The sequence below is a fragment of the Sus scrofa genome, chromosome 3 (assembly GCF_000003025.6).
Source record: "Sus scrofa isolate TJ Tabasco breed Duroc chromosome 3, Sscrofa11.1, whole genome shotgun sequence".
Lineage (NCBI taxonomy): Eukaryota > Metazoa > Chordata > Mammalia > Artiodactyla > Suidae > Sus > Sus scrofa.
In genome coordinates this window covers 97829074-97948154 of record NC_010445.4, presented here as the reverse complement: position 1 = coordinate 97948154, position 119081 = coordinate 97829074, and the positions used below count along the sequence as shown (strand labels likewise).

General features: G+C 42.8%; 1 protein-coding gene and 1 pseudogene across 2 annotated transcripts; both read right to left on the bottom strand.

Moving 5' to 3' along the window:
- Window positions 42756–43638, bottom strand: LOC100514831 (annotated as a pseudogene).
- Window positions 60573–117360, bottom strand: KCNG3 (potassium voltage-gated channel modifier subfamily G member 3). Of its 2 annotated transcripts, none has more exons than XM_003125195.4 (2): window positions 116614–117360; window positions 60573–64737 (listed from the first exon to the last, which is right to left on the bottom strand). In XM_003125195.4, the coding sequence occupies exons 1-2, from the start codon at window positions 117276–117278 to the stop codon at window positions 64092–64094; spliced, it is 1311 nt and encodes a 436-aa protein (XP_003125243.2). In that variant the 5' UTR covers window positions 117279–117360; the 3' UTR covers window positions 60573–64091. The 2 variants fall into 2 exon arrangements, with proteins under 2 accessions (XP_003125243.2, XP_003354899.2); XM_003354851.4 differs by having other exon boundaries at window positions 116647–117360.

Genomic DNA, 119081 nt, shown 5'->3' with positions numbered 1-119081 from the left:
TCCTTCAATCCTTCCTGTCTTCAGAAGTGTTCATATATCACCTGGCTTTGGCATCGCCAGTTGAGAGCAGAAATATGAGTGATGAGCATTTGTTCCAGGCTGATTTACCATGGGGAGGGCATCTCCCAGATAAGGAAGGCCCTGCTTTCCCCTACTTAACTGTTTCTTGGCTGCCAAATCTGCAAACCAGAGAAATTTTCCAGCCTGGAGAAGCACATTTGTGTACATAGATTTTACCCATTCAAAGGTAGCTTCCCTGGTGGAAAACAGGCTATAATAATGTCGTGTTATACTGTAGTGTTAGCTTTTTTTCAGAGCTGCAGTTGGAGCCTATGCCGCAGCCACAGCCACACCAGATCCAAGCCATAGCTGTGACCGGCTCCACAGCTTTCGGCAACGCTGGATCCATAATCCACTGAGCGAGGCCAGGGATCAAACCCGCATCCCCACGCACACTATGTTGGGTTCTTAACCTGCTGAGCCATAACAGGAACTCCATGTTAACTTTTTTATTGTGGCTGCGTCTACCCTCTCTTTGGTTAAAAACAAAAAAAGAAAGACAATAGAGGGAAAACATTTTCCTAGCATTTAAAACTGCTAGTGATATCCCTAAAGAAAACATCCTCAGTAAAAGACTGGAAACCAACATGGAGAGCGACATGCACTTTATGATTCTCAGAACGATGACACCATTCATGCAATTATTCAGTAATTTTCGTGTGGCAGAATTAGATATCTCAGCTGTCATCCCTTAAGTCTTTTGTATCAAATAAAGCTCTATCTGGTGTGGAAATTTTAAGTTTGTCTTTGAAACCCGAAATCTAGATTATATCGTTATTACTGAAAAAAAATTAAACCTCTGTCAAAGCATGGTAGTTTCATAGCAAAGGAGTGGAGGGTCTGAACGATGCATTTCTCACCCAAAGGCGGGGGAACGGCAGCTGGGACTGCAGTTGCTGGGACAGCTTTATTGCAGTACAGGATGAACATATTGACATCAACTCCCTGCTCTGACCTTCTCGTTGTTGAATGTCAATACGGCGTGTGAAGCTGCCTCACTTTTGCCTGCCCGCTTTTCGTTATGTGCAAGTCAAAAGCACATCCACAGAGATTATGGATTTAACTCAATTTTGACACATCACATTTCATTTCGCTGGTTAAGAAAGGCTGAGGTATGACTCATAATTTATTTTAAATCATCTTAAATACACTTAATTATGCATAGAAAAAAAGTTGAGATCCAGAACGAGATTCGTGCTACTTTACATGAACATCATCTATAAAAATATAGTATATGGGCTGTGGGATGGAAATCCTGTGAAATCAGGTTGTTATGATCATTATACAACTACAGATGTGATAAATTCATTTGAGTAATAAAAAAAAATATATATATATACTATATGGAGTTCCCGTCGTAGCACAGTGGTTAACGAATCCGACTAGGAACCATGAGGTTGTGGATTCGATCCCTGGCCTTGCTCAGTGGGTTAAGGATCCGGCATTGCCGTGAGCTATGGGGTAGGTTGCAGACACGGCTCGGATCCCCCGTTGCTGTGGCTCTGGTGTAGGCTGGTGGCTACAGCTCTGATTGGACCCCTAGCCTGGGAACCTCCATATGCGCGGGAGCGGCCCAAGAAATGGCAAAAAGACAACAACAACAACAACAACAACAAAAAAAAACATATATATATATATATATATATATATATATATAGTATATGTAATGTCCTATGCATAGAATAAAAGGATTAGCAGTGGCCTTCTCCAGTTTGGGGTCAGAGGGTGGTTCCTAATTCCTAGAGATTCTCCCTCTCTGCATCACATATGTCTGCAGTGTTGGAAGTATTTTACAATGAGCATGTATGACTCCTGTAAATCCATATACACACTGACAAATAATACAAAATCCCCAAAAGCATAAAAATAAGAATTTTAAAATGGCTCCATGCACTTATACTCCAAACCAATTCTTTTAGAATATGCTTTAATCATCTCTTGCATAGATGTGAGGAGCCTATTGAGTGACAGTCTACAAGTATTAAGCCACAGCAAGGGTCACTCCAGGGCCATTCTGACCATTAGAGTTAATACTATAATGGTTCTTCTTCACAGGGCTTTTATTTTTGTTTGTTTTTTGGCTGTACCTGCAGCATGCAAAAGTTCCACAAGGCCAGGGATTAGAACTCTCACCACAGCAGCAACCTGACCCACAGCAGTGACAATGAGGGATCCTTAACCTGCTGAGCCAACAGGGAACACAACAGGGGTTTTGGAGAAAAGAATGAATGTATGAATAAATATTGCAAGTTAATCAGAGCATTCCCATGGTGGCTCAGTGGTTAACGAATCTGACTGGCATCCATGAGGACACAAGTTCAATCCCTGGCCTCGTTTGGCGGATTAAGGATCCGGCGTTGCTGTGAGCTGTAGTGTAAGCCAGCAGCTACAGTTCTGATTTGACCCCTATCCTGGGAACCTCCATATGCCAAGGGTGTGGGCCTAAAAAGAAAAAAAAAAAAAAAAGAAAAAGAAAAGAAAGTTAATTGGAGTTCCCATTGTGGCTCAGCAGAAACAAATTTGACTAGCATCCATGAGCACTCAGGTTTGATTCCTGGCCTTGCTCAGTGGGTTAAGGATCTAGTGTTGCTGTTAGCTGTGGGGTAGGTCACAGACATGGCTCAGATCTGGCATTGCGGTGGCTGTGGTGTAGGCCGGCAGCTGCAGCTCTGGATCGACCCCTAGCCTGGGAACCTCCATATGCTGTGGGTGTGGCTCTAAAAAGACAAAAAAAAAAAAAGAAAAGAAAAGTTAACATTATAGTGGTTCTTCACAGGGCTGCTGGAGAAAAGAAGCAAAGAAAGGAAGGAAGGAAAGGGAAGGATGGAAGGACATCATCTTCATACACTGAAATGAGCAACCATCCAGAATAGTTATTAACACGAGTGCCCTGATGACATGAAAATCTGAAAATTGGTGATCAAGTAGAAAAGGAGATTAAGAACCATACACTCTGTGCTGGAGGGGCTGTGGAGAAAAGGGAACCCTCCTGCACTGTTGGTGGGAATGTAAACTGGTACAGCCACTATGGAGAACAGTTTGGAGATACCTTAGAAATCTATACATAGAACTTCCATATGACCCCGCAATCCCACTCTTGGGCATCTATCCGCACAAAACTCTACTGAAAAGAGACACGTGCACCCGCATGTTCATTGCAGCACTATTCACAATAGCCAGGACATGGAAACAACCCAAATGTCCATCGACAAATGATTGGATTCGGAAGATGTGGTATATATATACACAATGGAATACTACTCAGCCATAAAAAAAGAATGACATAATGCCATTTGCAGCAACATGGATGGAACTAGAGAATCTCATCCTGAGTGAAATGAGCCAGAAAGACAAAGACAAATACCATATGATATCACTTATAACTGGAATCTAATATCCAGCACAAATGAACATCTCCTCAGAAAAGAAAATCATGGACTTGGAGAAGAGACTTGAGGCTGCCTGATGGGAGGGGGAGGGAGTGGGAAGGATCGGGAGCTTGGGCTTATCAGACACAACTTAGAATAGATTTACAAAGAGATCCTGCTGAATAGCATTGAGAACTTTGTCTAGATACTCATGTTGCAACAGAACAAAGGGTGGGGGAAAAAATGTAATTGTAATGTATACATGTAAGGATAACCTGACCCCCTTGCTGTACAGTGGGAACATAAAAAAATTATAATAAAAAAAGAACCATACACTCTGAACATCCACATAAATAAATAAGTAAATAAATAAATAAATAAATTTAAAAAATAGTGATTCTCAAAAAAAAAAAAAAAGAACCATACACTCTGGACTTGAGAAGGTGAATGTTAATGGATTATTTTCTTTTGATATAATAGAACTTTTTGTCTTCAGAAAAATCTGACCTCTATATAGTATCAAAACATGGGGTGCTCCATAGCCATTGAAGTCACTATGTCCAGACCACAGATCTTCACTAGATTTATGACCTTAAGCTAGTTCTTTAACCTCTCTTGGCCACAGACCAAAAATTTCAAATTAACAGGGTATATACAAGGATTAAATAAAATGATAGGTGCCGGCAAAGTTAAAATACATAAATATATGAAAGCCTGTATGGGAAGTAATAATGAATGAAAATAATAAAAGTGGATCTGTAGTCACAGATAACAAGCCGGAAATCAATTTTGCATGAGATAAAGCATTAGAACGTTCAGTCTACTGGAGTTCATATTTGGTAAAGTAACCTGGTTATTATAATAACCTGTAAGCTAAAAACCTTTCCCTTTCCTCAGCCCCTACCCCCTTCTCCTTTTTGCACTTCCCTCTTTCTCCTTTCCCCAGGAGTAGCAAATATTAGTTAAGGCCAAAGGACAACCAGATGGAACCCAGTAGGAAAACAGCCCCTTGTTTTATGTATTTATTTATTTTTGTCTTTTGAGGGCCACACCCACGGCATATGGAGGTTCCCAGTCTAGGGGTTGAATAGGAGCTGCAGCTGCCGGCCGACACCACAGCCACTGCAACGCCAGATCCGAGCCATGTCTGTGACCTACACCACAGCTGATGGCAATGCCAGATCCTTAACCCACTGATCGGGGCCAGGGATTGAACCCGCAATCCCATGGTTCGTGTTCAGACTCATTTCCACTGTGCCACAATGGGAACTCCAATATTTATTTATTTATTTATTTGTCTTTTAGCCCCTTGTTTTAGATCTTAAAGGCCATAGAGAGGAGTTGGATGTCCCGCTAAAATATAGTCAACCTTTCAACATCAGCATTAAAATTTTAAAAATCACATCATTTTCAAATGTCAAATCCATAATTTTTACCTGCGTCTTCTTCCACCTCAGATTCTTACATAGAGGAAATTTGGCATTTCTTCAGTTTCTGTGCTACCCAGAAACCCAAAGTCACCGCCCTAACTTCAGATCACCTTCTGAGGACGATGATGGGTACATAGGCTATATCACCAGACCAGCCTGGGTTTGAATCTCAGCTCTTCCTACCGACAAGCTCAGTTACCCAACTAGTGTCCATGAGGACACAGGTTTGATGCCTGGTTTTGCTCAGGGGGTTAAGGATCCGGCGTTGCCGTGAGCAGTGGTGTAGGTTGCAGACGCTGCTCGGATCCTGAGTTGCTGTGGATGTGGTATAGGCCGGAAGCTATGGCTCTGATTTGACCCCTAGCCTGGGAACCTCCAAGTGCCACGGGTGCGGCCCTAAAAGGACTAAATAAATAAATAAATCACAGGATTATCAATGCAGTATGAGATAGCAAACCTAACAGCCTGCGTCCGCTACTTACTACCTGGGCACAGCTTGCCAGGTGATCTCAGACTTCTGGAATGACTTGAGGAGGCAGCCAGAGACATCAGCCTGGGTCTTCTAAGAAAAATGGACAGTCCTCTGACTGTCACCGTGACAGTCTGGGAAGCGAGGCCACGGAAAAAGAGTAGGAGAAAGTTATAAATCTGAGCAAAGTGTCTAATGGAAAGTAAATCTCCCCCTTAAAAGAAAGGGGGCTGGAGAAAGTCTGACATTCCCCAAACCCCAGCTGACAAACTCAGAAAGCCCTGCCACACTCCAACCCTCTGACCCAGCAGAGGAATTTGCTACAACACCAATCCAAACAACCCAAAGGTTTCCAGCTGAAGTTCAGCTTTCTAACAGTGTCGGGGGCGGGGGGGAGGGACCAGAAGACGTGATTGTTGGCGTGTAATTGTGTGATCTTCATGTTTGATCTTCACGTTTCAGTCAACCCCCAGACTTCAGAACTACTATGTCCTCTTTTCTGATACCCATTCTTAGATCCCAACAGCCCACAGATGCAAATTAAGTGCATCTCTTTTAAATCATAATAAAGGTAAAAATCAAATCAAGGTGTTTGTATTTTCTCCCCCAAGGAGAAGCAAGTGCTCGGCAAACACACACAGCCTTGTTTCAGCACAGATGTCAGGAATGCCGAGCCTGTAAATCTGCCCAGGCAGTTCTGTTCTTGAATCATTAAGAACAACCGAGTGGGTGGACGAGAACATGAAATTGCTGTGTGCACTCATGTTTTGTTTATGGAGCAATCATCTCTAGATGTGTTTTCTTTTTTTATGGAGAATCTTTTCTATGTTTGCCTTTCAATACCCCCACCTTCCTTCCTGTCCTCAGCTCTCCCACACTCACTAAAAAGAAACATTGAGAGCATTAGGAAAATCTCCGCGAATTTAAAGAATAGGTTACATTAAGTGTCTCTCTAAACCAATTCCATTTACTCCGTCAAAATAAGTGATTTAGGCTTCTGAATAACACAGGTAACAACTGAACTTGAACATTGTTTATTATTTTACCACCCTCAGAACAACTGTTCCGAAGTCATAAAAATCACTCCCCTTTCTCCATCGCTGTGCAAGGAGGATCCTGGTAGCTCGGTGAATTGAAAGTCCCATGATACTGATTATCAGCAGGGTGGTTTATGCACCTGCCACAGGATTCTTCACGTAACTTCATTGTGCCTCGGTATCTTTATCTATAAAATGGGCGTAATACCTAATTTGTGAGGATTGCATGCCTAGAACATAGTAAGTATTCATTAAACCGTAGCAGTTACTGTTGTTACCAACAATGGTAGCCAACTGGGCAGACGGGACAGAGTAGGCTTTTGCCAGATCCTATGAATCTTTTTCTCTGATACACCCCTCCCCCAAACTTGGCACACAGCAGACATGCAACAACTGGTGCCTCTCACATTTAACATGGTGATAACAACCCGGGTCAGTGGCCCAGGCTTCCTGGACCCCCAGCAGTTTCATCCACCTCTAGACGGACCTGCCTGCCAGCTCCCTATTTCCCCACCCTAGAAGGGGGGTGTGTGTGTTTTTGGAGCTCTGGTGCTGTGTGTACCATCTCACTGTATTGTTTCTTCTCTTGTTCTTGGCTTCTCAGCATTGTCCTGCCTGGGACGTGCCCCCAACCACGTTTTCTGTGGCACGTCACCACCACGTCCCCTTGTTTTGTGTAGCGAGCTTGCTAGTAGAGGCAGAGAAGGGTGGCCTCAGGTGCTTTAAATGAGGGAGTGATTGCATTACATTTTCTCTCAGGAAAACGAGTCTGGGTTTTAAAAAATCTTCTGTGGAACGGATCTAATAACTTAGTTCGGTAATAATGTCTCTTCTGCCGGCTCTAACTGCAAGGATTCTTTCAGAAACAATAGACCATTACTGCTTTTCAATAGGCTAATGGAACTGCATTTCCAGAAGGCTTTCATCCAAACTATCCACAACACAAACAGGTACAGAGAAGCCTCCCCAAGCCTGGAAAGGGATAAAGGGCGGCAGCAAAGCCAGGGTGGGTCCTGGAGAAAACCCAGCAGCTCTCTGGGGTGCCGTGGACCCTCCAAACCATTCTCTCCCTGACGCTCCACAGAGGTCCTTTGCCTTTTGAGCTGAGAGCCTGTTCAGCCAAGAGTCAGTGTCCAGGACAACATCTTAACCACAGGAATGTTAACCAGGTCAACAGTCCCACTTCCTTCAAGCTTTGGGAATGCTGGGGGCTGTCTGTTCCCCAGCCAAGCCCACTCCAGGAGCTGATCAAACTAGAAAAGTGAGAGCAGCGGCCACAGACTTTTTCACGAGAGCTGTAATGCTGTCAGTCAACTAGCACTTAATTTCCGGTGGGTTGTAAAAGTGCCATTTATTCTGCAGGCTTCAGAGTGAGCCGCCTGGTAGGATTCTAATGATGCTAGAATAGCTACTCTCCGTGATGATTTTGTGCTTCAGAACTAAAAACAAAGCAAAAAAGACCAAACCTACTTTTAGAGCCATTGCAAATATTACAGTGGAGAAATCACTTTCTGTCACATTCCCTTGGTGACGCCACGCATAACTTGTATCAACAGCCACTGGAGGCCCACAGCCATTTAACTGCACCCTGTGAGCACAAGGGCCATATCCCCCTTATAGCCTCAGGCCAAGCTTCTACCGCTTTGACACAGTCCCACTAATTAGGGGATGGTCCCCCAGGGAAAACAGGTGGAGTCGTGCTAATTAGGAACTTGGGGTGGGGGGGGCTTCGGAAGGCAGGGAGGCAGAACAGCAACAGTGGACCTGACACAGTGAGGAAGTTGGCTGTGGGATGGCCAGATGCTGCTCAAGGCCATTGGACATTTATGCCCTCACCTGAGCTTGCAGACCCAGGATTTAGAAAATCATGGAGAAGTTTTCATTGCTAAGGAGGGCCACATAAGAAAGAAATGACTTCATGTAGCCATGAAGCCATTAGGGCGGTGAGGTCTGTATGTGTGGTGGGGCTTGGGGAGGAGGAGACTGAATGGGATAAAATACCAAAATGTTTCATTAACTTGTTACTTAAATTACTTTTTGGATATGAAAACACTATTCAATAAATATTACCCCAGAGTTCCCATTGTGGCTCAGTGGAAACAAATCTGAATGGCATCCATGAGGACGCAGGTTCGATCCCGGGCCTTGCTCAGTGAGTTAAGGATCTGGTGTTGCCGTGAGCTGTGGTGTAGGCTGCAGACGCAGGTGGATCTGGCATGGCTGTGGCTGTGGCTGTGGCTGTGGTTTGACCACTAGCCTGGGAACCTCCAGGTGCCTCTGGGTGTGGCCCTAAAGAGACAAAAAAACAAAGGCACGGTTAACTTTGATAATACAGGTGGATTAGCAGTCCAACAGAAATCCTGTGGCAATGGCAGTGTTCTTGGTCTGGGCTGGCCAGGTGTGGTTGTTGAGCACTTGAAAGGCGGCTAGTGCAACTGAAGATCTTCATTTGTAATTTTATGTCCTTTTAATTTTAATTTGGATAGACACAGGCAGCTAGTGGCTATGGTGTTGGGTAGCACAGGCTTAAGGGGTTCAAGGTGAGAAAGAGAAAGGAGCCCTAACAACCTTCTTGTCAACTATATCTCAATTAAAAAAAAAAAAAAAAAAAGGGAGTTCCCGTTGTGGCACAGTGGTTAACGAATCCGACTAGGAGCCATGAGGTTGCGGGTTCGGTCCCCGCCCTTGCTCAGTGGGTTAATGATCTGGCATTGCCGTGACCTGTGGTGTAGGTTGCAGATGCGGCTCGGATCCCACGTTGCTGTGGCTCTGGCATAGGCCAGTGGCTACAGCTCCGATTTGCCCCTAGCCTGGGAACCTCCATATGCCGCGGGAGCGGCCCAAGAAATAGTAAAACGACCAAAAAAAAAAAAAAAAAAAAACCTCCCTGTTTGTCCAAAGCTGAAAAAAGAGATTCAACTCATTTGTTAATAAATTCAGGCCGCAGGAGTAAAAAATAATTTCAACTTGTGTTGAAAGTGTGCTTTAATGCCTGTCTAAATGTTGAACCATAATAACGTCTTTTTCAGTGGGAAAAATACCATTTTATGCTTCTGGAAAATAGAAGTGTCACTCTCAGCATGTGCCCACCATTAATCTCTCCATCTTCTAGCCCCGTGCAGCTTTGCCTCCGTAGGCTTCGAACATCATGGTATGATTTTTATAGTCCGAAGCATAAACAAGTTCTATTGCTAATGACAGGTCAGGTTTCCCATCCTGAATTAGACAACCACTCCATCCAAGAGTTCACTGCCTTTCAGCATCTCTGCCTGTAAAGTGACCACTTATTTCTCCGAGAAATGTTTCACGCGTACGGATGGCTGTTCAGCCATCAGCTCACGGCAGCGGCTCTGAGTGCTACCCCTGGGCCTGGGCAAATCCCGAGAGGGGAAGTGGCCTCTGTCCACAGACAGCAGGCACCAGGAAAGGGACAGGACCCTTGCTGCCCACTCACAGCCCCAGGCCCCAGCAGTCGTTTCCAAGCAGGCCCTAAAGCCCAGGCCTCGCCCCTTGCAAGGGACAAAGGCCAAGTATGAATGAGGTGGGACAAAGGTTTCTCAAGCAGGTCACAAGCTGGGAAGCAGTGGAGGAAATGGGGGGATGGGGTGGTGGTGAAACTGTTCCGGTTAAAAACAAACAACTGAAAGAACCAGTAAGCCAGCAGCTTGGAGCCGCATATCCGAGCCAGACAATAAGCTTTTAAAATTCCATAAAGTGCAAGCACCACATAAGAACATTCTCTGATGTCAGAGGTCTGCCCTGGTCTTTTTTTTTTTTTTTTTTTTTTTTTTTCTTTAAGTTCTGTGGGTTTTTTTTTTTTTTTAAGTTGATTTACAATGTTGTGTAATTTCTGCTGTACAGCAAAGTGACCCAGCCTTACATATAAAAACATACCATCCCGCATCATGTTCTAGCCTGAGAGACTGGGCACAGTTCCCGGTGCTGTACAGCAGGACTTCATTGCTTATCCATTCTAAATGTAATAGTTTGCATCTACTAACCCCAAATTCCCAATCCATTCCACTCCCTCCCCCATCTATCCTCATCCCATCATGTTCTAGCCTGAGAGAGTGGGCACAGTTCCCTGTGGATACCCAGCAGAAACTCCCTGCTTACCCATTCTAAATGAAATTGGGTTCATCTACTAACCCCAAACTTCCAGTCCATCCCACTCTCTCCCACCACCCCGAGCAACCACAAGACTGTTCTCCATGTCTGTGAATCTGTTTCTGTTCTGTAGATAGGTTCATTTGTGCCATATTTTAGATTCCACCTATCAGTGCTATCATATGGTATTTGTCTTTCTCCTTCTGACTTACTTCACTTAATCTGAGAATCTCCAGTTGCATTGCCCTGGTCTTGTGAAAAGCGTCAGGACCCCTAAGTGTCAGGGAGAGTGGTGGAATGTCCCAGCCAGCCCTCCAGTAGGAAGAACACTGACCCACCATCCCAAGAGATGCAGGCCTGGGCAGGGAGCTTGGCCAGGCCTGCCTAATTGAAACAGGCTCCTAATGAGCAGGATAAACACCATTTGGGACCATTTGCTGTGAAATGGACCAGGGTGTATGAGAAATCGGACGTGTATGGGCAGAAAACACTCACATCAGCAGAAAATAATGTGCTGGAAAAGTTTTAAATTGAAGACATGCCGTTCTGAGTGTGCAGAGGCATTAATGCTTATGTAATTAATCATTTCATATTTGAAGATTGGGTTTTTTTCCCTTTTAATTAATTAGCCAGTAGAATCATTATAGTACATTTTTCATGTCAAAAGGCAGTGGGTTCTAAGAGAAGGGAGGGGGGCCCGCTGGGGAGAAGTGACGACAGCAGTAGTGACACAGCTGCTGTGAAAAGTTCCAGGAAACACCATCATCTCTGAAAATTTTCTGTGGAGGGACTGGAAACCCAGAACTGGTCAAAATGCCTGAGATTTATCCAAGTCCCATGAAATCAAGGCTCCACGGGTACTCACTTTTTCAGAACCACTATGAGCCCCTTACCAAGAGCTAAGGCCTGTTCGGCCAATGGATTCGTCTCCTCCTAGAAAGAGGATGTATCATGAAGGCTAATGATGGGGCTTTCCAGCCAACCACGCTGGGTTCCATCCTCACTGCTCCTTCTAGCTGGAGTCCTTGGACAAGTCATTTAGACCTCTTTGTGCCTCAGTTTCCTGCTCTGTACAGTGAAGATAATAGCAATACCTACCTACTGTGGAACGAAAATAAAAGGATGCATGTAAACTGCTTACCTAGGTGCCTGGCACATACCGAAGACTCAAAAGTAGTAGGTTTTATTACTAGAAGAGTTGCACTTCTTTATGGAACAGACCACACTTGACTTCCTCTTAACAAAGCTTTTTCTGCTGGGGATGGGGATGGGAGTGCAGGAGAAAATATACACAACGTAAATTTTAACATTTTAACCATTTTAAGTGTACAGTTCTATGGCATTAAATACATTCACATTGTTGGACAACCATCACCACCATCCATCAGCAGAACTTTTCTCATCATCAACAAACTGCAACTTGTCATATCATTTTCCACAGCCACGGCACCACTGTACAATCCCACCAGCACTGTACAGGATTTCAATTTCTCCACATCCTTGCCAACCCTTGTTTTCTTTTTTTCTGTTTGTTTGTTTCATAATTGTGACATATGGAAGTTCCTGGGCCAGGGATCAAATCAAAGTTGCAGGTGCAACCTATGCCACAGCTGCAGCAATGCCACAGATCCTTTAACCCACCCACTGACCCAGGAGGGAACTCAAGCCGCACAAAGGGCTGGATCCTTAACCCAGTGCGCTACAGTGGGAACTCCTGGTTGTTGTGGTGTTTTTTTCAATAGCCATTCTAATGGGTATGAAGTGATATCTCATTGTGGTTTTGATTTTGCATTTCCCTAATGACTAATGACGTTGAGCATCTTTTCATGTTCCACAGAGCTTTTCTTTTTCCTCTTCCAGCGCACTTGTGGCATATGGAAGTTCCTGGGCCAGAGATGGAACGGGTGCTGCAGTAATGGCCTGCAGCAAAGCTGCAGCAGCAATGATTTTTTTTTTTTTTTTTTTTTTGTCTTTCTGTCTTTTCTAGGGCTGCACCCGTGGCATGTGGAGGTTCCCAGGCTAGGGGTCCAATCGGAGCTGTAGCCACTGGCCTGTGCCACAGCCACAGAAACATCAGATCCGAGCCACGTCTGTGACCTACACCACAGCTCACAGCAACGTGGGATCCTTAACCTACTAAGCGAGGCCAGGGATCAAACCCGCCTCATGGTTCCTAGTTGGATTCGTTAACCACTGAGCCATTACAGGAACTCCAGCAGCGATGATCTTTAACCCGCTGCACAAGACAGGAACTTCCCCACAGAGCGTTTTGATAGCAAATATAAAGGGGGGGGGGAGCAGAGCAGAAATAAACTCCTTGGGGTCTGCTGAGAGTGAGGGAACAAAAGCTTGCCTTTCTATTGAGATGATAGATAGGTAGTTAGATAGATATACAGATGAATATGAAGAGACATTACATTTAGCATAAACATAGAAACAAAATCTTGCTTTGTGCCAAAGCATTAACTCACAGGGTTTAGCGCTGGGAGAATGGGGGGGATCTTTTCCAATCCTGTTTTACTTTATATGATCCATGAGAGGGAGGATGGTTACACAACACTTCTACTGCTCAGCTGCATCCTCCTTGGCAAGGACACTGCAGAAATAACTCTATGGTTCTGCCTGCCAAGGGTCTGCGGGGAGGCAAAGGGAGGAAGAAGGCCTGCTTTTCCGAAGCTTAGTCTTGCCGCCGCTCAAACCAAACACCACGAGGGCACCGCAGAGGGTGTGACAATTGTGGGAAAGTGTGCGTGTCGATGTGATCTAAATACTCTCGAGATAAAATTGCCCAGAGTCTGCCACCGTCAAGGAACATCTCCTGGAGGAGGGGCTGCGGCGTGAGGAGTGGGTCCTGAGCTGATATCGAAGGCTGAGAACGAAATGGGGGTGCTGGGAAGGGAGGCAGGCAGTGCTCCAGGCCCTGGGGACAGCATGGTTCAAGGCCTGAGGTGAAGTGAGGCAGGGCTATGCTGGTGCCACAAGGACAATGCCTGGCAGGAAATGAGGCACAAGCTCGGGGAGACTCAAATGATCAGACAGGAAGTATAGTAACGTTGGTGTCTTGACTTCAAAAGTAATTTGTGCTCATTAAAGAATTTGTGATTAAATACAGCTATAGATAGATACTTTTTTAAAACCAAAATATAGTGATGTCATACTGTTCTTCAACTTTAATTTTCTCAGTGATACTCATGTGTCATCAAGGTCTCTCTCTTTACATAAACCCTTATCAATATCCCCCATTTGTATGAATGTGACACAGTTTGTTTAAATCAGGCCCCTCGTGGAGTTCCCATCAGCAGAACTCAGCAGAAACGAATCTGACTAGCATCCATGAGGATGTAGGTTCAATCCCTAGCCTCGCCCAGTGGGTTAAGGATCCCATGTTGCTGTGGCTGTGGTGTAGGCCGGCAGCTGCAGCAAGGACCCCTAGCCTGGGAATCTCCATGTGCAGCAGGTGCGGCCCTAAAAAAAAAAAGACCAAAAAAAACTTTTTTTTAATAAATACATAAGGTCCCTACTGATGAACAATTGTTCACATTTTATCATAATAAAGGGTGCTATAATAAATATCTTTGCAGCTGAGCCTTTACATACTCATGGTAGAAGAGAGATAGCTGGGTTGGTGAGGATGTGCATTTAAGCGGTGTTAGGTATTATCAAGTTACCCTCTAGAAAGGCTGCAGCCATTCCTCCATCCCCCACCAGCCCCAGGCTGCATGGGAGGAGTGTGGGCTGAGGTGTGGAGCCCCAGCCACTGTCACCTCTCATGGCTTAGCCTCACTGAAGCCTCATTCCCTTGTCAGCAAGGAGGATGACCCAACAGACATCAAGAGCTGCTGTGGGTGCTACATCAGAGAATCCATCTCAGGGTGCCTAGGGCATCATAAGCATCCCCACAAAGACAGCTGCCATTATTCTTTTGGAAATTTGAGCTATTTTGATAGGCAAAAAAATGATACTTTGTTGTTGTTTTCATTTGCATTTCTTAAACCATTAAGATAACTATTGCAATTTCTTCTAAGAGTGTTGCTGGAGTCTCACTGATGTATTCATTTGGCCAGCGGATTGTGAGATTGCGAAGGTCACACACCCATCTAACCATTCACAGGGGATCTGCAGTCTCCTACTCAGAGGTGGTGCCTGCTCCTTGGAGCTCGCCCAGAAGGACCTGAATTTGCTACAGCTGTGCCTCTAGGGGGCACTGCTCACCATCCAGACCTCCCCTTCTTTGCCCTCAGGGCCGCCCTATGGCTGGGCTTAGAGGACTAGGATCTTTGAGATGAGGGTCAGAAGGGCTCAGCTGCCAAGGGATTGGGAACCTGAAAGAGGGTCTTAGGAGGCCTGGGGATTCAGGCCCACCCTTGATGGGGCCACTGCCCAGTTCAGCTACTGGTAGGGTTGCCAGGTTTAGCAAATAGTAAAATGAAACACTCTGTTAAATTTGAAGTTCAGAAGGAACAAATAATTTTTCAGTATAAGTTATGTCCCAAATTTTTTTTTTTTTTTTTTTTTTTGTCTTTTTGCTATTTCTTGGGCCGCTCCTGCGGCATATGGAGGTTCCCAGGCTAGGGGTCAAATAGGAGGTGTAGCCGTTAGCCTATGCCAGAGCCACAGCAGCGCAGGATCCGAGCCGCGTCTGCAACCTACACCACAGCTCACGGCAACGCCGGATCGTTAACCCACTGAGCAAGGGCAGGGATCGAACCTGTAACCTCATGGTTCCCAGTCAGATTCGTTGCCACTGCGCCACCACGGGAACTCCTGTCCCAAATATTTCATGGGACACACTTTTATCAAAAAATTTTTAATTACTTACTGTTTATCTGAAATTCAAATTTAACTAGGTGTTTTATATATATATATAAGAATATGTATATAGAGTCTTTTGGGGGCCACACCCACGGCATATGGAGGTTCCTAGGCTAGGGGTCCAATCAGAGCTGTACCCACAGCCACAGCCACAGCAACATCAGATCCGAGCCGTGTCTGCGACCTACACCACAGCTTAACCCACTGAGCGAGGCCAGGGATTGAACCTGCATCCTCATGGATACTAGTTGGGTGTGTTAACCACTGAACCATGACAGGAACTCCAGATGTACTATATTTTTATCTGGTAACAGATTTTTTTATTAACCTGATATTAGTTTCCTATTGCTGCTGTAGAAAATTATCACAATTTTAGTAGCTTAAAACAATACGAATTTACTCTCTTATAATTCTGGAGGCCAGAAGTCCAAAATCAGTTTCGCTGGACTAAAATCAAGGTGTTGGCAAGACAGTTTCCTTTTCTAGATTCTTGAGGATGCCTTTATTCCTGGGTTCACGGCCCCTTCCTCTGTCTTCAAAGCTGGCAGTGAGGCATCCTTAAATCCTTCTCTGACCCTGACATAACTGCCTCCCTCTCATAAGGACTCTTCTGATTCATGGGGCCTGCTTGGATAATCCAGGGTAAATCTCCCCATCTCAAGATCTATGATTCAACGACACCTGCAGTCTCTTTTACCATATGAAGTAACAAAAGTACAGGTTATGGAGATTATGACACGGACAGCTTTGTGGAGCCATTATCCAACCTATTACACCTGCCCAACAGCCATCATGCATGACGTTGTTTGTACTGCAAAAGGTATTCTGAGTTCCTAACTCCAATGCCAACTTTCTTCCCCCATCTGTATGAGAGGACTCGACGTTCTAAACCATAACTATTTCACAAATGCCTGTCTCTGTCTCCCAACTCCTCTGCTTTGAGGATAGAGACAAGAGCTATTCATCTCAAGCCTGCCCTGTGCTTACCACAAGGATGATTGACACATGTGCTTGAGCAAACGCTGATTGAATACACATTGAATTGTAAATTAAAGTGTCTCTCTAACAATGTATTTATATTATGGAAATAAACAAGAAAAAGATGTGTTGGGTAGGAATGTGACTCGGTGGGAAGAGAGAAGGGCTCTGGACCAGAATTCTGAGCAGCAAAAGGAGCAGAGCAGAGAAGCTTGGGTAGGTGAGAAAAGAGTGAGGTGGAAGGGCAGGAACGCCCCAAACCATGGACCCTCCCTGGGTCCTGGGTGCAGACAGTATAGATCTAGGAGGAAGCTGTGAGTGCAATAGGATTTGAGTGCAAGCACTTTATTTGGGAGATGATCTCAGGAAGCACAGAGAGGGGGTGGAGTAATGAGACTAGAAAGGATAAAGCCACGTAAGAGTGTGTTGATGGGTGATTTGGGCACCCGGGACCCGACCTCCTGGGAGGCCCCTCAGAATTACCCCACAGAGACGGATCTTCAGGGACATTCATTACCCTTGCTTGGGCTGTGCGTATGAGGCCTATTTGCAGGTGACCCAAGGGGGCCTTTAAGGACTACGGCAGGACCAATTTGTGTGTTCAACATGGCTATTACTATGTGATGGGATTACCTGGATGTACACCTTTGATTTTATTTATATTTGTAATATTTTAAAATGTCAGGAGTTCCCGTCGTGGATCGGCTGTTAACGAACCTGACTAGCATCCATGAGGACTCGGGTTCAATCCCTGGTCTCACTAAGTGGGTTAAGGATCTGGTGTCACCGTTGCCGTGAGCTGTGGTGTAGATTACAGACGTGGCTGGGATCCCATGTTGCTGTGGCTCTGGTGTAGGCCGTTGGCTACAGCTCCGATTGGACCCCTAGCCTGGGGTGTGGTTCTAAAAAGACAAAAAGACAAAAAAAAAAAAAAAAAAAAAAAAGGGCAAAAAGAAATTCCACCAAGAGTGTGCAGTACCCCTGTGTCAATGAAAACTAAGTCACATCCATGTATATGTATGACTGGGTCACTCTGCTGTACAGCAGAAGTTGACAGAACATTGTAAATCAAATCTATTTTAATAAAAAATAAATAAAATAAAATGTCATAAAACTTTATTAAAAGAGGAATACTTCCATTTTGTAAAATAATATAGATAATCATAGGACATACGTGTTCTGCACCCCTGAAGATCCTACTCTACAGTCGGGTCCTTCCAGCATGATCAGTTTTCAGTCTCCAAAGCAGCTGCCACCTTGATTCTCCTAGTCTGATATATATGGTCAGAGAACACTCCTCTGGCTCTTGACTTCCACGAAAATTCTCTTTTTTCTCTCATCCCTTGCTTGCCACGATCTTTATATGGTTAACAGTTGCCCATTACAGTTCCTCTGATCATCAATTGGCTCTTCCCAAAAGAAAATAAATGTCAGTAATTATCCATTCATCGAGTTCATTCTATTGGGATAAACTCTTTTTTCTTCTATCTTCTTACTATAATTAATTGTGTTTTTATCTGACTGTTTTCAGACAAAGAGCACCCCTCGCTGGGACCTGTCTACGTGAACATCTGCATTCATGCCTTGTTTCTGGAGTGCTGGGCTATGAACAAAAAGGCCGTCAAACTAGCTGTCATAAGTGACAGGACCTTCTGTGTAGGAAGAACTCTCGTGAATTTCCAGGCTCTATGGGTCCCCTTAGGGTCCATGGTGACAAGATAGCCAGTCCCTTACCAGAGTCACTTCCAGGTGCAGATGTAGGACAGCTCTCCCCAGAGACACCTGGGTTTAGGTGTATAAGGCTTTCATGAATCTAAAAGCACTAGAATCACTTTTCTTGTCTATTTTCTTGAAGAGAAAAATAAGGAATACAAAAATCCTTTTTTTTTTTTAACTTCTTCGCCCCACAAATTCCTGTAGAGTATCTTTTATGGGCCAAGCACTGTGCTAAATACTCAAGGAAAGGTTAAATGTGAATTACTGGAGCTCCTCCTTGGCTCAGTGGGTTAAAGATCCGCGTTATCACTGCTGGGGATCTGGTTGCAGCTGTGGCGTGAGTTCAAACCCTGGCTCAGGAATTTCTGTATGCAGCATGCACAGCCAAAAGTAAAATAAAATTTAAAAATTTTTGAATGTGAGGAGTTTCCGTTGTGGCTCAGTGGTTAACGAATCTGACTAGGAACCATGAGGTTGCGGGTACGATCCCTGGCCTCACTCAGTGGGTTAGGGATCTGGCATTGCCGTGAGCTGTGGTGTAGGTCACAGAAGCAGCTCAGATCCTGCATTGCTGTGGCTCTGGCGTAGGACGGCAGCAACAGATCTGATTGGATCCCTAGCCTGGGAACCTCCATATGCCACAGATGCGGCCCTAAAAAGACAAAAAAAAAAAAAAAAATTTAAATGTGAATTACTTTTCCCAGGAGGAATAAAGTATGTAATGCCTGGGATGCTATCTGGTCAGCTCTGAAATGCAACAAAACAGAGAGAAAGGGGAGAGGGAGCAAATAATCCCCATACAAGAGAAGCACTGGAGTCACAGCCGATTGCCCACTGCTGGCAGCTGGTGGCTGACCAAGGTTAAAAAGAGCATATCATGTTCTATCTAAAACCTTAAGGAATATAATGCTTCCATAAATAGACACCGCACGCGCACACACACACACACACACACATTCCAGAATGCTCTACCATAGCATGTCACATACTGTGGAGAAGGATAGTTGCATTTTTGTTTACTTTGGCAAATCTAAATTTGGATCTGGACTCTCAAGACAAAGCCTGCCTTGCAGACCCTGACCCCTTTCAGGCCAGTGTCCCTCATGCAGCAGGCGCTGGCAGCCAGGGCACCAGGCCAACCCACTAACACAGGCTAGAACCTGTAGGTCCCCCACCAGCTGTCCCCTGCCTGCCCACCACTCTGCCCATGTCTTGCAATTGGCATTCAGTTTTCAGAGGATGAGCACCAGTGCAAAACATTTACCATCACGAAGTTAAGGTTCAGCACAAAATTGGTTGTCTCTTCAGCAAATTAAATTTAATGAGCTGCCTCCTTATCTTAGCTGTGCATTGTAATAACCAGTGATGCCCTTACCTCTGCCCACATCTACGTAAGGGAGTTCAAGGGAGGGGGTTAGAGGGGCATTTGGTAGGAAACGCCGTAGGCAGACTATTGCTGCAAGATGATCGTCTCCTCAGTAGCAGAGGAATAGTTGGCTCTTCCTCCAAATTTACTTCCACTAAGGATTTTACTCCCCGCGCCCCAGCATCACTTAGCAGTCCGAGAGCGGCAGGAGACCACTCTGCTCTGACAACTTTCTCTGCCGCTGACATTATCTCCTAATTATCTTCTCAGCAGTGATGGCTGGGTACCAGTCGTCAACTTCCACAAGGCGGTTATAATATCCAATCTGATTGGGAGGAAAGGAAATTCTGGTGTTCTTTAAGTTTCTTGGGGGGCTGTTACCATTTTTCCAGAGGCGCCTAAGTAATATTCACGATAATCAGAAGGGAAAAAACACACATATTAACTTCGAACGACCATTTCTCAGAAAACAATAACACACATTTTCCAGCCAGATGAATATGTGTCTGTAACAGAGTGACTCTTGTCCTCTGCAGAGCTTCCAAGAACCAGAGCCATTAAGTTAATGGCCTGAAACAGAGCCCCAAAGACCCGTGTTTCTTCCACGACACACGCCCTGGGTGGTGGGATGCAATGCCATCTTCAAAAACGGATTTTTTTTTTTAAAAAAAAGAGCAAATGACTTTTTCCAACAGCCTTGAGCTAGGCAGCTGCAGTGCGTGGTAGGCTTTTCAAGGGGAAAAGGCCAGTTTGGGCTGGAAATCAAGAGAGGGTAGTTAAAGGGCCCCTTCCATGGGTCTGTCATTGCCCTGTATCTGTACTTAGAGCAGGAAGGCTGGAAATCACAACCTATGTCCGTCCCCCCCCCCCCCACCGCCCCACCTCCAGTCCTTTCTCTGGTCTCTGGTTACCTCTTGGTGACCTAAGACAGTTTCTATGACCTAAGCCCATTTCTTTTCTCCACAGCCCACATAGAGCCAATTGGTCAGATAAACAGAGCCTGCCACCCCAGCATGGGCTAAGTCCCTGGGTTTCAGAGGCAGGCCAAGCTGCAGTACAAAGGAAACCAGGAAAGGGCTGAGAATGGACTGTGCTTCCACAGCAAAGAAAACCACCCAAAGCTTACACTGGAGGGCCTGACACCCTGGGCAAGGACACACACAGGGTTCCACTGCAGTCAGTGAGCTGCCTTCCTCGATATTTTCCTCCTCAGGGTCTCTGTGGTCAGCCCTAGGGAAGGGCAAAGGCCTGAGAATTTGGTGCAAGCACACTGCACGCTTCTTCGTTCTCAAATATACAGACACCACCACCTAGGGTGTTCCCGTTGTGGCTCAGCGGTAACGAACCCAACTCGTATATCCATGAGGCTGCGGGTTTGATCCCTGGCCTTGATCAGTGGGATAAGGATCCGGTGTTGCCGGAAGCTGAGGTGTAGGTTGCAGACACTGCTCGGATCCAGTGTTGCTGTGGCTGTGGTGTAGGCCGGCAGCTGTGGCTCTGATTCGACCCCTAGCCTGGGAAATTCCATATGCCTAAAAAGCAAAAGCAAAAAAAAAAAAAAAAAAAAAAAAAAGAAAGAAAGAGAAAAGAAAAAGCAGCAACTCCTAGACCTACAGGCCAGAGCAACCGTGTGAGTTTGCTGTAATGGGGAGCTGGGGTTGGATCGCTCAACCTCTGCAGTTGTCTAAACACCTCCTAGTTCTTTGGGGCCGTTTTCTTTCATTTTGGCAGAAATAAAGTTATTAGAGCGACCTACCAGGCCATCTGCATACTGGTCCTAAAACCTTAGAATTGCTCAGGTGAAAGGGACTGGCTAAATTAAAACCAGCATCAGTGATCCTATTACTGGCTTTGGGAGAGGAAATGTTGGGACAGCATGTCACAGCGCTCAAGCTTCCTTCCTCTCTCCTGCCCACCTGCCTCCCCCCAGCCCTGCAGGGCGCCAGCCTTGCCAGTTTCTGGAGAGTGGTTATTAGCAAGGCTGCTGCTGCCACTCCAGGAAACCAGGACACATGGGCCATCGCCGGGCTGCCAGTGTCATTTATAACTTCAGGCCTGGGCTATTTTTTGTAAATAATTAGAGGAACAAATGCCTCTCTCACGCTAGTCTTTCCTCACTCCCTCCTCAAATCAATTCAACAAAGATTTGCTGGCCAGTTCCTAAGCATCAGAGGAGGAGAGAAAAATGTCATCCCAGTGAAAAAATATTTATTGTCTTCACAGAGGATATGCAAGGTTGGTCCTGAGGATGCCAAAAGGAATGTCACAAGTGCCACCCACCTCTGAGATGCTGACGAAGATGCAGTCCTGACCCTCAAGGAACGTACCTCCCCAGAGACAAATGGTAGGTGTCAGTCAACTGTGACGCGAGGGGGAACAGACCAGGCCATGGCCAAGTGCTTCGAGGCAGCAGAGGGAGCCCTTCCCAAAGCAGGGACAGGGGAAGCTCCACAGAGGCTGAGGCATCAGAGCGGGACTGATTTCAGCAGAGGAAGGAAGACGACACGGGGACCGGATGCAGAAAGTCCCAGTGTCAGCAAAGCGCAGGAGGGTTTCAAGGAAAACCATTGAGGTGTGAGAATTACAGGGAGAGGTGGGCTGTGTCTGCAGGTCAGGTGGTGGGTCGAGGTGGGGCTTCTTGGAGGCCATGCTGGAGAGTCTGAACCTGACTCTCACACGCCATCAGGAGCCATGGGGGGTTTCACAGGGGAGGGTCCCTGCTTCCTCTGACTCCAGTCCCCTTGCCCCCCGGTTTAGGGCCTTCTTGCCCTTTGGGTGTGAGAGCAGAGTAGGAGGGGGCCAGGCCCAGCCTCTAGCTCTCTCCCCACCAGTGAGAGAGTTTGGGGGTCAGGGGCAGGCAGGGGACTGGGATTCAAACATCTGGAGCAATCCCAACTCAGATCACAAGGTCCTGCTATGTGACACCAGATTGGTCCCCCTCTGGTCTGAATTTCCTCTTCTGGAGTCGCGAGTGCTGAGCGAGTTGACTCAGGTTTGTCCCACTCTGAGTGCTCCATCCTGATCTAGGGACAGCCCATGTGGGGACAGAGTTCTGGGCTCCAGCTCGACCTCTTCTAGTGCCCCAGTGGGAAGGCAAGTCAAGAGGAAAAGGCCAGACCTGTTCCTCTCACAATCCCTAACACACCTGTGTGCCCAGACACACCACTTTGCACATCTACGGTCAGCTTGACTGGCCAGCAGCCGGTAGTGGTGGTGGCAGGAACCAATTAAACCCCAAACCATAAATGATTAGCAACTACCGTTTACTGGGCTTGTGCAGTGTGTGCTGGGCGATTCACATACCTTATGCCTGTTTAATTAAACCTTATGACAATTTGCATGTTAGGTTGACTGCAGATGAGAAAACCCAGGCCAAGGGAGGTGAAGTCACACTGCCCAGAGCCCCAGCACCAGAAGCGGTAGGGCTGACTTCTCCATCCCTTCCTACACACTGTGCCCAGATTCATCCTTCCTAAGCACATTTTTGCTCGTGTTCCTAGTCTCATTCACGAACTTCTTTCCAGAACCTACTCACTCCTGGGAAAACAAAATCTAGAGTGCTTATTTAGCATGGCCCTTCATGACCTAGTACATGTTTCAGTCTTATTTCCACTCCCCAAACCCTGAATACCTGTCATTCTGAGACGATGCCCTGTGTGTTCCTGGCCTTAGCTCACCTTGCCCTTCCACATAAAATGTCCCTGTGCCCATCAGTGCTTGTCAGAACCTCACCCGTCCATAGGCATCACCTCAGTGTCCTTCCCCAGGAAGTTTCAGCCTCCCCACCTAGCTCGTCCTTTTTCCAGATCCCCCCTCAAGGCACTCTCAGCATTGTGAGCCAGACAATTTTATGTTGTTAACTGTTTGATCTTCTTCCCAAGATTGTAAGATGTTCAGCATCTCTGGATCTGCCCAAATGATGGCCTCCAGTGATTATGACAGTTGAAATAATACCCTTCACCTAAAACCATGAAACTCCTAGAAGAAAACATAAGCAGTAAGCTCCTTGACATCAGTCTTGGTGATGAGTTTTTGGATTGGACACCAACAGCAAAAATGAGCAAGTAAGACAACATCAAACTAAGAAGCTTTCACATATCAAAAGAAACCATCAACAAAATGAAAAGGCAACCTATCAATGGGAAAAAATATTTGCAAATCATATAGCTGATAAGAGGTTAATGTCCAACATACATAAAGAATTCATAAAACTCAACAGCAAAAGACCCAAAGAATCCAATTAAAAATAAGTGCAAGATCTGAATAGACATTTTTCCAAAGAATACATACAGATGGCCAACAGGTACATAGAATGATGCTCGACAGCACTACCATCAGGGAAATGCAAATCAAAACCACAATGAGCTAGCACCCCACACTTGTTAGAATGGCTATTATAAAAAAGACAGGAAATAATAAGCATAGATGAAGATGAGGAGAAAAGGAAACTCTTGGGCCCTATTGGCGGGAATATAAATTGGTGCAGCTACTATGGAAAACAGTAGGGAGGTTCCTCAAAAAATTAAAAATACACCTACCATACTATCTAGCTAGCCCACTTCTGGGTATTTATCAGAAGAAAATGACAACACTAACTTGAAAAAGTATATGCACACCCATGTTCAGAGCAGCACTATTTATAATAGTCAAGATATGAAAAAACCTAAGTGTCCATCAATGGATAAATAAACTGTGGTATATGCACACAATGGAATAGTATTCAACCTTAAAAACGAATGAAATCTTGCCATTTGCAAAAACATGGATGAACCCTGAGTGTATTACATTAAATGAAACAAGTCGGAGAAAGACAACTACCATATTATCTCACTTACATGTAGAATCTGAAAACAAAAAAACAGGGAGTTCCCATCGTGGCTCAGTGGTAATGAGCCCAACTAGCATCCATGAGGATGCAGGTTTGATCCCTGGCCTCGCTCCATGGGTTAAGGATCTGGCGTTGCTGTGAGCTGTGGTGTAGGCTGGCAGCTGTAGCTCTGATTCGAACCCTAGCCTGGGAACTTCCATATGCTGTGGGTGTGGCCATAAAAAAGCAAAATAAATAAATAAATAAAAATAAAAATAAAAAAACAACAAAAAACCTCCACAAGCTCATAGATCCAGAAAACAGATTGGTGGTTGCCAGAGGCAAAGGAGGTGGTGCATGAGGGTAATGGCAAAATGGATGAAGGGGGTCAAAATGTACAAACTGAATGTACAGCATAGTGACTCCAGTTAATAATACCACAGAGTTGAAAGTTGCTTTGAGAGTAAAATCTTAAAAGTTCTCATCACAAGAAAAAATAATTTTTGTAACTACATAGTGTGACTGATGTTACCTATTAACTAGACCGATTATAATGATCACTTTCCAATATACACAAGTATGTATGTATGTGTGACTGGGTTACCTTGCTGTACAGTAGAAAACTGACAGAACACTGTAAACCAGCTATAATGGAAAAAATAAAAATCACTATAAAATAAAAAAATCATTATGCTGTATACCTATTACAAATATAATGTTATATGTCAATTATACCTCAATTTTTTTAATCTCATAAAAAAACAATAAAATGTAATGATTCATCTCACATTTCCAATGACCTTCTGGGATTAAAACATGACTGCCTTGGGGACAACAATGTGTAGACACGTTTATCTCCCTAGTGGACTGTACACACCTTGAGAGCAGGTATTATTTTTGTATTAGATGCAGATTTGCATCTCCTAGAAGCCTAGCACAATGCCTTGCACATTTCAAGGGCTAATATGTCTGCTGAATATACATATAGTACAAGGCTCTTTTATCTTCCTACTTAATAACTAAACTGATACTTTAAGTTCCACAGTCAAAGAGAGCAGCAGCAATCCCCATGCCAACACAAATTCTTTCTGGTTCTTCCATTTAGTCATCAAATTTTTTACTTAACTCTCTGAACATTAAGAGATCTACCAAAGAGCGCCAATGTCTGCAACTCCTCTCACTCACTAATGCAAAAACTGCACAATCCCTAAGAGGATTTAAAGATGTTTATCCAAGTTCCCACTTGCCAATGTAGAACAAACACATAAATAGATAGATCTGAAGCTAGATCCCAACGCTGACGGATCCTGACTTATCCTTCTCTAGCAGAACCATTTTCAGAAAGTGCCACCTTCCTTCTGGGGCCCAGGGTCCAGGCTTCACCCTGCAGCCAGGTGGAAGCACAGGATAAATCGAGCCTGGCTGCTCCAGACTCCAGCAAAGCCTGTGCACAGCCTTTGAGGCTCTGGAAACCACAGGACCCAGGAATAGTTCATGGTTGGCATGGAAGTGGGAGAATGTAACATTTTTCTATTTCCAATATGAAATGTATGAGGACCAGAATTTGCCGGGGGGTAGGAGGCAGAATGACTCTGGAGGACTGAGCTGGCTCTTTGAATCCTACTCATGAGATGGCCCAAGACTGCTACAAAACAAAGAGCTAGACAGTCACTGATAACAGAGACAGGTCTTGAGAGTCAAGAGGCCCCATTCCTGATCCTGGTTCAATTAGCACTGGCTTGTGACCTTTGGGCACGTCATGTCACCTTCCCAAACCTCACTCATGAGGAGTGATATTACCTGCCTTGCTTCCTGCCATGGCAGTCAACTGAGTTAATATACATTGATGTGCATTTTAAACTCTAAGGCACCACACAAACTGAACTAGATGTTACTGGCTACGACTGGGATGAAGGGGGTCCATAAGGTGCTTGAGGCATAAGAAGCTGACAGCAGGTTCCCATGAAGGGAAGGCTCTCTGGGTGATTTCACTGTCCCCTCATAAAGACTTTTCCTGATGGAGACATAGGGAGTTGTGTTCCTTTCTGTCAACAGTGAAGTGAAACCCTAAGCATAAAATTTTCACATTTGTTATTCCTCAAATAACAAAGCAATTCATATTCACTACAGTAAAGAGAGCAAAAACAAGAAAATTTAGAGTATCTACTGTCTAAGTCATAACAAAATACCACAGACTGGGTGGCTTAAACAACAGACATTTATTTTCTCACAGACATTTATTTCCTCAGTCTGGGGTCAGGGTGCAAGCATGCTTTGTTCTGGTGAGAGCCCACTTCTAGCTGTGGGCTCACATGGCCTTTCCTCCACTGCATGTGCAGGGGAGAGAGATTTCTCTTTTCCTCTGCTTGTAAGGCCACCAGTCCAATGGAATTAGGACCCCACGCTCATGACTTCATTTAACCCTGATGACCTCCGAATTGAGAGTTAGAGCTTCGCTGGGAGTTAGGGCTTCACTGGGAATTAGGGCTTCATCATATGAATTTGAGGGGGACACAATTCAGCCCATCGCACCCACACTCCCTCTCACCTAGAAAAAAACCACTCTTCATATTTTTGTATCTCTTCTCCCATTCTTCTAATCACATTGATTTTTATTTTTCTCACCTTTTTAAGGCCGCATCTGCGGCATATGGAAGTTCCCAGGCTAGAGGTTGAATAAGAGCTGCAGCTGCCAGCCTATGCCACAGCCACAGCAATGCCAGATCCGAGCTGTGCCTGAGACCTACACCACAGCTCATGACAATGCTGGATCCTTAACCCACGGAGCAGGGCCAGGGATCGAACCCCCATCCTCATAGATATTTGCCGGGTTCATTTCCACTGAGCCACAATGGGAACTCCACATAGATTTTTTAAAATGAGATCATATCATGCAGATTACTTTTTTCACTCAAAAATATAAGGTGAGAGGGAGTTCCCACTATGGCACGGCAGAAACAAATCTGACTAGTATCCGTGAGGATTCAGGTTCAACCCCTGGCCCCGCTCAGTGGGTTAAGGATCTGGCATTGCCATGAGCTGTGGTGTAGGTCACAGACCTGGTTTGAATCCTGCTTTGCTGTGGCTGTGGCAAAGGCCGGCAGCTGTACCTCCGATTTGACCCCTAGCCTGGGAACCTCCATAGGCCATGAGTGCGACTCTACGAAAGCAAAAAAAAAAAAAAAAAAAAAAAAAAAAGGTGACAGTCTTTCCACATCATTAAATTTAGTTCTCCCAAGACATTGCTTTTATTAATTGCATAAATTCCTTAGTATGGCTACATCATGGTTTCTTTGATCCTTAATTTTGGCCTTAAGAGTTTGTAGCCAACTTTCCCAATTACAGAGAGTGCTGGGATGAACATCCTTGACAATTTCCTTAGGACAAACTCCTGGGAGTGAAATGATAGGTCAGAGGGTATGCGCATTTCTGAAGCCTTTGATGAGTAGTGTCAGCACATGTGTCTCCATCAGGAAAAGAATTTTCAAGGGGACAGTAAAATCACCCGGAGAGCCTTCCCTTCAAGGGAACCTGTTGTCATGTTTCTTATGCCTCAGGCTCCTTATGGACCCCATTTATACTCCACTAGTAGCAAATGAAAAGGTGGCCTTGCCATTTTAAAAATCTTTTATTTGGGCATAAATTTATACCTACAGAAAAGTTGCAAGCATCACCCCGAGTGTGGGGTGGTCTGTGTGCCCTTGCCCAGGTTCTCCTGAAGTTCACATATTGCTCAACCATGGTGCATTCATCCAAACTAAAAAATTAACGTTGGGGAGTTCCCGTTGTGGCTCAGTGGAACGAATCCGACTAGGAACCATGAGGTTGTGGGTTCGATTCCTGGCCTTGCTCAGTGGGTTAAGGATCTAGCATTGCTGTGAGCTGTGGTGTAGGTCCAAGACGCGGCTCCGATCTGGCGTTGCTGTGGCTGGGGTGTAGGCCAGCAGCTACAGCTCCGACTAGACCCCTAGCCTGGGAACCTCCATATGCCACGGGTGTGGCTTTAAAAAAAAAAGAAAGAAAGAAAAAGAAATTAATGTTGGTACATTACTAATTAACTAAACTGCAGACTTTATTCACATTTCAGTAGTTTTTCAACTAAGGACCTCTTACAATTCCAGGATTCAATCCAGAGTACCACCTGGTGTTTCGTGTGGCATAACTTTTTAAATCTTATGGTTTATCATGGCAGAAAAGTCCCCTGGTGTTTGGGGGGATGCCATCTCTAATGCTCACTAGTGGTTATTGTTCATGACTTCTGGGTATGACTCGTTCCGGCCTGTGCTTGTCCCATCGGCCAAGTTTCTATGGTACGAGGCCGTGAGGGTGGCTCTCCTCCTCCAACTTTGTAAAGAGCCAAAGGGAAGGCTCCTTATGTGGGAGAGGACATGCGTGCGTTCCCGAAGGGTCTCTCATGTCAATGCTCTGCTGGAAACATAAACAACAACACCACAATTGGATTTTGCTCTATATTTGGAAAATTTACCCCCTCATTACAAAGCAGGCTGATGCTCTCTTATTTAGTTCATTCTTTTGCTCATCTCCTGTAATCATTAAATTACAGAGTCATATTTCCAAAGCTCTAGAGGAAAAAAAAAATGGATTAGGAATAAAATCTTTTAAGCTCCTGTAAAAAGCTCTGGATTTGCTTATGAATGGTGGGTGCAGAGCCCGGGGAAATGATCTATTCTGAGCTGTCCTCAGTGAATGATTGGCTTCATTTTCCACGGCTCTACAATGTTCTCTCTTTAATGCAGAACAAGGATGGTGCCCTTAACATCCTGTCCTTGGATGCATCCCTGATTTCTCCACGACCCTATCCCCAGGGATAAAAGTGACTGAAGGAGAAGCAGTCCTGAAATACATGACTGATCAGGAGAGAGAAAAGACTGCTGGATTGTTTATCAGACTCCTCTGAATACAGCCGTTTTGATCTGCGGAGCAGCTCTGTGCCTGACTCAGAACCGTCTGAGAGTCTTTGTTCCTTCCTTAGGAAGGCCTGTTTCTCTGGGGTGACTCAAAAATTTAACGAATGTTTAGCGCCCTCTTAGAGCAATTCTCGGCCCAGCATTCATAGCCCAAGTTATCGTCTCAGCTCCAAATCTATCTGAAGCCATGACTGATTCGCTTATGCTTATATTTTCATTTTCTCGCATTTTCTCTGAGAGTCCAGTTTGGACTCTTCAGCAAGATTCCTTGGAGACACCTATTTGTTTCTCCAGGCAGCCCAGCTTTGCCTTCTGATTTCCCCCAGGCCATGGCCATCCCCTGCGCTCAGAGGGGAATTGCTGTGGGCTGAGCTCAGGTGTCTCCTGGGGAATCTCCTAGGAGGACTCTTCTAGCAAGAGCTTCTAGGACTGTTTTCTCCCAGGGCAGCTCTGCCAGGATGTGGCTCTATAAGCCAGATTTGCTTTCCAAATGTTGGACACATTTGCCTCATTATATTCTGTCTCTTTATTAAGAATGAGAGGGGAAAGCAGAGCAGAAGAGCGTGTCTAAGATGGTATTATTGATCCTTCGCCCTTCTCATGGAGCCCACCATTCTCCACCCCTCCTCACTTCTGTGACCAGAAGACAAGCCCCTGAGAACTGCCTGAGGACCCAGGACAAACTGGCACCTAGCTCAGCCCCCAGGACTCACAGCTAATCAGCATGAGTGCAAACTTTGCCCCAAGCACCTGCTAGCTTGCAAAGGTGTCCTGGAGGCTGGCCTAGTTATAATCAGCCTGGACTGGAACTTATGCCCCTGAGTACTGGAAGTTTCAGAGAGATAAAGCAGCACAGGAACAGCCCAAATTTCCTGCTACAGCTTCCTGAGAAAGCTGTACCTCTGGGCATCCTCATTTATCAAAGGAGTGATATCTAGCAAACACTCATCTCTCTTTTTACACTTTATATCTCTTGGTTTTGATTAACTCAATCAATAAAGATGGTTTTATGGTGCCAAGTGCTCTTATTAGTGTCTTAGAAGTTGGCCCCTAATTTTACCTACCAGGGATGTAGCAGAATCTGTGGGGCTCACTATTTTTATAACAAATAGAGCATCTGAAATTGGCTAAAGAATTCTTTCATCAATTTGATTCAGATGAAGTCAAGATGTACCAAAGCCCACGCCTGGGAATCAGTCCTGAGGAAATGAAGCTAAAAATCGGAAATGCTTTATAGGCGTGAATGCAAGCATCTCTCTCTGCCACCTCCCCCTAATTTATTTGGGAAGTCTGCTCTCATTCCACCCTGCAGCCCACGTCTGCCTGCCCTTCCAGGACACCTGTTTCTCCTTGGGCCTCTGCTTGCAGTGATGGTCACAAACTGAAACTCTGGGATCTCTTTCCATCAGCGTCAGGGGACAGGTGACTCGGAGGGCCTGGGGGTGGGTAGGCCTTGTGTCTTCAAAGTCTTTCACCAGGAATACTGAAAATTCACCCAGAACACACGAGTGTGGTGGGTGGCAGATTCTGGTGTGGTATTGCACAACCGTATCAGTGAGGATTGGGTTTGGCCACAATTACACAGTGTGAAACAGTACTCACAAGCCTGGCTTACTAGTCTTTACTAGCTGTGACTTTAGGCAAGTTAATCTCACTGTGCCTCATTGCTCATCTGTAAAACAGGTAATTATAGTGCCTACCTCAAAGGGTTGGCAGTATAAAGATTAGATTAGTACATAAGGCAAGCATTTAGTACACTACTCGTCATGTGATAAGAGGTGGAGGCGGGAAAGGGGAACCCAAAGACTTGTACTTCTCTTTTACATTAAAAAAAAACAAAATTCCAGAGGTCAGCAGTCCAGAGCTAGTATGGCAGCTTCATGGTACTGTTAGACCCAAACTCCTGTCTTTCTATTCTCTCCTCCCCCTCTTCCCCCTAACACAAGATAGCTCACTGCTGGAGCTCCAGTCATTGCGTCCAAATTGCAGTCTGGAAGAAGGACAAAAAGCAGATGTGCAAAAAGAGGTTTTCCCAGCTGAATGAGCTCCCCTTTAATTAGCCCTCTTGGGATTCCAACCTAGCACTTCAGCTTACATATATTGGCCTGAACTTGGTCACACTTCTGATTATGTCTTATTAGCCAGAACTGGGTCACATGACCGTGAGTTCCCGCAAGGGAGGCTGGGAAATGCCCTCTTTATTCCAGGTGGCAACGTGCCCAGATTAAAAACTATGAAACAGGGAAGAATAAATGTAGGGAGAGAAAACCGTCTCTGCCACAACATCACAGCATGACAAACAACCTAAAACTGGATTTGGGGTCAGTCTTTTCCAAAGCTCTTCAGCCAGCCTCTCCTACGAGGGAGTTGTCATCAGCTACCTCTCTCTCCTCGTGCGCTAACTTACTTGCATCACTTTAGCACCTGTCTCTCTCTCTCTCTAGACCTCAAGCACACCGACACCCTTCTCACATCTTCTCCTTTCTCCCTAGTCTCCGACCACTCACCTCTCTACAGAAGTTCAAAATTCTCCTCAGTGTGACGCTGGTCAATTTGGCTTCCCTTGGCACTGCCCTCATCTATATGTGAATGCCTGGGGGACTTGCTCTGGCTGGGGGCAAGTCTTTCTCAATCAAAATGTTCATCAGACCAGTCAAAGAATTTTCTAAGTGAAAGACTGGATAAAGCTGGTGGATAAATACATGTATTACTCCTGCTCCCTCCTCACACTCCTCAAAGCATCAGTAAAGGAATGTGTAAAGGATACAAACACACAAGGACAAAGGGAACGGGTGAGAAGACAACAGCAACAATATTTTGGAAGCCAGAAAGCAGATGGAGAAGTGGTAAGTGACTTAAGCAGTTCCAAGAAAGTGAAATTATAAGGCAGCAGGTGGAAAAAACAAACAGGAATCCCTTTCCCAGTGCACTCCTAGGGCTCAGCGGTTGGCAGCAGCAGGTACTGTGGGTAATAATGGTCAGGTGGAACCCAAAGCAGAAGGAGGTGGAAAGGCTGTTTAAGAAGCAGTTGGACCCCCCCGGTCCCCTCTCCCAGGTGGCAGTCTCCCCCCTGTCCCAGCAGACCAGAGGTTTGCTTTCTGGAGAGAATAGGGGACCTCTGGTCTGAGAAACGACCAGCACCATGTTCTCTGTTGGAACACAGGGGGATTGAAGGATATCTATGTGTTGCGTGTTGAAAACCCCAATTCCTTCCCCTGCTGGTTCCCAGGTGTACCCCCTCCAGGCAGGAAATTGGACACATCTTCTTGGCGAATGAGACTTACTGACATCAGAGTGTGTCTAAAGATAGAATCTAGCCAGTAGGGACAGGACCCATAATAAAGTAAACAATCAACAATGTAGAGATTCTAATCAGCCTCGGATCATTAGAGGAAAATCTCTCATGGGAAAGAGAAGAAGACAACAGAGCCCATATTCGGTGAGCAAAACTTCAAGGGAAAGAGAGAGCAATACAGGGGATAAGGGAACAAGGTCAATGACACCTCGAGGAAACCATCAGATAAATCCAGGAGGCAGAGCACATCCCAAAATAACCGCCAGGTCTCTTCAAGTCAATCTGATGAAAAATAAAAAGGGGTGTAGAGACCTGTTCTAAATAAAAAGAGGCATAACAACCAAATGCCATCTGTGGTGCTTGATTGACTCCTGGTTGAAAAATAAGTTATAAAATAAGTTACATATTTTTAGAACAAGCAGGGAAAGTTGACTATGGATTGGATATTAGAAACTAGGGAATTAAGTTTACTTTTTTATCATTGTTTATTATTGATAGGTGTGATAATGTTCCTGTATGAGAAGAATGCCCTTATTTGGGGGATTGTACGCAGATAAGTATTTAGAAATCATCATGATTGTCTATAGCTCGGGGAAAATATATACAGATGAATCAAGTATGGTAAAATGTTAACCATTTTTTAATCCAGATGAGGGAAGGTATTAGGGTTTCATCGTCTATTTCCTTCTCTTTTCTTGTGTGTTTGAAATTTTCATAATGAAAAGTAAAACCAACAAAGCAAAAAAAAATCAAGGAATGACAAAACAAACAGCGGAAGGGAGCTAGGCAGGGGAAGGAGGGGAATGGGTTCCTGCAGGCATTTCTACCTGGGTCCATGGAGGGTAGTGAGAGCTGGGGAAGAACCAGTTTGAAACCCATGGAAAAGTCAAGGTTCTAATCCTAAAGAGCCCAAGCCTCAAGTTCAGGGCAGGGGTGACCGAGGCTGAGGTCACCCAGGTATGATTCAGAATGTGGCAGAGAGGAGTTCCCGCTGTGGCACAGTGGGTTAGGAATCCAACTGCAGCAACTCGGGTTTCTGCGGAGGTGTGGTTCTATCCCTGGCCCAGTGCAGCGGGTTAAAGGATCTGTTGCTGCAGCTGTGGTGTAGGTCGAAGCTGTGACTTGGATTCAATCCCTGGACTGGGAACCTCCCATATGTGGAGGATGCAGCCATAAAATTAAAAAAAAAAAAAAGTGTGGCAGAGAGAATTCAGAGCAGAAAGAGAGAGGATGGGTTTTGAGGCAACTGCTTTGAAAACTGATGGACAAATGACATTAAGCACATACTGTAAACAAGATTACATTTACACAGGTCTTTCACTGGGGCATTATTTGCAATAGCACAAAATTTAAAAGAATCTAAGTGACACTGATGAGGGAACTGGTTGAATAAACTAAAATACAGCTGCTCAGCAAAGTACTGGGCAGCCATAAAAAGCAATGAGGAGTCCCCACTGTGGCACAGCAGGTTAAGGATCTGGCATTGTCTCTGCAGCAGCATGGGTTCAATCCCTGGCCTGGGAACTTCCATATGCTTTAGGTATAGCCAAGAAAAAAAAAAAAATTAGGAAAAACTGATTACTAATGTAGGATGGTCTCCAGGATATTCTGTTAAATAAAAAAAAAAAAAAATTCAGTATACATACTATGTTTTTCATGGGGGAAGGAGGGGAAAATACTAATGTATATAAAGCCCTGGAAAGACAAATTATACACAAATAGAAATGGTTACCAATAGGGGAAGGAGGGAACAGGATGGGTGAGGAAAAGGATGGATGCTTACATATATAAACATCCACCACATGGTTTTAACTTTGTAGTCACGGCTTACATAATAGAAAAATTACATTGAAAAGAAAAAAATAAATCTACAAAGACTGAAATACTGTGAGAAAGCCCTGTGATATTAGGTATAAAGGTGACACACAAGAGCTTTACAACAGTATGAAAAAATAAGCCCAAACCTTTGCAGAGAATAATGACCAAAGGACAGACGTTCGTGTTATGGGGTTGCTCTGAATAGTGGGACTTTCTATTTGCTTGTATTTTCAAAACTTTCATGAATCTGAAGGAGTTTTAGATTAAATGGAGAGAATTTCCATTTAACAATAGAAAGAAAGAGAATGCATTTTTTAGAGGTGGCTGACTGTGCTATGTATTAGAAAACCTTGCGTTTCTACAGCCCTGTTAGAGCCTGCAGTTCACGCGTACACATATCCTGTCATTTAATTCTCACACCAACTCTAACAGGCAGACATTGTCTTTTTTTTTTTTTTTTTGGTCTTTTTGCTATTTCTTGGGCCACTCCCGCGGCATATGGAGGTTCCCAGGCTAGGGGTCTAATCGGAGCTGTAGCCACCGGCCTATGCCAGACCCACAGCAACGCGGGATCCAAGCCACATCTGCAACCACAGCTCATGGCAACGCCGGATCGTTAACCCACTGAGCAAGCGCAGGGACCGAACCCGCAACCTCATGGTTCCTAGTCAGATTCGTTAACCACTGCGCCACGACAGTAACTCCCTTTCTTTTTCTTTCTTTTTTTTTTAGACATTGTCTTTAACATCAAAGCGAGCTAACAGTACTTTGGAACTGGACCTGAGATCATGCTCTTTGCCATGACCGCCTCCATCATTCGGGTGGCCTCTGTTCTGCTCAGCCACGTCTTCTGAGCACCCAGTCCTCTCCTACAGCCAGCCTCTCCCCGAAAACAGGGACTTGGCTCTACCACTGGGGGCAAATCTAAGTTCTAAGAAGAGTTTTTGAGACGCACGTTTTGGAAGAGTCAGAATAGCTTTGAAAATCATCATAACCTTCCAAATTAAAATAAACAATCCTCCAACAGAAGATCAGAGACGAAGAACACAGAAACAGAATCCAAGAAATGTAGCAGCTGCTTCCAAAGGAAACCCCCCTACAATTTAAAGCAGTGGGTATTTTTTGACACATAATCTGGTGATTAATAATGAAATGGCCTTGAAACAATATAGTTTGCAAGAGGAGGTATATCCCTTCTGCTCTGGGGTGGGGGCGGGGAATCACAAAATAACAAGAAGCTTCGCACATGCACACAAGATGGGAGATGGGGGGGAAAGGTTCCCATGTGTCCGAGGGACAGGAGAAGGGGCTGGTTCCAGGGACTCAGGGCCAATAGGACAGACGCCCTGGAGTCTTGCCTGCACTAGATCCAGAGCTCCCAGCATAATGGTATGAATTTTACACTTCAATGTTACATTTACTGTTTTTTCTCCTTGTGTATGATGTGGATTTGTGTATACCCTTTTTTTTTTTTTTTTTTTTTTTTTTTGGTCTTTTAGGGCCACACCGTGGCACATGGAGATTCCTAGGCTAGGGGTCCAATCAGAGCTGTAGCCAATGGCCTACGCTAGAGCCACAGCAACATGGGATTTGCACTGTGTCTGAGACCTACGCCATAGCTCACGGTAACTCGGGATCCTTAACCCACTGAGCAAGCGCCATAGCTCATGGTAACTCGGGATCCTTAACCCACTGAGCAAGGACAGGGATCGAACTCAAGTTTGTGGATGCTTGTCAGGTTCGTTAACCACGAGCCATGACGGGAACTCCAGGATTTGTTTATATCTTAAATTTTTTTTCCCTACTACCATTTATCAAACATCTGCCCTTTCCCACTGATTGGTGAGACCACATTTATCACATACAAGACCTCATAGTACTTGAGCTCTCTGTTCATAGGCTTTCTGTGCTGTTCCACTGATCTCTTTGTCTATTCCTGCATTAATCCACCACTGTAATTATGCTAGGCATAAACTGCCTTGATTTCTGATATTTTTTTTCTTTTTCAGAATTGGGTTTGGATTGTCACTGCTGTTCATCTATATGAATTTAAGAAATGTTTGTCAAAGGGCCACAAAAAAATCTATTTGTAATTTTTGTTAGAGTTTCATTGAATTTATAGATCAATTTGAGCAGAATTTCCATTTTGAGATTACTGAGTCTTCCCTTTCATAAATGTGATTTATTCAGTTCTTCTTATGTGTTCTTTACATATATTTATGTAGTTTTTAAATAGGAGTTTGCATTGCATTTCATGTCTAAGTATCTTATTTATCTTGCTAATATGTGTCTATCTCTCTCCCATTTTTTTACATATGTTCTAATTGGTTATTTCCCAAGCAAAGAAGTGTTATTGCTTGCCTTTTTTTTTTTTTTTTTGTCTTTCTAGGGCTGCACGAATGGCATATGGAGGTTCCCAGACTAGGGGTCAAAAGAGAGCTACAGCTGCCGGCCTACACCACAGCCACAGCAACGCAGGATCCAAGCCTCATCAGCAACCTAGACCACAGCTCACGGCAACAACAGATCCTTAACCCACTGAGTGAGGCCAGGGATGGAACCCGTGTCCTTGTAAATACTAGTCAGATTCATTTCTACTGAGCCACGATGGGAACTCCATGTTACTGCTTTCTTTGTGTTGACCTTGAATTCAGCCACCTCACAAATATTATCAGTTCTGCTACTTTCCTGGTTTCCTGGTTCTCTGGTATATATTGTGTGACTAGGACCACTAGCACAGTGCTGTATACTAGTAATAAGCACAAGCGTGCTTGTTATGTTCCTGACTTCAGTGGAACTGCTTCTAAAGTTTAGCCACTGAGAATGACATTTGCTGTGGTCTTTTGATTTATCAAGTTAAGAAGGTCCCTCTGATGTCTAGTTTGCCAAGAAATGTAATGAATGGATGTTGAATCTTGCTAAATGCCTTTTCTGAATCTACTTTAAATCATATGGTGTTTCTCCATAAGGAAGACATTGAGCATATGGTCCAGGAAGCTGAAAAGTATGAAGCTAAAGATAAGCAATGGGACAAGGTGTCTTCCAAGAATTTACTTGAATCCTGTACAATTCAACATGAAAGCAACTGTTGCAGATGAAAAACTTCAAGGCAAGATCAATGATGAGGACAAACAGAAGATTCTTGAGAAATGCAATGAAATCATCAACCGGCTTGATAAGAACCAGACGGCAGAGAAGGAAGAATTTGAACATCAGCAGAAAGAGCTGGAAAAAGCCTGCAACCCCATCATTACTAAGCTGTATGGAGTGCAGAAGGCATGCCAGGAGTGCCTGGTGGCGTCCCTGGTGGTGGAGCTGCTCCATCTGGTGGTACCGTCCCTGGGTCCACCACAGAAGAGGTTGATTATGGCAACCTGAGTATAGATTGAACATTGTTCCACACAGAACATCAAAGGACCTAAATTCATAGCAAATTCCATAGTAGCTTTAAAGCTGAGCTGCTATAGTCTTCATGTGTAACAACATGGATGGATCCTGAGGGCATTACACTAAGTGAAGCAATCAGACAAAGACAAATACTGGATGATCCCACTTATATATATATATATGGAATCTATTAAAGAAAGGAAAAAAAGAACTCAGAAAAAGAGACCAGATTGGTGGTTATGGGGCCAGACACAGGGGGAAGACAGAGGAAGGTGGTCAAAAGGTACAGACTTCCAGTTAAGAGATAAATAAGTACTAGGGATATAAAGTACAACATGATGGCTACAGTTACGACTGCTGTAAGATATACAGGAAAGCTGTTGAGGGTAAATCCTAAGTGCTTTCATTACAAAGAGATTTTCCATTTCTTTTCATTGTATTTTTTTTTTTTTCTTTTTACAGCTGCATCCATGGCATATGAATGTTCCGAGGCTAGGGGTCAAATTGGAGCTGCAGCTGAGGCCTACACCATAGCTCACAGCAATACTGGATTCGAGACACATCTGTGACCTACACCACAGCTTGTGGCAACACCAGATCCTTAACCCATGGAGAGAGGCCAGGGATCAAATTTGCATCTTCATGGATACCAGTCAGGTTCTTAACCTGCTGAGCCACAATGGGAATTGTGTCTTTTAATTTTTTTTTTAGGGCTGCACATGCAGCATATGGAGGTTCCCAGTCTAAGGGTTGAATTTGAGCTGTAGCCGTTGGCCTACATCACAGACACAGCAAGGCCAGATCTGAGCCTCATCTGCAACCTACACCACAGCTCACAGCAACATCAAATCCTTAACTCCCACTGAGCGAGTCCAGGGATCGAACCTGTGTCTTCACGAATGCTAGTCAAATTCGTTTCTGCTGAGCCACAACGGGGGGACTCTCCTCCTCATTGTATTTATATGAGATGACCAATATTAACTAAATTTATTGTGGTACTCATTCCCCAATATATGTAAATCAAATCTTAATGCTGCAACCTGAAACTCATACAGCGATATATGTCAGTTACATCTCAATAAAACTGGAAAAAAAATAGGACATTCTTGATTTTTGAGTATGGAATATGTGCACAAGCAAAGAAAGTACTATTGTACTTTATGAGCACTATATTAAGTGGAAAATGCAATGTTTTCAATACAAACATTGTATTTAAAATTGGTACCAAGAAAAAGATACGTAATGTAATATAGTGAATTAATTTAACATATTTTCTAAGAACCTGAAATAAACCCTGCCTGGTTATGATGAATTTTTTAATACAGTACTAGATTTAATGTGCTAATTTAATTAGAATTTTTGCATTGATGTTCCTGAGATTGGACCTTTTCTTTTCTTGTTCTTTCCTTACCCAGTTTTGGTACTAAGGCTATATACAATATTTCACAAAGTCAGTTGCGTCACCTTCCCTATTTTTCTTCTCTCCAGAACAATTTGCATGATAGAAGGATTATTTTTTCTTAGAAAACTGGCCCATGGGACTGTTGAAGCCTAGTAGTCTTTGTATGAGGTGGAAGGGGAGCCAGCAGTTTTGATTACCAATTCAGTTTTATTATTGTCTATTCAGGTTTTCATTGTTTCTTGGGTCCATCTTAGTAATTTATATTTTCTGAGAAGTTATGCATTCACCCACGTTTTCAAATTTCTCAGCAAAAAAAAAAAGTTGTTGACAGTACTTTAGTGTCTGAGTGCAAGGAATGGGAAACACTAATTTATTTATTTGTTTATTTATTATCTTTTTGCCTTTTCTAGGGCCACTCCCCCGGCATAGGTTCCCAGGCTAGGGGTCTAATCGGAGTTGTAGCCACTGGCCTATGCCACAGCCACAACAACTCGGGATCCAAGCCGTGTCTGCGACCTACACCACAGCTCACGGCATTGCTGGATCCTTAACCCACTGAGTGAGGCCAGGGATCGAACCCGAAACCTCATGGTTCCTAGTCGGATTCGTTAACCACTGTGCCACGACAGGAACTCTGGGGAACACTAATTTAATATAATGAAGAGTGTGCTTATAAAATTGTTGAAAGGGCTGGAGGAGTGACCTCTGGGTGGGACCCCCAGAAATGACTCCGAGAGCCATCCAGAACTGACCCTCCAGAGGAAGTGCCAACTATGCCACCATTAGCAAGGTGGGGACCCAGAGGCTGCCATGGGGACAGGTGAATTCAGGAACACACAGCAATGGCTGCAACTCAAGATCAGGAAGATATACGAACACTGCCTCCCAATCTTCTGACTCCAGCTTCTGCCAGGGCAGCCGCAGACACTTTCAGAGCTGGATCCTGGACTCCAGGTCTCCACACCCTTGTCTGGCAGCCAAAGAAAAGGGAGTCAAAAGGATCGTGACCACCACTTCCCTGCTGCCAATCAAATCTCACACAAATGCAGCTACTGGCAAAACCTAATTCTCATCTAGAAAGCTAGTTGAAATGCTGTTTTCAGCTTTCCGGCCTCTGTAGTCAGGAAGACACACTTGATGGAGGTGGAAATAACTGCCAACTGCCAATCGACTATATCTAATCCATCTCATAATTTTTAAAACTGTCTACTGTACGTGTGGTTGGGTGCACTCTATTATCCTAAGATTGTGTATCCCTGCCTCTCCTCTCTCTTTTCTCACTCGGTTTGATAAATATCTGCCTATTCTTTTTAAAAAACCTGCTTTGGGTTTTATTGATCCTCTTTTTTGTTTTGTTTTGTTTCATCAATTTATGCTTTTATCTTTATCCCTTTGTCCCTTCTGCATTTGTTGGGTTTAGTCTCAAACTTTTTCATTCTCTAGCCTTAAGTCGAACCCTAAATAATATGTTTTCTATCTTCCTTTTTTCCTACTAAATGCACTGCTTTCTCTGCATCCCTCAATGTCTGATTTTGTGTAATTTATAGGGTTTTATTGTCAGTTTTTTCTTAATTTCTCACTTGTCTTTTAACTTCGTTTTGCTTATTACAGTAGCTTCTTTCTTTTCTCCCCTGCTCCCCCCCCCCTTTCCGCACAGAACTTTATGATCAAAGTTGGAAAGACTTTGATTTCACAGGGAGGAAGGGCTGGAGGCGTGAGCTCTGGGTGGGACCCCCAGAAATGACTCCCAGAGCCATCTAGAACTGACCCTCCAGAGGAAGTGCCAACTACGCCACCATTAGCAAGGTGGGGACCCAGAGGCTGCCATGGGGACAGGTGAATTCAGGAACACACAGCAATGGCTGCAACTCAAGATCAGGAAGATATACGAACACTGCCTCCCAATCTTCTGACTCCAGCTTCTGCCAGGGCAGCCGCAGACACCTTCAGAGCTGGATCCTGGACTCCCAAGTCTCCACACCCTACAGGTTGAATCGGAGCTGTAGATGCTGGCCTATGCCACAGCCACATCGATGCAAGATCTGAGCCATGTCTGCAACCTACACCACAGCTCACAGCAACGCTGGATCTTTAACCCACTGAGTGAGCCCAGGGATCCAACCTGTGTCCTCATGGATGCTAGCAGATTCGTTAACTGCTGAGCCATTACGGGAATTCCTGTAATTCATCTTTAAACTATTTGGAGCTTTTCTGGTGTATGCTTTGCGGTAGGGATTCAACTTTTTTTTTCCCCAGGTGCCTTTCTGATTGCCTCAATGCAATTTATTAAATAATCTACCTCTTTCCCCACTGATTTGGGATAGTTCTTTAACACATAAAGTTTATGTATTTTAATACTTTAAAATTTTTTATTCTGTTTAATTGCTTTGTGTTTATTCATTGATTAAAATTCCATTGTTTTCATTTTTGAGAGTTTGAGGTTTTAAGATCTAGTAGGGCTATTTCCCATTCATTGATCTTTTTCAGTTTCCCACACTGTTCTTATTCTTATGCAAATCTAAGCATCAGCATTTCTAGTTCTAAATAAGAGTTAGCATTTTTTATTGGTCCTGCCTCACTTTAATAAATTAACTTTGTGATGCTGAGCTTCTGATGCAAGAACATGGAATGTTTTTCATCTATTTTGATCTCCTATGGTGTCCTTCAGTAGTATTTTAAAGTTTTCTTCATAAGGATCTTCTACATTTCTTATTAGGCTGATTCTTGGGTATTTGGTATTGGGTACTGATAGAGCAGTTGACATCTGACATTCATTCCCACCTAATTATCTGTTCCCTTCTCAATTACAGAGGCTGAAAGGCAAAAAAAAAAAAAAAAAAAAAAAAAAAAAAAAAAAAAAAAAAAATTGCAGTTCCCAACTGTGGCAGCTGGAGTTCTGGAGATGAATTAGCTTTGACCAATCATACGCATACAGACACTAGCAGGAAGGTAGAAATGAGTTGGAAACCCTGTGGATGCTGCTGTGGTGGCTGGAGGTGAGGCTGGACAGACACAAGTGTTTACAGTCCCTGAACTCGATATTCCCGTATGTAGTCATCACCTGTAAAGATATGAGGAATTGATGATGGCAGCAGCAGTGACAACTGGCTGATCTCTGAATTACGGTTATGATGATTTGACTTTGAAATTATTAATCCTATGATAGCCCTCAACTTTATGTATCTTTTCAAATTTTATCTAATAAGGACTCATACAGCACATATCAGCTGCCAGAAGCTGGTATATGCAACTTTTTAAAATTCACTACTTCCAGCCCTGGCAAGGATTTTGGAAGTGCTTATAATTCCTTATATCCTTTTGTGCTTTGAAATACTTGGGAGTGGTTTTGGTTTCCCAAATGGAACCCTGATTAAGTATTTTATCTTTTGTGTGACTCTTGAACAATAGGGTCATCTTCTGGCGGTCCATCTTCTGTTTGTAAACACAAAGATCCACCAATTCTTTAGACAGCTGTGTTAAAATCTCCCACCACGACTGTAAATTTGTCAAATTCTATTAGGTTTGCTTGAAATATTTTAACGTTCCTTTTTTTTTTTTTTTTTGTCTGTTGTTGTTGTTGCTATTTCTTGGGCCGCTCCCACGGCATATGGAGGTTCCCAGGCTAGGGGTTGAATCGGAACTGTAGCCACCAGCCTACGCCAGAGCCACAGCAACGCGGGATCCGAGCCGCATCTGCGACCTACACCACAGCTCACGGCAACACCGGATCGTTAACCCACTGAACAAGGGCAGGGACCGAACCCGCAACCTCATGGTTCCTAGTCGGATTCGTTAACCACTGCGCCACGACGGGAACTCCCTTTTTTTCTAATTAAACAATGATCATATTGCTTGATCACAATCAGCAAGTTTATGCCACCAGGAAAGAGGCTGTGGATGACTCATATTTCCAACTGGGGGGAAGGACTCATTTGGTCTTATAATATCGAGCCAACCGGTGAATACGGCTCTCAGTCAGAATCAGATAGAATTTAGCATCTTTATCCTTTCTGTTCCTCTCAAGATGCTTTCAAACAGCAACAGCTTTCTTAATTAAATGGTAGAGATCCTCAAGATGAGGAACAGGTTCTTTGGACTTAAGAATTCTCAAGATTTTATTGCCTGTCACAAAACGTACTTGTGCAACACCACGTGAGTCTCTCAGGATCTCACTAATGTTTGAGGGAGTCAGGCCCTTCTTGGCCAGTTTGTAGATTTGCTCCTTCACTTCGTCAGATGGCAGGTTTCAGCTAGGTGGGGGGCTGCGGCGGTAGGGCAGGGCCCACTGGGACAGGCCCTTTCCGAAAGCGTGAATGCAGCCCATGACGGGCGTGATCAGGGCAGTGAAAAGTTAACATTTTCCTGTAAAGTGTAAAGTACGTGGTTCTTATAACCTTTGTACAGATTAGTTCCTGTATTAGTATTATATTGTTACATATAACATTACATTGTTCATGCCAACTTTCTTTAGCTTAGTAATTGGAGAAGATATAGCGCAGAATCATAGCCAAACTGTGAAAGACATAATATGAGCAAAAAAATAAGCTTTTGTAGTTGTAAGAAATTAAGACTTGGGGGTTACTTTTTATCACATTATAACTTAGCCCAAGGTGACTGATACAAATGTCAAGCCATCAAGTATAATCATATTTTTTAAATATTTTTTTATCACATTTTACTTTTGTTTTTTTGGCCATCTCATGGCATATGGAGCTCCTGGGTTAGGGATCAGATCTGAGCCACAGTCCTGACCTAAACTGAAGCTGTGGCAATGCCAGATCCTTAACCCACTGTACCGGGCTGGGGATCAAACCTGCATCCAAGACTCTGCTATCCTACTGCACCACAGTGGGAACTCCACATTTTATATAACTTCTAAGTGTTTAGAGTAGATTCAAAAATTACAAAATCACTGTGCTACTCTTTTTAATCATAATAAAATATACATAAAATGGTAACTTTTATAATAAAATGTACCATTTGAACCATTTTTAAATATACAATTTAGTAGCATTAAGTACATACAAAATATTGTGCAATCATCACCACTATTCATTTTCGGAACTTTTTCATCATTGCAAACAGAAACTCTATACCCACTGACCAATAATTTCTCATTCCTTTCACCCTTAGCTCCTGGTAACCTCCATTTCCTTCTCTATGAATTTGTGTGTTCTAGGTACCTCACATAAATGGAACCACACAATATTTGTCCCTTTGCATCTGGCTTACTTCACTTAGTATAATGTTTTCAAGGTTCATCCATGTTGTAACATATATCAGAACTTCATCCCTTTTTAAGGATCAATAATACACCATCTGTGTGTGTGTATACCCCATATTTTGTTTATCCACTTATCTGTTGATGGATGTTTTTTGTCTTTTTAGGGGTGTACCCACGGCACACAGAGATTCCCAGGCTAGGGGTCGAATTGGAGCTGTGGCTGCTGGCCTATGCCACAGCCACAGCGACCTATACCATGCTCACGACAATGCTGGATCCTTAACCCACTGAGCAAGGCCAGGGATTGAACCTGCATCCTCATGGATGCTAGTCAGATTTGTTTCCACTGAGCCACGACGGGAACCCCATGTTGATGGATATTTGAGTTGCTTCTACCTTTATGGCTATTGTCACTGTGCTTTCTTGATCTAGTGGCAGTCAAAAACATGCTAGAATAGAAAACGGCCTGAAATATTACACAACAAACCAGTATCAGTGGCTGCCTGTTAGCTTCAACACAGAATGGGAAAACATTTTACTCTTCATTTTTTATATTCTAATATTATTTAGCTATAATAATTTTATACAATTTTAAAAACTAAAAGGTTTAAAAATAAATGCTTCCTTATGATAAGAGGGATGAACAAGAGATATAACGAATCATTGCAAATGTGTTTTGAAAAATTATTAGTAAAAGCTCAGGACAGATCCACTAGTCAGCTGCAATCGCCATAAATGAAGAGCATTTATTAAAAATTAAAATCACACTGCAGGGAACTGTTTATGACTCAATGAGACTCTTGCACATAATACTCTTCACTTTTGTCCTCCTATTCTTCTGGATCAGATTTTATGGCTCATAATGATTAATGATTATTAGTAACAACAGTCCCTTTTGAACAAAGCTGAAGGTTATTACAGTACCACATTCCCTGAGTCTAAATGTGATTAAGACTACACTGAGTTTCAGTTATATCATTTGTAGTAAAATGTCACCTTCGGGGAACTGCCCCTGGTTTTTAACTGAAAATGCTCCTGTGATTTCTGCTGTTCAAACTGTGTTAACATTGCTCTAGACAGGCCCACGGGAAGTGCTCATGTGCTGGGATTTCCCAGGTGATTAGAATAAAGTTCAAATGGTGCTTCCTAACCTTGGGAAAGGTCAGACTCAGGGAAATAGAAACTGGATCCAAGATTTGCTAAATCAGAATTGGAAGCCCTGGCCTTGGTGTCCAGCCACTTCCATCTCACTCAATACAACTTGAACTTTCAGCCCTTTGACTAGAAGGGCGATCTCCCATTTAGTTCATGTAGCTTCGAGAGTATAAATTACTACTCACAACTAACCAACAATGGTACTAAGGAAACTAGACAACAATTATGTGCTTCAGGGCTAAATGCGAGAAGTGACTTCAAGGCCAGCTCAATTCACAAGAGCCCAGGCTGCCAATCATTAGTAACCAGAGATGCCCACGCTACCAGGATGCAGTCTATATAAAATGAGGACTCAGAGTGAGAAGACCTAGGATTAAATTTCAGCTGAGTCACTTGGAGCTCCTAGTTGCTGAGCCCAATGACTACTTTTCAGTTTTCCTGCTCACTTTGACTGTCAAGAGTTATTTAACAGCCCAGCCTACCTGCTGGGCACCTCAACCTCCTTTCTTCTTCATGCCCCATTTGGCATTCTCCTGGAGGCAAATCCAGGTTACTTTCTCTGTTCCCACCAAAAGCTACTCACTCTTTCTCCATGTCTCTCCTCTGCTACATGGTCTTCTCTAAACACTTCCTCCTGCCAGGATGATGACCCCAACAGTTTGCTTATTGGTCCTACTGTCCCCAGTCTCTCTCCACTCTGTCTTACCTGAAGAGCAATCCTCCTTAAGGCTATTCCCCTGACCTGCATCCTTCAACGACTATGCCTGCAGACTAAGGCTTCACTCCTTGGCAGGCACATATGGCCTTTTCTAATCTAGCCTCTGCCCACCTAACGGTACTCTTCACACAAGCCTCTGTGCACCTGCCGACCAAGTACAATCCCCAGAATAAGCCATGTGCTCTTGCTCTGGTGCACAGTAAACCCTTTAAGGGTGGCAAATCCACCAGGGCTTGTTTCCCTGAACTGAATTTAAGAATCACTCCTCCAGGAAGCCTTCCTTGACTCCTGAGCTGAATGAAATGTCCATCCTCCAAGATCCACAGCAGCCATTTCATATAACCTTTACTGTACCCCTAGACTGCTTTAATGTTTTTATGACTAGTCACCTTCCCCACTGGGAGCTTCTTAAGGATGGGGCGCATGTCTTCCACACGCGTGTCTAGAGCAGAGCATAGAGAAAATGAGACAAGAGGAAGAAAATAAAGCCAAGTGATGACAGTAACTTATTATACGGATAGGGAACTATGTGCTTATTTCTTCTCTTCCTGTTTCCTGTATTTTCTAGCATGTGGATTTTACTATTTTAATACAGTTTTTAAAAATTAGTTCATTTTTCAAAAACGAACGAAAAGAAAGAAAAAAAGGAGTTCCTGTCGTGGCGCAGTGGTTAACAAATCCGTCTAGGAATCATGAGGTTGCAGGTTCAATCCCTGGCCTTGCTCAGTGGGTCAATGATCCGGCGTTGCCGCGAGCTGTGGTATAGGTTGCAGACACGGCTCAGATCCCCGTGTTGCTGTGGCTGTGGCGTAGGCCAGTGGCTACAGCTCTGATTCGACCCCTAGCCTGGGAACCTCCACATCTGCAGAAGCAGCCCAAGAAAAGGCAAAAAGACAAAAAAAAAAAAAGTTCATTTTTAAGATGTGTCCACTCTCTCCTACAGAGCTCCAATAAAAGAACTTCCTGCCTAACTAAAGTCAAGTTCCTCTTTTCCCAGACTCCTCTGGCTCAGGACCTCAAGCTACACAACCGAGCACAGCAGAAACAGCTACTTCAACATTTTTGGCGGACAGAAGGACCACCCACACACACATAAATTCCTTGGGCTTGAAAAGGTTACGATGCTCCAGTAGCCGAGTGCCAAAACCCATTCTTGGCCAAAAATTCATCAGAACCTCACTGTATTCACAGCCTAACACAAATGAAGAGGTACATTCAGAGAACCTACCTAAGATGTAAAGAGGATGGAGATAATGGAACTTCTGAGTGATAGAGCCATCATTTTGTCAACTTGAGACATCAATGAAAGATGGGGAAGGAAAAAAAAAAACCTCTGAAAATTACTCCAAAATATTAATTATCTTTTCAGATATCAAAAATTTCAAGCATGCACACTGGCTTGTAATTCTTTTAAATTTGTGAGAAATAAGCCAGCCATATAATGTTCAGTTTGACATTTGCTATTATTTTCCCTTGAAAAAAAACAAAGACCTGATTAGTTCCAAAAATAAAACATAAAACCTCAGTTGAGAAGCAAACCCTGTGGCTTAGAAATCATCACTCTGATTAACAACACATAAGTGTTACCTAACAAATGGATTCCTATCTAAAATGCAATTATCAACAAATTTCTCGCGACCCCACTGTTTTTGTAGTTTATGCCCAGCTCAAGAAGCAATAACTTTAATAGCAATAAAACACTTGGGCTGACTAGACTGCTTCCCCCTTCATCAGCAGAGACCCTGGAATGAAATGTTGGAAGCAGGCTCAACAGCTGTCCTGGAAGGCACCTACTTCACTGCCCTCGAAAGTCCTGGCATCTGCTTCTGGAGGGGCGGTCTTCCCAGTGAAGCCCCTTGCTAGGGCCTGCTGGGACAATCCAGACAAGCAGGGCCTCTGCCGTCGGGAAATCCCTGCTGAGGCACAGCTGGCCTCCATCCTGGGGAAGACTCCGCCAGGCTGTTGGCAATGCCAGGACAATGTGCTTCTGCCAGTGCAGCCAGAATATCATCTGAAGCAGAGGGGCCACTGGAGGACACGAATGTCAAATCTAGTCTCCCTTTCTCCAGGAAGTTGGGGGTGTGCAGTGAGAACCAGAATTACACAGAGGAGAGGACAGAGGGGGAGGAAGGGGAGGTGCGGCAGGTGGTGTGGCCTTTGCAACAGAAAAATTGAGGGGGTCTGGCAGGCATTTGTATCACTGAGAACATACTGTAAACAAGAACAGCATTTAGAAGGAACAACATCCAAGACTTTTTATACAACTCAACACATATTCCGTGACTGGAGGTACCCATCATCATCTCCTGGAAACTTACCTCGTGTAGATTATTTATGTTCTTACCTCAGAGAAGAGTGGTTAAAAGGGAGAAGAGAGAACGTGAAAGCAGGTCAGAGGGAGATCAAATGATTAATTCAAAGCCTCATGACCATCTGAGGCATCGTCACAGCCAAGAGACACCTTTTGTGCTTCAGCCACCATTAGTTTATTGCAAAGTGAAGTTTAGGTTCAAAACAAAAGGGAAGTAAGTCCACCAACAATGAATTACACTAATCAATAAAGTCAATGCAACAGACAGGAACATGTATTTAGTATCAGCTGTAAGTGGTTCTCAAAGTCAAAATTTATTAGCTATTCAAATGGTCAGGTTGTACAGGTTTTTTTCAGATATACATACATGTTCATCATAACGAAAATTTTTTATAAAATATTATTTCCTTAAGGACTAAAGAAACCACTAATTAAATATCTGATGCACATTTATATGTACTACTGAAGATCTGACATAAATACATAAGTCATATAGCTGAATAAAAAAGCTATGACTCATATGATTATACACTTTACTAATCCCCTATTAAAGTAGAAAACAAAATGATGCCACATAAATTGAGCTGATTTTAAGAATGTTTTTATTAGAAGATAAAAGCAATGTCCATTTAAACCATCATTCCTAAAAGAGCTACTAAACAATAAAACTTTTACCTTTAATCCCAAACTATGATATAATCTTCACTATCCAAATTACCGTGCCTATTGGTAGATGGTACATCTGATCTCTCTGTGACATACACGATGGCCATTAATGATGACAATAAGCAGTAGTTACGTATACATAGTAGAAGTATAGACCATATAGCAGAACTGGCTATACACATATTTTAAAATCACTGCTCCCATTGAGAATAGGATCAATGAAAATAATGGTGAAAACAACAGACATTTTATCTGTTCAATCATTTGCTACCTTTAGCAGTAAATGCCACATAACACACATATAATTTTTTCCATAAAATCTTTACATGTTCAAGATACTTTTTAATCCAGGTTCAGATATTAACACTGAAAAGACATTCATCTTCTTTTTCACCTCCATGGACTTTATCAGGCCTACAGTCACCAGGCACACAGATATATGAGTCACTGGAAAGATGATTTGACCATAGGCTGTTTGCAAAACAGAAGTGCTCTATTTTAAGGCAAGTATCTTCTTCACACACATACATAGCAATTTATCCACTTGTGAACTTTATCATATGACAGTACAAAAATCAACAAAAAAACTGAGGTATAACTTTACTTAACACGAATACAAATGTCTGAAAGTGTAAAGACATTCTCAGTGTGCTTAACGTATTTTTACCCATAACTAGAGAACTCGTCTCAAAGTTCACATATGTCCAGAAATACCCAAGATTCTGAATTCTAGAAAAAATACTAGAAATTAAATACTCTAAAATCTTTGCAATAAGGCTCTCCACATAAGGCTACCTTTGATATAAGGCTACTTTAACTTGGTCTTAAAACAGCAAAAAATGTGCACCAAAATTCAAGCTATTCTGAACTGAAAAGAGAGAACTTGGTATCATGAGGGATAGTGACATCATCGATGAGTTTATTGAGAAAAACTAAACTTAGGCAAAAATCAAATTTTAAAATACAACAAATAAAAAGTTTTCCTATCATTTTTTTCCAATTTTTCAAAATTACTCAATGAATTTTATTACATTTATAGCTGTACAACAATCATCATGACCAAATTCCTATCATTTTTTAACTGAACTTTTGTGATAGAAAAAAATGACTGAATGTGTAAGGTACTTTTTAGGGCAAAAGAGACACACATTTATCTTTGACACAAATCATTTAAATGGAATATACTCCGTATCTTGGTACATATACTTCAAAATTCTACATTCTGTGACCTTTACAAAAGTAGATCTATTCTTTACTTTCAAGTTAGAAATGTTATAACAATTTATATCTTTGGATATTTCCAGTCAATGGCTGTATAAAATGAGAGATAATACAAATCTAAGTCATAGGCCATTCTGTGTATTAACATGTAAGTCATCAGTTTGGGGCCCTAAAGGCAAAAAATGATTGATACTACAGAAAAGGGAAAAAAAATACACCCCAGATTTCTGCTCTAGTCTAAAAACAGAGTCTCTAAGTATTTTTAATTATTGAATAGTTTGATGCAATGACATTCAGTGAAAAAAATCTAATTTTATTCACGTTCATGTTTTCCTTAAAATGCAAATTGGCAGTATTCATTATGCCTAAACACAAAGGTAAACTAATGATGATGTAAAAATGTTTTTAAAGTTTGACAATTATAGCATTCACTTCCTCTGTCAGTCTCAGCAACATTAAAAGAAAAAATATTTTAATTATTTTCACCTAATAATTTAATCAAGTACTCTAAAAAAACATTGTTCTAAAGGGAAGTTCAACAGGAAGTGCTTATTAAATTTCAAAATTAGACCAAAATAAGAAAAATAAAATAGGATTCAAAAAATTAGGCTATGTAATTGAATAAATAATAGCAATTATGATAAATAATGGCCTAAATTTGGAAAATTCTAGAGCAAACAGGTTGGTAACCTCATTCTCGATGGCATATGAACAAAAGGAATTTAAGACTATGGATGGAAGAAGGGAAGTTTGCATTAAAACAGGTACACACAGAGTAAGATTCACATCTCAATTCCGCTTCCACAGTGATGTCAGGCAAGATCTAGTTGTAGAATCTCCTGCCGATTCCTACAGGAACAAGCACAAAGCCCCCTCAAATTTTCACTGGCACCAAACTCAGCCTGAGTTGCTTCTTTGCAAAAACATCCTGGTTAACAGCAGGGGATGGGGTGAAAGGAGAGGTAGGTGTGAATACTAAGTTAAAAGCTCTTCGTTTGAATGGCTCTAGAAACCTGCTTATTTAATAATTAACCCAACATACCACTGACTTCAAACACTCACACTTCTGGAGACAGCCACAAGCCAGCCACTGCTTCTTTTTTCCTTGTAGTCCACCCCCACCTCAGTCCACTGCTCCCTCCACTGCAGACAGGGCCCTCCTGTGTTACTCACTGTCCTAACGCCTCAACCAGCCACTGCTTCTGCCCACAGGACCCCTTTACTCTTGTATCTGTGGCTAATCACAACTGCACCTGGAGCTCTGGAGGAGCTTTGTCCTTTGAGTACATGACTCAAGGCCAACCACTAAGTGAATGCTACTGCCTGTCCATCACATCCAATCTGCAAAATGCCATAAATGTAGTGGCTCACGATGTGGCTCTGTGCAGTGGCTCTGCAGACCCTACTATGGCCCGTCCAACAGCTCCTCAGGCAAAATTACCCTGCCCTCAGTGACATTTCACCTCAAAGAGACAGTTTCCCCAAGCTTAGACAGCCACTCCCCAACCCAGACGACGTTAAGGCTATGCTAATGTTACTCTGGGTTTGAACAGGTAAAAAGGAAGAGAATCAAACAGTGGAAATCAATAAATAGAGAAGATACTAGAAGAAATGCAGAGACGCTACACTGCTGGGAGTGATGCCAACCTTGAGAGGCAGGAGGAGAGACATCAGAACAGCCAGACACAGTCAGGCAGCTGCTGATTCATCTTTACAATTACCACCCACTACCTCCGGTGCCCTATGTGTTGTTCCCTGTATATACTGCTAGTTATACATTTTGGGGTTTTTTTGTTTTCTCTTTAAGAATTTTGTTTTTTAGGATGACCAACTAGGGTCAGAGATTTATTTTCAGTATGCTTAATAAAAGCATTAAGTGAGGAGTTCCCATCATGGTGCAGCAGAAACGAATCCGACTAGGAACCATGAGGTTGTGGGTTCAATCCCTGGCCTCACTCAGTGGGTTAAGGATCTGGCGTTGCCATGAGCTATGGTGCAGGCTGGCAGCTACAGCTCCGATTCGACCTCTAGCCTGGTTATTTCCATATGCCAAAGGTATGGCCCTAAAAAGAAAAAAAGAAAAAAAGTATTAAGTGAAAAGGAAAAGAGTTCCCATTGTGGTGCAGGAGAAGCGAATCTGACTAGGAACCATGAGGTTGCAGGTTCAATCCCTGGCCTCGCTCAGTGGGTTAGGGATTAGGCATTGCTGTGGCTACAGCTCTGATTCGACCCCTAGCCTGGGAACCTCCATATGCTGCGGGCGTGGCCCTAAAAAAAGAAAAAGAAAAATTATGAAATACTAGTACATTATTTCTTATGAAAAAGTTGCCATAATTTTCTTTTTTCTTTTTTTTTTTTGTCTTTTTGTCTTTTTTGTTGTTGTTGTTGTTGTTGCTATTTCTTGGGCCGCTCCCGCAGCATATGGAGGTTCCCAGGCTAGGGGTTGAATCGGAGCTGTAGCCACCGGCCTACGCCAAAGCCACAGCAACGCGGGATCCGAGCTGCGTCTGCAACCTACACCACAGCTCACGGCAACGCCGGATCGTTAACCCACTGAGCAAGGGCAGGGACGAACCCGAAACCTCATGGTTCCTAGTCGGATTCGTTAACCACTGCGCCACGACGGGAACTCCTATAATTTTCATTACTCCATAGATTTTAGGAAATGTGGCTATTAGTCAAGATGACTAGAAACTGAGAATGCTACTATTTCTAAGAATTGTTGATAAGAATAGTACTGAATACATTTGTGGGAAAGTACACTTCTCTTTGAAACCTTTTTTTTCCTAAATGTCTTTAGTAAATATTCAGTATTACAGATGTAGTGTGCTCAAAATCTTGGATCATAACTACACTAGGTTTGATATGCACATCTGCACAGAAGATTATTAAGATTCACCCAAACTATATCTAGTCACTTATGATGGAGCATGACAATGTGAGAAAATAGAATGTGGACATGTACGTGTAATTGGGTCACCATGCTGTATAGCAGAAAAAAAATTGTATTGGGGAAATAACTATTAAAAAATAGTAATAATAAAAAAGATTCACCCAGCACATTCATGATGTAACCATTAACCAAAGACCTTTGAGGTATATATACAAAATCAGAGATTTGTAAGTATTCATTCAAGTACTTTAGCAATATACTCCTGAAAAAAAAATGTCAGTAGGACTCTATCCATTAAAAGTTAATTGGCCTTGAAAACCTGAACTTGCAAGTGATCTTCCAAACCATTTGGGAAGTGTTGTTTATAAATAACATTGAACTTTTCTCCAATTATTTTATCGACATAAAATAAAATTTTAGCAGTTCCTGTCGTGGCACAGCGGAAACAAATCCAATTAGGAACCATGAGGTTGTGGGTTTGATCCCTGGCCTAGCTCAGTGGGTTAAGGACCCAGCATTGCTCGGATCCTGCGTTGGTGTGGCCGTGGTGTAGGTCGCAGACGCGGCTCGAATCCCACGTTGCTGTGGCTCTGGCATAGGCTGGCAGTTACAGTTCCGATTGGACCCCTAGCCTGGGAACCTCCATATGCTGCGGGAGCGGCCCAAGAAATGGCAAAAAAAAAAAAAAAAAAAGACAAAAATAAATAAATAAAATTTTAACATAATATTAACATAACATAAAATTTCCTAGAGAGAAATTTCATAATGATTATATTCACGCAAGGGACTACATTAAAAAACCCAGGCTTAGTTAATGTGTGAAGGAACCTCAGAATGGGTCTTCTGAACAGAATAGGAAGTTTTTTCCAAAGGGCATATGCCAGGGTGAGGGCAGCTGGTGGTATTTCCACATACCCCACAAAGTCCAGTGGGAGCAGGCAAAAGCTCCTACTATGTGCACACAAAGGATTAATAATAATTTTTCCTATAGCAGTGCTGCAGGTTAATTAACCATCAAGTGTTTTGAGATGATTTCTTCCCCATCCCAGTAATTCAGTGATACTTGTACCTCTGGCATTCTATTAGCACTTCTGAAATAACTAAGTCTGATAAGCAAAAAAACCAGGTAATATAGAAGCATTAAAATAAACCAACCAACAGAAACAAATTATCTCTCTTGTGTCTGTGTGCCTCTGTATCTTTAGGAAAGTGAACACAAATTAACTTGGGTTAATGAAGAGAATCAGTTTAACAGTCTTAGAAACCATTAAATGTGTATCAATCGACGAACTGTAAAAATTATCAACAAGCACTTCTATGGCTTCATCCTGATTAGTATCTGCTATAGATTTCTCAACTTGCTTCGAGAAAATGTATTTCCTGTCACAGACAGTACAACTCAGCTCATAACAAAACACATCCATCTCTTCATTGAAAAACAATGTTAGGGGAGTTCCCGTAGTGGCTCAATGGTTAACGAATCCGACTAGGAACCATGGGGTTGCGGGTTTGGTCCCTGCCCTTGCTCAGTGGGTTAAGGATCCGGCGTTGCCGTGAGCTGTGGTGTAGGTTGCAGATGTGGCTCGGATCCCGCGTTGCTGTGGCCCTGGCATAGGCCGGTGGCTACAGCTCCAATTCGACCCCTAGCCTGGGAACCTCCATGTGCCGCGGGAGCGGCCCAAGAAATAGCAAAGAGACAAAAAAAAAAAAAAAAAAGAAAAAGAAAAAGAAAAACAATGTTAGAATCCAACACCCTTTCATGATAAAAACACTCAACTAACTAGGAATACAAGTTCCTCAACCTAATCCAGGGCATCTATGAAAAACCCACAGCTGATACTATACTTTAGGGTAGAAGACTGGAAGTTTTCCCTCTAAGATCAGAAATAATAAAAGAATGCCAATTCTCACCACTTCTATTTGACATTGTACTAGAAGTTCTACCCAGGGTAATTGGGAAAGAGAAAGGAAAAAAAGAAAGTAAAAAATAAAAACTATCTCTCTTTGCAGATGACATGATCTTGTATCTAGAAAACAATTTTTAAAAATCCTCAAAAAATATTAGAGCTAATAAATTTAGCAAGGTTACGGAATACAAGATCAATATATAAAAATCAGTTGTGTATCTATATACTAGCAATGAAAAAGAATGAACACAATTCCATTTATAATAGCATCAAAAAGAAAAAATATTTAAGAGTAAATTAAAGAAGCTCAAGACTTGTACAATAAAAACTATAAGACAATGGAAGAAATTAAAGGTTTCAGTAAATGGAAAGACATCTCTGCCCATGGATTGGAAGACTTACATTGTTAAAATGGAAAAACTCCCTTAAATGATCTACAAATTCAGTGCAATCCTTGCCAAAACTCCAGCTGCCTGTTTTTGCAGAAATGGACAAGCTAATCCTAAGATTTCTATAGAAATGTGAGAAATCCAAATAGCCAAAACAATCTTGTAAAAGAGGAGGAACTCATATTTCCTAACTTCCAAACTTACTACTGTCTTCAGTGTGGTTTTGGCATAAGAATAGACATATAGATCAATGGAAAAGAATTGAGAATCCAGATAAACCCACATATCTATGGTCATCTAGTTTTTGACAAGTATGCCAATATCATTCAATGGTGGAAAGAATGTTCTTTTCAACAAATGATACAGGGACAACTGCACATCTACCTCTAAAAGAATGAAGTTGGACGCCTACCTCACACCATATACAAAAAATTAACTCAAAACAGATCAAAGAGGAGTTCCCATCCTATCTCAGTGGTTAATGAACCCAACTAGCATCCATGAGGATGCCAGTTCTTCCCTGGCCTCGCTAAATACTGGAGTTCCCTAGTGGCCCAGTGGTTGGGGACTTAGCATTGTCACTGCTGTGGCTCAGGTCACCTCTGTGAAGTGGGTTCCCTCAAACTTCCCCATGCCATGGGTGCAACCAAAAAAAAAAAAAAAAAGTAGAAAAACACAAACATCCACCAAAAGAGAAATGGATAAAGAAAATGTGATATATCCATACCACACAATATTATTCAGCAGTAAAAAGAATGAAGTACGGATGCATGTTACAACATGGATGAACCCTGAAAACATGCTAAGTAAAAGAAAATGGACTCAAAGACCATATGTTTCCATTTATATAAAATGTACACAATAGGAAAATCCATAGAGACAGAAAGTCAATTAGTGGTGGCAAAGAGATGGGTAAGGGAGGAATGGGCAGTCATTGTAAATGAGTATGGGATATGTGAAAATGCTCTAGAGTTAGAACATTTAGTGGTGATGGTTGCATAGCTCTGTGAATATACTAAAAACCATAGAATTATATATTTTAAGATGATAAATTTTATGCTATGTGAATTATATTTCAATTTGTAATTAGCCACATCCTTAGGACCACTTCATATTTATTTAGCTTCATTTTTTGTAAGCTGCACCTACAACCTGGGCCAGGGATCAAACTCATGCCACTTCAGTAACCACAGCCCCTGCAGTGATTTGAGATCCTTAACCCATTGAGCCACAAGAAACTCCTACTTAGTTATACTTTTTAACTACCCAAACTAACCTTTCAAAACAGCCTAAAGCTTATCAACAAAACCACAGTGCTAATAATTGATTGGTCAAATCCACCAAATATCCAGTAACTATTTCTCACTCCCCTTCCTACTCACTCACTTGCCTCTTGTCACAGAGAAGACATGCTTAACCTCACCTGTGTGGTTTTAGCAGAATAAAACATGAATTACTAAACTCAGAGAAGGAAAGGCAGAAAAGATTTAGAACAGGTAATAAAAAGAAGGTACTACCCCTTTATCCCCAGGTACCCCTTAGAAAACTTTTGAGAGGATCAGGAAATCACATCCTTTTACCACTTGATAAAAATCCTCATTAAATAAAATGTTACAATTCCTCAAATCTGATTTCACACACAGCAGCTTTTCAATAATTTGATATGAATCTGATCTCTATGCAAGTATGGCATTCACAAGAGACGTCATTCTTACATATATGAAAAGTGGAATTTAAAAAACATGTATTTCAGGAGATAGTAACACAACATAAAATGACCCACAAATTTAAAGGATCTCCTAACTGAATTCTTGTACACATCCATTATTGTGTATATGAAATATACTGAAGTTTAAAAAACTTTTTTATGCATATGTTTAAAAACCTCTTTATTAAAAGAAATGAATAGACCCAATTATTTCTTGCATGCTACAGTGTTCCTATCTCTGCCTTGCACTGAAGCACAGAAAAATGCATAAATAAAAAACATTTTAAGGAGTTCCCTTTGTGGTTCAGTGATTAACAAACCTGACTAGGATCCCTGAGGATGCCAGTTCAATACCTGGGCTCGCTCAGTGGGTTAAAGATCTGGAGTTGCTGTGAGCTGTGGTGTAGGTAGCAGATGTGGCTCGGATCCCTTGTTGCTGTGGCTGTGGTGTAGGCTGGCAGCTACAGCTCTGATTCAACCCCTAGCCTAGGAACCTCCATATGCCATGGGTGCGGCCCTAAAAAGCAAAAAAAAAAAAAATTTAAGAAAAATATATAAACATATACTCAATTTCTGATCTTTTTAAGCTGAGTTGATTGGAAGAGCTAATTAAAGGTGAATTCCTTCATGTAAGCCAAAGCCTTCAAGAAGGGGACCATGACCCATTTTTCTAACTTAAAAACTACACTACCAGAGTTCCCACTGTGTTGTAGTGGGTTAAGAATATGACTACAGCGACTCGAGTGGCTGCAGAGGTGTGGGTTTGTTCCCCAGCCTGGAGCAGTGGGTTAAAGGATCCAGTGTTGCTGCAGTTGCAGCGGGGATTCAACCCCTGGCCCGGGAACCTCCTTATGCCATGGGAGTGGCCATAAAAAAAACAAAAAAAAAAACAAAAACCTATACTACTTATATAATTTGTATTAAAAAAAAAAAAAAAAAAAAACCTTCCAATGGTAAAAGACTACTGAATGAGTAAAAACACAGATAAGAAGTTAGACAGGAGTTCCCGTCGTGGCGCAGTGGTTAACGAATCCGACTAGGAACCATGAGGTTGCGGGTTCGGTCCCTGCCCTTGCTCAGTGGGTTAACGATCCGGCGTTGCCGTGAGCTGTGGTGTAGGTTGCAGACGCGGCTCGGATCCTGCGTTGCTGTGCCTCTGGCGTAGGCTGGCAGCTCCAGCTCCGATTTGACCCCTAGCCTGGGAACCTCCATATGCCGCGGGAGCGGCCCAAGAAATAGCAACAACAACAACAAAAGACAAAAAAAAAAAAAAAAAAAAGAAGTTAGACAGGTTTATCTCAAAACTAAGGATCTAAACTTTCTACTCTGTCCAATGAACAAAAATAAACAGCCTTTCACATGGACCTGAAAGCTAATTAAGCTTTACATTGATTTCATGACTTTGCATTTTACTTCCAAATGTTTCATATAAAAGAGTGGCTACAGCTTAAAAAATGAGGGAAAAAACCCCACAGCTATGGTTACACATACACACACACACACTTCTCTTGTATCAGACTTTAGAATTTATAACTCAAACACTACTCTCTACTAAGGAAGTAAAATTCTCTGTACTGTAGAGGAGGAAAGCATGGAATTTCACTGGCACTGCAAGATCAAACTTGTAACATACAGTTAAAAAGCAATACGTTGCGGAGTTCCCGTTGTGGCTCAGTGGTTAACGAATCCAACTAGGAACCATGAGATTCCAGGTTTGATCCCTGGCCTTGCTCAGTGGGTTAAGGATCTGGCATTGCCGTGAGCTGTGATGTAGGTTGCAGATGTGGCTCGAATCCTGCATTGCTGTGGCTCTGGCATAGGCCGGTGGCTACAGCTCTGATTGGACCCCTAGCCTGGGAACCTCCATATGCCTCGGGTGTAGCCCTAAAAAAATGCAAAAAGACAAAAAGACCAAAAAAAAAAAAAGCACTATGTTACTGGAGTTCCCATCATGGCTTAGTGGTTAGCGAATCTGACTAGCATCCACGAGGACACAGATTCGAGCTCTGGCCTTGCCCAGTGGGTTAAGGATCCAGTGTTGTTATGAGCTGTGGTGTAGGTCACAGACACAGCTTGGATCCTGCATTTCTGTGCCTGTGGCATAAGCCAGCAGCTACAGCTCCACAGCTCCGATTTGACCCCTAGCCCGGGAACTGCGAGTGTGGCCCTGAAAAGCAATGTTACCCTGAATAAATCATTTTTATTATAGCAAAAACAGCTGTCATTACTTAATGCTTTTTGCTTTAACAACAAAACAAAGAAAAAACACTTCATAGCAGTACACACTATGAATGGACTCTACTCTGTCATGGGTAGAGTTATAGAATTATTTTAGAACAATTAAAATAATTGATATCTAAGGGGGAAAGCCTATCCAACACAAAATTATGGGAAGTTCTAGTTTTAATACGATGTTGCATAAATAAAGAGCACTACTCCACACATAAATGACACAGCATTCCTTAGTCCTGGTAGGTGAAATCCAAATAATACATAGTCCTTCTGGCTTTGATCTATTAAATGTCACTTATGTTTTCATTATAGTTGGCATAGTGTTGATATTTTAAAACATAAATTAAAGGATTCTCCCCAAAGCTATGCAGAATTACTTTGCTTAAATTATGGCATAAATGCAGATTATCCAGTTCAATTCCCTAACAAATAATAACCTGATAGGTGAGCTATGCCAATAGTCAAAAGTTTAAGTGCTTATTGGGAATGTCTGGAAGAATTGAAAAAATCTGAAAGTTTAGGCATATGTGGGGAATTGCTAAAAGAAAAAAAAAAACTAATGACAGAATGGGACAATATAATTGTGCTTGTGGATGACCGTTTCACAAGTCTATGGAAGGATCCACATCAGGGGGCAGCAAATTATGAGATTACTTTCAGGGGCAGAACTGATATGCCCAGTCCTCTGAGTACAGATGGGTCTGGAAAGGCAGGACGCAAAACACCATACCGAAGCATGCCAAACAGAGGAGTGCATGCAACCTTCCCTGACCAAAACGGAACTTTTCCAGAATATTCCATCAAAGCTTCAACCCATGTTACTTCCTCTTCATCTATGACATTTCTCAACCTGGCCCTTCTAAATAATGCGATGATAAACCATGAGATAACAGATGTGAATGAGTGAGCAACTGTGAAGTTTTACAATTTCAAAAATCTAGTGAAAGTCTAAGTTCCCTATACACTGCTCCCAGGCCCTCCTTCCTGACATCTAGAGCATCTAAAAGCAACATCTGATTTCTGTTTCACCTATAAAAGGTAACCCCGAAAGCTCAAAGAAAATATTCTTCACAGACACCATCTCAGGTTCTTAACCTGCTGAGCCACAATGGGAACTCCTCAAACAAAATGATTTTTAAGAAAAATCCTTCTTGCCTTCTGATGTTACAAAACTAAAAAAAAAAAAAAAAAAGGTACATCCAAGGAGTACTGAATCAAAAGTTTTCAGGTTTCTGGGGCCTGACCTGATTAGGGTGAACGACTGTCCCTGTTCACCTGACACTGTGGGATTTCTCAGGATGGGGGTGCACTTAGTGCTAAAACCAAGAAAGTCCCAGGCAAATGAGGACTAGCTGGTCTCCCTATGGTGATGACAGCTAAATCATAACCCATTGGGAGCACAGCCACCTGACTGATAACATGTGGATGGGAAGAAGGACATCATTGGAAGAGACAGTTAGACCAGAAGGTCTCCAGGGCTCCTTAGCTGTAATTTATTATGACCCTATGGAATATTTACACCATATCTGACTGGAATGTATATTGCACACCACAAGCGAATGAACATTTATGCAGGGTCAGTGGGCTCTGGAAACATTTTATGAATCTGTGCATTAAGTCTGAAATTATATAAGCTTAATAGTAAAATAGAGCTGGGAGTTTTCAGTTTTGTTTTTTATTCCTATAGCAAAGAAGAAAAATAAGCTGCTTCTAGAAAATGTCAAGCCAATGAAGAAAATTCTTGCAACACCAACACCCAACTTAATCCTATCTCCCCTCCTGCCAGATCACTTGAGACCCAGGACATCTGGACAAAAGTTTAAAAACAGGAAATAATATTTTAACTAACAGCCACCACGAAAGCATATATTTCTACAGTTTTAAGAAAGTAAGAACTTAGAAATGTGTGTTTACAGGTAACTACAAAACCCAAGAGCAAAGCAAATGCAACTGTAGCAACCAGCAATAACAACAGAGTCATAAAAGAGAAAAGATAAAGAAGGCCTTGAGCTGAGTATGTTCACTTTCAAATATGTTCCCTAATTCTGGATCTTTAATCCTGAAACATCCCATTTCAGAAGATACAAAACAAGTAATATATAAAATCAAGTCACATAAGCTCATGTGTGGTAAAATGAGAACAAACATTTGGGCTTCCTCTTTCCTCACTGCTTATTCTAATTTAAGGTAATACATGACTTACTGGTACTAATATATAATATAGGTCATAATGAAGGCATTCTGCCATGAAGATTGAGTTATGAAAAAATCTCTAAAAGAAGTCCTATTCAATTATTATTTTTTAAGGCAGTAACACTGAGGGAAAGTTGTAAGAAAATTCCTCTGTTCCTAAAAAACTACAACACTCATGATATATATATATTTTTTTTCACTTATGAATTTACTATTCTATCAGGTCTCATCATTAGTCTTAGTACATGGGTAGCTGAACTGCCATTAACATTTATCCAAAATGCTCCTTAATGAGAACTAGTCCTATGAAAAGTCTGGCATCACCAACAAGAGATTTCTTAAAGGGCAGCCTCAAAGTCTGCCTGTATATTCACATTTGTGGCTCAACACGCACACTTACAGGTGTATTCGTCCCCCTTGTCTCTTCACACAGAAGTTTCTCTGCTCAAGTCAGTCAATAGTTTGTGCCCAAGTCTATCACGGATGCTGTGGGGACATGGAGGTGTGTGAGAGTGAGGGTCTCAGCCCTCAAGATAGTTAACTAGGTGGATAAGACAGATATATTCTCATGAAGAGTACCCAGTGCCGGTAAAATTGATGGCTGTCTTATTTTTATTAGTCACATAGGGGTGCTATCTCCTGCCTACTATTTGCATAAATCACAAAGGCTTAATTAAAGCAGGTAAGAAAAAAATAAATCCATGCTATTCATTTCAAGTATATTAAAATACAATAAATATACAATAGTTTATTTTGAGTATGTAATAAGTAACACACCATCGTGCAAGAGTAGGGAGGATGGGGTGAGAGTCTTAATGGCCAAAATATTACCTTAAACTCAGGAGAGGAAATTAGGAAAAAGGAGTGGTTTTGCTATTATTAGCTCAGTGGTGGCACAGCCAAGGAATGTGGATTTTCAAGGCATCTCTCAAAACCCAGAGGTGTGTTAAGAATACACATTTCTGGGCCAGGTTCCTAGAGATCCAGGTTTTAGCCCCAACTCCTCCACAAGCAAACTGTCTCTTGCCCTGGTTTTCTACCTGTACTAGTTGACGTTTGAACTAGATGATGGCTAAATACTCCTTTAATGAACACTTCTGGTAACCCTTTCTTCAATAAATATATCCAGGTCCTCTTTCTATCCTCTCTCCTGCCCACTACTACTCCCACTAAGTTATAGTGTATAATATTAAATTATTCATGAATCTATGACTTTAATTTTTGTGTGTATATACTGATGACTTTATGGCAATTGGTTACCAAAGCAAAATCTTAATTCAGACTGCTAAAATTCTGCACTAAATAATCATCAGTTTTACATATCTAGTCCTATTAACCTAGCCAGATTAGTGTGACATATTATTCAATATTGTTATAAGAAGTTTTGGCACAGCTATAATTGACAATAGTGAAGATGAGATCAAATAATTACATATTCATTGCTTTCAGCTGGCTTAAAATGGTTTGGCTACATAGCAACCAAGAGTAAGGAAATATTTAATGTCTTTTCTTATGATAATCCAGTGACAATATCTAAGTATGACTTTGGTATAAAACAGCTGCATAAATATCCTTTCATTTGGTAAGTCTTATTAAACCCACAGTGTTTGGGGCAAATATTAAGAGCAGAAGAAGATAAATATGGGTTGTAACATCAAACTATTTCTATTGTCATTTTAATGCTGGAAATCTTATTTGGACATCTGAATGTTAGGACAATTATCACCTAGTAACAGCAATGAATTCAAATAAAATGAACTCCAATAAAATGATAAACAATACAATACTCTTTTGAGTCATTTCAGGACGGAGATAAAGGAAATCCAAAATGGAAAAGGAAGAACATATTCAAGCTTCCATGAAGCTATAGGACAAGGTGAATAAGAGGAACAAAAATAAATCATATAGTTGAGAAATGTGCTGGAGAAGGTTTTCAAATACTACTCTTGCTTGTATCTACTAGTTCCATTACACAGTTTAAAATTTGGCCAAATTTTTAAAGTATTTGTTAAACAGTTCCTGCATCTGACATATGTTTCCAGGATACTTCTGACATTGATATGAGAGATTATAAAACATTTAGAAATGAAAATGTTACTCTCCAACAAAAAACAACACTCTAACTTCCAAGCTTCTTCTACATTCACAAGATGGAAAAACATTTGGAAAATAGTAGCTCTTGGTTTTAAAATGTTCAAATAATATACTTTAAAACAAACACAAAAAGCATAATTGTTCAAGGCAAGGAGGAGACAAGCCTAAATAAAATAAGATCCTAAAATTTACTCTAGGAATCATTATTTTTTCTTTGCAATCTCAATCCTATTTACTCCATAACAAGTAAACTGTTTTATCCCTTCAGCTGGGAAGGACAATTTTTACTACCAAGGTGATGACAGTACCACTGCAGTGCTCACCCAGTAAGAAATGCATGAATATGAAGTGGCATCAACTCTATCAAATGAACTGTACGCAAGAACTGCTTTGCAATGCATTAATTTAGGAACTCAGCTGAGAGGCTCCTACTATATCTAGCTGATCTAAACTTGAGCTCATGATAACACTGCACAAAGCTATGGTAAATAAAAGTGATAGGTAACGCCAATAGAACAATCCCACTGACAACACACACTCCTCCAAGAATTCTTCCAGGCACCGTGATAGGATACATATCTCCATAGCCAACTGTAGTCATAGAGATAATCACCCACCAGCAGGCAGCGGGGATGCTGGCGAAGTCCTTGTTGGATGTTTCCAGGTCCAACCCATGTTCAAGAAGCTGAGAAAGTGCACTAAAGATTGCCATGGCAACACAAATGAAGACAAGTAACATAACCATCTCTCGGTAACATCGTTTGAGAGTCAAACCAAGTGTCTGAAGACCAATGAAGTGACGGGCAAGTTTAATCACCCAAAAAATCCTCATCATTCTAAGAACCCTCAAGGTGACTCCAGCCCTCTGGAGTTGAGAGTTCTCACCCGTAAACACTGTCATTAACACGGAGATGTAATACGGCGTGATTGCCAGTAAATCAATGATGTTCAGGGGTCTCTTGACAAACTCACACTTGTTTTTGGAGACGATGAACCTCACGATGCACTCTGCAGTGAACCAACCTATGCAGATAGCTTCAATTATCCTGTCAAGAGAACAAAAGAGGAATTGATCATTTTATTTTTAAGCATTTTAATAGCTCAGATTTCTTCAGATAGTACTACACTGACATACTTATTCAGTTACTTATCCAGAAACATAAAGAACAGACAGTGTTACTGACATCATCAGACCCACTGGGATGCAACAGAACAACAGATCTTTGAACAAATGAAAACTGAACTTGATAAAGTTCTTACTTATACACGGCATGTAATACTATTGAAAAGACATTTGTTTGCTTGTCACTAATACTTCAAAAAAAAAAAAAAAGAACCTATCTCTTATTTAGTGATTTGAAACTAACTTATACTCAGCTTGCTCTGCTTACCTATGAAACACTCAGAGATGACAGTGGTTCTTATTGCGATATAAGTTATTAGGTGGATCAGAAGGATTCGGTTTCTACAGACAGTGGGCATACCCAATTGATTTGTTTCTAGGTAAATAGGAGTGATCTCAAGATCATTTCCTAAAAATATTACTGTATTTTTTTCCTATAGGCTTGTGTGGGAGACACTGATCTGAGCCTGCCTTCTGGACTTTGCAGGAGGGCCAGTGCCCTCACCAGGAGAGTGCCAGCTCGTGACCATCCTCATCATAAACGTCACAGTGGGGAAAAAAGCTGAGGATTCCTGAACTAGAGCAAAATAATCACTGGGATTTTCCCAAAGACCCAACCATTTTGTTTGTTTTCCACAGCTATTTTTATGCAATTGTATATTTTTATAATATGAGGCCACATTTTACCTAGAGCAATACCAACCTTTCCACATCACAGCCTTGCCCCACACTCCCCAAGGCTGAAGAATTAAGTCTCAGCACATGCATGAGCTGGGAAGCCCTCATCCAGAGTGAGAGGTAACTCTGAAATAATTTTTTTTTCTTTTTTTGCTTTTATGGAAGTTCCCAGGCTAGGGGTCGAATCGGAGCCACAGCAATGCCAGATCTGAGCCACACCTGCAACCTACACCACAGCTCATAGCAACGTCGGATCCTTAACCCACTGAGCAAGGCCAGGGATCAAACCCGCATCCTCAGGGATACTAGTCGGATTCATTTCCACTGAGCCACAATGGGAACTCCTGAAATAATTGTTACTTTTAAAACGCAAATGAAAAGTTAGCATTATTGGGAGTTCCCGTCGTGGCGCAGTGGTTAACGAATCTGACTAGGAACCATGAGGTTGCGGGTTCAATCCCTGCCCTTGCTCAGTGGATTAACGATCTGGCGATGCTGTGAGCTGTGGTGTAGGTCTCAGACGCGGCTCGGATCCTGCGTTGCTGTGGCTCTGGGGTAGGCTGGCAGCTACAGCTCCGATCCGACCCGTAGCCTGGGAACCTCCATATGCCACGGGAGCGGCCCAAGATATGACAAAAAAAGACAAAAAAAAAAAGTTAGCATTATTATTATACCATCATTCATTTTCCTCCACATATTTCTGTCTTACTATTGACCTAGACCCAAACATCAGAAGCACAATGGAGAGACAAGAAAGTGGAGCTGCTGGGATGGTAAGGCCTGTGGGGCCACATTTTGAAAAGAAATTACGCAAAGTGCATTGCACAGACCACCCACCAATTGCACTGGATGTTACTCAGGGAAGTGAGTAAAATTAACCATGCTCACCTACTATAGAGGTTTCCAGGGCCATAAAGGTTAATTGTATTTATTTTTTGAATAGGTAGCACCATGGAGTTCCCACCGTAGCTCAGGGGAAACAAATCTGACTTGCATCCATGAATAAGTAGTACCTTCATATGATTTAAATTTAAAAGGTGAAGAAATTCTCACTCTCATCCTACTCCCAGCCACTCGGTTCCCCAGTTTCACTCCAGTCCCAATTGCTCAGGGTTCTGGTAAGAAGGGTGACAACCACTGACCACCAAGAAAGTGAGAACTTAAGTATATATATTTTTTGTCTTTTGTCTTTTTAGGGCCATACCTGCAGCATACGGAGGTTCCCAGGACAGGGGGTCTAATCAGAGCTGTTGCTGCCAGCCTACACCATAGCCACAGCAAAGCCAGATGAAAGCTGTGTCTGCGACCTACACCACAGCTCTCAGCAACACTGGATCCTTAACCCACTGAGCGAGGCCAGGGATCGAACCTGCAACCTCATGGTTCCTAGTCGGATTTGTTTCTTCTGCGCCAAGATGGGAACTTCAGAACTTAAGTATACTAATTTCTTGCAGCTGCTGTAAAAAATTACCACAAACTTGGTGGCTTAAGACAACAGAAATTTATTTTTTTCACAGTTCCAGAGGTCAGAAGTGAAAAATCATTATCATTGGACCAAAATCAAGTGTTAGAAGGGCCCCGGTTCCTTTGGAGGCTCTTGGGAAGAAGCCATGCCTTGCCTCTTCTAGATTCAGGTGGCTGTTGCCATTCCTTGGCTTAAAGCCACATCACTCTTATTTCTTCCTCTGTGGTCACTGTATCAAATATTCCTCTGCTTCCATCTTATAAAGATGAATGCATTCCATCTTCTCATCTTGTAAGGATTAGAGCTCCTGGGGATAATCCCAGATAATCCTCCATCTCAAGATCCTTGATTTAGTCACATGGGCAAGATCCCATCTGAAATATAAGGTAAAATCCAACTGGTTCCCAGGGATTAGGACCTGATCTTTTGCAGGGAGAATGGGATTACTTTTCAGCCCACACACACAAACTAGCCAGGAAGAGAAAGTCTACAGTGAAAGTAAACTAACCTCCTGCCCAGTGAGGGAGGTCAGTAGATGAAGTCACGGCTGCCCCTGTATTTCTCTACTGTATTATCTGCCACTCTGCTCAGAGACCCCATTACTCTGTGTTTGGTAGCTGCTTCTCTGTCCCCACCAGGCTATCGGTAAAAGCTGCTGCTGTAACGGCTTCTATGAACCTGGAGGCTTAGAAAACTGGGAAGGTAATGAAACTTGGTAGATCTAGAAAACAGGAGGCTGCATTTGTTCAATATGCAGGTTTTCTTTTCCTTTTTATAGCCACACCTATGGTAGAGGGAAGTTCCCAGCCTAGGAGTCGAATCAGAGTTGCAGCTGCCAGCCTACGCCACAGCCACATAAACACTGGATCTGAGCTGCATCTTTCAACCTACACTGCAGCTTGCAGCAAGGCAGTGGGATCCTTAACCCACTGAGAGAGGCCAGGGATCGAACCCACATCCTCACAGATAACATCCAGTTCTTAACCTGCAAAGCCACATTAGGAACTCCTCAATATGCAGTTTTAATAAGCATAATGCCATGTACTCCCCTCTCTCTGATAATACTCATCAAATATTCCATATGTTACCCCAATATTCCCAGTCACTTGCCATTAGGCAGGGTCACATGACCAGTTCTAACCAAAGAACTACCAGCCAAAATGACTAGAGTTCTAGGTAGAGGCATCAAAGGGTAGTATGAATTCACTTCCGTGGCAACGCAGAAGGCATATGTCCTAAAAGGCTCCAAGATGGTGGGGTCCCAGCCCAAGTCCCTAAGGATCTATGCAAACACATACATTCCCCACCCTGACTCCGGACATGATATGTGAACAATCAGTAAATTGTTGTGTTAAGCCACCAAGATTTCTAAGTCGGAGTTCCTGCCATGGCTCCGTGGTTAATGAATCCGACTAGGAACCACGAGTTTGTGGGTCTGATCCCTGGCCTTGCTCAGTGGGTTAAGGATCTGGCATTATCGTGTCCTGTGGTATGGGTCGCAGATGTGGCTCGGATCCCGCATTGCTATGGCTCTGGTGTAGGCTGGCGGCAACAACTGGATTAGACCCCTAGCCTGGGGACCATATTCCGCAGGTGCGGCCCTAGAAGAGACAAAAAGACAAAAAAAAAAAAAAAAAAAAAAAGATTTCTAAGTCAGTTGCTAATAACTTAGGTAATAAACCGGTAAATATGTAAGATGCACACTCAAAAGGAGTTGCAGAGCACAAAGCAGTCAGAGTGACAGTTTTCTTAGATGGTCTGTGGCTACCAGTTTCCCAGGTGTGGTTACTCTGTCTCTTCTCTAGCCAGACATGAGCAAGAGCATTGGACCTGAGACTGAAGACCAGAGACCTGATGCTGTTCCCACTCTCATCTTCGAAGGGCTCTCCCAGCAATAGCATCCTAAGATTCTATTAAATTAAGAAGAGTAAAAATTTTAATTGTGCCCAAAACACCAGAACATTTTCAGCTAATTACTTCCACCAGCAGCCAAACTGTTCAGATTAAAAAGGAGGAAATCCAAATGATGCGAAATAATCTCTCAGAAAGGGAATTTCAAAGAAGGAAGCTTATCTGTAATGAGGCCCACTGGGCTCTTCCTGCCCACCCCTCACGTCAGACACAGTCTCTCCAGAATGCCACACTAATGGCAAGAATCAGTGAGAAGCCCCAGGCATCCCTCTTTCACCTAGGACTCTGCCAAGGCAGTCTCCAACAACAACATCACTAAGCCTGCCAAAATCCCCATGTTTCCAACTGGCACTCTCGCCAATGCCAGCTACGGCAAGTGCTGGAAAATGAAGTACAGTTTTACTGAGCATTACAGCAAATAACTGGGTACTACGAGGGCTACTTCTATAAAAAAACAAATTGGAAAAAAGAACAGAAGAAGATATTGAAGGATACCAGAATCTTTGAAGCCCATTCTGATTTCCTCTGAGGCTCAAACATATAGAAGTTTGAATTCACAGCTAAAAATATATTTCCCACTTATTGAGACCTTTCTGTTGGGCATGGTGCTAAGCACTTTAACCCTTTTCAAGAACTCCATGAACTGTGTATTTCTCCTAATATCTCCATTTTACAGATGACAAAACTGAGGCTGAAAAGTTAAAATCTCCTCCAAGATCACACAACTAAGAAACTGCAGTGGCATGGGTAATAAAACCAAATCTAAGAGGCTTTGAAGCATTAAGGAACATCTAAAAATGCTAATGATTTTTGTGACAATGTTCACTGTTAATATTAAATGACATGTGTCAATCTCTTGGTCTCCATGGTTTATGTGTCAGAGCAGTATTTTTCATACTGCTGGTTCTTAACTCGTTAATGGATCAAAATTGATGGAGTTTTTTGAGAAATTCAACAGAAATATTAGAGCACATCAAAGCATAGTTTCATAAAACTTTTGTTTCAGTTACATAAAATTGTGTACTAAGTTACAATGGAAAATGTATTCCTTTCTGTAGGCATTGGAGGACCTCCAAAATTGCTGGCAATCATCAGTCATTCTAATTCCTCTAAATAATCCCTCATGTCAGAAGGCACTTCTGGGAATGACTCAGAGGTACAGAAACTGACTCCACAAGGGAACTAATGTTTTCAGTGCTAACTAGTTCTACCTCCATACCCTCCTACCCACAACTAGGACAGACATAACTGGGTGAGGTAAAGATCAGTCTCTATCGGTGCTATCTTATCTTTTTCTCTCAACATTTTATTATGATAAATTTCAGGAGTTCCCCATGTGGCACAGTAGAAACAAACCCAACTAGTATCCATGAGAATGTGGGTTCGATCCTTGGCCTCCATCACTGGATCAAGGATCCAGTGTTGCTGTGAGCTGTGGTGCAGCTGGCAGATGTGGCTTGGATCCCGAGTTGCTGTGGCTGTGGCATAGGCCAGCAGCTGTAGCTCTGATTTGACATCTGGCCTGGGAACTCCATATGCCTCAGGTGTGGCCCTAAAGAGCAAAAAACAAAAACAAATGAAAAAACTCCTAGAAAACATAGAGGAAAAGCTTCAAAACATTGGACTTGGCTATGATTTCTTGGATACAACACCAAAAGCACAGAAAATGAAAGCAAAAATAGACAAAGGAGCCTACATCAAACTTAAAAGCTTTGGTACACCAAACAGAGTGAAAAAGCAACTTATAAAATGGAGGGAAATATGTGCAAATCATGTATCTGATAAGGGGTTGATATCCAGAATACATCTCAAAATCCTACAACTCAACAACAACAAAATGAAACAACCCAATTTAAAAATGACCAAAGGGCTTGCTTGCATAGACATTTTTCAAAGATGATATACAAATGGCCAACAAGGAGTTCCCGTTGTGGCTCAGCAGGTAAGGACACTATGTTGTCTCCAGGAGGATATGGGTTTGATCCCTAGTCTTGCTCAGTGGGTTAAGGATCCAGCGTTTCCACAAGCTGCAGCATAGGCTGCACTTGTGGCTTGGATCCAGCATTGCCATGGCTGTGGTATAGGCTATAGCTGAAGCACCAATTCTACCCCTAGCTTGGGAACTTCCATATGCTGCAGGTGTGGCCATAAAAAGAAAGAAAAAAAAAAAAAAAAAAAAAAAAACCAAAAAACAAATGGCCAACAAGCATCTGAAAAGATGCTCAAGAAGTTCCTATCATGGCTCAGCAGAAACGAATCTGACTAGGATCCATGAGGACACAGGTTCCATCCCTGGCCTCACTCAGTGGGTTAAGGATCCAGCGTTGCTATGAGCTGTGGTGTAGGTTTCAGATGAGATGGGATCTGGCTTTGCTGTGGGTGTGTAGAAGGCCAGGGGCTACAGCTCCCATTCGATCCCTAGCCTGGGGGAACTTCGATGTGCCACAGGTGTGGCCCTAAAAAGAAAGAAGGAAAAAGAAAAAAGAAGTATGTCCAACATCACAATCATCTGAGAAATGCAAATCAAAGCCATCAAAAGGTATCACCTCACACCCACTATTAGAAACAAAATCCAGAAAACAAGTGTTGATGAGAATGTGGTAAAATTGAAATCTCTGCGCACTTTTGGTACGGCTGTAAAATGGTACAGCAGCTATGAAAAACAGTAGGGAGGTTCCTCAGAAAGTTAAAAATAAACTTTCATGTGATCCAGCCATCCCACCTATGGGTATATATTCAAAAGAACTAAAGCAGGCTCTCAAAGAGATATTTACACACCTGTGTTCACAGAAGCACTATTCACAACAGCCAACAGGTGGAAGCAACCCAAATGCCCATTGATGGATAAATCAATAAATAGAATGAGTTACATAGTCTTACAATGGAATATTATTCAGTCTTACAAAGGAAGGAAATCCTTTCACATGTTAAAAAATGGATGAAGCATCAGGACATTATGCTGAGTGAAATAAAACCAATCATAAACACACAAAAAAGACAAATACTGTATGATTCCACCTAGGTGAGGTATCTAAAGTAGTCAAATTCAGAGAAACAGTAGGATGGTGGTTATCAGGGGCAAAGGGAAGAGGAAAAAGAGAAGCTGTTTAATGGGTATTTTCCCTAATATCTCCTTATTACAGATTACAAAATTGAGGTTGAAAAGTTAAAACATCTTTTTCAAGATCACAAGTGAAACTACAGTGGCATAGGCAACAAAACCTGGATCCATTGGGCTTTGAAGCACTAAGGAACATTTGAAATGCTAATGATTTCTAGGACAATATTCATTGTTAATATTAAATGACATACATCAATCTCTTAGACTCCATGGTTTATGTGTTAGAGCAGCATTTTTCTTTCTTTTTTTTTTTTCTATTTCTTGGGCCACTCCCGCGGCATATGGAGGTTCCCAGGCTAGGGGTCGAATCGGAGCTGTAGCTGCCGGCCTACGCCAGAGCCACAGCAACATGGGATCCGAGCCGAGTCTGCAACCTACACCACAGCTCACAGCAACGCCGGATCATTAACCCACTGAGCAAGTGCAGGGACCGAACCCGCAACCTCATGGTTCCTAATCGGATTCGTTAACCACTGCACCACGATGGGAACTCCATAGAGCAGCATTTTTCATACTTGTCATACTTAATGCAGTTTCAGATTCATAAGACAGTAAATTTTATGTCATGTATTTTTTGCCACAATAAAAAAAAAAAAAAAAGAATAAAAAAGAGGGTTCCCGTCATGGCTCAGCGGTAATGAACCCAACCAGGATCCATGAGGATGAGGGTTGGATCCCCGGCCTTGCTCAGTAGGTTAAGGATCTAATGTTGTGGTGAGCTGTAGTGTAGGTTGAAGACGGGGCTCGGATCTGGCATTGCTGTGGCATAGGCCTGTTACTATAGCTCTGATTCGACTCCCTATGCCATGGGTTCGGCCCTAAAAAGAATTCCCCGCCCACAAAAAAAAAAAAAAAAAAAAGAAAAAAGAAAAGAAGGCAGTGGTATTTGAATCCATGCTCTCAAAGAGACTGGAGCCTTTTTTTTTTAATGGTCACACCTGGGGCCAGGGATTGAATTCAATCCACAGCTAAGACCTACACCACAGCTGTGGCAATGCCAGATCCTTTAACCTACTGCACCAAGCTGGGGATTGAACCTGCATCTCCGCAGCAATGTGAGTCACTGCAGAGACCAGAGCCTTAACCTGGACCCTTACACCATGCAGCCATGCTACCCACTGGGTCAAGGGGGAAAAAATGGTACAGATCCTGCCACTAAAGTATTGAATTATATTCTACTTAACTGCAGAAGGATTTAAAGTGATTGTTCTCGTCATCTGCACCAGACAGAGCCTGATTAAAATTCAATATTACAGAGACAATTACGAAGATTAAAATATAAAAAGCCGAAGACTGAATATTTTTACTGGATAGCTGACTGGAAAAAGCTAAATGAATGACACAAACATATGACAGTACAGAAACCATCTGTAATAGTTATTATATACATGTTATATATATTATACACATAATATATGTATACATATAAACATTATATAAGTAAATGAAATTATACTTAAGTACCATATCACAATGATTAAGAAAAGGCTACATGAACTCAAACCTCATCAACCGTTTCTTTCTAAATTGGAACAGAATTTTATTTTTATTTATTTATTTTTTGGCTGTGCCTGTGGCATGTGGAAGTTCTTGGGCCAGGAACTGAACCCATGCCACAGCTGTAACCTGAACCACTGCACTGACAATGCCAGATCCTGAACCCGCTGCACCACAAGAGAACTCCCTAGAATAGGATTTTAGGATTCAGCTTTACAGTTTGTGTGGGGGACAATGATATAAGTTCCTCGAAGATACACATATGTTGACATAAAGGTATAGGATAAATGATAAGAGACTAAGGAGTTCTTCTGTGGCTCAGCGGGTTGAGGATCTGGTGCTGTCACTGCTATGGCATGGATTTGATCCCTGGCCCAGGCACAACCAAAAAGAAAAAAGGGAAAAAAAAAAAATATATATATATATAGACTTAGATTATTTTTTAACCAAAATAAAAATATGTCCTCCAATTGTATGGGAAACTGTACAACATAGGGGAGAAGACAGGAGGATCTTGAAGCTTGCAACCCTTCTCCACTAGCAACTTCCTATGAAACCATGGGTAAGCCTTTTAATCTCTTTCTGAACTTTCCTCAATGGTTAAATGATGAGAATAATAATAGGATTACCTCTCAGGTTATCGTAAGAATTAAATGAAATAATATGAAATAATGGTAAGTGTTCAATAAATTGTGTCTAAAATTATTATTAGGAGTTCCCATTGTGGTGCAGCGGAAAATGAATCTGACTAGGAACCATGAAGTTTCGGGTTTGATCCCTGGCCCTGCCCAGTGGGTTAAGGATCCAGTGTTGTGGTGAGCTGTGGTGTAGGCTGCAGACACACCTCAGATCCCACGTTACTGTGGCTGTGGCATAGGCGCGAGGCTACAGCTCTGATTAGACCCCTAGCCTGGGAACTTCCATATGCCACAGGTGTGGCCCTAGAAAAGACAAAAAAAAAAAAAAAGACAAAAAAAAGGATAAAAAATATATAAACATCTGTCCATAGGAGATCGATTATATAAATGTATTTCCCAAAGTTATTAGGTTGACTCATATGAAATTAACGTTGGAAATATTAGTACTCTACCTTGTACCATGTAGCCACGAAAAGGAATGAGGTACGTTACTGTACTTGGATGTGAAACGGTCTTCATATACAGGTACAGAACAGTACATACATTATGCTCTAATTGTGTGCATGTATACGTGTGCACATGTGTGTGTTAGAAGGATACTCAAAAAACTGTTAATAGCAGTTGCTGTCTCTAGGGAGGGAGCCCGATGCAGGATGGAAACTCGCTTTTTTGCTTTACTGCCTTTTGTATGTTAAATGACTTACCATGTGCACACATTACTTTTCCAATTAAAAGTTTTTAAGAAAAAGTTTAAAGCATACCCAACTAGAAAAGCAATCACCATGGCGGAGTTGTCAGTGGCTTGAATCAACCAGCACACCCCCGAGTGTGGCACAAAAAGAAAAACTGCACCCTTCCTAGCCTAAGCTTTCAGACTTAAACATATGGGGCATTTTCAGTCATAATTCCAACAGGTATGAACGTGCAATGATACATGGTGTAATAAAACTTCCCAACAAACTGCACATCAATGTCCACCACCTCACCTACATTCTCGTTCATGTCCTTACAAGTTCAGTGGGAAGAAGAATGGCAGGATTTATAAAACAAACAAAAAGCTTGATACTTTCTTATGTACTTTAATTACTATACAGGGGAAAAAAATAATCCATTCATTCATAACTTTTTATCTACCACTCTAGATCAATAATGAGAATAAACAAAAACACATACTAAGCACTTACTCAAGTACCAAGTATTTTTCTATAAATTTACACCTATTAACTCATTTAATTCTCACAACTGAATACAACAGATTTGGTTATTTTCTTTTCCTTTTTTTTTTTTTTTTTTGTCTTTTTGCTATTTCTTGGGCCACTCCCACGGCATATGGAGGTTCCCAGGCTAGGGGTCCAATCGGAGCTGTAGCCACCGGCCTATGCCAGAGCCACGGCAACGAGGGATCCGAGCCGAGTCTGCAACCTTCACCACAGCTCACGGCAACGCCGGATCGTTAACCCGCTGAGCAAGGGCAGGGACCGAACCCGCAACCTCATGGTTCCTAGTCAGATTCGTTAACCACAGCGCCACAATGGGAACTCCAGATTTGGTTATTTTCCCCACCTATACATGAGGAAACTGAAGCAAAGATAAGTCACTTGCTCATGTCACACATCTAATAAATGGCAGATAAATAATATGTACTCATTGATTATGTAACAAATTGAATCCTGGCGGGATTTATGGATTTCCTTGTAGCCATAATTAACATACACATTATTTTATGTTCCTCACTTGATACTACTTTGTTTACTCATGCCTATATTTGGATGGTATTTCTCTAGGATATGTGGCAGGATGAAGATATGGATCACCAGAAAGGTCACTCTTCCAACACTAGGGATTGGCTACAGAAGGCGTGAATTGCCTCAGGAGGTTTTAAAGGGCTACTATTATTATAGTGGATTTCTTCTACCGTAACCACTTCCCCTGAAATTTTCCTTGCTCTTTTCACTTCCCCCTTGGGAAACAACAAGAAAAAAGCAAACGACCCAATGGAAAAATGGGCAGAAGACTTAAGTAGACCTTTCTCCAAAGAGAACACATGGATAGTCAGCAGGAATATGAAAAAAGATGCTCAACATCACTAATTATTAGAGAAATGCAAATCGAAACTACAATGAGGAGTTCCCTTCGTGGCGCAGTGGTTAACGAATCAACATACATGAAGTTTAGAAGAAAGCAGAATTCCCCTGTGGCACAGCAGATTAAGGATCTGGCATTGCTGCAGCTGTGGTACAGGTCGCAGCTCTGGTTCAGATTCGATCCCTGGCCCACAAACTTCCATATGCCAAAAAAGAAAAAAAATTTTTTCAGAAGAAAGTAAGTTTTCCTTCACCTGGGGTATTAGGGAAGGCTTCTTTGAGAAAGCGGTGATTTAATTCGTCATGGAAAGCCCAGCACAAGCAAAGTGCTGGGTAAATTTGGAGAAATGAAAATAATTACATTAAAAAAAAATCCAAAAGCAAGTGATAAAGATACAAAGGTAAACTGAAGCCTGAAGTTTATTTGATGGCAATAATCATGGGTATCATTTATTGAAATGACTGCTATGAGGCTGTTTCTTTAGATATATCATGTCACATTTATCAGAAAAGGCGCCAGGTTATCAACTTGCTAACAGTGATTATCCCAAGAAATAGAGGCAGACTGGCAGGAAGATGATTGTAAAAGTTAAGAATCGATTTTTATTTTTTGCCATAAACATCTATCAAGAGTTGAACTGTTTACACTTGGAATATATTCGACTGTTAACTATGTGATTTTTGAAATAAATAACTTTTAAGGATATATTATTATTACTCTGCAGGGTCCACAAACTGATCATAACTATTGTATTACCCCGATTTTATAGATAAGAAAAGTTGCAAGCTAAGTCAGTGGCCTAGCTGAGGTGATAGGTTTGCCACATGGACATTCCTGCTGTGGGAGAGACTGAAAACAGGAGGACTGGTTATGGGACTACTAAAATATCCAAAAACAAAAATAAAGGCCAGAAACCAAGCAGTGACAGTATAACAGGGAGAGGAGAGGCCAGGTCAGAAAGGCACAGGTGCAGAAAAGCACTAGAGCTCAGAGAACAAGGAGCTTCCCTGGGCTGCAAAGTGAGAGGAGCACTGGGAAGAGGGGGTGTCTGTAGGACTTATGGTTGGAAGCCTGATGGCAACGCTAAAGTCTTATGGGAAAGCTGATGGATTTCCAAAGTTCAGTTACAGCTTTAAAGGCAAAGGGAACTCATTAAAGTTTGGCAACAGGTAGATTCATTCATTGAATAAGCATTTTTTTAAGAGGTTACTATGGGCTGGGCGTGTTGCCAGGCCCATGAGCTGGGGAGAGGCCAAGTGTACTGCAGGAATATGCATCATGCGGGAGTTTATGGGATGACTGGAGGGTGCAAACAGTCAGGAGGCTATGACACAGGCCAGAGAAGTGGAAGGTCCAGATCAACAGCAGATGATGGGAATAAAATGAAATGAAGTGAAATGACATGGGATAGATGGCAGAAGCCTTCAACACGACCCTGCCTCTGGCTGGCTGTGAAAGGCACAGTGATGTGAACAGACGCCCAGACCTCAGCAGACCTTCATCTCCACCCTGGATCTCAGAGAGATGTGTTGGTCAGAGGAAACCAAGCAGAGGCCCCAAGGTCATCCCTAAACTAAAAGGCAGGTAAAGAAGAGAAAAACCACCCAAATATATCTTATTACAAGAGATGGCTCCTCTGAACCAGTCTCCTAATTCTCCTAACAGATGTAAAGTCAGAAATCCTCTTTCCAGAGCTAAATTATGTAAAGCATTTCACCAACACCATGCTTCACTGTTTGTGTTCATTCCGCATTAATCGAGGACTTGGCTCTGGGCCGACTCGGAGAAGAAACCGTCCACATTTGAGGCGTGTGCCTCAACGGATGCTCTCAAAGTCAGGAACACCAGGTAAACTTCTCTTCACCAGATGCTGAAAAATATGTTTTCTAGTAAACCACCCTGTTCTAAGTGGACATATACATACATATGGACAACCCCAAATCTGTGGTTCTGGCTCTCACTACTAAAAATCTTCCCAAGGACAGGATTAAGACAGCAGAGTAGAAGGACTGGAGTTCACCTTCTCTCTTGGGAACAACAAAATTACAACCAACTGCTGAACAGCCTTCGAAAAAATGGACTGGAAACTATGAAAAAAGATATCCTAGTCCAAAAGACAAATAGGAGGCCATATCATGATGGTAAGAGGGGAGATTACGTGATAGAAGAAACCCCACCCCTGCCAGGTGGGCGGCCCACAGACTGGAAAGTAACTTTATCGAAAAGGCTCATCCATGGGAGCAAGAGTTCTGAGTCCCATGTCAGGTTCCCAAGCCTGGGGACGTGGCACTGGGAGGAGGAGCCCCTGGAGCATTTGGTGTTGAGGGCCAGTGGGGCTTGTGTGCAGGAGCTCCTTGGGACTGGGGAAAACACACACTCCATTCTTGAGAGGTGCACACAGGCTTTCATGTGCACTGGGTACCAGGGCAAAGTAGAGACTCCCTAGGAGTCTGGGTAAGACCTGCCTGAAGTTCTTGGAGGATCTCCTGAGAAAACAGGGTGTGATTGTGGCTTATTGTGGGGGAAGGACATTGTACGCAAAGGTCTCAGGAATAATCATCAGTGTGAACTCCTCTAGAGGTGGACATTTTGGAAAAAAATACCCGACTCATCAGGGCTGAGAAGCCCCAGGCCAAACAACAAACCAGGTGGGAACGCAGACACACCCATCAGCAAACAAGGGGCCTAAAGCCCCCCCCCAACACAGCCACCTCTAATCAAACCCAGAGACAAAGCCCCAACCACCAGAAGGATAGGAATCAGCTCCACCTACCAGTGGGCAGGCACCAGTCCCTCCCATCAGGAAGACTGCAGCAAACCCTCATATCAACTTCACCCACCTGCTGGAGGCAGGGGGAGACGTCAGAAGCAAGAGAGGCTACAACCCTACTGTCTGCAAAAAGGAGATCACGCTAGAAGTCTACACAAAATGAAAAGGTAGAGAATTATGACTCAGATAAGCAAACAAGAAAAAACCAGAAAAACAGCTAAGCAGTCTGGATATTACCAACCTCTATGAAAAAGACTTTAGACTAACGATAGTAAAGATGATTGAAGATCTTGGAAATAAACTGGAGGCAAAGACTGATAAATTATAAGAAACACTGAACAAAGAAACAGAAAATGTAAAGATTAAGCAAGCAGAGATGCAAAACACAGTAACTGAAATAAAAAATTCACTAGAAGGAACCAAAAGCAGAATACAGGAGGCAGAAGAAAGAATAAGTGAGGTGGAAGACAGACCAGTGGAAATCACTGACATGGAACAGAAAAAAGACTGAAAAGAAATGAAGACAGTCTAAGAGAACTCTGGGGCAACATTAAACATACCAATATACATGGGGTGCCAGAAGGAGAAGGGAGAAAGGGCCAGAGAAAATATTTGAAGAGATAATAGCCAAAAACTTCCCTAACATAGGGAAAGAATCACTCCCTCAAGTCCAGGAAGCACAACGAGTACCATATAAAATAAACCCAAGGAGGAACACCCTGAGACACATATTAATCAAACTGACACAAATTAAAGATAAAGAGAAAATACTGAGAGCAGCTAGGGAAAATAAACACATAACATACAAGGGACCCCTGATAAGATTATCAGCTGATTTTTCAGCTAACTCAAGGCAGGCAGAAGGGAGTGGCATGATATACTTAAAGTGATGAAAGGAAAAAACCTTCAACAAAGATTACTCTATCCAGCAAGGTTCTCATGCAGATTTGAAGGAGAATCAAAAGCTTTACAGGCAGCTAAGAGAACTCAGCACCACTAAACCAGCTTTACAACAAATTCTAAAGAAACTTCTCTAGGTGGAAAAGAAAAGACCACAGCTAGAAATAATTATGAACAAGACTCACCAGTGAAGGCATACATATAGTAAAGATAGGAAATTATCCACACACAAATATGCTACAAAACCAGAAATTATGAGATGAGAAGGGTACAAATGCAGGATACTGGAGATGGATTTACAATTAAGAGTTCAACAACTTAAAACAACCTTGTATATAGACTCCTTTTCAAAACTTCATGGTGGAGTTCCTGTTGTGGCACAGCAGAAACAAATCTGACTAGGAACTATGAGGTTTCAGGTTCAATCCCTGGCCTTGCTCAGTGGGTTAAGGATCCAGTGTTGCCATGAGCTGTGGTGTAGGTCACAGACGCGGCTCGGATCCCATGTTGCTGTGGCTGTGGTGTAGGCCGGTGGCTATAGCTCCAATTCGACCCCTAGCCTGGGACCCTCCATATGCCGCAGGAGCGGCCCCAGAAAAGGCAAAAAAAACAAAAAACACCCATACATATGCTGGCTTCAAGAGACCCACATCAGTTCTAGGGACACATACAAATTGAAAGTGAGAGGATGGAAGAAAATATTCCATGCAAATGGAAATCAAAAGAAAGCTGGAGTAGCAATACGCATATCACACAAAACAGACCTTAAAAAACATAAGAGACAAAGGACATCACATAAATAATCAAAGGATCAATCCAAGAAGGTATAACAATTGTAAATATATATGAACCCAACATAGGATCACCTCAATATATAAGGCAACCTTAAAAGGAGAAATTGACGATAACACAGTAATAGCAGGGGATTTTAACACCCCATTTACAGCAATGGACAGATAATCCAGACAGAAAAGCAACAAGGAAACACAGGCCCCAAATGAAGCATCAGACCAGATGGACTTAATAGATATTTACAGGACATTCCATCCAAAAGCAGCAGAATACACATTCTTCTCAAGTGCACATGGAACATTCTCTAGGATTGACCACATTCTGGGCCACAAATCAAGACTCAGTAACTTTAAGAAAATTGAAATCATATCATGTGTCTTTTCTGACCACAACACTATATGACTAGAAATCAACAAGGAAAAAAAACTGCAAAAAAAAAACCCACAAACACGTGGAGACTAAACAACATGCTACTAAACCAATGAATCACTGAAGAAATCAAAGAGGAAATTAAAAAATATATAGAAGCAAATGACAACAAAGACACAACAATCCAAAATCTATGGGATGCAGCAAAAGCAGTTCTAAGAGGAAAGTTTACAGCAATACAAGCCTGCCTCAGGGAACAAGAAAAAGCTCAAATAAAAAACCTATGTTTACACCTAAAGCAACTAAAGAAAGAACAGACAAAATCCAAAGTTAGCAGAAAGAAAGAAATCATAAAGATCAGAGCAAAAATAAATGATATAGAAACTAAGAAAACCATAGAAAAGATCAATGAAACTAAAAGCTGGTCCTTTGAAAAGATCAACAAAACTGATAAACCCTTAGCCAGACTCATAAAGAAAAAAGAGAGAGGACTCAAATCAATAAAATTAGAAATGAAAAAGAAGTGACAAACAACATCAAAGAAATATGAAGGATCATAAGAGACTACTATAAGCAACTATACACCAGTAAGATGGACAACCTAGAAGAAATGGACAAATTCTTAGAAAAGTACAACCTTCCAAGACTACTAAACCAAGTTGAAATAGAAAAGATGAACAGACCAATAAAAAGTATTGACATAGAAGCTGTAGTTAAAAAACTTCCAAACAAAAGTCCAGGACCAAATGGCTTCACAGATGAAGAATTTTAGAGAAGAATTAATACCTATCCTTCTGAAACTATTCCCAAAAAACTGCAGAGGAAGAAACACTCCCAAACTCATTCTATGAGGCCACCATCTCCCTGATACCAAAACCAGACAAAGATACCACAAAAAAAGAAAATTACAGGCCAATATCACTGATGAACACGGATGCAAAAATCCTCAACACGATACTAGTAAACTGAATCCAGCAATACATTAAAAGGATTGTATACCATGATCAAGTGGGTTTTATCCCAAGGAACCAAGGATTTTTCACTCTCCGCAAATCAATCAGTGTGATACACCACATTAACAAACTGAAAAATAAAAACCATACGATCCTCTCAATAGATGCAGAAAAAGCTTTGACAAAATTCAACAGCCATTTCTGATAAAAACCCTTCAGAAACTGGGCATAGAGAGAACCTGCCTCAACATAATGAAGGCCATATATGACAAACCCACAGCTAACATCATTCTCAACGGTGAAAAGCTGAAAGAATTCCTGCCAAGATCAGGAACAATACAAGGATGTCTGCTCTCACCACTACTATTCCACATGGTTTTGGAAGTCCTAGCCATGGCAATCAAAGAAAAAGAAATAAAAGGAATCCGAATTGGAAAGGAAGAAGTAAAACTATCACTGTTTGCAGATGACACGATACTATACTAGAAACCCTAAATACGCTACCAGAAAACTGTTAGAGCTCATCAGTGAATCTGGTAAAGTTGCAGGGATACAAAATTAATACACGGAAATCAACTGCACTTCTATATTCTAACAATGAAAGATCAGAAAGAGAAATTAGGGAAACAATCCCATTTACCATCATATCAAAAAGAATAAAATATCTAGGAATAAACCTACCTAAAGAGACAAAAGACCTGTACTCTGAAAACTGTAAGATGCTGACGAAAGAAATCAAAGCTGATACAAACAGATGAAAAGATACACTATGCTCTCACACTGGAAGAATCAATGTTGTCAATGACTATACTCCCCAAAGCAATTTACAGATTCAATGCAATCCCTATCAAATTACCATACTAGAACTAGAACAAAATATTTTAAAGTTTGCTTGGAAGCACAAAAGACCCAGAATAGCCAAAGCAATCCTGAGAAAGAAAAATGAAGCTGGAAGAATCAGGCTCCCTAGCTTCAGACTATACTACAAAGCTACGGTCATGAAAACGGTATGTTACTGCCATAAAAACAGAAACAGGGATCATTGGAACAGGATAGAAAGCCCAGAATTCAATGCATTTCAGTAGCCCTATGGTCAACTAATCTGTGACAAAGGTGGCAAGAATATACAGTGGAGAAAAGACAGTCCCTTCAGTAAGTAGTGTTGAGAAAACTGGACAGCTACATGTAAAAGAATGAAATCAGTATACTCCCTGACACCATATACAAAAATAAACTCGCAATGTATTAAAGACCTAAACATAAGACCGGATACTGTAAAACTTGTAGAGGAAAACATAGGCCGAACACTCTCTAACATAAACCACAGCAATATCTTCTCAGATCTACCTCCTAGCATAATAACAATAGAAACAAAGATAAACAAACAGGACCTAATTAAACTTAAGTTTTTGCACAGCAAAGGAAACCCTAAACAAAACAAAAAGACAACCCACAGAATGGGAGAAAATCTTTGGAAATGAGCCAACTGACAAGGGATTAATCTCCAAAATATATAATCACCTTCTGCAGCTCCATAGCAAAAAAACAAACAACCCCATCAAAAAATGGGCAAAAGGAGTTCCCGTCATGGCACAGTGGTTAACGAATTCGACTAGGAACCATGAGGTTGTGGGTTCCATCCCTGCCCTTGCTCAGTGGGTTAACGATCCAGCGCTGCCCTGAGCTGTGGTGTGGGTTGCAGATGTGGCTCAGATCCCACGTTGCTGTGGCTCTGGTGTAGGCTGGCAGCTCAGCTCCGATTAGACCCCTAGCCTGGGAACCTCCATATGCTGTGGGAGCAGCCCAAGAAATGCCAAAAAGACAAAAAAAAAAAAAAAAAAAAAAAAAAGGCAAAAGATCTAAACAGACAATTCTCCAAAGAAGACATACAGATGGCAAAAAACACATGAAAAGATGTTCAACATCACTAATTATTAGAGAAATGCAAATCAAAACTACTATGAGGTACCACCTTACACCAGCCAGAATGGCCATCATCAAAAAGTCTACAAATAACAAATGCTGGAGAGGGTGTAGAGAAAAGGGAACCCTCTTACACTGTTCGTAGGAATGTAAACTGGTGCCCACTATGGAAAACAGTATGGAAATTCCTCAAAAAACTAAAAATAGAATTACCATAGATTGATCCCACAATACAAGATTGATCCAGCAATCCCACTCCTGGGCATCTATCCAGAGAAAACTGTAATTCAAAAAGATACATTTACCCCAATGTTCACTGCAGCACATAGAAACAACCTAAATGACTATGACAGAGGAGTGGATAAAGATGTGGTACATATATATACACAATGAATATTACTCAGCCATTAAAAGGAATGAAATAATGGCACTTGGAGCAACATGGAAAGATCTACAAATTAAGTGGTTACTCAGACAGTGAGACACAAACATCATACTCCATCAGTTATGTGTGGAATCTCAAAAAAGGATACAATGAACTTCTTTGCAGAACAGAAACTGCCACACAGACTTTGAAAAACTTATGGTTACCAAAGGAGACAGGTTGAGGGTGGAGAGAGGGATGGGCTGGGGTTTGGGATGGAAACATTGTAAAATTAGGTTGTGATGATAGTTGTACAACTATAAATATAAAAAAAATTCATTGAATTAAAAAAAGTTACCCCCCCAAAAAAAATGGAGGAAAAAAAAAAATCTTTCCAGAGAGCAGTAGAGACCTAGACCCATCAACATGTGCCCACTCAGTCCACCTGCCTTCTCCACTCCAGGTGGGCCCTCTTCATCCCGCAGGTATAATAATTTCTCCCAGCATCTTCATCTCCACTCCATAGAAACACAAAGCCATCTACATAATGCTATGAGAAAGTTGACTTGTTGCAAGAATTAATCTGTACCCATTCCATACATAACTATCAGATGGATTCTACTTCTTTTTATTTAATTGGCAAATTATTAGTAAAAGAATTTTTACAAATAGAAAGGATATCGAGACCATCCTCCTCTTCAGACATTATCAACATATAAAACTGACACCAATTCCTTTCTTTGGCTGCACCCATATCAAATTCCTGGGCCAGGGATTGAATCAGAGCTGAAGCTGCAAACTATGCCACAGCTGCAGCAACTCTAGATCCTTAACCCACTGCACCAGGCCTAGGATCAAACCCTCACCACTGCAGAGACAACACCAGATCCTTAACCTGCTGTGGCACAGCAGGAACTCTTCAGTTCTTTTAATAGTACTTTGTCTTTGCAAAACTGAAATATAGGAGTTCCCGTCGTGGCTCAGTGGTTAAAGAATCTGACTAGGAACCATGAGGTTGCGGGTTCAATCCCTGGCCTTGCTCAGTGGCTTAAGGATCTGGCGCTGCCGAGAGCTGTGGTGTAGGTGGCAGACGCGGCTCAGATCCCTCGTTGCTATGGCTCTGGCCTAGGTCAGTAGCTCTAATTCGACTCCTAGCCTGGGAACCTCCATATGCCACAGGAGCAGCCCTAGAAAAGGCAAAAAGACAAAAAAAAACCCCAAAAAAACAAAAAAACAAAAAACTGAAACATAGTTGGCATACAATGTTATGTGAGTTTCAAGCATACTATACAGTGATTTGAATATCTGTATACATTATGAAATGACTGCCATGATAAATCTAGTAACAAAATGTCAGATACAAAGTTATTATGAAATTATCGACTCTATTCCTTATGTTGTATATTATACCCTGGTGGCTTATTTATCTCACTGGATGTTGTACCTCTTAACCCCCTTCATCTGTGTCACTCTCCCTACCCCACACCAGCAACCAACACTTTGTTCTCTGTATCTATGAGTCTGTTTTCATTTAGGTTTTTTGTTTGTTTATTTAGATTCTACATATAAGTGAGATCATACAGTATTTGCCTTTCTCTGTCTGACTTATTTCACTTAGCAGAATACCCTTTAGACTCCATCCATGTTGTCAAAAATGGCAAGATTTTCTTTTTTTTGGAGTTCCCTGGTGGGTTAAGTTGGAGATCCGGTGTTGTCACTGCCATGGCTGAGGTCACTGCTGTGGCATGGGTTTGATCCCTGGCCCTGAAACCTTTCACACGCCATAGGTGCAACAAAAACAAACAAACAAAAGTTTTGTTTTGTTTTGTTTTTTAGGGCCACACATGCAGCATATGGAAGTTCCCAGGCTACAGGCTGAATCAGAGATGCAGCTGCCGGCCTATGCCACAGCCACAGCAATGCAGAATACTTAACCCACTGAGGGAGGCCAGGGATCAAACCCACATCTTTATAGATACCAGTCAGGTTAGTTACCACTGGGCCACAAGAGGAACTCCCTAAGTTGCTCGTATGTCTTGGCTATTATAAATAAGGCTACAATGAACATTGGTATACATATGGCATTTTATCATTTTGATAACAAAAAGGTTTTACCTATGGAGCTACTAGAAAAATTAATTTCCAAAAAGGATACTTTAAAATTTTTTTGGCCACAACCATGGCAAGCAGAAGTTCCCAGGCCAGGGATCAAACCCATGCCATAGCAGTGACAACACCAGATCCTTAACCACTAGGCTTATTCAGGGAACACCAAGAATTTTTTTTTTTTTCCCTTTCCAGCCGTACCTGAGGCATATGAAATTCCAGGGTCAGGGATCAAACCCACACCTCAGCAGTGACCCAGTGCAGCAGGTGCAGCAACACTGAATCTTTAACCCACTGCAACTTGGTGGAACTCCCCAAGAATTTTTTTTTTCTTTTTTTTTTTTAATTCTTTTGGGCTATACCCATGGCATATGGAAGTTCCCAGGCCAGAGGTCAAACTGGAGCTGTAGCCGCCAGCCTATGTCAGAGCCACAGTAATAGATCCCAGCCGCATCTGTAACCTACACCACAGCTCACAGCAACGCTGGATCCTTAACCCACTGAGCGAGGCAAGGAATCAAACCTGGGTCCTTATGGAACTAGTCAGATTCATTTCCGCTAAACCATGAAGGGAACTCCAAGAATGGTATTTTTAAAAGTGAGGTAGTTCATGCTAATATCATCATTGCCTATTTTCTAATGACAAGCAAATAATCTGTCCAGAGCTCAACTTCAGTTATTTTTGCATAACTACTATGTACCAGATTCTCACGTGCAAACACTAGGACACAAATGATATTTTTTTACATACAAAGTTTCCAATGTACATATAAAAACAAAAGGTTTAATTAACTAAAGAGATATTTTAGGAGTTCCAGCTGTGGCTTAATGGGATCCAAGGTGTCTTGGGAGTGCTGGGATGCAGGTTCCATCCCTGGCCCACTACAGTGGGTTAGGAATCTGGTATATGGTTGCAACAGCAGCTGGGGCCTATCCCTGACCCAGGAACTCTATGCAGCTGGGAGAAGCAAAAAAAAAAAAAAATTATAGAGATATTTTTAAGTATCCAGATGCAATGCCCTATTCATTTAACAAGCAAACTGTTTTACTCTTCAGGCAAAGAATACGAAATATTCCCAGCATGAAGAGCAGCATTACTCAACTCCCAGTAACGGCTCCTAACTATTATCAGATAAAAGCTGTATTCATGATCACGTCTTACAAGGCTCCAGATCATGCCAGTCCTCGCCTTGCACCATCTGGTCCAAGCGATGTAAAGTCTTCTGGTGCCTTTTGCTTTGCACCTCTATCTCCCCTTCCTGGCTAAGAGCAACCAGGCCTTCAAGTCTGAGCTCAAGCATCACCACCTTTGGAAAGCCACACATGAGGTTCCTAGCATGGCTGGATTTCTCCTATGTTCCTCATAACTGCCAGTGTTCATCTCTGGCAGAGCACACATCACACTGTGTCCTGGCTGTACATTTACCTGTGTCTCCACAAGTAGGGGGCAAAGTGGGCTGTATCTTTTGTTTGTTTGTTTTGGCCACACCCGAAGCATGCAGAAGTTACAGGGCCAGGAATTGAGCCTGGGCCATAGCAGTGAACCAAGCCACAGCAGTGACAATGCCAGATCCTTAACCTGCTGAGCCACCAGGGAAGTCCTATCTTTTTTTTAAATCACTATATTGCCTCGTCATGGTACTTAATAGGTATCTAATAGGTACTCAGTAAATATGATGTTTGAATAAATTAATGGTGTCATAAATTTTATCATTAGTGAGTTCAGCTGTTTTATCAGTTACATGAAATATTTTGGACTAAATGATGTATTTGCTGTGCCGTTTTAAAAACAAATTCAAGATAAAGTTCCCTCATGGCTCAGAGGGTTAAGGATCTGGTGTTGTCACTGCTGTGGGTCTGCCTACAGCTGTGGAGCATTCAATCCCTGGTCCAGGAACTTCTGCATGCTGAAAGTGCAGCAAGCAAAAAAAAAAGTAAAAATAAATAAATAAATAAATAAAGATAATGTATTATAATCTTTACTTCACACCACACATAAAAAACTAATGAGATGGAGTTCCCATCATGGCTCAGCAGTTAACAAACCCAACTACTATCCATGAGGACACGGGTTCGATCCTTGGCCTCGCTCAGTGGGTTAAGGATCAGTGCTACTCAGGCTGTGGTATAGGCTGGTAGCTACAGCTCCAACTTGACTCCTAGGCTGGGAACCTCCATATGCTGTGGGTGCAGCCCTAAAAAGACAAATAAAAAAAGACAAAAAAAAAAAAAAAAGACAAAAAAGATGATGTATAGTCCTGAATGTAAAAGCTAAAACCAACAAAGATTTTAGAAGCAACACAGGAATCATCTTTGTGACTTGGCAGTGGGCAAACATTCTTGAGAAGGACATAAAAAGCAGTCATCGTGAAAGAAAACACTGATAAATTAGACTTCATCAAAATTTAAAACTTTAGTACACTGAAACCAAATAGGCAAGACAGAGACAAGAGGAAAACTGTCATAAAATATTTATCTGACAAAGGACTGGTATCCAGGATGTATAAAGAACTCCTAAAACTTATTAATAAAGACAAAAAGCCCCAATTTTGGGGGTCGGAGGGCAAGGAGGCGTTCCTGCTGTTGTGCAACAGGATCAGTGGTGTCTCTGCAGCATCAGGATGCAGGTTTGAGCCACAGCCCACCATAATGGGTTAAAGGATCTGGCTTAGCTGTAGAGCAGCTCGCAACTGCAGCCAGGGAACTCCAGGTGCCACAAGGCGGCCAAAAAAGAAAAAAAAAATTAACTCACTCCCAAAATAAAAATTAAATTTAAAAAATTAGGTAAATATTTGGACAAACACTTCACATAATAAAATAAAATGAAAAAGAAAATCAACACCCTCATCATCAGGGAAACAAAAATTAAAACCACAGTGAGATATTATTACACACCTAACAGAATGGTAACACCAAATATCGGTGAGGATATGGAAAAACTGAAACCATTCTATGTTGTGAGTGAGGGTACAGAATGGTACAAGCTCTCTGGGAAAAGGTGTGGCAGTGTCCCCAATACCCTAGATGACCCAGCTCCGTGGATTAAAGGATGTGGCATTACCACAGCTGTGGCTCAGATTCAACCCCTGGCCCAAGAACGTCTACATACCACAGGTGTGGCCATTAAAAAAAAAAAGAAAGAAAAATATCCATGAGATCTTAGAAATACGAAATGCTTTCTTAATAACAGTAATAATAATAAACACGAACCATAAAGGAATGTATTAATAAATTTATGTTAAAATGAACAAATTCTATACACCAAAAAACACCATAAACAAAGTCAAAAGACAAGCCATAGTCAGGAAGAAGATATTTGCAATGTACATAAGTGACAGATACGAGTATCTAAGATATACAATCATTAAGAGAAAAAATGAGCAAAGGATACAAACATACAGCTTACAAAGAGGAAATCCCTACAGCAAAAATTACATGAAAAGATGCTGAACTTAACTCAAAGTCGGAAAATGCAAATTAATCACAATGAGATATATGGTCTCCTAGAACAGCTAAAGTTAAAGGCACTGACCATTCCTAGTTTTAGCGAGGATATGAAGCAAGTAGAACTTTCATACACTGCTAGTCAGAGTATAAAATGGTACCACTTTGGAAAACCGTTTGTAAGTATCTTAAAAACTGAACATACATCTATCCTATGGTCCAGAAATTCCACTCCAAGGTATCTGTCCAAGACGGAAAAAAAAAGTTCCACAAAAACACCTGGACATGAATGTTCCTAACAGACGTATTCATTACTAAAAACAAAAGGCAGTGCAAATGCCTATCAACTGATGAACTGACAGCAAATGCAGTATATTCACATAAAGGAATATTACAAAAAGGAACAAGCTTTCCTCAAAAAGTTGAACACAGCATTACCATATAAGCATTCCTAAGTGTCTACCCAAAAGAAATGAAAACACATGTTCACACAAAAACTTGTATACGCCAATGTTCACAGCAGCATTATTCATAAAAATTAAAAAGTGGAAATAATCCAAATGTCCATCAACTGATAAATACATACACAAAATGAGACATAAGCATACAAGAGATTATTCAACTGTAAAGAGCAATGAGGTACTGATGACAAATGCTACAACATGGATGCATTTTGAAAATAATTAAGCTAAGTGAAAGAAGCCAGACATAAAAGGCTCCATACTGTATAAATGCACTTATACGATATGTCCAAAATAGGCAAATCCATGGAAACAGAAAGTACAAAAGTGGTTGTCAGGGGATAATAGGAGAGGGGACTGCTAACAGGTAGGAGGTTTCTTTTCGGGTGATAAAATATTCTGGAACAGTGCGGACATAGTACATTGCACAATAAAGTGAACAGAGTAAAAACCAATGAACTGTACACTTTAAAATAGTAAATTTTATTATGTGAATTATATCTAAAGTTTCTCTGGCCACACCCATGGTATGCAGAAGTTCCCAGGCCAGGGACTGAACCTGTGCCACAGAGGTAACAAAGCCAGATCCGTTAACCCACTGCAACATGAGAGAACTCCCTATATCTAATTTTTTTTAAGGGAGTGAACTACGGATACAATTAACACATGGATGAATACGATGATAAAAAAAAGCCAGACATAAGAGTACATTCTACACAATTATAGTCATGTTAAAACTACAGTGACAGAAATCAGTCACTGACTATGGCAGTTTGGCAGAGAGAAACTTTTTAGGGTGAAAAAGTTTCTATATCCTGACTGGGATGGTAATCACACAGATATATAAATTTGTCAAATGTCAATCAAACTGTATCCTTAAGATGGGTGCATTTCATTTTATATAAATTATACCTCAATAAAAATTGATTCTTTTTTTTTTTTTTTTTTTTTTTTTGTCTTTTTGCTATCTCTTGGGCCGCTCCTGCGGCATATGGAGGGTCCCAGGCTAGGGGTCGAATCGGAGCTGTAGCCACCGGCCTACGCCAGAGCCACAGCAACGCGGGATCCGAGCCGCGTCTGCAACCTACACCGCAGCTCACGGCAACGCCGGATAGTTAACCCACTGAGCAAGGGCAGGGACCGAACCCGAAACCTCATGGTTCCTAGTCGGATTCGTTAACCACTGCGCCACGACGGGAACTCCCCTTGATTCTATTTTTTTATTTTTTTGTCTATTTGAGGGCCACACCTGCAGCATATGGAGGTTCCCAGGCTAGGGCTCTAATCGGAGCTATAGGTGAGGGCCTGTACCACAGCCACAGCAACACGAGATCCAAGCCACGTCTGTGACCTACACCACAGCTCATGGCAATGCTGGCTCCTTAACCCACTGAGCAAGGCCAGGGATAGAACCCGCAACCTCATGGTTCCTAGTCAGATTCGTTTCCACCACGACATGACAGGAACTCCAATAAAAACTGATTTTAAAAGAATATAACATGAGACACTATTTCAATGCAACCAAAGTTGTAAAGTCTGACAATGAGAGTTCTTCTGTGGTACAGCAAGTTAAGGATCCAGTGCTGTCACTGCAGTGGCTTGGGTCACTGGTGGGGCCGCTTCCATCCCTGGCCTGAGAACTTCCGCATGACGTGAACCCAGCCAAAAAATAAAGTGTGATGACTTGTAGAGATGACAAGGATTGAGCAATAGGACTCTTATTTACTAATGACAAGAAAATAAATCAGTACAACTACTCTGGAGGGCTATTAACAACACGTAAGAGATGTACCTACTTTTCAATATAGCAAACTCCAGTCCTAGGTAGCTACATTAAAAACATTCTCCTATATGTGCACTGAGACATGAACAAAACTATTCATTGTAGCACTATAATAATAAGCAAAATTTCCACAGACAGAACAAACAAATCAATGCTTACTATATTACAGTTAAGATCAAAGGGCTATATACCTAGAGATATCAACATGCACAGATCTCAAGAAACAATGTTAAGCTAAAAAGGTGAGCCACAGATTCTACTGATGACCGAATTTATAAAAAGATTTTAGGGAGTTCCCGTGTGGGGCAGTGGTTAACGAATCCGACTAGGAACCATGAGGTTGCAGGTTCCACCCCTGGCCTTGCTCAGTGGGTTGAGGATCCGGCATTGCCATGAGCTGTGGTGTAGGTCGAAAACGCGGCTCGGATCCCACGTTGCTGTGGCTATGGCGTAGGCCGGTGGCTACAGCTCTGATTAGACCCCTAGCCTGGGACCCTCCATATGCCACGGGAGCAGCTCAAGAAAAAGGCAAAAAGACAAAAATATATATATATATATTTTAGGAGTTCCCATCGTGGTGCAGAGGAAACAAATCCGACTAGGAACCATGAGGTTTTAGGTTCGATCCCTGGCTTCCCTCAGTGGGTTGAGGATCCGGTGTCGCCATGAGCTGTGGTGTAGGTGACAGATGCGGCTCGGATCTGGCGTTGCTATAGTGCTGGCGTAGGCTGGCAGCTACAGCTACTATTAGGCCCCTAGTCTGGGAACCTCCATATGCCGAGTGTGTGGCCGACAAAAAGACAAAAAAAAAGATTTAAACATGCAAAACAACCCTATATTTTATGCGTAAATGTATACATGTATATACAAACATACATCAAAAGCTTTTTTTAAATTTATTTTATGGCCTCACCGCAGCACATGGAAGTTCCCAGACAGGGACTGAATCCAAGCCATTGCTTCAACCTAGGCCACAGCTGCAGCAACACTGAATCCTTTAAGGCAGCCAAAGCACTGGCCAGCCAGGGATCAAACCCACACCTCCATAGTAACCCAAGCCACTGCAGCCGGATTCTTAACCCACTGCATCACGGCAGCAGGAACTCTGAAAATATTTTTAAATGCATAGAAGTGGTAACAAAGCCAGGAAAGTGGCTATTTCTTTGGAAAAGGAAGGGATTTCAATGGGAAAGAAGCACTCAGTCGTCTTCAATTGTATTTTTTAGTTTTTATTTCTTAGGTTGGGTAGCAGGCACACAGGTATTTGATGTTCTATAATCTATACTTTCTTTACATGCCTGAAAGACATTATGATGGTTTTATGCGTAATTTCCTCTTCTGCGTGTGTAAAACATGTTTCTTTTATTTCACAGATTGATTTGTTCTGCTTTTTAAGTTTTTGGTAATTGTATTCAAAGAAAATATATTTTGATTGACATAAAGAATTCCGCATTTTTTAAATGCTTAAATTTTGCTTTATTTTCAATAGTCTCCTAGGTTAAAAAAAATTCCTTAGAGCATTTGCTGTAAAAATGTTAAAGCACCAACATTCAACATTTAAATAAATCGTAGAGATTGCGAAATAGGGACAATTTGTTTCTAAAGTCCATTGCACTGTTAGCTAGTAAAACTTCATTTTTATCTTTCTGGAAACTGAAAAATTCTGTTCTTTGCATTTACTTGTTTTCAAAAGACATATATAAAAATAACCATCAATTCAATGTGGGTCTTAATTTGGTTCTGATGATGCCAAAGTCCCCCCCTTCCCCCCCACACACTCCCCACATCATTTACACAACCAAAGGCTGCCACACAGAAAGCAATGAAGTTTCAGCCAAGCACATAAGCTCTGGAACCAGACCCAGGCTGACTCTCAGCTCTCGCATTCTGTGACCTACAGTAAGTCCTCTGTTGCTGCTGTATACTAATCGCTTCAGAGCATTTTGTCTAAATAAGGCAATTTAGGAGTTCCCACTGTGGTGCAGTGGGTTAAGGATCCAGCACTGTCACTGCAGCAGCTAGGGTCACTGCTGTGGCAAGGGTTTGATCCCTGGCTGGGGAACTTCCACATGCTGCAGGAGTACCCCCCCCAAAAAAGAAAGAAAAACAAATAAATAAGGCAATTCATGTGTTGCTGGCACACAGTAAGGAGCTCCATACAACTTATTTTTCCTACTCTCATTTCACACATGGGAGAACAGGCAAAGAGGCAAAGGCTGCTCACAAGGTGACATGAAGAAGAGCCATACTACTTCAAAGAGTTTGCTCTAAGGTGACAAAAACGAAAACGTTTCTGTTTTTCTTTGAAAGGTATTACACATCACATCATACAACCACATCCTTAGTGATCATAAATTAACACACATGCTAAGTAAATGAGTCAAGGGGTGGATAAAACCCTGTCTTGAACTGTCTTATTATGAAGAGGAATTTTATAAAAGCCAAAAGCTCGGTGTTGTCTTCCAGGCATTTGTCTTGTTATTTAGGGTTTAAATGCTTCCTTGACATCTACTCCCCTTCCTGAAAAGGTCAAGCAACTAAACTTGTCACTAGAGAAGCTTCTGCCCGAGCTGACCACCCGTCCCCACTGACAATCCTCATCTCCTGACAGGTCATGACACTATCTCTCCTTACTGACCTAGAGCAATGCGGACCCCCAAGCCATCCCAGCAGCTCTTTGCCTGTCTCCAGCACACTAGAAGAACACAGCAGTCTCCTAACATTTTGTTCATGTGACTCTTAAAAGAAGTTACAAAAACTACAGATTCCCCCCTGACGTTTTTATTCTGACACATGACCATTTTAAAATTAAAATCATTGCAAAGCATGCAAATTCTGGCATATTGTAAATGCTGACATTTTAAAAAATGAAACTGTTGTATCACTTTTTTTAAGCAATGAATCCAAGTACTATAGGTTTGATACAACCCACTAACTCTCATTTTAAAAAAACCAACAAAAAACAAGAACTGGAGTTTTCTTGAGGCACAGCAGGCTAGGGATCCGGCATTATCACTGCTGTGGCACAGGTCATTGCTGCGCCTCGGGTTTAATCTCTGGCCTGAGAACTTCTGCATGCCTCAGGTGAAGCAAAAAAAGAAAAAAACTAACAAACTCTTTGGCAGAAATTATACACTTTACTTTCTTTTCATAAAACTTTTACTTCCATTTGGAGTTCCCATCGTGGCGCAGTGGTTAACGAATCCGACTAGGAACCATGAGGTTGCGGGTTTGGTCCCTGCCCTTGCTCAGTGGGTTAATGATCTGGCGTTGCCGTGAGCTGTGGTGTAGGTTGCAGACGTGGCTCGGATCCCGCGTTGCTGTGGCTCTGGCGTAGGCCGGTGGCTACAGCTCCGATTGGACCCCTAGCCTGGGAACCTCCATATGCCGCGGGAGCGGCCCAAGAAATAGCAACAACAAAAAGACAAAAGACAAAAAAAAAAAAAAAAACAACTTTTACTTCCATTCCACTAAATAATTTTGCTCTAAAGTAGTATGTTTAATGCTTGAAAAATGTTAATATCCTATCATACTTCTCTGCAACAATAAAAGAATGTGCTTATATCTTAATTTTCTTAATTTCTTGGGACCATATTTGAGAATGTCCTTTTTTTCATCGACTTATTACAAAATCCAGTATACAACTAATCAAGCAAAATGTAAAATTTTACTGCAACTGCATCTATTAACTTCCCAGAACTTCTGCATGCCACAGGTGCAACTTAAAAAAAAAAAAAAGGAAAAAATATTTTTTGATGATTTATGTGCTATGAAATTATGTTCTTCAAATTTGTTAGAAGCAAAATTTAACAATCACCTAACTTGCAATAGGAATTGTTGCCGATCATCTGAATCATTCACTCCCTCACTTCCTGGGAGGTATTGCCTAAAAAACACTTAGACCAAGACTTACTTATCCAGTGAGTGATAAACACACTGGATAACTGCTATTTTGAGGCACCAGTTCTTTATTTATTTATTTTTTTGTCTTTTTGCTATTTCTTTGGGCCGCTCCCGCGGCATATGGAGGTTCCCAGGCTAGGGGTCCATTCGGAGCTGTAGCCGCTAGCCTACGCCAGAGCCACAGCAACGCAGGATCCGAGCCGCGTCTGCAACCTACACCACAGCTCACGGCAACGCCGGATCGTTAACCCACTGAGCAAGGGCAGGGACCGAACCCGCAACCTCATGGTTCCTAGTCGGGTTCGTTAACCACTGCGCCACGACGGGAACTCCTGAGGCACCAGTTCTAAAGCTGAGACTATTAGAGAGGGTTGGGATATTTACTTTTATTTTTTAATGATTTTTATTTTTTCCATTATAGTTGGTTTACGTGTTCAGTCAATTTCTTCTGTACAGCAAAGTGACCCAGTCACACACACACACACACACATATATATATATACATTTTCTCACATTATCCTCCATCATGTACCATCACAAATGACTAGATATAGTTACCCGTGCTATACAATAGGACCTCATTGCTTATCCATTCCAAAGGCAACAGTTTGCATCTATTAACCCCCGGACTCCCAGGCCATCCCACTCCTTCCCCCTCCCCCTTGGCCACCACAAGTCTGTTCTCTAAGTCCATGAATTTCTTTTCTGTGGAAAGATTCATTTGTGCCATATATTAGATTCTAGATATAAGTGATATCATATGGTATTTGTCTTTCTCTTTCTGACTTACTTTGCTCAGGATGAGAGTTTCTAGTTCCATTCATGTTGCTGCAAATGGCATTATTTTATTCTTTTTTATGGCTGAGTAGTATTCCATTGTGTATATACACCACATCTTCTTAATTTATTCATCTGTCAGTGGACATTTAGATGGTTTCCATGTCTTGGCTATTGTGATTAGTACTGCAATGAACATATAGGTGCATGTGTCTTTTCCAAGGAAAGTTTTGTCTGGATATATGCCCAAGAGTGGGATTGCTGGATCATGTGGTAGTTCTATATTTAGTTTTCTGAGGTACCTCCATACTGTTTTCCATAGTGGTTGTACCAATTTACATTCCCAAGGGTGTAGGAGAGTTCCCTTTTCTCCACACCCTCTCCAGCATTTATTTGTTGACTTTTTTTGTTGTTGTTGTTATTTCTTGGGCCGCTCCCGCGGCATATGGAGGTTCCCAGGCTAGGGGTCTAGTCGGAGCTGTAGCCACTGGCCTACGCCAGAGCCACAGCAACGCGGGATCCGAGCCACGTCTGCAACCTACACCACAGCTCACGGCAACGCCAGATCATCAACCCACTGAGCAAGGGCAGGGACCAAACCCGCAACCTCATGGTTCCTAGTCGGATTCGTTAACCACTGCGCCACGACGAGAATTCCTATTTGTTGACTTGTTAATGATAGCCATTATGACAGGTATGAGGTGGTACCTCATAATGGTTTTGATTTGTATTTCTCCAATAATTAGTGATGTTGATCATTTTTTCATGTGCCTGTTGGCCATCTGGGTTGGAATACTTAAATATCCCAATACATCTTTGTCAATACAACTTTTATTTTTTGGCCATGCCTGCGGTATATGAAAGTTTCCAAGACAGAGATTAAACCTGTGCCAAAGGAGTAACCAGAGCCACAGCAGTAACAACACCAGATTCTTAACACACTGAGCCACCAGGGAACTCCAATACAACATTTTAAAATTAAATATTTGTACTTTATCATGTGGTTTAAATATACTTTCATTAAAACCTTGGCACTGCATACTCAGCTCACTTTATGAAAAATGCAGACCACGGTACTTGGTTTGAGAGTGAGGACTGACTTTGAAAATTCAATCATTCAAATGAGATGTACTTTCTTAAGGAATAAAATGATTTTTTTAATTCAAATGATATGTAAATATATTTCCCTATGATGACCTTCTCACTTTTGATTTATAGACAGAAAGAGGAAAGACAGGGAGACAGAGGAGGAGGGGAAGAGAGAACTGAAAGAAGGAAGAAAGGAAGGAAGGGTGGGAGTTCTCTTGGTCTCAATGGATTAAGGACCCAGCATTGTCACTGCATCAGCTTGGGTGGCTGCTGTGGGTCAGGTTCGATCCCTGGTCCGGGAACATCCACATGCTACAGGTACAGACAAAAAGAACAAAAAGAAAAAAAAAAGAAAGGAAGGAAGAAAGATGATTGAGCATTGCGTGAGTCTCTTGCCTAGATGAAATAAAGTACTTCTGGGGAGTTCCCGTCGTGGCGCAGTGGTTAACGAATCCGACCAGGAACCATGAGGTTGCGGGTTCGGTCCCTGCCCTTGCCGTGAGCTGTGGTGTAGGTTGCAGACGCAGCTCGGATCCCGCGTTGCTGTGGCTCTGGCGTAGGCCAGGGGCTACAGCTCCGATGCGACCCCTAGCCTGGGAACCTCCATATGCTGCGGGAGCGGCCCAAAGAAATAGCAAAAAAAGACAAAAGAAAAAAAGAAATAAAGTACTTCTGGATACTTTCTCATGAATCCCATTGATCTTCTAGGTACTGCCAACCAATGTCCTCTCTGCTTTACTGTTACATGGCAGGGTCAAGGTCATTAAGAGAAGAATGTTTGGAGCGTTCCTTAGTGGGTAGTCTTGTGGTTAGGATTTGGGGCTTTCACTGTTAAGGTCCTGGTTCAATCCCTGGTGTAGGAACTGAGATCCCACATTAAGCTGCAAAAAAGAAAAATATTTTGCTGGGGGCAGAGTCAACTCTATGATGATGGATGGTAATTACAGACTTGTGGCGATGACCACTCTACCATGTATACAGATTTCAAATTTTGATGCTATACACTGGAAACTTACATAATAAAAAAGGAAAGAAAAATATCTGGAGTGGTCTCTTTCATTGGTGTCCACAGGTTTTTACACCTTGAGACAATGCACCTTACTAAGATTTAGTATGATAAGGGGAATGTTCTCCATCTGTGAAATGGAAGCAGGAATTGTGAAAGGAGAATAAGTCCTTCAGCACAGACATGTGCTCAGGCAGACTGGTTTTATGAAAGTGCACACACTGAAGGTGAGGACTTGGAAAATGGGTGCTGTTAAAATTGTGGTTCTCTTGGAGTTCCCACTGTGGCTCAGCTGGTAAAGAACCTGACTAATATTCATGAGGATGTTGCTTCAATCCCTGGCCTCACTCAGTGGGTTAAGGATCAGTGTGCCATGAGCTACAGCTCCAATTCCACTTCTAGCCCGAGAACATCCATATGCTACAGCTGTAGCCGTAAAAAGAGAAAAAAAAGAAAAACATACAGTTGTAAAAAGGAAAAGTATTTTAACAGTTTTTTTCCGATTCTTCTTTTATACTATAGCAGAAGCTTCCTGGTGGCTCAGCTTATTAAGGACCTGATGTTGTCACTACTGGGGTGAGGGTTCGATCCCTGGCATGGGAAACTTCTGTATGCTGCTGCTGCAGCCTATATATATATACATACATATATATATATACATATATATATGTGCACATATATATACATATATAAATACCAAAAAGTGGTAGTTTTTTATTTTTTAAGACATCTTTTTTTTTGCTTTTTAGGGCCACACCTGTGGCATATGGAGGTTCCCAGGCTAGGGGTAAAATCGGAGCTGTAGTCACCGGCCTACTCGCCACAGCCACAGCCACACCATATCTGAGCCTCGTCTGTGACTTATACCACAGCTCACGGCAACACCGGATCCTTAACCTACTGAGTGAGGCCATGGATTGAATCGAAACTCCATGGTTCCTAGTTGGATTGTTTCTACTGCACCACGACAAGAACTCCAAAAGTGGTAGTTTTTTAAAGGTTAGCTGCAATGTGGAAACTTTAACCCTACCAGTGAACTTATTTATTCAGTATATCATTCAGTTATAGTAAAACCCATTGGGCCCTCTACCACTCAGAATAGATCTTTTGCCCGCACATGGTGGTGTAACACCACACATCAGTCATTTAGGTTGCAGTGGTTACTGAATTATAGAGATCTTCCAAATATAAACAACTTTCACTCTGTATTTTTCAAAATCACATATATTAACATCATCACCAATATCATCAGAAAAGTTGCTAAGTTACTAGGAGGCTGGCAAGTGCATAGCAGCAAATTCAAGTTTTCCAAAGGTCTAATTTTGTGTGTGTCTTTTGTCTTATTAGGGCCGTACCTGTGGCATATGGAGGTTCCCAGGCTAGAGGGTGAGTCAGAGCTATAGCCATCGGCTTACGCCACAGCCACAGCAACTCGGGATCCAAGCGGTGAGCGGTGTCTGCAACCTACACCACAGCTCACAGCAACGCCAGATCCTTAACCCACTTAGCAAGGCCAGGGATCGAACCCGAGTCCTCATGGTTGTTAGTCGGGTTCATTAACCACTGAGCCATGACGAGAACTCTCCAAATGTCTCATTTTTACTTGAAAACTCTAATTTTGACACCAAGTACTATCCACTGTTTTCCTTGAAGTGACAGACTCACCTTGTTCTTCATGAGAAAATGTCTGCTACATACTTAAGTTCCAATAACCATAGCTGGTCAATCATTCTTTCACATAAAAATGCTGTTTCAGGAGTTCCCGTCGTGGCGCAGTGGTTAACGAATCCAACTAGGAACCATGAGGTTGCGGGTTCGGTCCCTGCCCTTGCTCAGTGGGTTAACGATCCGGTGTTGCCGTGAGCTGTGGTGTAGGTTGCAGACGCGGCTCGGATCCCGCGTTGCTGTGGCTCTGGCGTAGGCTGGTGGCTACAGCCTCGATTCAACCCCTAGCCTGGGAATCTCCATATGCCGCCGGAGTGGCCCAAGAAATAGCAACAACAACAACAAAAAGACAAAAAAAAAAAAAAAAATGCTGTTTCATGAAAAAAGCTGCTAATTCAGCTTATAACTCATCCAACTGCATAAGTCCTCTCTCTCAGCCACAGTTTTTCAGGAGACAGCAGAAGTGCTTTCTGCAACAGCCCATTTCATCATGTAGAACTTCTTCTTTGGCCACACTCAAGGCACATGGAAGTTCCCAGACGAGGGACAGAACCCTCAACGCAGCAACCCAAGCCACTGCAGTGACAACACCAGGTCCTTAACCTGCTGAACCACCAGGGAACTCTGAATATCTTAAAATATATACTTACAGGTCAAGATGTAATAAAATGAATAATTTTGACTGCTTCCAGTACATAGTGAGTACTGTGAGTACATAGTGATGGAGAATACAACTAACAGTCTGGTGCCACTCCCACTGTGCAAATGTGCCTGGCACTGTGCAATGCAGTGTAGACTTAAATGATCCCTTCGCTGCACCAGCTCTGCTCCCACACCTGTGCTCTCTTCCACAGCTGCATCTTCTTACCATCACTGACCCTCTGGCTCTTCCTCCCCTCTGAGGAGGGCAAGGGCTGTCCTGGTTATGCCTCAAGGGCTACCGAGTAACACGATATATTAATAAATAGGACTCACTTCCTTTTTAAAAATGTACTTCTCATTTTACCCCCTATGAAATCATAAACTTTTGCCATGTTACAAAAATGCAGTCCTGGTTTATTATACCTTATCTCACAAATCCAAGCTAGGATAATCCATCCCTTCCCCAACCACCTCCCAAGTGTACCAATTCAGAGCAAATCAGCAAATCTAAATCCGAAACCTGAAATTAACACAGATAGCCCCTAATTTACAAATACTGGATTTCCCACACCAACCACTCATACTAACTAAAGCCCCCACTCTACCTTGAGCAATCAACTCAGGTTAGGAGAAGGCCTTTGGAAAAACAGAACAGTCTGAGAGTTAGGGTGAGCCTCACAGAGATGCAAGAGCAGCCAAGCTTCAGTAATTGATCCTTGATTTCAGGAACACAGGTACATCGCTATCCTTATTTTACAACCGAGGAAATGTCACTGGCCAAGCAAAGCCCATTAACAATACCTGGGAAATAAAACTAGAAGCTGGGTGATAAAATAAAGTCTGACCTGTTTCTCCTTCCCTTTGTGCTTGGTCTAGTTCCACTTGCTCACAGGGTGCCACGTGCAGAAGCCTTGCCCCGGATGCGACGCGACAGGACTCCGCCTGCAGCTCCGGGACACTCAATTCAAGATGGCGGCGGCGGCCGGCCCAGTGCGGCTGCGCGGCGCCCAGCACTGTGGGAGTTGAGAGCCGCACAGCTGTGCCTCCCCTGGAGAGCCGCGCTCCTCCGCTTCCCTCCAAGGAGATCCCTGTAAAGCAGTCCTGCTGTCTGCCTGTCCAGGACAGTGTGGATGCTAGAAAGCAAGCGTGTACCTCTTTCTTCTTTCATCAGGGAATAAAGCTTCCCTTTGCTTCTGAACCTAACTCGTCTCATTCTACGGCTCAAATAACACCGGGCAGGAGGAGCTTTGTTGGGGCCCAACTTGGGAGGGTGGGTAACAAACTCAAGTTTAGGGAAGGAATTTGCCTGAAGGTGCCCAGCTGGACCAGCCCAGATCTTGACAAGATCATTCTAGACCGAGGGTTGGCAAATGTTTTCAGTACAAGGCCAGATAGTAAATGTTGTGGAGTTTCCACTGTGGCTCAGCAGGTTAAGAAACTGACTGCCATCCATGAGGATACAGGTTCGATCCCTGGCCTTGCTCAGTGGGTTAAGGATCTAGCATTGCCGCGAGCTGTGGTGTAAGTCACAGATGGGGCTTGAATCTAGCATTGCTGTGGCCAGAAGCTGTGACTCTAATTCAACTAGACTGGGAACTTCCATATGCTGCAGGTGCAGCCCTTAAAAAATAAATAAAAATTAAAAAGTATACGTTTTAAGCTTTGTGGGCCGTATGTCTCTGAGGCAACTTCTCCACTCTGTCGGAGTAGCAGGAAAGCTGCCATAGACAGTATGTAAACCACCATGGCTGTGCTCCAGCAAAACTATTTATGGACAGTGAACTTTGAATGTCAGATAATTTCCACGAGTCACAAAACAGTATTCTTCTTTTGATTTTTTTTTCACCATTTAAAAATGTAAAAACCATTCTTAGCTCAAGGGCTATACAAAAATAGGCAGTGGGCCTAACCTGCCTGCAGGCCACCACCAGTCCTGCAAAGGAAGGTGTGTGTGGCGCACAGCAGAGACCCTCGTCATACAATGATGTCAGACGCAAGCTTGGCCAATTAGAACAGTATCTTTTTTACCCAGAAAATAAAAAAGGAAACCCTGGCACCACAACTTGGACTAACATGGTGGTTAGCATGACTCTGTGGTGAGCTGTAGTGTAGGTTACAGACAAGGCTCAGATCTGGTGTTGCTGTGGCTGTGGTATAGGCCGGCAGCTACAGCTCCAACTGGACCCCTAGCCTGGGAACCTCCATATGCCATGGGTGCAACCCTAAAAAGACAAAAAGAAAAAAAAAATGTTGAACTGAATGAATAAATGATTGGAAAGCCACAAAATCAATCTGCAGTTGATTTCATAAAATACAACCTGCTTACATGGTGAAGGCATCTTATAAATATACATTCTCCTATGAAAAAATGAAAATGCTGTTGTTCCCTGGTAGCCTAGTGGCCAAAGGATCTGGCATTGTCACTGCTGTGGGTTCCATACCTGGCCCAGGAACTTCCACATGCCGCTGGGTATGGCCAGGGAAGGAAGGAGGGAGGGAGGAAGGCGGGAAGGAAGAACTGTTATATTTTCATGATTCTTTCACATGAATAATTCATTTAAAAACACATACCGGGGAGTTCCCGTCGTGGCGCAGTGGTTAACGAATCCGACTAGGAACCATGAGGTTGCGGGTTCAATCCCTGCCCTTGCTCAGTGGGTTAACGATCCAGCGTTGCCGTGAGCTGTGGTGTAGGTTGCAGACGCGGCTCAGATTCCGTGTTGCTGTGGCTCTGGCGTAGGCCGGTGGCTACAGCTCTGATTCGACCCATAGCCTGGGAACCTCCATATGCCGCAGGAGCGGCCCAAGAAATAGCAAAAAGACAAAAAATAAATAAATAAATAAATAAATAAATAAAAACACATACTGGAGTTCCCGTCGTGGCACAGTGGTTAACGAATCCGACTAGGAACCATGAGGTTGCAGGTTCAATCCCTGGCTTCGCTCAGTGAACTAAGGATCCAGCGTTGCCATGAGCTATGGTGTAGGTCGCATATGCGGCTCGGATCTCGCGTTGCTGTGGCTGTGGTGTAGAGTGGGGGCTACAGCTCCAATTAGACCCCAGCCTGAAAACCTCCATATGCTGTGGGTACGGCCCTAGAAAAGACCAAAAAAAAAAAAAAAAAAACCACATACTAAGCACCTACCTGTGTACAAGGTATTGAACTATGTGTTGTGAAGTATAGAATTTCTGTTCTCAGAGAACTTTTAGACTAAAAGCTAAGACATACTACAAGCAACATCAAGAAAGGACAAACAGGAGTTCCCATTGTGGCACAGTGCAAACGAATCTGACTAATATCCATGAGGACACGGCCAATCCCTGGCCTCGATCAGTGGGTCAGTGATCCGTCGTTGCTGTGAGCTGTGGTGTAGGTTCCAGATGTGGCTCGGATTCCAAGCTGCTGTTGCTATGGCTGTGGCCAGCACCTGTAGCTCCAGTACGACCCCTAGCCTGGGAACTTCCATATACTGTGAGTTCGGCCCTGAAAAAGCAAGGAAGGCAGGAGAGAGGGAGGGAGGGAAAAAAGAAGGAAGGGAGAAATGACAGAGAGTGAGAAGAGGCCTAAGACAGGAAAAGACAAAGCTAAGTTAGTTTAGCTTCCTGCTGAGGGCTGCCTGCTGTCTTCATTCTCTCCTGTGACCCTTCTGTGTGACATCCCTGCTTAACAGATGAGGGTGCAGGCTCAAATTAGGGCAGTGAACCAACTGTCCAAGGTGGCCTCCTGACTCTGAATCCTTGAATCTTTCCACCATGGGTTTTTTTGGGGGGGTTTTGTTGTTGTTGTTGTTTTTGCCATGGCTCATGGCATGCAGAAGTCCCAGGCCAGAGATCAAACCCATGCCAGAGCCACAGTGTGTGACAACACCAGATCCTTAACCTGCTGTACCACAGGGAAACTCCCACCACAGTCTTTTCCTTTTGACATGCTGAAAGTCAGATGACTCCCTCAATTACATACTTCCCTTTATCCTTAGAGTCAGAAGCTGAGGGGTCCTGGCTACTCAAAGGGTAAAAAAATCATTTAAATATACACAAATATGCCAAACACTCCAACAGACCCCTAAGTTCATGAATGAATGAATGAATTCAAATACAAGTGTTTGGCCAGTTGCTTTGTCTGATTCATCTGCTCAACCAAAATGCCTGGGTGCCCCTCTTAACCATTTATGTGCTCCAGCTTTCTAACACTTTTTTTTTTTTTTTTGGGCTTTTATCTTTTTAGGGCCGCACCTGTGGCATATGGAGCTTCCCAGGCTAGGGGTCTAATCAGAGCTATAGCCGCTGGCCTCGCCACAGCCATAGCAACGCGGGGTCCGAGCCACGTCTGCAACCTACACCACAGCTCACGGCAACGCCAGATCCCCAACTCACTTGAGCAAGGTCAGGGATCGAACCAGAAACCTCACGGTTCCCAGTCGGATTCCCTCCCACTGCGCCATGATGGGAACTCCTCCTAATACATTTTTATACTCCTTCAAACACACCATCAAAACATATTATTTAAAAAAGTATGGTACAGTGCGTTAAAGATCCAACATTGCTGCAGCTGTGCTGCACATCACAGCTGTAGCTTGAACTCAATCATTGGCCTCATGCTGTGGGTAGGACCAAAAAAGGATAAAAAAAAGGTAAAAAGAATATGGAAGGGGGCAGCTGTATAACTCTGTGAATATACTAAAAGTCACTGGATATACACTTTATTTTTTTATTGTTTATTTTGTCTTTTTAGGGCCGTATGTGCAACATATGGAAGTTCCCAGGCTAGGATCGGATAGGAGCTGCACCTGTCAGCCTACACCACAGCCACAGCAATGAAGGATGCTTAACCAAGTGAGGTGAGGGATTGAACCCACATCCTCATGGATACTAGTTGGGTTCACTACCACTGAGCCACAATAGGAACTCCCTGGATAAGCACTTTAAATGATACGTTTTGAGGCATGGTCCTGGGCGCTGGAGGGAGGTGGACATGCCTGCTCCGGGGAGGTAACCACGGACAGGCTGGTTATTGCGTGACCGCAACGGGGGCAGCGGAAGCCGGTGGACCAAGTACTGCACTTAAAAAACAATCCTCATCAGATAGTGGGCCACCGCGGTGGTCCAGGCTCCCCACCACCTCTTGCTCTCTTGCCCAGTGCAGCCCTGTCCCCCCCTCACAGTTGGGGGAAGTGAAGCACGGAGGTGAAGGGAGCCCGACACAAGGCCGCTGGGGGCAGGGGCCATGTAAACACAGCCCTTTTGGAGTTCCTTTGTGGCATAGCCAGTTAAGGATCTGATGTTGTCACTGCAACAGCTTGGATCACTGCTGTGGCTTGGGTTCAATCCCTGACCCAGGACCTTCCGCGTGCCAAGGAAGCAGCCAAAACAAAATCAAACCAAAAAAACCCAATCCTTTTAACCCAGCTATTTTTCCACTTTGGAATTTATCCAACATATACACTGACATTGATTTGCAAAGAAATAAAAAGACTGTTCTGAGCCTCTGTTTTTATTTTCTAAAATTTAGAGTTGAACTAACCATTCCACGGCATTAAGAACAGGGACCTGGGAATCAAATGCCAGGTCATGACTTACCCACTCTGTGAATCTGATGTCAACTTAATCTATTCAAATCTCAGTTATAAAATGGGGATAACAATGGTGCTACCACACAGGATTGCTATGAGACTTAGGTAACAAAATACATGTAAGAACTTAACAAGTAACCAGCACATATTAAGTATCTATAAATACTGACTATTAAAACCATTACTGTTATGCAAACTATTGACTTTGGAATGGATAAGCAATGAGATCCTGCCATATAGCACTGGGAACTCTATGCTTAGTCACTTATGATGGAGCATGATAATGTGAGAAAAAAGAATGTATACATGTATGCGTAACTGGGTCACCTTGCTATACAGTAGAAAATTGACAGAACACTGAAAACCAGCTATAATGGAAAAAATAAAAATCACTATAAATGAAAAAAAAATTACTATTGTTCACAGGAGAGACACTTTTTAGATGAATTATGCCCCATCTATACAATGAAATTCTACAGAGGTTTGAAAAAGGAGGAATATTTACATTAATTTATGTGGAAAGAATTCTCAGATTTTACGTGAAAAAAAGCCAACTGCTAAGCAAGGCTATAGAACGATCCCAGTTATAAATGTAAAAACTCATCTGTATATGTCCATTATATAGGCATGTAAATATGTGTTCATATATACACATAAACACATGCATATATATGTGAGTATATTGTGCATTTATGTGTATATATACAAAGAAAATTTCTGGAAGAATACTCAGAAACTGGGTACTAGGATGGAGGAGAAAGAGGCATGTTTACTCTTCGCTTTGTAACACTTAGAACCATATGTTTTTTTTCAAATGAGCAAAGTTTTCATTTGAAAAAAAATAAACAGAGGAGCTCCAGCTGTGGTGCAATGGGATCAGCAGCATCTTGGAAGCACTGGGACACAGGTTCAATCCCCAGCCTGGCACAGTGCACTTAGGATCTGGTGTTGCTGCAGTTGTGGCTTAGGTTGAGACTATGGCTGGAATCTGATCCCAGGCCCAGGAGCTCCATATGCCGAGGGGCAGACAAAAATAAATAAATAAAAAGAATAGTGTTTAAAATTACTTGCTTTCCCAAAAAAAGCACTTTGATTAAAGAAAAGGTATTGACAAAAGAAAGTTTCCACTGATTTCTAAAATTGGCAGTAGATAGAAAAACCCTGAATACACATTAAAAGAAACAGTCCACTGTGAAAGAACAGACTCTATCTGAGGTTCTGTGTTATGTTCAATCCTATCAGAGATCTATTAATTACTAGCTTCTGAAAATATCCACCTTATCTGCAAAGTAAAAGCACAGAGACTTTCATCTTCAGTTTCAAATATTGCTTTTTTATTTTTAACGTACTTAAAAACCTACTGAATTTATATAGTATTGACTTAAAAGGCAATAGACATAATACAATTACGTTTTAAATTTCCATCACCTTGTGTTTCATTTTGATTTCATTTTTTAAACTTGGGCTTAAAATAACACCTCGAAAAAATTTAAACATCTTTACATCTCCTCAAATTCTCACCGCAACACAAAGCAACTTTCAGAAATGATTTCAATAGAACAGATTAAAATTACAGCAAGACTTTGCATGCTAAAGAGATATAAAACTCAAAAGAGAAAGAACACTGCTGCTGAGACTGAAAGACCAAAAAGTAAGAGGGACAAGTACTTTATATCTGGTCCATCTTTTAGAAGTTTTGACCAACAAAGAGCATCTTTTTTGGGGGGGGGGTAGGTGTGGCACATGAAGTTTCCAGGCCAGGGCTCAGATCCTCAACTGTGGCAACACTGGATCCCTAACCCACTGTGCTGGGCTGGGAATGGAACCTGAGTCCCAGTGTTCCCAAGATGCCGAGGATCCTGTTGCGCCACAGTGGGAACTTCACAAACTGCATGTTTTTATGAAAGAGGCAGCAGTGCCTCATAATTTTAAAAGATGACTGTGTCTATATGTTAAATGCCAAAAAGAACATTAATCTCCTTTGGCAGTGTTGAAATGACACTTAGATGTTACTGGAAAGCAAACTGCCTGAAACACCCACAGTTTGTCTTATCAATTAGAGGAAACATTAAGAATATCAGCTTTTTTTTTTTTTTTTTTTGCTTTTTAGGGCTGTACCCATGGCATATGAAAGTTCGTAGGCTAGAGGTCCAATCGGAGCTACAAATGGCCTACGCTACAGCCACAACTAACACAGGATCCTAGCTGCATCTGCAACCTACACCACAGCTCATGACAACACCGGATTCCCGACCCACTGAGCAAGGACAGGGATCGAGCCTGCATCCTCATGGATACTAGTCAGATTTGTTTTTGCTGTGCCACAATGGGAACTCAAAGAATATCATCCAATCTAAGATTAGTTACCAGAACTATTCACTAAGGAAGGCTGTGAATATGTTCATCAAAGATCTCTTAACAGAAGGGACAGTTCTCTTCAGATGATGGTTTGGGTTGAACAGAATGGAAAATGTCCATGATTTCTCTCCCATTGACCCTCAGGAGCTCACTTTTTTTCAGAGCCTTCTCACAATACCCCCCAATGGGAAGCAGACCCTTGTAGAGAAGAGAAGAACTGGATTCCCACCTTACTACACATGGGCCAAGGCACGTAAGCAGGAGGGACCTCAATGCCTGTGGGCCCTGCCACTGCTTCACTCAATATGTAATATCTCATATACCTTCCTAGTACTGGCAGATGAGTCATCGTTTGTAACATAATCAAACCCACATATTTACTCAAATCTAATCACTCTCACCATTTCCATTGCTACTAGATCAAACCCCACTCTAGATCAAACCCCCATTCTCTCGCCTGCCAGGTCTTGCTGCATCTAATGTTACCTGTTCAAGTCCATCCTCTACCCAGAGATCAGTGTAGTTTTTTTTCTTTTCTTTTTGTGGCTGCTCCTATGGCATATGGAAGTTCCTGAGCTAGGAGTTGAATCAGAACTGCAGCTTCAGTCTTCACCACAGTCAGAGCAACACGGGATCCGAGCCGTACAGGTGAGCTATGCTGGAGCTCAGGGCAACCCCATATCCTTTACCCACTGAGCCCAGGCCAGGACTCAAACCCGCATCCGCAAGGAGACAACATCGGATTCTTAACCCAATGAGCCACAACAGAAACTTCCAAGGGATGTTTTAAAAATACATCAGATCAGGAGTTCCCGTCGTGGCGCAGTGGTTAACGAATCCGACTAGAACATGAGGTGCGGTTCGGTCCTGCCTTGCTCAGTGGTTAACAATCGGCGTGCGTGAGCTGTGGTGTAGGTTGCAGACGCGCTCGGATCCCGTTGCTGTGGCTCTTGCGTAGCCGTGCTACAGCTCCGATTGGACCCTAGCCTGGAACTCATATGCCTCGGAGCCCAAGAAATAGCATCAACAACAAAAAGACAAAAGACAAAAAAAAAAAAAAAAAAAATACATCAGATCACATCTTTCCTCTGCTTTAAAACCTTCCGAAGCTTTGCTGTCACATTTGGAATGAAATTCAAACTCTTTCCCAAGGCACATAGGACCTTGCCTGAGAGGTCACTGCCTCCCCTCAAACCTCATCTGCCCCTTCCCCTGACCTAAATGCTAGCCCACACAAGCCTCCCTCCTGTTCTGTAGAGGACCCAAGCTCACTGTCATCTCAGTGCCTCTGCGTTTGCTATTCCCACCATCCAGAACACTCTTCCCTCCCTTTCCCAAGGCTGAGTCTCTCTCATAACTCAGGTCTCAGCTCAAGTCACCTCCTCACACCCTATGCAAACGACACAGCACCCCTGCTGCATGCTATGCTCTGCTTTTCTTTCACTACATGAAATTCTTACTTGTCTCTGACTTTGCTGGCTGTCTCCCTCTCCCACAACCACCATTAGTCCACCATCTCCATGAGAGCAGAAACCCTGTGTTTATGTACCTCTGTATCCACAATGCCTGGCATGGTCATAGGAGTCAAAAAAAAAAAAAAAAAAACACTGATTAATGGTTAGAATTTACAGTTATTTTTGTTTTGCTCTGTTTTGTCTTTTGCTTTTAAAAAAAAAATTGTTTTTTGGAACCACATCTGTAGCACATGGAAGTTCCCAGGCTAGGGGTTGAATCAGAGCTGCAGCTGCTGGCCTACACCACAGCCACAGCAACATGGGATCCGAGCCGCATCTGTGACCTACACCACAGCCACAGCAACACCAGATATGAACCACATCTCTGACCTACCAGATCCTTAACCCACTGAGCATGGCCAGGGATAGAACCCACATCCTCATGGATACTATCTGGGTTCATAACCCTCTGAGATACAACAGGAACTCATACGATTTTTTTTTTTTTTTTTTTTTTTGCTTTTTTTTGGGCCACACCTGAAGCCTATGGAAGTTCCCAGGTTAGGGAGTCAAATCAGAGCTGCAGCTGCCAGCCTACACCACAGCCACAGCAACGTCAGATCCTTAACCCACTGAGCAAGGCCAGGGATTGAACCCAAGTCCTCATGGATACATCAATCCATGAGGATACAGGGGATTTGCTTCCACTGCACCACAATAGGAATGCCCTATAATTATTTTTGAATCATTTATTTTCTCAAATAGAGGTCAAAAGTACAGCTGTGTACTGTGTACAGTTAGTACTGTGTTCTAAGCAATAGAGTTTTTTCTTTGAATGGGGTCCTAAATTAGAGAACAATATATTTGCAACTTACATCATTAACAAAGGGCTAATTTCTTAATTCTTTTCAAAAATCTTCCAGTTAAGAAAGTCACTGACAAAATGCACAAATGGTACATACAGTGCACTGAAAAGTAAGATAAATGACTCCTAAATATATGTAGAGGTGCACATTTCTTCACTCAAGGCAAACACAAAATAAAACTACCAGATACCATTTTTCACTTTACAGCATGGTAGAGATCAAACATATAATAACGGGAGTTCCCGTGGTGGCTCAGCAGTAACAAGCCCAACTAATATCCATGAGGACGCAGGTTTGATCCCTGGCCCCACTCAGTGGGTTAAGGATCCAGCGTTGCAGTGAGCTGTGGTGTAGGTTGCAGACGGGGCTGTGGCGTAGGCCAGCAGCTATAGCTCCAATTCAACCACTAGCCTGGGAACTTCCACAGGCCACGGGTGTGGCCCTAAAAACAAAATATATGTAAAATAACACTTTATAGAGTATGAAGAAACAGTCTCTCACACATTGCTGGTGATGGTGCTGCTCTCTTTTTGTAGAGCAATTTGGAATTACCTATGGAAATGACAAGCACAAATGCCCTCTGACTCATGACTTAACTTTCAGGAATTTATCCTACGGATATACTTTCATGAAAGCAAAATAATGTACATGTACAATGATATTCACGGCAGCATTTCCTACGGACAAGAAATAATGTGAGGAGTCAGGAAATTACAGGACATCCATACAATGGAACGACAGGCAGCTGCATAAAAGAACTGGGCAGCTCTTTATAGACTGATACAGAACAATCTCCATGACATGTTGGTGAGTTAAAAAAGCAGGTTTCAGGACAATATTGGGATTTTGTTTGTTTGGTTTTTGTAAATATCTGATATGTTTGTAAATACAGAGAATGTCTCTGAAATGAAACACAAAATGCCAGGAACTTTGGTTACATTAAGGGAAAATAACTCAAAGGCTGGGGAATGGAGAAAGGCTTGCTTTTGTACCTTTTAAACTTAAACTATTATTTATGTGATTTTTAACCACCCCCACAAAAATCAATGTAAAAGGATCATGTTCATGCACAAAAAGATTTCAAATTATTGATCTGGAAGACCTTTCAAGATGTCTTCCAAACGTTAGATTGTGTGCTGTTCCAAAATTTCAGAGGTTGGGGGAAAAAAAAAATCTTTAAAAAAAAGGAGTTCCCGTCGTGGCGCAGTGGTTAATGAATCCAACTAGGAACCATGAGGTTGCAGGTTCGATCCCTGGCCTTGCTCAGTGAGTTGAGGATCCAGCATTGCCGTGAGCTGTGGTGTAGGTTGCAGATGCGGCTCGGATCCTGCATTGCTGTGGCTGTGGTGTCGGCCGGTGGCTACAGCTCCAATTAGACCCCTAGCCTGAGAACCTCCATATGCTGAGGGAGGGGCCCTAGAAAAGACAAAAAGACAAAAATGAAAAAATAAAATTTCAGAGGTTGATAAAAAGATACATTCTAACCTTTATTCCTTTTGCACAATAGTACTTGAGAAATAATTATTCTTTGACTTAACAGACTTTTTTCTCATTCCAGCACCAGAGACCATCCTTCTCAACTAAGAGTTCCACCACCTGAAGGCCTCAGCCCTACCCCACACAGCTCGTCAGTCTATGCAAGAGATGATATACTTCTGGAAGGTTATATTTTGAAATGTAATATAAACAATAGATATTTATTGAGCCTAAAAGACGCCATCACAATAAATAGTATAAGAGAATTTGAATGCCTTCTAGGGCTTTTCATCTCATCTAGTTTGGGAGCTAAGATATGTTTATATGAAAAAAATAACCACCATGCTAGGAAGGATATCACAGCTGCCAAATAAGTTACACAAGTGAGCAATCCCTCAAGAAACTCAAGAGGAAACATCACATCCACTAGTGTAGTCAGGAAAGGCTTCAAAAGGGAAACAGAATCTGAGTTGGGCTTGACGGATGGTGGTCCAATGTGAATAAGCAAGGGACTGACTACACAGTAAGGGACATCCAGGTGGTTCAAGAACAAGTGAGCAGGCCCACCTGGACAAATGGAGCCTGCAGGTGTCAGGGAGCATTCCGAGCCCCTGGAAATCCACTTAATCAGCCCTTGAGCCTATATACTTCGAATGCCCTAGATTTACTATGATTTTTCCTAACATCTCCCAGAGATGTCATTTCATCTCCATGCTCATCATCTCAAAGCAAGCAAATTTAAGCTCTCATTCCCTCCCTCTGCAAACATCTCCAAACTCATCCTCCTGTTTCCAATCTCCACCAACTGATGGCACACAAGTCAAGACATGTGTTACTTTACATGCATAATCCATTCACCCCAAACCTGCCAACAGCTAATCACTGCTTGCAAAATAAAATGATTCTCCCTCTCATTTAAGGCCTCCTTTTTTTTTTTTTTTTCTGTTTTCCTTTTTTTAGGGACATACCCATGGCATATGGAAGCTCCCAAGCTAGGGGTAGAATTGGAGCTGCAGCTGCTGGCCTATGCCACAGCCACAGCAACTCAGGATCTGAGCCGCCTCTGTGACCAACGCTGCAGAGGCCAGGGATCCAACCTGCATCCTCATGGAATCTATTCAGGTTTGTTTCCCCTGAGCCGCAATGGGAACTTCTCACTCCACACCTTCTAACGCTGCTCTCTCTCCACCTCTCACTCCATTACTGGACTCACACTCCTTAAACATAATGTACAAATGTCATGCCTGAGCCCATGATGTTCCTCTTACCTGGAAAAGTCTCCTTATTTTGTTCCCAGGTGGAGCACACATGGTTGTACAGGTTTCAAACTCTGTACTTTATATAAATGATATCCCCTGCCAGTGTTGGACAGTGCACAACCTCTGCAACCTTCTGAAGAAGGCTTGTTTCCATTCTCTCCCACCTTAAAGACATTCCCAGAACAACTCAATCGTTGAGCAATTATGCCTCTGCTCCTACATAGCCAACTTGACACTTTTTCTTCACCAAAAAAAAAGTTATAAGATTCGGAACATTGATAGTGCCTTGAACAGAGCAGATACTCAAAAGGTGCTTGCAAATTACGCTGGGTAAATCAACAAAGGCAGACTGTGAATAAGTGGTAAAGAGTCTTGAAGACCAAGAGATACAGTCAAGTTCTGACATTATTCGGTAGATGCCAAATATGGTTGAAGATCAGAATGATGTTTTAGAAAGACTAATTTCAGCAACCACAAGCAAACAGGGTTTGAGACACTATTCTCTAAGTACCACCTTAGCTCTCTGTCGAAGGAAGCCTGTGGGAGGCTCCCTCTGTAATGTGCAGCCTCCTCAGTCATTCAGTCATCCTTTAGTTTATCTATTTGGGATTACAGATAATGATTTTCGTATACCTACACTCAGAGTGAAGCTTAAAACTGGGCCATTAAGCCAAGAAAAACATGTTTTTGCCTGAAATATCTGCGTATCTAGGAAACAGTTCTGAGTTGAATAATTATATACATACATAAAATACATATACACAAATTAAACATTTATCTTCTTCCTTCACTTCTTTCGCAGTCTTCCTCTTTTCCATCTGTCTCTTCCCTTTTTGGTTTCTTTCTCTCCCCTAAAAGTATTATTCATGGATCTCATTTCTTTCCAAATGCTTTACCTTAATGGTCTACAGACTGCCTCCCCCTCTTCCTAAAACTCCCTCCATCCTCCCCAAATTATTACTCAGGTTATTTCATTGTTTTTGCTTATATACTGACTTGGCCAACTCCCCTCCATATTTGCAATAATAATTCAAGTCTCCTGTTCCCTTTCCTAAAGTAGCTTGAACCTTCACTAACCTTAGAATTCAACAATTACTAGTCAATCATTTCAAGACCAAACATTTATGGCTCATTTTCTTATGGCCCTTTAAAAGAATCAGGGGCACTTATGTATTTAGATATATAAATTAATTTCACTGTATTGATGGAGTACCAAATAAGTAATTCTTATCTGTAAATCAAAAACTCAGAGCCTAATATATTAAACAAAATGAGTTTCCTAATGAATTTCCTTTCTTGGATTTCATGCCAAGATGATATACCAGTAATAGACTCCATGGTACCAGACAATTTTATTTAGTTCTCAGATTTTAATAAAAATCTTTATTCTCCAAAGGAAGATTATTACGTGGAAGTAATCCACTCCAGTATCAAGGCACATAGCACCACTGGAACCATGCACATTGCCCATCAAGAAAAGATTACCAGGCAAGCAACGGAATTTAAAACATGAACATGGAGGAGGAATCTTAAAATAGTATCCACGCTAAAACAGATTATACAATTTTGTGTTTGTGCCCAAAGAGGCTATCTCCCTTGAAAGTCCAACTTTACTGTTTATTCCTCCCACCAAATATGCAAAATAAACTCACTAGTCTTAAAAACACAAGTATGTTATCACTATTGAAAGGTAAGCACCATCTAAGGAAAGATCAAAATATTTTCCTTTCATTCTACTAAAGTGAAAAGAAAAACCATTAAATACTAGAATACTGTTTCTGGATTTAGGCAGTTTAAATGTTCCTCTTTTCCCAAGGATTTTTCCCTCCCTAAACTGAAGATCCCTCTGAAAGTCACAGCGTGAATCTCTAGTACCAAATAGTGGACAGGTGCTTTGCTAACTCTATACTTGATAGGAAAAGAAGAGAGAAAAGGGCACAGCCATCCATTATTTAGAGTCTATTGCTAAATTAATCTCCTTTATAACAATTCCATTACAGCACATGTTAGGCAGAGCGTATAGAGTGTGTGGGCTGTGTACAGCAGACCACACTCCACGATAACAAGGCTTCATTTTTTCAAAAACCATCCAAAAATTGGCAAATAATTCTAGTTGCTCTTAGCCCAAGGTCAAACTGTTAAATACCAATAATAAAAGTTTAGAAAAATCTAATTAACTGCTCTTGCTCAAAAGTAAGCTACGAAGGTGGGAGTCTTGTTTATCTCTATCTGCCCCTCCCCACGGCTGGGGATTCGCCCTCAAAAGGGGCCTGTGCTGTGTGGACCGGAGCCGGCTAGAGCCGGTAGTGAGGACCAACCCGCCCCTTGGCTGGCCGCGCCTGGGGCCTCGCTGGACCCAGAACTCGTCCTGGCTTGGCCTCCCGGAGGTAAACAGGACGTAGACTGGACCGACGGACTGGACGGACAGACGCGACAAGACGGACGGGACGGGCAAAGAAGCAGTGCGTCCTACCCGGAGGGCTCCCTCCCAGGGCTGGCGGAGTACCTGCTCCGGTCATCCAGGCTGCGGTTGTCGGCTGCCGCGGCGCGCCAGTCGGGCAGTGTGCTAGCGCACAGCACCACCATGGACACGATCACGAACACCACCGACACGCTGGCCAGTATCTGTGCGGCCAGCGACGACGTGGGCTCCTCGAAGGTCCGCCGCATGCGCTCCAACCAGCGCCGGGAGGTGGGCGCCTCGGCACCGCCGGGTCGCGCGTCGTCGCGGCCCAGCGCGCCCGGCTCCTCGGCGGTGTAGAAGGTGTAGGTGTCGGACATGCGGTCGTCGAGTCGGCGCTGGCAGCAGTACTCGAGGTGCGCGCCCTCCAGGCCCCAGTAGATCATCTCATTGTAGAAGGAGAGTTCGCACATTCGCGGCGCGAAGCGCAGCTTGCCGTGGCCGCGCACGTAGAGCAGGATGAAGCCGAAGGCCTCCGAGTGCCGGTCGAAGAAGTACTCGTTGCGCTCGCGGTCGTAGTCGTCGCACACCTCGAGCACGTCGCGCTCTGAGCGGCAGCCGTGCAGCCGGCTCACGCGGCGCAGCGGGAAGTCCTTCAGTAGCTCCCGGGACAGAGAGTATCGGGCGCCGCCCACGTTCAACACCACCGAGGCCGCCCCGCTGCGCCCGAAGGTCATGGCTGGCCGCCCCGAGGCCCCGAGGCCCGAGGGCGCCGCCCCCCTGGCTACCTTGCGGGGCCTGCCTGCCGTTGGCCGACGGGGGAGCGCGCCGTCGGTGCTCGCGGGCTGTCCAGCGGGCTCTCCCTCCGGGCTCCGCTGCTGCCCTTCGCTGGATCAGAAGCCCCTCCGCTCTAGCCTCCTCGGCAGCCCAGCGTTGGCTGCTAGCGATGCTCCCTCCGCGCGGCGGTACCTGCTGGTGGTCCGGGAGTCCCCCCCGGCTCCAGCGCTGCGCCCCACTGGCCAGGAACGAGGCTACCAGCGCCGCCGCCCCTAGAGCCTCAGGGATGCCCCCTCCAAGGCCGGGGTGCCCTTTGAAGGCGGCGGCGCTGTCCCCCGTAAGGGGTGTGCGCGCCGAGAGGAGGCGCTGGTGCTGGATGGCTGCGGGTCGCCGGCGTTCCCTCCGGCCCTGGCTCCAAAAGCACCGCGCCGCCGTCCAGAGGCAAGAGGCAAAGTGAGCGGCTTCGGAGGCGGCGAAGAGCCGGCTCCGAGAGGCGGGGGCGGGGCCTCCTCGCGGTTCCCCCTCCTCGCCTCCCGGCTCCGCTCGGCTCACCTCCCTCCGCGCGCCGCCCTCCTCTTCCCACCCGCGCCCGCACCTCGCTCGGGCTGGGATTCCCCGGCGCCCCGCCCTGGACCTCGGGCTCCCCGCCTCGTGACGCTGTCCTCCCTCTCTGCTCCCGCCCGCAGTGGCCGGTAGGGGTCCGTGGAGCGGGATGCGCCGAGCACGGAGCCCCGGGGTGGAAGGGGGAGCAAAGCCCCGCGGCCAGGGTCGCTGCTCCCTCGTCCCGCCCCCGAGCCATCGGGATGACTTGGGAAATCCCCAAGGGCCCCTTTAATGGCCCCCAAAGGGAGGATAAGGAGGAATGAGGAGTGGGGTGCCGGATTTGAGGGGCGGGGACAGACGGCATTGGGAGAGCTTTTTCCAGAAACTATACGAAGCCCAGCTCGGTGTCTGAGATGGCCCCAAAGGATTTCTCAGATAAGGCACCCCAGCAATTCTTTTCTTGTCGACTTTGTTCTTCTTTTCCCGGCGCGGAGACCCACGTACCGCGTGCTCCGAAGGCGGCCGCACACCCCAGCACCCAGCCTCGGTGCCGCCTTCCCGCCTGCCCTCTCCCGGAAAAGAGCGGCTCCAGCCCCCGCTTTCTGGGGCGCGGGTCCTGAAAGAGCTCCTACTGGTAGCGCTCCTGGACCCCCTCGTGACACTTCCTGTAGAGTGGGGTGAAAGTCTGGGGAGAATCGCCTTGCCACTGGCAAGAACAGAATTTCGCGTGGCCTTCGTCTGCATCCTCCTTTTCACAATGTCTTGATTTCCCCCGTGCACCTCCAGCTGGCTGCAGCACCGGCCCTCGTAGCTTGAAGAGCCCTTTAAGGGTCTGCAGAGCGAACTGCCCAGGGAGTGGGTTCCACCTGCCAGGGATTTTTTTAAACTGCTCCCAGCAATTCACAGGACACGCGACACAGGCAGCCCTGCCCGCTCAGTACCCGCCAGAGGCGAAACAGGTGAGTCCTTAAGGCAAACTGTGCTAAATGCAAAACAAGTACTGGAAGAAAAAAAAAGAGTGGGGTGGGGTAGGACGCGGTCCTCTGACCTCAGAATACCCCGGCTAGTTACTGGGAAGGATTTTTACTTTGCCCTTCACTTTTCATAATTTTGTAGGATTGTCCCGTGCCCACTAGAGGTCACCATAAAGAGTCATTTTGCTCTGGTTCTAGTGTGGATTCCTAGCGAAAAAACAGACACCTAAAAATTGGAATGCTCTC

Coding starts and splice junctions, on each gene's coding strand:
- KCNG3 (XM_003125195.4), bottom strand. CDS start 117,278: ATGACCTTCGGGCGCAGCGGGGCGGCCTCGGTGGTGTTGAACGTGGGC. Junction 64,738..116,613: donor CCTGGGAGGGAGCCCTCCGG/GTAGGACGCACT, acceptor TTCTCTTGACAG/GATAATTGAAGCTATCTGCA.